Here is a 144179-nt window from a genome sequence, read left to right as displayed (position 1 = left end):
TTTGTGAGTGTATGAAATAGAAGGAAGGGTGGAAGGGAGAGCACTGTGTTAATCTAGGATTTACTGTCACAACAAGTATGGAGTGTTATTTTAGGAAGCTGCTCAGGCAGAGGATTTCCATAGTCCACTAGTTCATTTGAAACAAATCTCTAGCTACCCCCTGTCTTGATGAGGCAGTCACAGTGGACAATCCTCTTCATCTCTGCACACACATGCAGACAGTGACCCTGAGCTGCAATGAAAGCCTCCCTGATGTTTGGAGGTATAACTAGGTATAAATGACTCACTAAGCCTTTAATACTTCCGTTCACAAAGAGGCTCAACTCTAAATGACAAGGACATGATGCTTTTTTGAAAAGTAAGGACTGTCTGTGTGCTGTTGTACTTCCATATGATACAGTGCATGTGGAGAGACAAAGCAAGGAATAAGAAACCCTTTAATTTATTCCAAACATTTTTGACTAGACTCCACTTTTCCTCACATGACCTGGCAACAGTGGTAACTGGCGTCACTGCGTTGGTTACCTGGGGCAACTGAAGTGAGGCTTCTACCACACGTAGAAAACCTGACACCCATGTTTTTCTCTGCTGGACACAGTCCAAGCTGAGCTATGCCCTGTGGAAATGCAGTGTGATTTCCCCATCCCTTGCCGGGATGCATGGCTTGCATCCACATGCTGTGGAGAAGGAGAATAGGGAGATGCTTTGGCATTGCTGGATTGTCTGTGTTACTGAGGAAAATGAAGCAGATGAAGCGAAGGCATAATGATCCCTGCAAATGATGATGCTGAAAGAGGCCTAGTTTGCTGCAGTCACCCTGACTATAGTGCCACATAAACAGCAAAATGAGAGCACTGTGAAAAGAGAGTTCCTGGTCATCTGATAAAGATGACTGCAGAGATGAAAGCAAACATGTATAGACTGGGATTTAACCACATTACTAAAGCAACCTGCAAGCCTATGAACATCAAGAAACAAATTTGCTTTGGGTTCATGCTGACTTCTGCCAATGGGGAAGCTGTAGGTCAGCAGATCCAGCTTGAGTGAGCCCTGCAGTGTGGTTCATCTTCCCAAGCAGCTCCCTGCCTGGAGGAGCCCAGACCTGGGGCATGGGAGGAACATACAGAGATGGGTGATTTGAGGCCACCCCTCAGACTGTTCCAGTCCATCAGTGGGGTGACCACAGGAGAGACATCTCAGCAAAGCTCAAACAGCTCCACAGTGCTACTTCTGTGAAAAGTGACTATGTTTTGAGTGAATGAAGGTGAGATTAGTCCCAGCTCTCTACCCTGCTATTAGTGCATGCGACACGAGACCTGTAACATATTATAGCAATGTGTTGAGACTCCATAAGTACTTCACTGAGTGACTCAAACACAACTGGTATATATTCAGTGTATCTTAGAAGAAAGACTCATCCCTTTGGAGGTTCTTTGTTGTCATTTTTACTTCATGACCTAAGAATTCAAGGGCAGTCTGTCACCAGATCACAAAGGCAATTTCCTAATGCTATATAGGAAAAGAGGGGTTGAGGCTTTCCTTTTTAAATATAATTATTTTTATTATTGTAAGATTAACACATTTCTGTTTGTCAGACTATTAATTAGACTTGTAGAGTATGTTTACAAAAAGTAAACCTACAACCACTACTTATGATATTGCCTGGTCAGGACAATATCATTTAAATTTCTTGAGTCTCCAAGGTTCTTCTGAGATTCTGTCTATATACTGTGTCAACACTGCTTGAATGGGATAAAATACTTAAATTAAAGATCATGTGCCCCCTCAGATTCTACTGGAAATCACTGGGTTTATTTCATTTTCCTAAAGAAGCATAATTAGAAATACTTGATGTTATGTATTTCATATTTTATATGATGTATTTCAAAGTATTCATTCTCAACAGGAGTATAAGAAGACTTGTAAAATAATAAAGATGATTAAAATAATATGTGTCCCTTAAATTTATAATTCAAAAGCATCTTAACATAAAAACTAACCCAGGAATAGATGCTACGATTATCCAGCAAGAATCACTCTTCCCACAGTCTCAATGTAGTCACATACCCAGTGGAAGGATCTTTAACACCACATCATAATACAATGAGACTGAATGCAGACTACGGTGTCTGAAAGCATGGAGGAATATGGACAAAAGGAGGCTGGTAACCTTAAATATAAGTTGGCCAGGAAATGAGGCTGATTCACTCTCCCAACAATTATACTGTATTCTTCTAACTTGTCCTACAAAAGATTAAAATCTAGTGGTTTTCAAGACATTGTCTACTTTTCATTGTCATAGTTTGCCCCTATCCATCAGGGATGATAGCATTTGAAAGAACTATCAAACACAGGTAAAAATAAAATGTCAAATTTTTTCCTCAGTTGTCTGTTTCTATTGTATCTGTGCCTAGTGTCTAAGGATCAGTCCTGATCCCACTTGATGAAATGGCAAAGCCAACTCTGATGAAAAAAATGTTGTGTTGGGTATTGAGGTTCCTCTATTTTTCTGCTGTCAGAAGTACCCTCTTGAATCTTTCTGTAAATGGATATGTAGAAAACTACAATGGCAAACAGCAAGGATTGTGTTATAAATCTTCTTTCAAAAATCATGAATGGCTTGGATATTTATCATCTTACATAATCTTTGAAACTGTTTCCAGTGCAGCACTCTTTCCATATGCTTGTTCAAACTGATTGAAATATTCCAAGCTTTGTTATTGCAAGATAATCTTTATGAATATTAATTCTGTAGGTGAATGACTAATACAGCATTTTTGCTCTCTAACAACATCCCCATCAATGTTGAAAATAGCAGCCTGAAAACACATTGTATTGGAGCCCATAACTGAATCAATGAAGTGATCTAATTCACTTGTTTGGAGCAGTTTGGTCACTGAGCTGTGAAGCTCTGGCTCCAGCTTCTGACATGTTACTGATGTTTTAATTGGAAGTTCTTTTAATCAGCTGGCCCATATGCAATTAACTCAATTTGGCAATATATTAATCTTTCAACTAAAACCATTTTGTATAACAAGAAGAAACTGCTGTATTTTATTATTATGCATAACTGTGAATAAATAAAGAAATCATAATGCTTCAGACAGTGTTATCCTTAAGATGATTAATAGAATAATTTAAATCATTTAGATGTATGTTCTCCAAAGCAATGGTGGTGCTAAATTGTTATTCTAACATAGATAGATTTGTAGATGTAGACACTAAACCATTTATAGAAAGAAGACTGATTTTAGATTTAGTAACCCAGTTAGATTACCAGAGAGGCAATTGCTAATCTTTGCTTGTGAGGCTCTAGAAATAGCTCAGAATTGATGTAACTAGTTCTTAACATAAGGCCATTTGCACTAGTAATTGAGTAATCAAATTATCACTAGGAAAGGGAGAACCCCTCTGTAGCATTCCCTCCACTCTGTACCTGGAATGAGAGAGTGATTCCTTATGCAGAGATTGAAAACAAGACAGTGTTTTGTTCTGTTTGACTATGCTTGAAAAAAAAAAAAAAAAAAAAAACAAACAAAAAAAAAAAACAGTCTAAGAACTAAGTGAATAAAAAATTGCATTAATGAGAGAAGACTATTTCTGTGCAGTACTTTTCTTGGGAATTATACTGAAATAGATCAGTTTCTTGCACACTTGATGTAGAAGCTGTTTGATAGCACATACTTCTATTCCAAGACATCTTCCCCATTACCAGAAAAGTCAGATATTCATGTCATGTCCCTTCATATAATTTTTAATCTCTTATTTAGTTAAGCCAAATATTTAATCAGACTTTTCAATAGAAAAACAATCTACAAGCTTTGTAAATACTAAGCAGTAATTGTGAAGCCACTTAGTAATAGAAGAATGATCAACATTTTGTTGAAATACTTTTTAGAAACTACTGTGATATGTTTTAAATTGTTGATTTATTTCAGTCTCACCATGACTGTTTAGAAACAAAAACTTCCGCAATGTCTTGATTTGGATTGTAATTCTTCTGCTTTGGAAATGCCAGGGTATCATTTTGCAATGCAGTGACATCACAACAGAACAGTATGTGGTGGTGGCACCATATACCTACAACATATACCTACATCATAACATAGCAAATTAAAGTTTTTGTGAGCAAGAATATAATTTCCAGGGTATTAAGGAGCAATTGCAGGCTCCAGGATGTGGACTCGCCTCAGTAAAATCAGACATCCTATGAAAGATGAGGCTTCAGCCAAAGTACTTATTTGTAACAGGATACTTCATAAGAACAGAACAAGATAAACAGGAAACACTCTCTCCGTCATCTAAATAATAAGCACCTTAACAAATATTTATTTGTGTAGAAGAAGTAATTAATGGATTTATTATGATTATGAGGTTCAGGCCCAGGTTGTGAGGTAAGAGCCACCTGGCCAGACAACTGAGTTAAGTTTGTGGAGGAAATGAGGAAGGAGGGATGAGGATGCTAGACTGAATGGAGGGAGAAGGGAGAAGCAACAGCATGCTGAAGGAGTGGTGGCTTGGGTGCAGGACCTGTGAGCTATGCATGGATGTGGCTTCTGAGTCACTGGAACTGTGCAGTGAAGAAGTAGGCAAGGAATTCAGCCATGTATCATTTACTTTATTTTCAGTAACATCTCAGAAAACTCTCCCCTTGGAAGCAATTCCAAAAATCACTTAGAGCACTTAGAGCACACAATACCTTAAAGCGATTACAAACACCAGCTTAGAAAGGAGCAGGTAGATGTTCAAAACCTTTCAAAAATCAGAGATAAGGAAATGCTGGATATCTTAGATTCTGCCTCCAAAAATCTGCTTCTTGAAACACCATATATTTGTGCAGACTATCAATTCTTATTTTCAAATTCATTTTAGCAAAAGGATAGCAAGGAGATGGAGCAGCCATTTTGTTTTCTTCACAATTAAAGTAGGAAAAAATTATTCAAGTGTGCTGATTTTACTGGTGACACTGGAGGCAGATGAAGGCTGGGTGCTTTGGTGCTAGTCTCCCTCACTCTGTGTTCCCTCCCTATCTCTCTTCCAAAATTTACCAGTTCCCAGCAAAGAGTGAGAAAAGTTCTCCAGCACAGTGATGAAGTATGTAAGGTCATTCAACAGCCATTACCTTCTTAGGCTTCTTCACCCATGGAGAAAAAATCTGATTAGAGTACAACAAGGTCATCCTTCCATATACTCTACCAATTTTCCCACAAGTAAGTCTCCCAAATGCCATTAATGGTGGGTTTCTAAAGTCATAAACAAAAACTCTAAGTCTGTCCTTGAGGGCTAAAGTTGATGCTATAAAATAAGCAACTGCCAGTTTCTTCCACCCTCAGATAATTTCATTATCACCTTTGTGGTGGGGAGCTAGTCAAAACTGAACAGAGGCAAAATTAAGCAGTTATAGGCGGAAGAGAGGGGTGATTTTTTATGATAAATGCTCATGAATCTAAGGTTTCCTGCATTTGCACATTGTTACTGGATGGAGTCTTTGTCTACTATAGTAAAAGAGCCATTTGTTGTGGTGTTGAGAGAGGTGTGCTTGAATGGAGTAGCAGGTCTTTTTACAGCCAGTACATTGTTTTCACTTCAGTGCTTTAAATAATGTGGAAGTCTGCTAAGAAGAAAAAGTGAATACATGAAATCATAGCCTGTTTTATCTCACACAGAACTGGTTACACTTGCTTATGTGCCCATACCTGAGTAACATGCTTAAGTAAGCTTCATTTTGTTAGCAAAACCAAACAGCCTGGAAAGGACAAAAGGTATTTGCTGAGTGTTATCAAGCTAAATGAGCATAATCAGTACAGATGAGAAGACTGAGAAGTACTAAACAGGAAAACTCACCTGCCTTAAAGTTGTGTATAACAGAGATCAACCAATTGTCTAACCACTTCTCTTGGAAAGCTTGCAACTTGTTCAGAAGAAAAACAATAGTTTTTTCTTCCTCCACTGATACTAATGCAACACATTAAATTGTTTCAGTGGGGAAAGAACCAAGCCTGCAGGTGAAAGCATGATTTTTTTTTTCTCCATACTAATGAACCAGCATCAGCCAGAGATAAAGCCTGTTGTGTGAAAATAGCTAATTGTAAACTCAAATCTGAAAGAGATTTTGCATTTATCTTTTCAACAAGACAGATAAGACATGAAGAATAAGCCTTGTGGTCCAGAAAAAAAAAAAAAAAAAAAAAAAAAAAAGGTATATTAATTCAGTTCCCCAGCTAGGGCACCTGTGCATGCAGTGTCATCCCTGGGCACTTAAAACAGAAAACCCCATTGCTATTAGAATAATGTTGATTAACACCCGATTACTTCACAAAGAATGAAGAATAGATTTGAAAGATCTGCATAATGAAAAGATGTTGCCTAAAAAAAGCAGTGTCACAACCAGTTATTCTAGAAGAATATTCAAGTATTGAACAGTTTTCTTTAATCAAAGCTGTAACATTTGACATTTTTGTGAGGAAAAAAAAAAAAAAAAAAGTTGATTTGGTAAATCTTAATATTTCATGAAGAGTATTTTTAAACAAACTTTGTTTTTGAATATTTTAAAAACCCGAGCATTTTTGCTATAGACCAATTATGAATGGGGTATTTTATTATTCTAAAACCATTTTCCTAGTGGCTTTCCAAAACAGGAATTTAATTAACTGATGATCATGAATAATTTCAACATAAAATATTGTAAATTTTCAGTAGAAAGACTTGACTTCAGATTGATTCTGGTGAAAAAAAAATTCTAGGACAAGAGGATATTTTACAAAGTTCTGAGTTAATCAGTTACAAAATCTGGAGATCCCACTGTAACACATTATGTAATGAGGAGATCTTACAGGTGCACAAAGTTCTTATTTGGAAGACTAAATTAGAAAGTGGCAATTAGAAACACATAGGAAAGTGAAATTTTATATATATGTACACATTTTCAGGGCAGCAAATTTTCTTGTCCAGGAACTTTTAGTTTGCAGAACATATGCTTCATCTGTGTTTGCATTCAGCTTTGGAGGGAAACGAACACCATGTGTTCATCACTGATATATTAAAAAAAATTAAAAAATAAAAAAAAAATTAAAAAAAAAAAATAATCCAGGATCTAAAAAAAAAAAATAGCCTGAGAAGCCTGGTCTTATCCTATCACTAGGAAGACTAGAAATTCATGGGACCAGAATAGTTTCTAGCTTATATTAAGGTCCGTAGCTAGATTGACAGTAGTTGAAGTAATCAGAATGTGTTAGATGTTTTCAGCACCATGCACATATCTATGCAGCCTCAGACTGACCTCAGCTTAAGGTTAACTTGAAGTTTATTACAAGTGAATTTAAAAGAAGAAAAAAAGCAAAACAAAACAAATCACAACAGCTGATCAGGGCAGAATCCTGTCCTGCAGACTGGAGTCTCCGACAGCCAGCTCAAGCCATTCCTTGGCTGCTCAAAGGAGCCTATTCACAGTCCAGCATCACACAGATGGTTTTTATTTACAGCTTGCCAGTATCATCCAGACTAGCAGCTAATTGAGACTGTACTATTTTCATGCTTGATCTTTGCTGAGCTATAAATGATGAGCCCTGCAAAAATATTTTCCCTCATACACTTATACAGTGTGCTTTATATTTGCTCTCCTCAAATTTCCAAGAAGTTGCCAAGCGGTGCCAAAAGCTCCTTAAAGATTATGAACCACTGAGTCATCATGAAATGATTTTTAAATGACCTAGGAAAGCATTTTATGTAAGAGGATTCATGGACTGGATATGTAAGCAAGCCCCTCTAGCACAGGTTGGGAACTGGGTGTCGGACATTAGGATTAAAGCTTGGAAAGTGTTCGTTTCTATTTGTTACAATCTGAGCTTTGCAGGGTGAGTCACATAAATGCTGGCAAGCAGTTGTTTGAGAGACTGACCTCACAGGAGATAAGTATCCATGACAGGATGCTTTGAATACCTCTATCAACTTGGTTTCATCAATGCTTAAAAGAAAATTGCAGCAGACTATGCCCACTTTTATGTGTGCTGACTTCTTGCAGGACTCTGCTGTTAATTAGCTTTACAGAGCAGGATAGATAGAGAATTTATATAAGTCTGTGGATACAGATATTCAGAAATTTGAATGTAGTCTGCAGGAAAAAGGAAAGAAGAATAACAGCTGAGATTTACTGTGCTAGAGAGACTGCTCTGTAGAGTCACACAAAACTGCCAGTGGAAGACAAAAGTACAAATGTGCCTAAAGCAAAATTAGCATGCAAACATCCCACCATAATAGGACAGAATTATTTTGCTCCACATACAGAGAATTTTGAGACAAGAATCATGTTTCTTCATTATTTCCTAACTAGATAAATACATAAAATTTTGTTGATAATTATATCTATATGCTTATTATTAGTGTTGTTAAGAATGAACAAGAAATAGAGATCTGACATCTCAGGCACTGTGTGAACAGTCTGCAACCTTAATTGCTTACGGTAAGAGCAGACAAGACAGCCAAAAATTAGGGACAGGAGATGATAAAACAAACTAAAAACAAATGTGTAGCCACAAACACTGTAGTAATTTAACAATCGTACCAGTTTTCTAAGCCCTGCTTACACTGGGGGAAGGAATATGATAAGCTAACGTAAAAGACAAAGCAATTTAGAGGGAGGAGGCTGCAAGTATCAGGGACAACTCCAGGGGAACCACAGTGAAGCCTGCTTGGATGAGGCACCACAGCAAACAACTGCTTTGGCACCAGGTTGTCAAAATTATAGCAAAATAGTATAAGTGTTCATGTGAGTCTCTGCTCACGCTGTCTGCTGCTGTTGGCACAAACACCCTGTTACACCCCCAAGAGCCACACATTTGGAAAGATGGGAGGTCCTAATCCTGCAGACAGATACAATTTTCCCTCTTAAACATTTCTAAATATGGAAAGACTTGGTAACCTTTTTTTCTGAGTATTTTATTCTCAGGGAAGGGAAGGGAAGAGATTTGGGTTCAGGCAAGATTTCATGGAAATCCATGGCAAATTTGTGAAATTATTCCAGCTAGGGAAACAAAATGCATTTATTTAAGCTCAAATGTTTCACTGTGACAGTTTTAAAAACAAAAATTACCTGGATTTATTTTTTTAAATTGATTAGATTATACCTTCATTTCATTCATCCTCAGACAAGTTAGTAAAATATTGACTAAGCCTGAAAAATAATTATGCAACATGAGACTCATGCCATTTGCCAGCAAATGGAAGAGTGCAATGAATAGTCTGCAGCTGTGCTAAGCACAACGGTCAGAAATTACCTTCTTTGCCACCTTTTAATATTCATTTTACAGAAGTTGCTTTTCTGTTTTTGTTTGTTTGTTTGTTTGAGATGATCAAGTCAAGAATATATTTTATCCATTCATCCAGAAAATTCTTCTTGTTCATCATGGAATATGCTTACCTATCCCCAAACACACACACACAACCTGCTTCCAGCTTTTCAGACACTGGAGATTTTCCCTCCAGTACTGAAAAAAATGAAGAAAGCAGCTGCCTGTTACTCCATGGTTTGTAAGATTCAAGGGGAGAGGGAAGAGCTCCCTGAAGATGAGTTCTTTCTATGCATAGTACCTTTCCAGAAACATTTTTTTTGCACAGAAAATAGGAGGCTCCTGAAAGCATCTAAGCAGTTCTTTAGTTCCATGATCTCACACAAGCAAAGGTGCAAACTTTAAGGAGACATTTCCATATTTGGTTTAACTTTAATGGCCAAAGACCATACCCTAATGTACACCAAGAATGAATTCCAAATAGGCATAGCACAATGTGCTTGCTGCACGAAGGCCTGGTCAGCAAGCCAGCAGCCTCATGCCACCCCAGCTGTGAGTAATCCTAACCTGTAGCCAAAGTATGCAGGGCCTGAACAGTGCTCTGCACTTGGCACAGTAAATAGGCAATCTAACAGGCAAAGAATGTGCAATCTAAATTTAGATGTGTTGCTACAATGAGAACTACCAACTTGGTGAGAAAGGACTAGTGGAATATGGGTATCACAGCTTCACCTCAAAAGGTAACTGCTTGGATCTGGCACAAGTCATGTTTTGATGATACTTCTATTCATTTTAAAGATATAATTCAATGCAATTGGGCTGCACCATGATAGAAGAAACAAGGCACTGTTAGTGAGGGGGGAGGAGGGCATGGGGAGGAAAGGGAAAATATCTCTGTGAGTAAAACTTAGAGAGCTTCCACTACAAATATATTAGTACAAATATATTAGAATAGAAAGAAGATGTCATCCACACTCAAATCAAGAGCGTAGTCATCAAAACAGAACTGTGAACTAATACAAGAAACACTTGAAGTTGCAGTCTAGATCGTTTCAGAAAGTCTTCACCCAACCACTGGTGCATTTCCAACACAGCTCCTTACAGCTCCTTAATTAGAGAGGCTCCCCTTTCCAAACATGGACCTAGGGCAGGAACTTGGCTCTTGCTGTGCTTACCATACAGCTGAGGGTGAAAAATGGTTGAAGAAAGTAAACAAATTATGAACAGATTCATTCATTATGTTTCAATTTGGATTTAACTCAGTTAAAAATGTTGTTAGTTTAGTTACTTCCCAATGAGGTAATGCTCAAAATGAAGTAACCCATTAAAAATAAACAAAACCAAAAATCATAGGAAGTGTAAGTTCAACATACTTACTACCCTCTGACAGAAATCAAATTCTGTAGATAGTTTTTCAATAATAAGTAGCATTCCATTGAAATACACGTGTATATGTATTTTAAATGAGAGGGATTACTTCTTCAAGAAGTGCACAGTAATGTAGTGGCAGAAGAAACTACACCTACAGGTGAATTACACACAGAATAAAATGTTTGGTAGAGTTTGCACAAGGTTGTAAGTGTGTAGAGTAAGTAACACAGTAAGTAACAAAGACGTTTTTTTGAAACAAACAAGTACCTTCTGCTTTTTCCTATGTCAATCCTCAGTAGTCACTGTGAGTTAACCTGCCGTTGGTGGAGTTCTACGTTTTTCAGAGAGGATTCTTTTTTCTACCTTGCTTCTAACTAGTTTTCTCCATCTGTCCTTAGGACCAGATAATGCCTGTCCTCTGAACTACAGCTGAAGTATTGCCCGGGGCAGGTAATATCTGACCTAATAAAGATACTTACAATCGCTGCATTTGCAGCTGATTGAGATGTTTTAACTTATCTCTTTGTTAATGGTGATGATGAACCGGCACTTCCGCAACCTGATTCCTCTCATCTGTATGCAGATGACTAAAAGAATCCAGATTCATTGTGTCCTTTCTGGCCACTGACTAAAAAGGGGAGGCCAGATAGACTAGCTAAGAGATTCGAGACCAGATAATATTTACAACAGTAGATGTTTAATTTGTAAGAGGTGCAGGAATGAGGCACATTGTCCCAAAAATGCAATTACCTTCAATGTTTCAGAAGCAGAAATATTTTGTCCCTGGCACAATGCATGAAAAGTTAGATTTTATCCTTCTCAGGGAGAACATTTGCCTGGATCTCAGAATGGAAGTTTTGAATTCAAAAGTAACAAATGCAGAATTAACAGATATTCTAATGATGTAACTGGACTAAACAAAGGAATAACATGATCTAAAGATTATTTAATCACAATATATAAAAAAAAAAAAAAAAATGTCTACAGCACTGTATTCATATATATGCTGGTACTGAATCTGAGTCCCAAGAAAAACAGAAAGATTCTGTTCTATCACATGAAAACTGGATTACATTATTTGTGCTCATAACAAAACATCCAAATTATTAAAAGATATTCAACCAAAAGAAAAAGCACAATGGGAACATATAGCCAGTAGATAAAACTGAAAGGTTTCTCCCCTTGTTTCAGCCCCAAGGTTTTCAGCCTTGGCGTCTTCATTTTGAATAACATATGTATAAGTAATTCTAAGTCTCCAGGCAACCGACACATTGCAATTGAACACTAAATAAAATTCTCAGAAGACAGAAAAAACAAACAAACAAACAAAAAAAGGTATTTAAAAAAAAAATAAATAAAATAACCTGAGTGAATGACAAGCTCTACTCATTCATCATGGATAAAAGGACACATTTCACTGAGTTGGACTTTGTACATAGTTATCAAGTACCTTAATGTAGTTATTGAAAACAAGGTCATGACAGTATGAAATATGAATTGCTGTGGTACCACACCTACATGATATCTCTGGCACGTAAAGGTCTGTAAAAGAAATAATCTGCTACTTATCAAGGCTTCTAGCAGGGCTAAACACTGGTCTAAGGTTAGTGGTGGAAGAGCCATAGACATGCAGAATGCCTTCCTTTACCCCATGAAGGCCACATTCGTCACTGAGAGCAGAGCTAACTTGGAGGGGAGATACCAATTCTGACATCTCTAAACCTTCCTGCTGTATCTATGCTTTGGTTTTGTTTTGTTTTGTTTTTTGTTGTTGTTATTATGTTTATTTTATTTTATTTTATTTTATTTTATTTTATTTTATTTTATGTAGGATAGAAAATGAGACTCCACACACTTCTACTTGAGCTAACTTGTAGCTAACAATAATTTAGTAATGCACAGCTTGCAGCCAAATAGGCTGTGCAGTATCATGGCAATGGATATTTTTCTATGTTCTCACAGCAAAGTGTGGGATGCATTTCTTTAAGTCTTGGAAGTGATGAGGAGAAATATAGAAGCACTCCAGACACTTTGAGTGAAGCTATGGTGACTGCTCATGTCATGTGAAAGACAAAGGAAGAGCTTTGGGAAGTCACATATAAGACTGGTGCAGGCAAATCTACCAGAATATATTTTTTTTTTTTGACACCCAGTGGCTTTTCTTTACAGTTACCATTACCATGAACTTTAAACTCCCTTAAAGCATTTGGATTTCCATTCTTGGGATTTTATACCTACGCTATGCAGCATGGAGAGACATATCTGCCCAAACCTCTTTGCAGGTTGACTCTGAAGTGTACTGCTGGAAGTCACTAACATAACACTTTTAGATCACTTTTTGAAAGCTTCCTTTAGACTGCCGAAGTGTGTCTGTGGAGACCAGGAGACTAATAATTTCTGGAATCATACCTAACTATATTTTTCTCACAAGCTTCATTTACTTTAGTTCTCTTCTTTCCTCTTCCTTAATTCTGGAAGAGATCTCCAAAAGAGGCACATCTGTGTGATCATCTTTTGTGTGCTTACCAAGAACTGAGCTGAAAAATTGCTCAGTGGCTCTAAAGAGAATGAGTAGCAGCAATACACATAAGGATGGCTTCCTTTCTGAGCAAATGTTTTTAGAATTTTCATTTTTGGACCTAATCTTTAAATCTGGAAACACTGCATTGATGTATTGAAATACAGCCTAATAGTCTGCAATTAGACTTCTGTGCTGGTGATATGATATTTTCTAAATGTTAATGAATGTAGTAATTCTGGTAAAGTTCTCATTTTGTATGTTAATTTTAAAATTTTAGAAGGCACTATTCTACTCAATTATCAAAGATGTCTCCAAAAGGACATTTACTTCCAGATATTCAAGCAGCCTCTGTTTCCAGCCTGAGTATTATTGATTGATGTGGAGAAAGAATATGTATGCAAAGAGCAGGTGTATTAATCACCGTTCTTAATCGCTTTCAAGATATTGTTCCAACTTCTATTTTAGTTCAGACTGAATTTTGTATGCTGTTTTATACAGCTTTATTGTATCTGTATGGGTCATTCATTCTTATTTCTGGTCTGATAAGACAAGTAGGCTTATGAAATCCTGTCTTCAGCTCATCTAGTTGAAGTCATATACCATTTATGGTTTTAATAAGACATACCACTAAGACATCTTGGTGATCTGTGAAGCTCTGCATTACTGCCTTGTCAAGTTGAAATTTATAGCATACAAAATGTGAAGAGCTTTTCACATACTGATTGTTACTCTTAAGCCCTGTAAAATAATCAAGCAAGTGTGAAAAGTCATACAGCTCTTCACAGGCTATAAAGTACTTCATATATACATATATATATATATATATATTTTTTTTTTTCTCTGAATATTCTCTCATTGGAGTGATACTTCTGTAAATAAATTCTTGATGGAGAACTGTTTGATAGAGTTCCACAAGTTTTCACATTTCCTGCAGATTTTCCCAATTTAGAATACACAAATCTGTTGTTCTGCATCATCAGGCTTGCAGCAGGTGCAAAAGGCCATCTGTAGCAAACATGCTGTCTTTCCTAATGCTCTTTTCTTTCCAGTGCTTGAAGGAGAGACGCTGAATGGTTTGTGGGAATTTTCCTGAATTCCTATTACTCACACCCTTCGTGATTTTTCCAGATAAGTTATTAAATGACCAGTGCTCACTTTGAATGTATGACTAGGTTTCTCAAACTTTGGCAGAGGTTTGTATGCTCACCTCAATACAACTCCCTAATAAGGAATCACTGGAGTCATGCTATTTGATACCCCTGTGAAACAACATGCTGTGCTGAGCAAGGGCTGTTTGAAAGCCTGTCCTAAGAGCTAATGCTGGAGCTCAGATGCTCAAATGTACTGAGATGCTTAACTCCACTATACTGATGATTAGGTTCTATGTGTTTATTCTGACAGGCACTTCTAGCCGTAAGCCTGAGGACTGGATGCAGATGGAGAATTAGTTTATTTTCCAGTTTTATAAATAAACATTTTTGCTGAACAGAGAAGCATACCGAAAGTTTCTAAAACAGCTTAAGGATTTATCTGTGTTATAAAGGGACTAATACATTTCATTATTGTATTGGTTTTAAATGTACAGATGGAAACAAAATGTACAGAAGGTATACAAGTGAATAAGTAAAGGAAAAACTCACCAATGGTGGTGCCTTGACTGAGGCAGCTGAGGCAGTCCTCCCTGGTGAGCGATCTCCAAGAGATACTGCTCCAGTGGGAGTCAGCCCTTAAATGAGGTCTCAGAGGGGATGGAGTCAAGCTCCACCCCTTCCGGGAGCACAGCTACATCACTCTCACCTGTGCTCCCACAGCTGACCCCATACTTGCCTCAGCTGATTAATCAGAGGTTCAGGCTGTGATTACCAATCTCCCATACACTCCACCCCTTCACAGCGTGAACCAATGATTAGGTGAGTTTTCCCTTATCACAGAGACCCAACGCGACGCTGATACAATTTCCCGTCGCACCGAATGCTGATGTTATTCAAATGATGATTGGATGGGTATTCACGATCTTCCGTGGGCCAGTGCTTGATAGATGTTACTGGAGACAAGCCATCTCGAGGTGCAGGTCCATTTGCGTTTCATCAGTCCACACAAATTGTTCTCTGATGGTCCTAGAGGCTTAGAATCTTAGGGAGAGTAATACAGATGTTTCAAGGGTACCAGGAGAGGAAGGTCTGCCCTCCAGGGCAAGATACAGGCCGTATTCTTGTCTTGGGTCAATACTTCTGCTCGCACCGGATTATGTCCCGGCCTCCGATACCATACCCTCTGGCCAGATATCTGTGGCTGTATAACTATATCTGGCACCAGAGGAGGAGTCCTGATCTGCCATAGGGACATGATGGGTGTCCCTTTAGCAATAAAGACCGGAGTATTGACCACGATGTCAGTAGGCCATGTACCTATCACCGAGGGGGTAACTGAACCTCCCACCTCCAATAGTCTCCCCCAAGGTGCAAGTAGGCCACACCACTTAGGTCCTACTTGCACCTTCCAGGGCCAATTTATCTTATGGATTCCTGGTTTTAGATTCTCAGGGGCAGGGAGCAGAAGATTATTGTCATTACCAACCTGCGGTTTTACCTCATTATCAGCACCTGTAATTTGAATCCTAAGAGGGGAGGCCCATATAGTGTGTAACATTTTCAGAGCACTGGGTCTGCCATCCCGAGGTCTTTCGTTCAAGTCCCGCAGGGTTTCGTATAATCTTTTTGTCCACCCCTGCAGGGACTGGGAGTCTGTCTTCAGGGCAGCCTTAAGAATACCATTGTAGCGTTCAATAAGGCCTGCCCCTGTTGGATTATATGGCAGATGGAATCGCCATTCAATGTTGTTCTCTTCTGCCCAGCGCTGTATCATCGCTCCAGTAAAGTGAGTCCCTTGGTCGCTCTCGATGACTTGAGGTGTCCCATATGCAGACATCAGTTTAGTGAGTGCCTTAATTGTATATGCTTGATTTGCCTTTGGTACGGGATAGGCTTGCAGCAGTCCACTTACAGTATCAACGCAGGTCAGGGCATATCTCGCCCCCTCAGACCGAGGGAGGGGCCCAATGTAATCAACCTGCCATCTCTGAAGAGGACTATATCCTCTAGCAATGTGGGATGTTGTTTCAGGCAACGGTCTTGGTCTCATCTTCGAGCAAGCGTCACAGTCCTGACATGCTTGGACGATATCAGATAACTGTACAGGCAGCCCCCATGCTTTAGCAGCTGCCCACATTATCTTTTGTCCAGCATGCCGTAGCTTCTGATGTAACCATCGGGCAATATTTTCGGATTGTGAATTCCCAATCCATCGAACTCGGGCCAGTGTGTCCGCTTCATCGTTTCCTGGTGACTGCAGGGGTTGATGACCAGAGACATGGTAGACACATACCGTCCTGTGTTTGACTGTATTCCAAATGTCTACCCACATGTCTTTCCCCCAGATCGGTCGGGCGTGGATAGTCCATTCCTGGGTAGCCCACTGCGTAATCCACAGAGTAAGCCCCCGGTACACGGCCCAGCTATCCGTACAGATGTTCAGGATGCCATCACCAGGTTCTTTAGTTATAACCATCCACACGGCTCGTAATTCTGCCCATTGGCTGCTCTGACCATCCCCCTCATCAAACCAGATTGTCTCAGTAGAGGGATGGTATGCTATAGCTCGCCACTTGCTCGGGTTGCCTCTGCTGGACCCATCCGTATACCAGGCATCTTCAGGAATAGGATATCTTCCTTCCTGAACAGGGCTCTTCTCTGGTGGAGCGACCATTGGTTCTTTCGGCGTATCACTGCGATATGTCACTGGGCCTAAGATCTTCTGTAATTCCTCCTTGAGTGGAGACGAAGACAAGCTGCTTCTTTGACTTAGATAGGCGACCCATCGTGCTACCGTCTGTGCTTGGGCCACCCCTGTCTTAGGAAGGTGAGTTAGATCTCTTACCCACCCCTGGATCGGTAATGTAGTTTTAACTATAACCTCTGCTGTTTGCGTTATTGGCTCTACCGCTTGTAACGCTGAATAGGCAGCCAATAACTGTTTTTCAATCATGCTGTATCTTTCTTCTGCTCCGTGCCAAACCTGAGACCAGAATCCAATGGGGGTTCGAACAGAACTCTGGCGTTGCCACAGGCCCCAGCCAAAACCATCCTGGGTAACATGAACGTCTAGTTCAGCTGGGAGGGTCGGATCAAATATACCCAATGCCTGGGCTTGTTTAACTGCCAGCTTTGCCTGTTGGAAAGCATCTTGTTCTACCTTCCCCCAGTTCCACGATTGACCCTTCTTGGTAAGCTTATACAATGGCCTCAACAACTGAGCTAAGTGAGGTATAAAGGAGCGCCAATACCCTAATATACCTAAGAACTCTTGTAGCTGTTTTGATGTTGTAGGGACTGGGAACGCTTGGACTTTATCCACTACTGCACTGGGTAGTACTTTGGTTTTTCCGGACCAAATTACTCCCAGGAATTTTACAGATAACCCCGGACCTTGCACCTTCTGTGGGTTTATAGCCCACCCTCTCTTTTGCAGATAAGCTATCAATAAATCTGCTGCTTGTCTCACCGCCTCTAATGAATCGGATGTTAACAGGAGGTCATCAATATAATGATATAAATTTACATTATGTGGCTTCTGCCACTTAGCCAGATCACGCGCCACCAAATTATGACAAAAAGTAGGTGAATGCACGTACCCTTGCGGCAGAACCTGAAAAGTCCACTGCCTGCCTTCCCATGTGAATGCAAACTGGTCTTGTGATTCTTCACTAATCGGAATACTGAAGAATGCATTCGCTAAGTCTAGGACACAGTGATACGTTTTAATTTCTCTACTTAGTGTGTCCATTAGGGAGGCAATATTGGGTACGGCTGCATGAACGGGCGGCGTGACCTTGTTTAATTCCCTGTAATCCACTGTCATCCTCCATGTTCCATCCGATTTTCGCACTGGCCATATTGGGGAGTTGTACGGGCTATGTGCAGGCCTTATAATACCCACTCTTTCTAATTCCTGCACTGTTTTTGTTATTTCATCCTGCCCACCTGGGAGTCTGTACTGTTTTACATTAGTAATCCGACGTGGCTTGGGCAGACAAATAGGCTCATGTTTTGCATGGCCTCTCAATATTGTCTGAATTGCCCGGATACTAATGCATCTCTGCCGCAACCGGAACTCTCCCACTGTTGTGTGGAGAGCCAGACCCCACAAGATATCAATTCCCAATATGTACTCCGGAATTGGGGCAATAGATACCTTGTACTCCCGTGGTGGGAGGCGCCCGACCCCCAATTTTACCCAAGTTTGGGTGACTGGAACGGTCTGTCCCCCAAAGCCTCCAATCATTACTTTGTTCCCTCTGAATTTTGTTGGATGTCCATAAATTATAGATGTTTCCGCCCCCGTATCAACGAGGGCCATAACCTTCTGCACATTTTCTCGGGACCAATATATTGTCAATTCCACATAGGGCCTCCGGTCCCGTCTAGAGGCCCTAGGGTGACTGACGTCCCTCATCACGCCATAAACTGGGCCAGATTCAGGTCTTTTACCTCTGATGCCTCTGGTACTGTGACCCGAGGCACCTGAGGTGGCCTCTTTTTCCTATTTGGCACGATAAAGTCTTCTAGATTCCAAACTGTTGTTGGTCGTCGTTCTATAAGCCTTATCCCCGGTCTTTTGGGGCGGTTTTGAAATTTTTGTTCATCCTTCAGCTGTTTCCACAACTGAAGCAGAACGTGATTGGGCTGCCCATCAATTTTGGCAAATTGAACACCTGCTCGGAGTAGATCATTAAACATTTGTTTTCGGGACACCCTAATGGGTCCCGCCCGAGGGGTTCGTGGAGCCGATCTCCTGGCTCGGGCTATTGGAAAAACTTCAGGATCTTCAATTACTCTAATATTGCGCTTGGTTCTTAGGCGCTCCGTTTCCCCCAGGTCCGCTACCAATTGGGCAGCATGTTGGACTGCTGCCTCTGCGGCCACTAGAGGATTCAATATAGAAACCAATGTTCCATACATATGTGAGGGAGCCTGTTGTAAGATTAGGTCCCTCATTCCCGCGGAAAACTTCACCATGTCCGGACTAACAGATACATCTTCATAGACAGCCTCTCGCATGCCTAGTTCCCGGATATAATTTTGTAGGTCTTCCATAGAAGACCACATTCCTGTATGTATTGGCATGTCTGTTTTATTTGACCATACCATACGGCAGGCAGCCATTATCCAATCTACGATCGAATGATTCTCTTCAGGGAACTGGGACCCTGAGTACAATCTCTGCCTCAGGGCAGGATGGACTGTTATAGTTGCTAGTTTAGATACCTCGGAGCCGTTAACTATTACACTTTCTGCTCCCGAGTCCCATAATCGTAACAGCCAGGCTGGGACACTTTCCCTTGGTCTTTGCCTGAAGCGCTGTACTAGATCCATAAGTTCGGTGGGTGTATATGGACGTGCTGTTACGTGTAAATAGGAGTCAGCAGGGGTCCATTGATCAGGAGGCACCCCTGCTGGTCGCTCCTGGACTTTTTTTGTTTTTTGGGTTACCATAGGGCGGACTTCTAATAAGTCCGTCTTAAGTGGCTCTTCTAGGTCAGATTTAGTGACCTTAGTTTGATCCGATGTTTCAGGATCCTTACTATCATCCATTGTAATATATCTAATTTGGGGGGTGTTTGAAAAAAATGATGAATTTTTCCCCGTTAATAGATTAATTTCGCCCTCCAATTTTTCAATGCGGGCTTTTAATAATTGATTTTCATGTTCAATCTTATCTGATTTAACCTCTGCCTGATTTAAAGCATTCAATAAAGGCCAAGCAGCCATGGATGCAGCCATTTGCCTTTCTTTGGTTGTCAAAATATCTTTTTGCAACCCCTGAAAGTATTCAGTTAGATGGTAAGGGGACATATTGCCCGTCACCCGTAAGGGCCCCCATTGTTCGATAATCGTCGCTAATTGAAAATATGGGGACGCCTCAAACCCTGGTATTTGTCCAGGGAGGATTTTCCCTAAGGGGGTGATCTTCTCCCCCTTGAACCAGCTAAACACATTCCACAGGAAAGACATTTTTTTCCCGATATTTACAGGCTCCTGGCTGGCTCGCCAAATGTATTGGTTTTAAATGTACAGATGGAAACAAAATGTACAGAAGGTATACAAGTGAATAAGTAAAGGAAAAACTCACCAATGGTGGTGCCTTGACTGAGGCAGCTGAGGCAGTCCTCCCTGGTGAGCGATCTCCAAGAGATACTGCTCCAGTGGGAGTCAGCCCTTAAATGAGGTCTCAGAGGGGATGGAGTCAAGCTCCACCCCTTCCGGGAGCACAGCTACATCACTCTCACCTGTGCTCCCACAGCTGACCCCATACTTGCCTCAGCTGATTAATCAGAGGTTCAGGCTGTGATTACCAATCTCCCATACAATTATATTTGGAGTAAAGCACAATCTTGATTTTGGCCTTGTTGGTTTGGAGCCCATGGCTTCATTTTTTCAAGCTCAGTGATCTGTCTGTATTTCTACCTCAGGCGTCTGATGTGCTTCTGATAAGCTGCAATTACAGGTGAACAAGTTAAACAAGAATTCAAGGACATTGCTGAAATGCTGTGCTTAGCATCCCTCACTCCCCCTCATATACTGCCGTTTTTGTTTTCCTAAATTAAGAACATTAGAGGACCTGAGGGAAAAAAAGAAAAAGTCATAGACCCATGCCACTCTCTACCTACTTGTAAATAGAAATAATTTCTTCATAGTAAAGATAGAAGACTCCAATATGAATCTTTGAACACTACCCTCCCTTTTCTTCTCATAAACGTATCTTGGAGAGTAGAATTGCATATATTTTCCTGAAATATGTTACTCAAAAGCCATAGAATTCATGGTCATTTAAAGCCAGAACTATACCAGAAAGATGCACTTTCTCATTCAAGTACTTTGTATCACCTTCTCTGCCTGAACCCATGAAGTGTACACTAAACTATGTCCCACAGGTGGTATGGACTGAAAACTAATTCAATAGAAAAAGAAGACGTGAATCTCTGCCTTCTCACTACATCCTCCCAGCCTAGATGTGTTTACATCCACAGTAATTTTGCCAGCACAGAATGAGAGGCAATAGCAGGGGAATCAAAAGGCAGAGGAGGACAGAAATAGGAGAATGACACCTCCAACTATCTGCCTGCATATCTGCTTATAGCAGGTCCCAGGGAGGGGCCCGACACAATCCCCATGCTGAAGAGAGCTCTTTTCCTGATCTGGAAGTCCTCTGCAATTCCTTTTCTTACAAAGCTAAAATATTGTTTGTTTTCTTTATGTAGCTGTGTGCAAATACGTCTATGCAGATGGAAATAAATGTGTGTAGGTAACTGTCAAGAACACCTTGTATTTCAATATAAAACTAAACATTGGTGGCCCCTAGAAGTTAATTCCAGTATCTTGGCAGGGTTGTTGTGGAGATTAACTGGTCGTTACTGAGGCATGAGGGCCATTGCCAACTGTTTTGAAAGTCAATACTTTCTGCAGAAAAGCTTTGATCACCAAGATACCAAATGGAACAGTGATGCACATCTATCCACAAACATGAAGTCACTTTTCTGCCACCAGACCCTCTTTGCTTTGCATGCGGATTCTTCTTCTGCACTATGTGGTCATGTGACTGCATAGCCTTTCTTTTCTCTCTCATCCACACCCAGATTTTAGTCAGTTCTGTAATCTCCATTCCTACCAGGTCCAACCATCAGCCCATCCCCACCATGTCTATTATCCACATCCCTCACTGCCACATCTACATGCTTCCTCAATACCTCCAGGGACAGTGACTCCACCACCTGAACAAGATGTTCCAATGCCTCACCATTCTTTCTGAGAATAAACTTTTCCTAAGATCAAACCTGAACTCCCCCTGGTGCAACTTAAGGCCATTACCTCTCATCCTATCACTGTTGCCTGGAAGAAGAGGTGGACCCCCACCCCGCTTCAACCTCTTTTCAGGTCACTATAGAGAGCTAGAAGGTCCCCCCTGAGTCCCCTCTTCTCCAGACAAAACAATCCCTGTTCTCTAAGCCACTCCTCATTAAGACTTCTGTTATGAGGACTCCACACTGAGTATAACCGCCTATGCAGTCCCACCTGCCAACGCTGGCACTGTCAAAGCACCTCCTTCACTGCACCCAGCCAGCTCTATTCTTCACTTTATGGCAAACTCCAGCTTTTCAGCCTTGCAAAATTAGCTGAGTCAAGCAGAGTGGCTCCTGATTAGCAAAAGGGACAGTGTTTGTTACAGTTATCTATCCTTTCCTCATAAAAATAAAAAACACCACCTTTTCATTTTCTTGCCTCACTGCTTGCCAAGCTGCTGGTCAGGGGGTGAAGGAAATGCCTGTTTATCATGGCTGTCAAAGACTCCAGCAATTCATTATCATGGGAACTGCAAGCAGGCCGTGAAGGACAGCGAAAAACGTGGGTGCATTGTGTCAAAAGTAATATCCCAGCAGTGAAGGGAGATTTAAATGTTAAATTGAGTTAAATTACATTAAATTAATCACTGTGGAACTGCCACGTGCACTTAGCTTACTTCATACTTGGTCCCAATCCTCATCTGAGGCTGCAGCACTGAGGTTGTATACTGGGGTAAGGGATTTCCTAGACAGAAAAGCAAGTACTGCAAAGCATCAGCACGGGGTTGGATCAGTTTGCTGTGTTTGCACACTTTTTCTACATACCTACTCTACTGTGAGTCAGAGCTAAGCAGTAAATCCAGCATGCCAGCGAATATACAACTAGTGTGCGTGCAGAGATTATCTTTGCTGCATGTGTGCACTTGTGGTGATATAATCTGGATGATGAAAACATACAGATGTTCCTGACCAATATCCAGATACCTAGGATATAATTACATAGCTCAGACTGTGTGAGGGGACCTAAAGAAGAGAATATGAGAAAACTATACGCAGTTAAGGGCTCCTTTTTCCTGCCTTAGGTGCAGAAAGGTTTTTTGAAAATAGAGCTGGCAGAAATTTCCTCAGCAGAAGTCTAATCGCACACTGCAATCAAACACACAGCTACTCCTGTTCAAATGCTTCATGCTTTAGCTGACATGTGGCACTGAGATAATAATGTATGTTAAGTAATTACTGACCCAATGGTTATTACCGAACCAATAGATTGTACAAAAATAACTTCCTTGGCTAATAACAGAAAACAGAATCAGAGACCTTACATGAGCTGTGTAACTGTTTAAAATGAATTTCTACTGCATGCTAGGATAGGATATATTTACACCACAGAAACAGATACCAAGCATAATTTTTGTTAAAGTTAAAATTGAAATTACTATGATTTATTGTTTCACTCAGAAAATGAGATGTACTTTTCTGTAACATTTTTTAAATACACAGAGACAGAAAAAACAGACAAAAAGAATAAATGTGCCTTTTTTCAGTGGCCACATTTCAGCCATCCTGAATGAATAAGCTTGGAAACAAGATTTCAGCCCTGGAATGTTGGACACAAAAGTTAATTACCAATTTGCAACCTCTTAAGTATGTCTGGAATATTCAAGCAAACAGGATTTAGTGATTTCCATATAAGATAGCACATTGCAAATGTTCTCCCATGCCTCTTCACATGCTGATTAAATGACACTTGCTGTTCTGGAACAATATTTCATCCACATATTCCCTCCATCCTCATCCACTCTTCCCAAGAACAACAACAGAAAGCTTTGCGTGGATATATTAACAGTGAGAAAGTGATGACTGGTTATATGAGTCTGGACTTGCTCAGGCTCACAGCTGGCCAAACAAACCTCCCTGCATGCTGTAGCCCGCTCTTCTATTGATGAATCACAGCAGCAATTGAAGCATTTAAAAGCAATAAACTAGTTTCTACTAGCCTGATGTTTTAAGGGGGACATGTTGGAATGGGTAAAGCAGATTGAGCCCTTTTCCTTTCATTAGTTCTGGTTGGTATCAGGTTGTGGTGTCTATGTATGGCTGCAGGCTGACAAGCTTTCCCATTTCTGTTGGGACTGCACCCTGCATATATTTTCCTCTTCAGTAGCCATGGAATTTGTTGGATGATTTGAACTTTGACAACTCTCAAATATATTGTTCCTGCAAAGATCCTATAAGGGTCACAAGAAAAGGCAGCTATTGGAGGAGTTTATAAATGAGGGCCAAACCTTGAGGGTCTTTGGATATTATCAGGAGAAAGAAACTATCAAATAAAAGCATCGAGTAGAAACTATGAAATGGGCTTTCTTACAGGACTCTGTCACTTAGTTAATTTAATAGACCAATATTAGTATTTTCTGTCCTCTCTCCATAATCTCCTGCCCTTTCTCTCCTTCCATCTCCATTCAGGTATTGTGTTCTGGTAGTATTTTAGTCTTATGTCAAATTTTATTCAAATTAACAAGTAGGTTCAAAAGCCGTTCTTTGCCTCAGTTTTCACTGCTGGTTGGGCTTCCCACAACTCTAATGTCCCAGAACTTCTAGTGGGGGGTCAGGGAAGCAAAAGCCCAAGTGTTTCCCATGGGCAGTTTACAAAACTGACATTATACTGAAAATAGTTTTAGATTTTTTGTTTGACTTTTTTGACCAGGTGGAATATTCAGATCCATGGAAGGACTATCATGAAAAATTTCCTGGATTGTTTTGCTCTCTGGTTGCAGAGTTGCTGGTCCTGGTTAGAATCCTCATACAATGTGGAAGAGCACTTCGTGCCACAGAAAGAAGTGTAGCCAAGCTGATGGGACACTGCTGAGAATGGGGCTAAAACTCTTTAGAAGCAGGTATCTCAGTACTTTCACTCAACATTCCCAAGCTTTATTTTACATTAGCAAGGAGATGTCAGTACTTCCTTCAAATGTATCAAATGGACATTACACTTTTCAAAACTTTTTCTTCAAAGTTCATGCTTCATGCTTACCTGCTGGTGAAAAACCTCTATATGAAGAATGCTCAAGGGATTGTCAGAAGCAAAGATTTTTCTTTGGAAATGTGGGGGTTTAAATTCCCCCAAGCTATGAAAGGATGAATAAGCCTGTGTCAACAGACCATAACACAGCTAGGCATTTACACACTCTGGCAGGTATGTAAAGACCACCTTCTTCCCCAGCTGTGTTTTAAAAGCTGCTCTCATTGCATTTTGGGAGGTTCTGAGAACACCTGCTACATCAGGTTGTGGAGGGGAGACAAGCAGAAAAGGTCCCGTTTGCTGATGAGGAAGAGAAATAATGAAGGCTTCAGGCTTCATGAGCAGCCAGCCTGGGGGACTTCCGTGAGGAGTTCAGGCACTACTAGGATGGTGGGGTGACTGGAAAGGACCTTCTGGGACTTTGTTTTAAATATTTAACTCAGGTAGTGATGTCTCTCTCTCTCTCTCTCTCTCTCTCTTTTTTTTTTTTTTTTTTTTTTTTCTTTTTTTTTTTTAAAAAAAAAAAAAAACTGAATTATTGCATGCCCCAAAGACTGCAGTTATACTAAGTGTTTCTGTCCTTGAGAGAAAAAGCCATGCACCAGGTGCAAAAAATAGAGAACAAAGTATCTGTACCCTGAAGGCCCCAGGACAAAAGAATTCCAACCTGAAAACTTCACCTCTTGCTAAAGATAAAGGCAGAAGTCCATCTCAGAGCAAACTGCTTTTCCTTCATCAAATCTGGAGGTTGGCATGACTCTGAGCCTTCTGTCAGTGGTCTAACCTCACTGATGTCTGTTTCCAGCCAATGTCTGATACTGTAGAAAGTGGTAGGTGGCTAGGAGAAGTAATCAAAGTATGTCTAGAAAGGAGAGAAGGAATTCCTTCATTGCCTGAAGGCAATTATGCGATGTCCTCAGGACTGATTGCAGGCTGTGATTTGGAGTTTCTCCTACTGAGGGATGCTTAACAGTGATTGGATCTTGCCGTGCCTTTATCAGTAAAATTTTAAAAGCTCTCTATTCCTAGACATCCATCCATCCCATGTGCTAATATGTATTCAAAATACCCAAATCACCTCGGGCTTTTTTTTTTTTTTTTTTCTTTTCTTTTTTTTTCTTTAAGTGAATATACTGTGGTTCTTACATCTCCCCCACTACAATTTGCATGGCAGCCCATAGGATAGCTTTGTGGTTCCCATTTAAAACCTCCATAGTATTTCCTCAGACTCCCTTTAGGAGTGGGGACAAGGAATGCATGCCAGCTTCTAGCAATCGCTAACTATGCAGAGCTCACATCTCTATATTCGCTTTCTAAATAACTATTAGATACTATTTATCAGAGCACTTCACTAAGTATTTAGCAAATGTAAGAGAAACAGTGTACCCGCAGATAGACCTCCACCTTCAGGAGCAAGTTCAGGCTGTCCCTGAGTAAGGCATTTGTAGTTAATCACACAGGATTCAGGAGGGTTTGGCATGGCCTCTTGGGCAATCTTAAGAAATAAAACTGACCTTTCTGCATTGCCATCTCTCTTACCTCAGCCCCATTTCTGTATAGTGCAGTACTTGTACTGCTCTAATTCCACCCAGACTACTTGCAGGCTCATCTGCACAAGTGGCGACTCTGCCTGCACTCTGAGTCAGCCAAGTGAAAGCCTTCTCCAAACTAGAAGCTGTTTAGACATGTTGCTGAAGGCTGGGCCCATTCTAATGCTTCACAGAGAAAAAAGGCACATTGAGTTGCTGAATTAACTGTTGTTGGACTCCTCAAGCATAAAAATGACCAGAGTTCTCCAGCACACAAAGCTCTCATGCCAAAGAAAACTCAGGTCTCACATTCTTCTTGTCCAGCATCTATGTGCCCACTTCTTGCACTCCACCTACATTCCTGCCTCACTCCCTCAACAGTCTCCCTGGTCAGCCCGTATGAGGGTTGCATACTGCAAGCAGATCAAGATCTCAAAACCAAGCCAGCTGTGACGAACACCATGCTAGGGGAGAAAGCATTACATTTTCCCGGGAGCTAGGAACATGCTGTCCCCATGTCACTGCCAGGGAACTGTATCATGACACAGCAGCACGGTCCTTTCAGGTGACACGGAGAGCCCTCGGCCACACAGTTGCTGAGTCAGGTGTCCCTTGTATGTCTGGTGACCCTGAGAGCCACGGCTGTGGGGATGGTGAAATAACAAACCTCTCTTATGTCCTCCCTTGCCCTACCATTGCAAGGTTCTACCCCGCAGTGAGTTTAAAGGGTGAAATAGTGTGTATATTCAGTCTATAAAATTGCAGTTAATTACATGCTGTACTGGCAGCAGCGTGGATTTATTACAGCTAGGTAATAAAATGATTATCTGTAGGTGGAAAGTACTAAAAGTCTTCAGCCCTGCTCCTAAAGCCTTTGCTCTTACAAATAATAAATAATAACAGCATGAACTGCAAGCCTTCTTCTGCCCTCATTACCACTAATGGTGGAACAGTGCTAATCTATGACTTTACTGCTGTTGAAATGATAGTTAAGTTTGCTGGCACAGCATACTTAAAAACAAACAAACAAACAAACAAACAAACCATACAGGAGATTCATGAAAATCTTACAAAGTGTGGATATCTCTGGGCACTTTTACTGCACAGAAGCAGAAATCATGCAGAGCTTCCTAAGAATTGCTGTGACTTCACTGCGCTTTCCTTGTGCTGGCCTCTGAGCTTCTGTCAGCATTACAGCAGGGCTGTGTGTCTCCAGCAGAGGTGAGGGCAATTAAAATGAGTAAACTGGTAAAAGAACACATAAGCTAATAAAATTCTAGGGAGAAGGTCTTGGTACTGGTCCTGAAATGTGGTCTAAACTCATTTATTCTTCTATTTATCTGTTTATTCATTTATTCATAAGATTTATGCCTAGGATTTTCTTGGTTAATTCCTCTGAGCAGTCAGCCACCAAGCAAGCTCTGGAATGCTTGTTTTTGTAAATAAATGTCTAGACATAATTTAGATTAATTCACCCAAACGATGCTGTCAGTTTGAATATATTACAATGCAAGTGCATAATGCATAGTTGAAATGCAAAGTCCAAACGGGCTTTGCTGTGACCTGCCTCGTGTGTCTTAATATACTGTAATTATTCTAGTAGGAATAGTAATAGGGAACATGTTCATCCACCAGTTACAAAGAGGAGCCTGTGTGGAGGTGTGTGAAGTTTAATGAGCTCAGACCATATATAATCAGGGGCTGATCGAACAGTGTTGTCTAGTTTTCCCTATAACAATCACTGATCCTCTTTTATTCTTCTTTTCAAAAAAGTTAGTACAAAAAAGCAATGATCATCTTTTGGTGGCTCATCTCCAATGGGTGGGTGCTCAAGGAACCATTAAGCAATGGCCACTGCCTTTTTGCACAGGTGCTCTAGTCTGAGATGCCACTGGATACCACTAGGTTTCTGATCCCATCCCTCTCTTGCTCTTCCTCTCTCTCTATATATTATATATATATGTAGTTTTTATTCTTTTTTCCCCCACTTCGGACTTATCCCTTGGGCCTAGATTGAAAAGAGCATCCAGGGAATGATGACTTCACACAGTATCTTACCATGGTATATATAAATGTAACTGAACAGGAACTTTTCTAAGGTACCCTCTTTACTAAACCAGTTTTAATGTGTTCATAAAATTTTTGGCTATTTTGTATATTTAACAAAGCAAAAAAAAAAAAAAAAAAAAAAAAAAAAAAAAAAAAAAAAAAAAAAAAGATCACAAGAAAGCAATAGGTTTCATCAAGAGCCAGAGCCTCAGAGCCTGGCCCCATGTCTGTAAAAATTCTATTCTGTAGAATCTTTTAGCATATATTTCAATGATTTTTTGAAGCCTGTGCATAGACAGTTCCCATCTAAAGAGAATTTCATTTCCAAACATCTGGAGACTATATTCACACTGCCACATGGTCAAGACCTGTTTATGATTGAGCTGAAGATACAGTTAAAAAGTCCTTTGTTGCAAGAGAGAATGGAGGTTACAGCAGCTTCTGCCCAAGGTGATTGTCTGCATGGCAAACCATAGCCAAAGGCAAAGCACGAGGTCTAAGAGAACTCTTTGTAACTTTCACAAGGCATAATATCAAAGACTGCGAAAGAAGAAAACAGATGATAAGGTAAGCCTATTCGTCTTTATCTGGAATTGAAAATGAGAATTTCCTATGGCATGAAATTGCTGTAATGCAATCTAGATGTCAGGGTAAGTTCTGGCTGCTCTGAGCTCCCCACCATACTTAAGGGAATCTTTTCACAATGTCTGGAATTGTGATGGAGAGAAGTGGGGAATAACTGATTTATATTTAAAAATTTTATACTCATAACAAATCCAATTCTGCCTGAATGCTAGCTAGTTGAACAAGCTGACTGATACATATGAATATGTGTGTATACATGTATGTGTGTATATCTTTGCTGACTCTGCTCTACAGAGTGGTTTGATTCTCCAGAAGTTCAGTTCTCTCTATTGCTGCCTCAGTCAGAAGATGTGACTGCTCAGCATCTCTCAGCACTGGTGATCTGAAGATTCCAACCCCTACTTGTCCATACAACATATTCCGTCATAGTGTAAAAAGATGTTTAAATTCTCATCTACTCCCTTCAGAAATGGACAAATTTTACAATTTCAGAGTGAATGAGTCCAAGGAACAAGTTAGATGATGAGCTTTAGGCTGCACAGGATGTCTGTGCTAGATACAGACAAATAATCTAGAATTTAGGAATCTTGACCAAATCTTTGACCAAAATCCTTCAGTGCCTTTTAAACATCCTCACAGAAATTTGGTTCAAAAGCTGTGAAGGTTAAAGAAAGAACAAGCCTCTTTCCCCAGGGTGTCTTCTCACAGATTATCTCTCTTGGAAAGAGCAAAGAAATCTGTTCCAAATTTAATCTGATGCCATCAAATCACTATGGCTATGCAGGTATGAATCTAAATAAGCAGTGAATGCCAACCCTGCAGTACTGCAGACCTCTCACATGCCTACATAAAGCCCAGCTGGTAAAAGGATTACTTACTGCAGAACATTTTGTAAAGCATTAATCTAATTTTTCCTTGCATGAGACATTAGTTTTACAAATGCTCTTCCACTCACCTTTACAGCAATTAACAAATCACCCTATTAACTACTGGTTTGGGGTTGTTGAAAGACATACTACCCTTCCACATTTTCATGGAATTTCTCAGAAGTAATGCTCACTTTTTGCATAGATCTTTCCAACTTTTCACTCCAAGCATTCCAGTGATTGTGAAACAGTACCATAACATGAGTGTGTAAGAAATTCTACAAGAAATCAAAAAGTTATATGATTAAGCATTATATTAAAGTGAGAAAAAGCTTTGCTTTGTTTTTTGCGGCACAGAGCACTAGCATAGTCTAAATCCTTTGGCTATTTTAATCTAAATCCCATAGATCTTCTGAGGAATTATTTCAGGTAAACATTTTAGCTGATTCATGCTGGTTCAAATTGAAGAACAGGAAGAGGTGCCGTGATCTATAGAGCCCAGAGTATGAACTGTCTTCAACTAATATATTTTGTAACTGTGTAGCCCTCACTTATCTAAATTAAGTTTTCAGAGAAAGAAAAGGGATAGAAAAAAATTGCATTAAATTTAAAAGTCAGCTCTTCTTTTTAAGGCCGGACAAATAGGATCAGAAGTAAAATTTTCACACCATTTCTTTTCTAGACGTCTCCTTCACTCAGTGTATTCCACAGTCACATAAAATGAGGCTTAAAAGCTCCGGTCCTTCTTAACAGCTACTGAATACTGAACTCAAAGATATTTACAAGAGCAGCAGCCCTTGCCCAGTCCTCCTCCTTTGACAAGACACCTGACAGAATAATTATCAATCATTATAATATATCAGATTGCTGTTCGGTCATCATTATCGTATGTCATGTCCCTCAGTACGCCAGCTCAGTAGTGAAAGTGCTGGCAAGCAGCAGTGGCAATCCTGCGCGCAGCAGGCTCTTCCACGGTGTTGCCCTGCTTGAAGGGTTACAGAACACATAGTAATCTCCCCTGACTATCACAGGTAGTTAATCTCACTTAAAAGAACACATTTTGCCTGTAGACATAATTGCCCATGGGTGTGACCAGCAGAGAGGTATGGAGAAGAACACAAGTGGCCTGGAGGCTTTGCTAAAGCCGGCACAAATGAGCTGCCTAGCAGACCAGCTCACAGGTGACCGGGGGTAAGGAACAGAGCACCTGACCCTGTCCTTACACACTCCACTGCTCCCCCGCCATGAATATAGAGTTGTTTCCCTTTCTGAGCTGTGGGGCAAGGTGCTGTTGAAGCACCCTCGGGCTTCAGTGAAAGCAAGATTTCACTTAAGAAATGTCATCTGCTACAGGGACTTGAGGCCGATGTCTCCTAGCAAAGTTATAGAGCCCTCCCAACATCCTACCTTCTGCTGAACACTTGCCATTTACACTGCGGAGCCTGCAAAGTCCACCTGAGTGTTACAGAGATTTCCTTCCCAAGAAGGTGATTATGAAATGCTTGCTAATTCTAGGAACTGCACTAAATTTAAGCTCCCAAAGAATATATCACATAAGGATAGAGATTGCTATTCCTCCAAATTAATGAGGCTATAGTTTTGTTTTGTTTTGTTTTGTTTTGTTTTTCTGCTTACTGAGCATTCTCCAGCAATATGCGTTTACTTCATTTATCTGAATGCATTTGAATTGATTATTTCAGTATACTTCTATCATGGGGAATTACAGTGTATAATTGTGACTCAAGCTGTGCTGGCTCTTCAGAAGTGGTCAGACAAGATGCAGTTTTATTCCCTGCACAGAGAATGCAAGTATTTCCATAGCAAAGTGCTCCCATTTAAAAGAAAATCTCCCTGAGTGTAGGTGTTTATAATTCCAAATTCCTTTAGTGCAAATATTTGTGTCTGTAAAATTCATTTGCAAAAGACTGAACAGGATGTATGCAGAAAATAAAGGTCAAAACCATAAAAGTGAACTGAAAAGAACAAAAGTAAAGTCCTTGAAATATGGTGCGTGACTGTGCTGGTGTGCATGTGTTACAAGCAAGGGTCATTTGGAAGAAATAACTGCACCTGCATGAATGTAAACATGCAATTCAGGAAATACATGCATTGTAGGCTGCTACTTCCACAGCAGCTCACTGTGTGTGCATGCACGTGCATAAAGGAGAGGGAGAGGGAAAATGAGGGAGGGGGTGGGAAGAGCCAGAATCCTCTTTCTCCCATCAAGATGATTATAGTTTCCTTAGAAGTGAGAGGGCTCTATTAAGGATTTTCACTTCAAAGAGAAGTTTTCAGTGAAAGCTCATGTTCTCTCATTAGTAGGCAGAGGAGGCTTTAACATAATTGATAATCTAGCATGGAAAAGCAGAGGAGTATATTTCTCTACCAAGGCAGGGAAAACATTTTATGAACGTGTGACAAGTGAAAGAAGATGCAACACCTTTAGCAGACTACAAACTTACACTTCCAAATACCAATGCAATGCAGAGGCACTACTATCTAGGTATAACCTTTAAAATAAGATTCTTCTGATTATTTTTTCTTTCCTTAAATATGTGGGAAAATAACTGCTGCCTGTCTGCATCTAGATACTTATTATGGCTCGTGCCCCAGCTGCTTCCACATATCTGCAGTTTAGCACTGTCTACTACTGCAGGTATTCACTGAGGCAAATGTCACAGCTGCCCTCTGCTTCTCCACATCATCTGGGATGAATCTGTCCTGCACTCCCAGTGTGTAGTGAGGAGGATGAACACCCGAGCAATTGAAAAGAAACACCAAGAACACTGAGCTCCCCAACACTATTTATTAAATCACGTCCAGCACCTCTCACTTCTATGGCACTCATGAATGATTGATTCCTACTCTAAATTAAATGAATCTATGTTGAATAAATATTATCATGATTTTAATTATCCCACTCATTTAGGGCTAAGTCGTAACCTCAAAGGTTCCCTTTGTTCAATATATCAGGGCCTGGAGAATTTCCATAGCCTTTTGAGTATTATCTAAGAGATTCCACTGGTCAAGACTCATTAATTTCTCCAGTTACGCTTGCTCTTTTCCTTTTAATATGCTCTGCAAATGGATTTTGTGTCTGCTCCCTTTTCAGCACTGAATATTTTACAATCTCTGGATTTAATTAGCTGCATTTCCATGCTATTGCACAGAGATAGAAGCTACTTTTCAGTGACAATAACAAAAATAAAAATGAAAAGAACCAAGTAAATAAATTTAAAAAAGCCCTTCTTTCTCTTAAAAGAAGACTCAGCTAGCACAAAGAGGAACTGAAGGTCCTTTTACAGCCACAACCAAGAGCACAAATCAGATACGGATGGAGACATAATGAACAACTCTATAAGCTTGTGAAACTAACATTCAGCTAATTTGCATTACAAAAGAGTTGAAGGAATTTAATAGACAAATGTGGGTTGAGAGATGCTAGGTCTGAGGTGCTACTAATCTGTGTCAAATATGAAATCAGCTGTTTAATATTAGATGTTAAGTCTTCTGGCAGACAGGAGAATCTGAATATGGGCAGATACTTCTCCTTTTGCCAGTATCATCCTCGTGGTTGCCAATATATATACAAACTGTGGAAATGTGCCAGAACAAAAGAATGAGGAAGAAGAGGATTTACTGCCTGCAGTAGCATAGCAGATGTGTGGAATGAACATTTATTAAATAATAATAATAATAATAAAGAAAAAAAAGAAAAATGACAGAATTTTTACAAAGCTGTGCGCCAAGAGAACATGCTGTCACACCTAACCTGTACTGCCCTACCCTTTGCAGCACTTTTGTCAGTCACCTTGCAAGTAAATGCATACTTATAATTTTTCTTGCTTTCCCAGTTTGCATCAGAAGTGCTACCAGGTGAGAACAGAGTCAGTTTACATCTCTTTTAGTCCAAATGCAAAGTTCTATGGTTAAGACAAAACACAAAAGCCTGTGAACTGGACATACTAAATGTTATTCAAGAAGACCATTACTGCATCTTTTCAGTTTGTACGAATATAAGTAAATAAGCTTTATATTGTGAATCTATAAGCAAACAACTTTTTCTTTCAGTTCAGTGTGGTATATGGGAACTTCTCAGCCTGTTTGAAGCTAGGAGTCAGCTTGTTCATATGCAGACTACTGAGATCTAGGACTCCAAAGTCCTCAGTACAGTGGTTTATGTTAATGACCAACAGGATTTATTCCAAAAGAGGGAAATGATTCCTCTGCCCCATTCATCAGTGATACATTATTGATGTTTGACAGTTTGCAAAATAAAGATTGATAAAAGTCTGATAGAGACCGATAAAATAAATCATGGAATCAGCATAGAATCATAGAATGGCCTGGGTTAAATGAAATAAAAATAACAATATGTAAATCACAATTTTTCTGAAGTTATGCAGGACAACTAAGAATCCGTATATTTCAAGCCCACAAAGCTGAACAGTGGATCTGGCAGGAAAAAAATAAACAGAGAAAGAAAAAAAAAAAAAAAAAAAAAAAAAAAGCAGGATTATTTTGCAAATCATACAATATCAAAAGCATTTTCATTTGGAATGAATCAATTTCCGCAGGACTGCAATGCCTTATTTGACTTTTTACCTTTTGGTATCTTTTTCAAAAAGAAAGGAGGACATTAAAGGTATGATGCAGAGCAGCAAAAAAAAGAAATAGCAGTAACAAAGCAGAACTGAAACACAGGCAATAAAAGATAAGAAAATAGAAGGAAGAGAGGTGTTAATTCCTTTACAGACAGAATAATTCAATAAATATAAGTGCTGAACTGATGTGGTTTTGTTTTGTTTTGTTTTGTTTTGTTTTGTTTTTTTACTTGCAACTAAAAACCCTTCAGAAAAGTTAAGTATATCTCACAGCTATCACAAGCCAAAGCAGGACAATGGCAGGGAGATCAGTGGGAGAAGGTGGGAATCTTTTCCAGCTGGAGAGGAGCTCAGATTACACGGTGTTCCGTGTTCCACTGTTTCTGCTCCTTGACCTGCCTGGCTCTCACAAAACTGCTGTCTAGTGGAGCAGCAAATGCTGAGCAATGACATGGAGAAGCTGTCCTGTAGTGCAGGTGGTAGCTGGCATTTGTTCAGAAAGCAGGGTGGAGGCAGCGGACAGTGCTGTATATCTGCATTTTCTTGTCTCTGCTGCTCACAGGGTAGTCGCTCTCACTAAACTCTCTTATTTTGCTCTTACTTATTAACATGACCTTCTCAGGGTTCAGCTCATAATTGTTCCCATTCAATTTCCATAAAGCTGAGCAATGATCAAAACTTGATTTTTTCATGTAGCTCCAAGGGGAGTATGTAAAATTGACATTGAAGCTAAGTACACTGGATTAAAAGAAACAGCACTGTGTAATAAGTCCCAAATCACACTGCTGTAACATCAGAAGAACAGTCTGAGAACAGGAAATCTTTCCTGAACTCTGCAGTGTTTTATGGTTCAGTACTTCTCATCGCTAAATGGAATTGTCATGCATAATGGCAGGAAGTAGCCAAACTTCAGCTTATTTCACCCAGTGCATGTAGAATTTTGTATCTATGAAAAAATAACACAGCATGACGTATAATGATTGATTGTTCTGGATGAAGCCAGGGAAGTTGATGATGTTTTCTGCCATTAGGCTTTTGAACCTTATGGCTCCTGCTCACCCTTATGTTTGGATCTGTATCAGATGGCAAACATTTAGGTATGAGACTGATCTGTCCTAGACCTCTTTGACTCAAATTTTGGATGCATAATTAAGAACAGTTTGTATCCTAACTAATCATCTAGATTTAAAGTGGGAAATACCATACCTTCTTGTCTCTTGACAATGTAACTCAGAGGAGGTAGATAGTTGTGAGCAAAGGCCACGTCTATGCATACCAATATGCAGGGACAGAAGGTCAATGACAGCTTCCAGTCAGGGCCCTCTCTGCTTGCACATCTATTGGATACACGGTCTAGCATACAGATGTACAGATCTGCACACTAAGCTACTAACAGCTCCTGTGCAGCTACAGGTTTGAAATCCTTTTCATACATCTAGCATAACCTCAAGGTCATGGTGCAGCTTGTGTGAAAGAGATGTCTGTCCTGTCTGCAGCTTGTGTAAAAGGGTGCGAAATCCCATCTCCTGTGATAGCAAACTGGCTGGCTGGAAGTGGACCTTGGTACTGCAAGGCCACACAGCCAAAGGCATCTACCTTTGGATTCTGTTCTTAATGTGTTACTGCTGACTGAGCTGCTAAATTATTACCTCTTTTAACTCTGTCATAGAGATGCCATTGTAGCTGCATATTCTGCTTTCCCTCAGCTTCATCCCACTAAGATAAGAATCAGTGTATTTTTATTTTATTGTCACCTGATTTCCTAACTGGTTATTAAGACTAGTTATCGTAGAGATATGGAAGCCATTAGAATACTTTTGGCCACAAATTGGATGCCTGTAGTGTGAAGAGTCCGCTGTGGTACTTCTTTCTAGGAAACCGTATACTGAAAATGTAAGCCATTTTAGATGGAGCTGTTTCACTTCTGAGAAATTCCGTTAAGAACAGAGCACATTAAGAGCACACATAGTATTCAGGACCTTTCACATCCCATCAGAAAAGTGCCCCAGCTAATGATCCAGATGGTTGTTCTTCTAACAACAGATCAGACAACTATTTGATTTCTTTATTGTGTATGCTACACAATCTTCTGACTGTAGTTATGTTATTTCTTATTTATACCTCAGAAAAGTGAAGCAAATTTGGGGCCTAATGAGTCTAGGTTGATCCTGAATGATGGCAGCCAAAGCCTACTACATTCATGTGAACTGGAATGGAACATTCCCCACAACTATGCATCATTGCATGTCCTGCCTGCCCTGGGCTTGTACATTAGAATCATAGAATCATAGAATCATAGAATTATCCAGGTTGGAAAAGACCTTGAAGATCATCAAGTCCAACCGCAGCCTAACCAGTACCCCATCTCTAAGAAAAAAAAAAAAAAAAAAAAAAAAAAAAAAAAAAAAAAAAAACCCAACCTCTGCTAAATCATATCCCTGAGTACCACATCCAAACGGCTCTTAAACACATCCAGGGATGGCGATTCAACCACCTCCCTGGGGAGCCCATTCCAGTACCTAACCACCCTTTCTGTAAAGAAGTTCTTCCTAATATCCAACCTAAACTTGCCCTGGAGCAACTTGAGGCCATTTCCCCTCGTCCTGTCACTTGTCACTAGTGAGAAGAGACCTGCCCCACTCTCACTGTAAGAACCTTTCAGGTACTGGAAGACGGCAATAAGGTCTCCCCTCAGTCTCCTCTTCCTCAGGCTAAACAGCCCCAGCTTCCTTAGCCTCTCCTCATAGGGCTGATTCTCCAAGCCCTTCACGAGCCTCGTTGCCCTTCTCTGGACCTGCTCCAGTACCTCCATATCTTTCTTGTGCTGAGGTGCCCAAAACTGGACACAGTACTCGAGGTGAGGCCTCACCAATGCCGAGTACAGGGGCAGGATGACTTCCTTAGTCCTGCTCAGCACACCATTCTTGATACAAGCCAGGATGCCGTTGGCCTTCTTGGCCACCCGGGCACACTGTCGGCTCATGTTCAGCCGTGCATCAATCAGTACCCCCAAGAACTCAGAAAAGATAGAGATCATCTGTTACTGATTTTGTTGATAATTCTCCTCAGTTGTTATAATGTCAGGAAAGCAGTTCTCATCTTCAGAACTGACTTGCAGGAAGATTTGTAAGGCTGTTTAGTTGGTGGATGTATTTTGGCCTAAATGCTACTTAGCTCTAATTTAAGTCTGTCCAGATCCTGAAAGAAATTTTGTCAGATTTAAATATTTTCAGATTAAATATGAGACTTTCCATTATGAGTGATAGAAGTGGAGACCTTGGCCAAAGCCAAAGTTAGATTAATTCAGCTAAGTGTAACCAATGGTAGTATTTGTCAGTGAGTAACAAAGCAGCACAGCGACCTTTTGTTCTTGGTAGGGTGAGCGATTAATGGAGTCTGTTCTGCTCTTTGTTAGATGTCCAAGAGGGTCAAAGTATGCCCTAAGAGCACTCTCATGCAGCACTGTGCCCTCTTAATCATCCTGCTGTACATGTATGCAAGTCTTACTTCATGAATAAGTATTAGATATGTATCAGTATGCTAATGGCCCCTGGCTCCTCATGTCTGTCTTCTCTGACCCTTGCCACGAAATGGAATCAATGACAAGGTGTCTGCACACTGGCAGTAACTGACCGAGTCCTCCACTCGATAAAGCAAGAGTACTGTTACACGGTTGAAAGGAGACAGACGTGGCAACAGTGCTGCTGTGCTGCTGGTCCTGAGACACTAGACCTTTGGATTTAGTGTCTGCTCTTGTAGTGCCTGTCCTTAAGGAGAGAGCATTTCCTGCTTCTTGAGGTGAAAAGTGTGTGTAATTTATCCTTGCATTTGGACATATCTGCATGGGTTATAGGGCATTCACTCTTTCTGCACTTTGAATAAACCAACACCCGATTAGTAAGGGACTTCAGCTCAAAGCTGAGAAATAAGTTGTTATATCCCAGCATCTGCTGCCCAGTAACCATTCATGTTTTGACTCAACTCAGAGTGTAGGTGTTGCCTTATTCACCAAAAAGTCTTAGTCACCTTGGGAACAGGCTGCTATCATGCCCACAACAAAAACCTTCTACCTAATCTTCTGGGAAATTGAAGCTGATGCAGCAGATAGCTGCCTTTGACTCACAGTCTTGGTACAGGTGCTTTGATGCTTAGGTTGGGATGGTGATAAAGATCTGGGTGAAGGTGAGGGTGTTGCTTTTATCATCTAGTCCCTGCACTGATCTCAGAGCTGTTATTGGAAAGGCATGTTCCCTTTGGATGTGATGACAACATGGTATTAACTGGAGACATCCAAGTTAACAGCGAGTGGCTGAGAACATACCTGCATGGATATTAAAAAATTCTGTTTGGATTTGCCCAAACCCAGATTTACTGCCCTGATAAAGATGGTATGAATTTTAACATTTCTTTTAACATATGGGAGGATATAGGTCAAAAAGTAGTACATTAAGAGTTTTTTGTTGTTGTTGTTTTGTTTCTTATTTTGTAGGGAATTCAGTCAATTTTTTGTGGTTTCAAATTAATTCATTTATCATCAAAGGAATTGCATATAAAATAATGGAAGAAGTAATGAAAGCATACAGTAGAAACTGAAATACACATCACTGGATGACAGAGAAAAGCCTAAAATCATACAAGAGCAATTTATATAGTGTAGAAGGTCACTAGGAGAGAAAATGTGCAAAATACTGAACATTATAAGCGTATCTATTTGAAACAACAACAACAACAAAATGCAGTGAAAAATATGCTCCGAAGGAAATAGCTGGAAATTTTGCTTAACTTTCATGATATTGGCATTGTCTTGTGACTCCAAACTAAAACAAAAAGTACAGTGTGCTGAGATAATCAAATGCTGATGTTTGTACAAGAGTTGAATGCAATGCAGTTTTCTCATCTGGAGGAATTCTTGGGATTTCAAAGCTGACTCAGGGCAAAGAGAAAAAAAATGAAATTCTGTTTGATGCTATAATGATTAAGAAATGCTGTTGCAATCAAAACATTATTATTTTTTTTTTCTGATGACTTATCATTTAAATGTTTTTCGTGATGCATTAATGAAAAATGCTCAAGAGAGAGGAAAAAAGAAGGAATTTTCTGTCAGAAAAGAAGACTTTTCCTCTAAAGAATCAGAAAGGGGTATTTTGACAATCTAAAATTTAAATTACCACAAAACTCACCTTTTTTTGTGGGTGAACAGTTTCAGTTTTGACATATGGAATTTTGTAATGAATAGTGCCTTTTACTGGAAATGCTTTAATTAGTTTTACCTTTATTTCTTTTAATGGCTTTCATGTCAGTGTCTGGCTTATGACATTCTAACATAATAAGAATTCTCTTTAGATTCCTGAGGTGTTATCTGAATGATTTTCGTATGTTAATTTGGTTTATGAGAGATTACAATCAAATTTGCTAATTATATTTTTTCCAGTGTCATCAGATATCTTTGTATATTTGATCAAGAGAGCTATTTGACATAATCAATTATGGGATGTGTCTCAGCACTAATGATAATTGTTAATGGATATTCTTTCTGTATCTGAGTGTAAGCATTTCTCATAACTCATTGAAGGAGTTCTTTAGCCTACCTGAAACTCCACGACTTACTGAGATGTGCAGATATGTTTGCCATAATTTCATACTCAATTAATGCAGTATTTTTGAAACTGAACCGAGAGAAATATGAAATTGCTGAAAAACTATAGCAGAAATAGTAAAAAAATACAAAATATGAGGAAGAAGTTTGAAGACAGATTTTTTGTTGTTGTTGCACCAAAAACTCCCTGCACTCGGATTTTCAGAAGATGGTACAACTTCTATAGGAGTAAACGGAGTTTTAGAAGTACCAGTTTCTCCACTTGAGGACACTGAGATATAAAGCAGTGACACATCTTTTTCAGTGCAGTGCTCTTGAAATATATGGAAGAAGTGAATGCCCATGTCACACAGGAGGCTCATAACATGAGTGGCAAAACATGTCTTTCACAGACGACCTAGCAATTAATTCTAATAAGATGTAAGCAGAGGAAAAGCTTTTAAGTTATACAAGCTAAAATGGTTTCTTTTGTGTGTGTGTGTGTGTGTGTGAATATGGTATTTTTTCTGTGCAGATGTGTGTCACGCATAAAAATTCATTAGTAATGCTAGCTAAATACTAAAGCATATAACTACTGATACTCAGTTACTCAGAAAAATGCAAGTATTTGTGTGGAATAGCGGTTAATGCGGAGCAGCTGAAGTCATCTGGCAAAACAGCTTTGTTTGGGGGTGTTAATTTTCTCATATCTTGGAAATCTGTTCCATTTCACAAAAGCACACACAAAGAGAAAATGTGTCTTGACACATTTTCCTCACACTTTCAGACTACAGAGAGTTGATCTTGAGGAAATTGAATGTTTCTCACTCCAGTGATGTGAATATTCACTTTGTGGTTCAGTCCTGGTATCACTGACATATAAACAACACCTTTGGTCTCAGCAGCAGATTCCCTGGTTTGAGCTATAATTCCACAGTGTTGTCAGCCCAAATCCGTTGACATTCATTATAAATGCTTCTTCCTTCACTGTGCTATGTACAGCCACTTAAGCTTTCTATGGAATGGCAGGTGTAGAATTGTCCCTGTCTTACACCACCAATAGCTATAGGACTCACTTATGATAGGAGAGGTCATTAAAAAGTTGGAAAGGGAAGAAGTCGTAAACTTCTGGTTATTATTATTGTACATGATTCTATAAAGCTCTGAGGTGTGTAGGTATTGGACAAAGAAATTCAAGAAGATGAGATTCCTGCTACAAGTTGTTCAAAGTCTGAAATCTTTGAATCACCAGTGCAAACATATTGGAGAGATCTCAACAACTGTAGCCGGCAAAATTATATCGATATCCACATTGTCGGTAGATCTTCATGGATGAGTGTAAAGCAAAACATATTACAGGAGGGAGAACGTCACAAGGAACATTACCTTAGGAACAAGTTCATGAAGGTTTTTCCAATGATGTTTTTTAATTCCATATATTCAGAGCAGACATACTCTCACTTAGTAGGCAATTTCTAGATAAGTTTGAGTGGCAAGCAGTAGAAATATCTTCTGCAAGGGAACAGTGGCTTGCTGGAAGAGGAAAAACATTAGAGGACATGACAAGTGCAAAAATCTGCAGTACAAAGTAAAAAGCATGAGCTGGTATTTCCCTTGGAACTCACCACAGTACAGTCAGAACTCACTATGATCTCCATAACACTGCATCTCTATTAGCTCCATGAAAAGGAGAGTGTTTCTGTTGGATTTGTCAGGATTTTGAGAATCATGCAATATGAATCACAATTCTGGGAAAGCCTAAAGAGATTTGATTGCACAATGCTAGGCAAGAAATATAAAAACTACTGCAGATATGGTCACAGTCTGAAAACACAGCAGAAGCCTCTGAAAATGGAGACATTTTCCTGCCAGTACAATTATGGTGTAATCAAAGATTCGTTATAAATGAAAGTGCAATTCCCACATTGCACACATGAAACAATTAGTGAGTTTAATTTGCTTTGCTATAAATGGAGGTTTGCTATAGCTTAGTTTCCTGTGAAGAGCAAGTCATTTAATACAGTTATAATGTTACCTGAGTGTTTTCAAATTGCTTACACATCAATATTTTCTGATGCAGTGGACCCCAGTGCTGCTCAGCCCAAATCATCAGTGCAAGTTAGGAGTGGTTGGTAGACCTTTAGAGCAGAAATCAGCCAGCACTGCCACTCAGTTTGTCCTTTTCCAGGGCTAGATGATGATTTGGACTAGCAGAACGTGTGTATCAGTGTTACTGTGCCTTGGAGAAATACTACTTGGAAACACTCCTACACAAACAGCTCATACCTTGAGTCTGACTGCAACAGGAGTCAGCAAAGTTTGGGAGAGAAGTGATAGAGTCTGGGAGGTTCTTGGCTCAGCCTGCTCTACATGGCAGCCACTGTAACTGATCTGCATGTAGGTTGTCGCAATTTTTAGATGGTATGAGCTAACATTATTAAGTCATTACTCCATGTCCTCTCCTCCAGCCATCTGAAAGATCAAATGAGTAATTGTGACTCATCTGATACTTCTGAGGGTTTGGTTTTTTTGGGAATATTTTGAAGTTGGTTATGGTCCATTAGAGTATGTTCCTCAGCCCTGTGCCAGAGTCTTTAAGCAAGACAAATTTAGGTGGGCAACATGCTATTGATTTGTACTTTCTGGATATTTGTCTTGTTATTGTACAGTGAGGCAGAGTGAAACAAAGGAACATTGGGCCCCAAATTAAATGTGATTATTCACTTGACTGGAGAATATAAAAGGGTAATATAATAGGAAAACTTCTAGTTTAATTGTTTTTTTTTAAATAAACAGGGAAAAAAGAATACTAGAGTACAGGGAATATGGAGACACTGAGCTAGAATTCACCATGAAGAGGAATCAAGAGGGGTTTCAGGAGATGTCCCTGAGGGCCAGCTGACAAGGGAAAAGGCACAGCAGCAGCCAAGTGTGCCAGTGGCTGAGTTTCTTACAGGCAATATCACAATGATCGTGCCTAATGTCTTTGTCATTTGAATAGAAAAAATGACCAGGGCAGACATAAAACCCTGGGAAGCGAACAAATGAGAACAGTAAAGCTGCAGACAAAAACACCCCCCAAAAACTGAAGGACAATGAGAGCTCAAACCCAGCTACTGTAACAATCAGGAGATTTTTTTGATTGTTTTTTTCTGGGGTTTGTTTGTTTTGGTTTTTTTTTGGCCTAGAGGGATGGTTGCTATAATTCGTTTCTCAACCTGCTAGTCAGAGTGAGCAGATTTCCACAGCATGAGTGCTCAAGCATGCATGCTGAGACTGCTGAGGAAAATGAACAGCCACTCCACATTGGATTTGTCTGTACCTTCCCATAAAACTGTCCTTGACAGCACTTGTAAAAGTCCTAGGTAAATGTGCATCCTGCTGTGAGTTTTTTGTTTGTTTGTTTGTTTGTTTTAATGCCATGCACACCTTTAAATAAACCTAGTAGAAAACAGACTTATCAGGCAAAATGACAGAGTCTTCCACAGAGCTTGCTTATGTTAACTATCCTTTAAAAATGCCAGTGCTTCCATTCCTCCAGGTATCACTGGTGGGAATGAAGATCAAATCTTCCATTGGTAACCAGTTATTATTAATGGTTTCATCTCTATTCTTTCAAATAAGCAGGGCAGTTGCTAAACCTCCATGCCCTCAAACATCACAGATTTTGTTTAAATCTCTCCCAAACTGTCCTTAATTTCTTACTACTTCGGAACAGAATGGTTTACATGAATAGACCATGTATAAAATCCCAAACCCGGAAATGTCAGGACATGGCTCTGTCCCAGAGGACAGCAGGAGTGAAATAGTGGAATACAAACATGATAAGATCTTTATTTCAATATTAATGTTATAGTTTTTTATTATTATTATTAATTATTATTATTATTATTAATTCTTATTTATTTTTTATTTTGGAAGGGTTTAAATTACCTGCATGCTTCCTTCTACCTGGCAAGCTAGTCCATTCCTCTGTGGCCATTGACCCAGCAGCTCTCTGTTGGCAGCCAGAAATATCCCACTGACACTGTCACAGGGATGCAGTGCAGGGCTGTGCATGTACACCAGCCTGTGACCTGGGATGAATGGGAGAGAGCCACAGGGAGAGTATGCGAAGAGCTCATTCAGCCCCAGCATCGACCAGCACACTGTGTGGTGAAGCTGCTGCTGTGGCTGAGGGGACATTTTGTTTTATGTGTGGATTTAAGGAATGTGAAAGGATCTAGAGAAAATTATTGACTTGATAAGGTGTTCATCAGATTTATTTTTTTCCCCTAGTGTTTTGCCCTCCCCTATCTCTTTAAATCTTCCAGATCAATCAAGATACAGTTAGGAAATCTAATTAAGTGTCTATGGTAATAATGATGACCTTCCTCCATCCTGTTTTATTCTAGATTGAAGTTTGCTGGGAAGAACAGAGTCCTGGTGTAAACAAAGCATCTCTGTCTATTCCAATGAAGTTTTGTTTGCTTTTGAACCCAGTCTGCCCTTTCTTTCAGTCAGTTCTATTTTATTTCATGGTTTTATGTATCTTTTTTTTTTTTTTTTCATCCCTCTTCTACGTAACACTCGAGGAAATGAGATGCTTTAAATAATCAAACAGTGAAAGTCAAGTATGGGAATATTAAAAAAGAGCTACTCACTTAGGCTATTTAGCAAAACTGACTGATGGCAGTCATGGAAATGTGCAGTGTTTGAATTCTGCTCAGGTCAGCATCAGGCAAAACTCATTATTTTCTGGTGAATGTTTCGTGGCCTTATAGGATGTAGATGGATGTTTTCTTCCTGTGGAATTGTTTTCTTTCTCCAGCTGTCTGTGGGCTAGAAATGAGAACTATGTACAACTCAGAGATTTCGGCTCACCTATGAAATATGGAACAATTGCTCACAGGGCTGGAAGAATTTTAAACTATCACACCTTAAAATTGCTTTTGATATTATTTGTGGAAAAGAAAGGAAAAAAAAAAAAAAGAAAAAGAAAAAAAAAAAGAAAAGAAAACCCACACTTGTTGTAAGTCACTTTTAAGAAGTTTGAACTGCTGGGGATCAGTTAGGTTTCCTTTTCTAATTAGCCACCACAGACTGCAGAAGACTGGCACAGTCAGTCAGTTCTAATGGGGAAGGGCTGGAGCACTTACAATGGCCAGCCTGCTGCTCTGGCCATGTCAGATTTCTAGACAGCACTTTTCAGAGAAATCTTCTTTTGTCATTTCTTATGGCTAAGGAAATTCCCCTACCCTCTTCCTTCCATCTTCCTACAACACTGTGGGTGTTGTTTTGCCTCAGGAAAATACCATAGCTTTCTTATGGTTGTATTATGTTCTAATTTTTCCCCAAATGAAACCAAGATTGAACACCACAAATCTTGGTCAGCACTGAGAAAAGCCCCAGAAATACCTCAAAAGAAAATGGCATGGCTGGAACACCAAGTGTGGATGCACTGCTAGTTTTGAGAAAAATTCCAGGGTGCTAGATGTGCAGGCTAAACTAGCCCCATTCCTGAAGACTGAATAAAAACTGGAAGGGTCAGATGCTCATTCTTCCCTGTTCAATTTTCCTCTACTCTGAGTTATTAAAATGATACTCCATGAAACAAGCTGCGTCAATAATTGTTGGATCAAATGTCAGAACCGTAGTCGCTAGAAAATAAATACCTACCTTTCCTGACTGTAAAGGAGGAGAGGGCAGGGAAGGAGCACCCACTAATTCTGAGTGGCTATGTAAGAACTCATTGCTGATAGGATGCTATAAATGGTCTGCAACATATTTTTGCCCCATGCCAGGGATGTGGGCAGCTTTGAAAATACACCAAGGGCTGTGATACTTAAGACCTGAGACATGAAAATTCTTAGGCCAGAGGAGAAGAAGATTTAAGTTGCTACATCAAATTTATCAGTATGATTTACTTGTTCCCTGATGTATCCTTGTCTGATTTACCACCTGTTATATTGTGCTTGTGTTTAAGGGCAAGGACAATTACTAGGATTCTGTGTTTGTAAAAGGCCCAGCAGAGCAGTTCTGGTCCATGCCTTTTCTCCTCTGCATTCTGTGTTACTCTACATTTATAGTACTTTATAGTACAGGAAGATCTGCAGTGAAAGAACTTATATGATCTCCCAAGGGGCTGCCTCGCAGATATTTAAATATTACTGTATGATGTTCAGCTCTCCAAATTTTTAGCACTAGAAAATTTCTGCATTTCTTTCCTGACTGCACTAATAAAAAACTTATTTTATCATTGGGTGAGTATATGACAGTTTAATGGAAACCACTAAAGTCCGTTAAAGCATGAAGTACCTGTAGGACTTGTTTAAAGTGCCTGGTACATCTGGCAGGTCACCAAGCTGATGAAAGCCTTTGGTATTTCGTGGCAGTCACAATAAAGCACCACTGAGGGGGTTGGCTTGGCTCAGATTCTTATTTTCCTACTCAATTTTTATGCTTTTTGATTGTAGTTAAATGCACTGAACATGGAGTTTTATGCTTATTTCAGATTTAATTACAAAGCCATGATTTTGGCACTTTTTCTCAGGAAAATCTCTCTGACTTTAAATCTTTATCTACTGGTGGAAGAACAGATGTGTGGGGTAACTTCTGCTCCTCATTCAGGCTTTTGCCCTCATGTGCTAGGCATAAGCTCTGCAGCCACCGAGTCACACTTCTGATACTGTGGTAAAAGAATCCATCAAATAAAATCCCTTGAGGTCACATTGCCAAAAGGATTTCAGCTTGCAAGACATCTTATAAAAATGCTGATATCCTGGAGAGGCCAAGAGGGCTTTGCATGATGCATTCCCCAAGCATGAATGCACCTGCCTCCAAAAACATCTCCCGCAGTACTTCAAAACTATCAGGCTACTTTGAAGACAGTTTATTATTATTTCTTCGCATGGAAACAAGCTTAAGTGCATAACTTGTCCAGCTGAAAATAGGCCAACACCCAAATAAAATAAATAACAAAAAGGATCTGGAGGCCAAGGCCCTGACACCAGGACCCAAGAGATGTATTCACAAGGGCAGTCAGCACTACCTTCAGGCCTGGAAGGGGGAAGGAGAAGGACATTTCAGCCAGTAGTTTGGGAATCTAACAGAGAAGACAGAGGCATCAGAAATGCTTTTGTAAAAAAGGAGATTGCACTGAGCCCTCAGGAGAAATATCTCAGGATGAGAGACAGATCAAAGCCGTGGCTGAATAGATCAAAGATCTCAAAAATAAATGTATGTGCACAGCAGTCTGGATGGTTAACCCAAGTGAAAGCCTTTTCTGAATAAAAGTTGCCTATTATGCAATCAAATATGCAATCAGATTAGCCGACAAGGCGCATCGTTCTCAGAACAGAGCACGGGGAGATGCCACTGGTAAAAATTCATTATCATCTACTTCTCTATCTATAAGCACAGAAATATAGGCCCGACAGCTTTAAGGCACACAGAAGGATTAATGGACAGATTTTTCCCAGATTGCTAGTGACTGGGTGTAAGGGGTGCTTGGTTCAAGAAGCTCTCACTGAGATGTGTTGAGAATTCCAGACTTTCTGAAAACCCTTTAGCATGTCTCTGGTAACTGAACTGCTGGTCAGGTTTCAGAAGCTGAGCTGAACTGCTGCTTGGTAAAATACATTAGCTGCAGACAAAGGGGCAGAGTGGAAAATTCATTTTCTCCTTGCTCCAGTGACTATTTTACTAGTTTTCCAAAGCAGAACAATTCTGACAAGATTTTGGCTCTTCAGCTCACTGCTTTGGACAGTTCATTAAGGGCACCAAAGTGCAAAATTATGTCATTTTTGTGACTTGGACCTTGAACTTGTTACTTTCCAGGGAACTGCTCTGAGTTCTGATCTGTGGCAGTGTTCTGTGTTCTTGTATTGTCCTTGTAATTTTGACTAGAATTTTCATCCTGGTGGCAAGGAAAGAGGAATGGGGGGGAGGGGGGAGGAGGGAGGGAGGGGAAAGGGAAGGGAAAGGAAGGGAAGAGAAGGGAAGGGAAGAGAAGGGAAGGGAAGGAAAGTGAAGGGAAGTGAAGGGAAGTGAAGTGAAGTGAAGTGAAGTGAAGGGAAGGGAAGGGAAGGGAAGGGAAGGGAAGGGAAGGGAAGGGAAGGGAAGGGAAGGGAAGGGAAGGGAAGGGAAGGGAAGGGAAGGGAAGGGAAGGGAAGGGAAGGGAAGGGAAGGGAAGGGAAGGGAAGGGAAGGGAGGGAAAAAAAAAAAAGGAAACAAGAAAAAGGAAAAAAGAAAGAAGGTAAAAGGAAACAGGAAAAAAGAAAAAAGGGAAAGGGACTTTTGAAAAAAATATGTGACTCTAAGATAATTGTTTCCTCAAGAAATTCCAAGTGTAATAGTAGTGCAGAAAAATTGTTTGCAAATAATGAACAAAGGCTAAAAGTACAAAATAAGGAAATATATCCTGCATGATGCTGGCTTGAAAATAGGTCATATCCTGCAAGCATTGTAACATAGGGTCTCAGTTAGGTACTCAGACCAGAGAAACACTGAGATTTTTCTGTGAAATAGCCACACTGGTGACAATAGCAGTCAGTTCATAGTTTCACCTGTAAATGTAATAAGGAAAAACCTTTACTGATGTAGGGATACAAAGTTTAGGTGATCTTATTTTTCTAGGATCTTCTGAAAAAAAAAGAAATGAAATGAGCAGGGAAGAGTGACAGAATATGTCCAAGGACTCATGAAAACCGATTCCACTGAAAAATGCAAAATGCTCAGTTTATTTACCTCATCATAGAGACACTTGACAAGTAACCAATTTACAGTAGGCAGTATCCTCAAATAAGGGGGAAAATCTCTGTACAGTAGGGCTGACTTACAGAGAAAGGCTGAGGAGAAAGCTACAGCTAGAACCAGAAACCAGTTTAATATTAAAGGTAAGGTCTTTTCTTGAATCTGAGGTTTATTAATCTGGAACAGGAGACAAGAGGAAGTGAAGAAGCCTCTATTTTATTTTCCAGACCCTGTTGTAAAAGACAACATAATTAAATGATATTTAACAGTTTAGTTAAACACATGCTATTGGAATCACTGGGTTTGGTGAAAATTTAATAAATGGAGGCTGGACAAGGTGTCTTTTCAATATCCCTTTCAGCCCTGTCTTCCTGTAATGAAAGAGTTCTTCTGTATTTAAATGCTATATCTCTGTATCTAGAGCAGAATAAGGAGAAATATCTGAACAAATTTGTGTGTGCCTGCTTGCTTTACATTTATCTGCATCAGATGTGGTAATTGTACTTCATGGGAACCGCTGGCTTTCTTTAAGCTCGCTGAACTTCACAATGAAGCTCCAACGCTTTTCTGTCTACAGTATGTCCTGTCACATAAGCCAGCATTGCATTGATCATTGGATAGGCTTTTTTCCAAAGTACCACAGTTTCAATCATTGCAACAAGAGCAACATAGAAAAAAAAAAAAAAAAAAAGCAAACTGAAAGGAAGAAAAAAAAAATGACTGACCTATCTCTCTTTTCTTTTCACTCAAAGACTGTCTATATATAAAATGAGAGCCTATCGTTGTCACTCCCCCAAGGGAAACATACTGCCTTTCAGCACTTCTTTCTCTGAGCCTTCCTCCTATCCTTTGTATGGTTATTTGTGCTCAGCTGGTCTGACAGTGCATCTCTCTCCCTCCCTCTTTCTCTCTCTCTCTCTCTCCCTGCTGTTGCTGAACAGCAGCTCCCACTGGAATTTGCACAATCAAAACCAGCTCTCATCTCGAACAGCAGTGAATCACATCACCTGGAGAAGAGGAACAGCAAATCGAGCCCAGTAGCCTTGCTGCTTATGGAGCATGTGGTACCAATAGCACCAGCCAGATGGAAGGATCCAGGTTTGTGTGAGACTCACTCAGCCTCAGATCTGCTACCCGGGATGTGAAAGCTGTCACTGGCTTTTCTAGGAGTGTGTGTATTTAGAGGACATTTCTACAAAGCGAATAGCCTGCTGCAACTGAAGGCTTGGAAAGGCTGCTGCTCACTGCTGCTGCTGCAGTAGCTGGTGCAGCAGGCTGAATGTGTAAAGGGCAGCTGCCCAAGCTGTGCCAGTGAGGCTCCCGTCCTGCTCTGTCTTTATTAACTGAAGGGATACAGAGGAAAGCGGATGCACTAAGGAAGTGCCACCCTGGATCTATCGCTGTGCACCCTTCATTGTGGAAAATGGTCAACAAAGACATGAATGGATTTCCAGTCAAGAAGTGCTCAGCCTTTCAGTTCTTTAAAAAGAGGGTAAGATTTTCCTTTTATTGCTTCTTTCTTTTCACTTTCTTTTTTTGTTGCAGTTATTTTGGTTCATGTAAAAGTCACTGAGGAGAGATATTTTTTTTAATGCCAGTCTCTTATACACAGAGCTCGTTGCATGGGCAGTTCAATGAAACACCAAGGGCAATAACGCTGAGGGGTGAAAGGGAGCTGGAGATGGTGACAGGGTCCAAAAGGCATTACGTAAGCACTCTGTGCTGAGGAATGTATTTCTCAATCAGGGCTGACCACAGGGCTTGACGCAATACAAGCAGCTATTCAGGGTTGGATAATACAATACAAATCAGAGTGCAGGTTTGTTGCAGCTTGTCTTGTGCTCTGCCTCCTCCACACACACTAGGGGTATGACTCCCTCCACACCTTTCATTCACTTGCCTGAAGTGCAGCATTACCCACTTCCATTCATCATCTCACAGTGAGGGAAAAGAACAAAGAGGTGCTTGTGAGCTCAGCAAAATATTCCACAGCCTGTCATTTGCCTGCAATTGCAATTAACACATGAAAGAAGGATTAGAGGGAGGTACACCTGGATTTTGTTTTCTATTACATCTTTTAGTTTAATCAAATATGTCAGAATTTAGAGAAGTCTGTTTTCTGTTTGACTGCTAGTTCTCTTAAAGGAATGTGCATGCATTGCTCTACCTTATCACTTTAGTTAAAACATTTCTGTTTTCACAACTCTTTTAGAGTCAAACACACTCTCCATTTAACCTGACCAACAAAGTCATTCCCATGTGCCAGCAGGACAGGTATTCAGAATATTCCTATGCAGACACAGAGGAGAAGCATCAGAAAGAGACTGATAGCAAAGACTTCTCTATGGAAAGGATTTCCTGAATGATTAAAACAAGAACCCTGTATTTAAATAGGCTAGAGTAGAAGCAGATAAGCTGCTCCATTCACTCATTCACTCATTCATTCATTCATTCTCATTCATTCTCTCTCTTCCTTATTCCAAGAATATGGTCAGTCCATTTAACCCTTCAGGCAAAGAGTAAAGCCCGTACTGGCTACCATCTAAAAGCCAAAGTCAGACCTTTCTCCGCACTGAGATGCCAGATATAAGGGCTGCCATGCAAAATACTAGGAGGGTCACTCGGAGAATTAAAAAGTACAGTCTTTGGTGACATTTTTTTGTAGTTTCCAAAGCGGTTTCTTTAAGACTCACAGAAACAATTCAGACACCACTCACAGTCAGTTCATATTAATGGTTCTTGTCTCAGGTAGCTTCTCATTTATGTATATTATCCTTGGTACATGTATGTTTGATGCTAAGCTCACCAAAAATTGCCCAAACGTTTAAAGAGAAATGTATCCTTAAAGAGGAAGCAAAATACCTTGCAGTTCATGTACCGAGCTAATTACTGTCAGTTGTCTTCTATCTCTGTATAGAGCTAAGATAAGTTATCTCCGGGCACCTCTATATAGTTCTTTTCTAGAATCAGGGAAGATAGTTTAGTTTGGTTAGTTTTGTTTTCAAAGCTATACTAGCGTTGAGTGAATTTCTCATTGGAAAAGATTGTTAGCTATAGTTGTATTTGAAAAAACAAGAATACAGGAACTGTCCTGGACAGTGGATCAGGAGAAAATAGCCATTTTTCAATTCTGAATGTTCTTATTTTTGTCAGATATTGCCTTCTTGATGTTGTGACAAAGATGGATGAACTCAGTAAAACCAATTTACAGACACAACTGAAGGAAATTCCCTCTATATACATTTCTGTCAAAAGATGTATAAGTTCACTGACATTTCTCTTACTCCCATTATCTCCCTTCTAAAAAATCAAGCATTCAAGTATTGACCACATTGTTCTTACATCAGTGCTTGAAACACTTACAAGTAAAAAGAGCTACATGTTCATAAAGGGTTACTGGCTTCCACTAACATATATTTTGTTTGCTGGATGAGTTACATAGTGGTTTTAATTACTAGGAGTTTGGGGCAAGGTAGTTTAAGACAGCTATCATGGAGTCACAGAATGTCCTGGGTGGAAAAGGACCACAATGACCATCTAGTTTCAAACCCCCTGCTATATGCAGGGTCACCAATCATCAGACCAGGCTGCCCAGAGCCACATCCAGCCTGGCCTTGAATGCCTCCAGGGATGGGGCATCCACAACCTCCTTGGGCAACCTGTTCCAGTGTGTCACCACCCCCTGTGTGAAAAACTTCCTCCTAATCTCTAACCTAAACCTCCCCTGTCTCAGTTTAAAACCATTCCCCCTTGTCCTATCACTATTCACCCTTGTATACAGCCATTCCCCCTCTTGTTTATATGATTATATGATTTATATGATCCAATAGGTTCAGTTCCTTACCAATGCCCTGGACACTCTGTCTGAAGAACCACCACAGCCCTCTGTCTACAGAAGTACAGCTGCTAAGTTTCTTGATTTGAATCTAGCATGTGAGGTTGTTTGCTGTTTGACACTTGCACCATAGAGAACCTGTGAGCCATAACTGACACCATCAACTTACTGGATACATCCTCTACTCTCAGTGAGAGGCAGGCCTTGCCCTGGGCAGCTCAGCAGATCTGACTGCAGGGATGAAGTATTGTTATTCCGACTGTACTTGGTAATATCTGGAACCCAGAAGCAGATTTCTCATGTGGATGATTTTGTTATGATAGGCTTCCCTCAGATCACCAGCATGATCTTTAATGAAACAAGAGCTGGGACCCCAATAGCTCCAGTTTAATGTAATAGTCTTTCTCCTAGAAAAGTCCACATTTGTAGTCTAATTCTAAGTCTGTCAATTTAGATTAGGACACCCTAAACTGTGGGAAATGTTGCTATTTTTTCAATTCAATTAGATTTTTATTTTATTTTAAATGAAGAACGTGCTAGATTTACCTTTGTTTTTTCCATTTTCTTAATGCTTTTCATTAAATTGCAATCCTCTTTGATGCTCTGACCAAGAGTGCAGAAAGGACTGACAGAGCTCTGTGGATTTAGGCTAGGCTGAAAGTGCATTCATATTGACTTGAATTTGAGGTCTAGATTTTTTTTAAGCCTGGCATATTCTCTGATGACAAAGCACTGACCCTCTGGGACACTGCCTGCTGTGTCAGATGATTCAGGGTATGGGTTAATCACATCTGGAGGTTGGAGAACAGGAAGGAAAGGCTGAAATTAAAAGGCAGCCCACAGATGAAATAAAAAGTAGAAACTATTAGTTTTGCAGAATAACTTGTAGCACTCACTGCTGGCAGAGGTGAAACAAGTAGGTATGGGACCCATCCACTTAGAATCTACAGTGTTTAAAAGCAAATCAAATGATTGACAATGCCTGTGGGGTTTTTTTGGCTGCAAGTGGTAAAATAATTCAGCGTGACTAAGATCAAGATGATATTTAGTTAAATATTATTTTTTAATGACAGAAATCTAAAAAGGGAATAGGGGAGATGAAGGAGGAGCATTTGTAGGCATATAGAGAGAATCCAAAATTACCTTAATTATGGTAATTTCTGAAAAACAAGTGTTCACATCATTTTGGGTCATGGTATATAAGTATCTCCATCTGACAATACTGAAAGATTAGAATGCATTATCATCTCATAGCAAAGAATTACCTTCACTGTGAGGACTTTTGCTCTGCTGCCATCCCTTGTCCTGTCCACTGATGTTGATACTGAATTCCATTATAAATTCCCCACTAACTTGCTTTAGTAACAAATGGTTGGGGTGTCTCTCTTTTTCTTATACTAGATACATTTTGATTTTCCCAGTGTTGAATTAAAAGGTTTTGTTAACTGGCAGAAGATAAGTCTTTCTCATTTGAGGGGCTCAGAGGTCTCACCCTCCAGAACTAAGCAGGATTACCAACAGAACTGGGTTTATTGTGAGAACTGGATAAGCTTGCAAATGCAGTATTGCTGGTCAGCCAACAGGACTATCCCAGAGCAGAGGGACCTTTCATTGGTACCTGCTGCTGTCCCTGCCAAATGGTTTTGGGAAGCAGGGTTTGTGGTATTTGCACTGCCTTCTTCTGTGGCATTTTTCCTCCCTTATAAACCTTACTGATAACATTTTGCAACATATGACTTCACTCATCTTTAAATAAAATACCATTTTCTACAACACAACAGAATGGTTAATTCAGGATGAATAATGAATGATGAACTGCCCATGCCACTTAAATACTAACTGATGATATGGTAACCTCAGTGAGCCTGGAAATTCATTGTCCTCTTCTGTCCGGACCAAGAGCAAATACAAATTTATTCAGGATGGGAAGAAGATAAATGACTGATAAATGGGAAATGAAATAGCAGTCTTCCATAAAATGAAGAAAAAGAAGCAGATAAAAAATGATGGGGAATGTCTCAGAGAGGAAGTTTATTGCACAGATTAAGGATTTGCTTGTCTGAAACCTGATAAGGGAGAGTATCCGTAATCCTTTTTCACTGAGAAAATTTGCATTAATTAGCAATTTAGGTCAAGCTAAAGTGAGCTCACAAAGAAGGAAGAGAAAATCCCTATCTTGTTTCTATGCAGCTTTTCCAAATATGTAGTTTGGGGAAAACATATCCTTCTTTCTTGGTGGATATTTTATGTCACTGCACACCAGGAGCTTACTCCATGTACATGCTGAAGAGACTAACTCATAAACATTATTGTGCATGAAGATGACAGCTCTGCCTGCATTAAAGCTCAAGGCAAGGAGCGGCTGCGAAGACTGCAGAATTACCTGAATACCATTTTTAGGATTACAGTAATTTAGTGATAAAGATAACCCCTGAAATCAGTATTTCCAACTGACCTCCTACAGATTATGTTCCTTCTGGTAGATTGTGCTGTAGGGGCTATTGTCTGTTCTGTCACTTTAGTGGGTCTAGAAGTCCATTTCAGAACTGGAGCTTTTTTTTTTTTTTTTTTTTTAGAGTAATTGGGAGCTTACCTAGAAGAAAATAAATGAGATCTGAAGCTGACTGTACCTCAGGAAAATACCAGGTTTATAAGGGATGACTGCAGTTCTTCTTTGCTACGTGGTCCAGTGTCATACAAGTATGCACATTTTGAAGTTGATTTCTAAAGACAGGAATCCTGGCTTACTGCAAGTGAGACAGAGTTGTGCTGAAGTACAGACTTCTTTCCCATCCCATTTCTTCTGCATGGAGGGGTGCTGAGCATCCATGATTGGTATCAGCTAAAGCTGCAGGCACTCCCAAGTGCCATTTCCATAAATAAAAATGAATTAGAAAGAAAGAAAAAAAATGTAGGATGATGGAATTATGTTAGAATACCCCCTTTCTTTCCCTTTCCTAGAATGCAGGACTAGAGGACAACTACTGTCTGTTTAAGCTTGATCTCTTTTTCTCATTGCTAAACGTGTCTCATAATCCCTGTCACAAATTGATTGAGCTGCAGCTTGAAACTGCCCACATCTCTTACTTTTGCAAAAATGATCCCATCTGAAAAGGTAGAAATTTCAGTCTATATGTATACATGTCCAACTTATTCCAGTTATCTCTTGTGCCAACAAAAAGTAGCAACAAATTAAATAGCTCTTCTTTCCTCATATGTGTGGCCACAGGTGTGTTTCTGAAGAGCAGACGTTTCTTCACCCAGTTGTATTTAGTTAAGCTAAATAAGCCATCACCTTTTAGACACTTAAGGTAAACTTTCTACTCCCCAGCCACCCTAACAGACAAAAGAAGCTGTCATATTTCCTGGTCCTGTATATTTCTTTTGAGTTACAAACTGTTCATCTATACATTTTTTTGCTGTCCTCTTCACACTTCTAATCTCCATCTCATTCATGTCCTCTCACCCTGGTTCTCTTCTGCTGAGCATTGTGGGTCACTGGCAAGATTAAAATCAGAAGCCTACATTTTGTGTCAAACCCAGCTCAGTACTAGCTTTCCTCTTTTCTATACACTTTGCTAATTTCTTTCTCAATATTTTTTATTGTAAAAGCTCTTGTTTTCCATTCTAAATAATTAATTTCCATGTTTTCACCATCTACCTGAATTACTGAAGACTATGTGGGTTAGATTATCTACATTTCCCTCTTCAAAGGAAGGCACCAGGCAAGTCTGGCATACTGACAAATGTATGTTGCATTTTATCATGTTTTCTATCAAACTCTTAGAGATTTGCTTTTTCTTCAGATGTGGTAAGTTTTATGTCTTTACACATAGTCTCCTAAAGCTTTTTCTCCCATGCTGTATACCATAACACTCCTGGAACACATAGAGCAAAGAATTCATCTTGAGATTTACTTTTATCTCAGTTCAAGTCTTAGAGAAACAGTCCTCTTTTTTCCTCTCTTTTTTAAATTTCAGGATCTGACTGGATTTTTCCAGATTCACTCACAGCTATTCTGCCATATTTAGTCTCGTTATCCACCATCACTAATGAAGTAGCAGTGGGGAGGTAGGTTTCTCTTAGGGTCTGCTCTGGGTTGTTCCTTACAAGATCAGATTAGATATTGTTTGAACCTGATTTTTGTTTCTCTTCATTGCCTTCAGAGTACTTCATAGTCATGCCTTCTGTCTGGGGAAGGACCAGCCATGAGATCTCTGACTGTTCTGCCAAGTTCATATTAGCACTGATTTAAAGGTCATAGCATCTGGAGTTAAATTCTCAGAGCAATCCTACCCCAAACACAGTGGTATCATTGCTATCATAACTCAACTCAGCACCCTCTGTATCATTTAACTTCAGTCTGAACATCCAAACTGTCTGAAAAACATTGCGACACATGAAATTGCCAGCAAGAATAGCAGTGCAAAAGTTTCTGGACACCCTTGGCTCTCTGGAAAGAGCTGATGCAAAGTGAGCTACTGAGAGAGCAAACAGCTATATCTTCTGAAAAATTAATGTTATTCCTCTGCCAAATGGGGAGAGTAATAAATATGATATCCAGGGGCCAAGAAACATTAAGAATTCAGGGTAATACACAAAGTACTTTAAAGACGTGGTTTAATGAAGGTTACAGGCTTGGGAGAGATCAAAGGTTATGTTTGTAGAGAAAGAAATCAGAGAATTGGAAGTAAGGGGAAAGAGTATATTCTTTTAACAATTTGGCTAGGGGAGGGGAGGGTAAAATGGAAGGAGAGCAACAATCTCTGCAGAAAAATACATGAACGAACATGCTAATGCAACAGGAAAACATACAAGAACTAAATGCTTGAAATAAGCCTGCAAAATCAAATTGATAACACAGGTGGCTTTTTTCTTAATGACATGCTATCAGGAAATAATTTCCTGTGGATGTTATTTACAACAATTGTATTTCCAAAAAGATTACTAAATATTGGTGGTTAAAAAATAAACACAGTGAATAACTCTGTGATCAATACATTTTAATGTCTATTGAAGACACAGCATTGACAGGTTTCCAAATCAGCCTGCAGACAATTAACCAAGTCTCAAAATATACTGATCAGGTAGAAAAATCATTCTCATTTCATAAATAAGTGGATAAAAATGAAGTAGATAACACCATCAATTAGATGAGGTGTTATACAGGACAGAAATTACTGCTCTTTCCTGATCCTTACTCTAACTTTCCCTACTAGAGAAAAAAGAAGACATCTCCTTTTCTTGAAATGACAGCAGTGAAGGTCTGGTAGGGTAAACTTTGACTGGGAGCTGTAATCAGCTCAATGAGACAAGCACCAAAATAATGTACTTTTTTCTAATGTTAAGAAATGCCTTCTTACCAGTTGACACAGTCTTGCTCATGTGAGGTGGCAACAGAATGCGGTAAAATACAGTGGTAAGTTTGAAAAGCTATTACTTCTAGTACATTCAGCTCATTAAGAATGTGCCCATTCTCTTAATGAGCTGAATGATGAAGAAAAATGCATGACGAACATAGATTCTGCCCTACCAAGTCAAGAGTTCCAAGGCATGTTTGTATTGTAAGTGTCTTTCAGCATGGCGAAAGCCTGTTCCCATACTCTGATGCATCAGGAAATGGCTGAAGAGGTGACAGCCCGAGACAGGGCGTGCTGTTCTCTAACACATAGCTTATTTCAGTCCTCTCATGTCTCCCACAGGCAGCCCCCCAGTATGCAAACTTCTGTGTAGCATCAGAAGCACAGATGGTGCACTGTGTACAGGGGCAGGGGCTGCATCTTTTTGTTGTAGATATGGTATGGGTAGACAATTCTAAGATGCATACAATCAACAATGTAACCCAATTTTACTTCCCAACTAGAAGCAGTGCATATTGTCAAAAATACAGTTCATTTGCCAAGGGATCATTTGTTCAGATGTTTCAGCATAATTGCTTGCGCTTTTCTGGGTTGCATAAGTTTGAATATGTAAAAAGTGTGCAGTGGGAACTCAGTCATTTTCTGAAAAGTTCCTGAGGACTACACCTATGAATGAAAGTGTCTACCAACTAAGTACTTCATATTCAAACATCCCTCAAAACATTCAGAGAGCCCCTAAAAAGAAAAGGGGGGAGTCTGCCTCCACTGTGCTGCTGCCAGCTGCCTAGCTAGAGATGTGACCTGGTGCTGGGAGACGCCCCAGGTTCCATGTTACACAAAGGTTCTGCTCTTATCTATTCACAGCAGCATGATGCCAGCACCTCAGGAGGCTGCATCTTTCTCAGATGATGGCATTTTTAAGGGGCCACCTTGTACCAATTCTGGGTGCTAAAGAGATCAGACTCAAGAGAACAGGCTTCTTACTCTCACTCATCCATTGTTTGATGCTGAGAGGTCACCTCAGTTATCTTAGTAGGCATCCTTTGATCACCTGCCCAGATTGCAAGCTCTTTGAGGAAAAGAAAAAGAGATTGAGTTTCTACACAGATCAAAGCTGTCAGGTTTGAATCTTAGTAGAGGCTTCATGAACACAGATAATACAGAGAAAAATCACAGATTGCTGTTGCTATAAAAATGATTTTTATATGGCTGATCTGGAGAGAGTTGTTTTTTGGCAATGACAGATGGGAAAGATATAATATATTTTACTTCTTGGTCTGTTTATATTTGATATTTGCTAGACTGACTTAACTTGCTTATGTCAGTTCTTACAGTCTGCTTTTTTTCTGGGGGCTAAAGGTCCTCAGGAGTATGGCAGAAGCAAGTAAAATAGATTATTAATACAAATGCTTGAACTGCAGGTCAGCAATACAACTTGTAGATGTATTGCAACAACTTCATCCAAAAATACATCTCAAACCTGGCTTGAAGTTCTGCTTCCCATTTAAAGTATCTTTTGTTCTACTTAAAGATTCCTGCATTGTATGATGAAAGACTGCTAAACTTTAATATGTTTAGCTGTAAGTGGGTTTGAATTTGATTAATAATAATTTATTTCTCACTTCAAAAGGAATGGCATTTTGAAAAATAGTGTCATCATCTGACATACTCTGATTCATGCAAAACTTTAGATTCCTCATTTCTAAAAGAAGAAATTAAAGGAGTTCTCCTTATCAGAACAGAGATTGTAATCTCATCTTTTCTGATTGTACTGTTGGACAAAACCTCTATACTATGGGAACAAAATCACTGTGGGAATTCTGTGTGTAAAGCCTTTCTGGCTAACTGCTGAGCTGTGACGCAGAGAAGAGTTATAAGACATCTTAAGAAAAGATAATGGAAAGTAATGTTGGAGGAGGACAGCCTGTGATATAAAAACCTATAATAAAGTTAACGGCTATGCTGATGCTATACATTTGGGAGAATGCCCAGTATTAGGAACATCTAACTTGCAGCTAGTGATTACAAACTGTGATTCATTTCTTGTTTGAACACTTGTAAAATTGCCTTATATTGTTTCTTCGTAAGAATACTTGAAATTAAATGTTACATAGACTATTATAATGATAAAAATAATCACAGTGGTAGTCATACAGAGCACAGCACTCAAAACATCATTTCTGATCCTCAAATAAAGTGGTATCTCCATGTTCTACAAGAATATGTAGTCACACAAATAAGATCTGACTTCATATTGGAAAAAGGTTCATGAAATCAACAAAAATGTATCAGATATTCAAATCTTAAAATGACTATAGAATCATAGAATGGTCTGGGTTGAAAAGGACCACAATGATCATCTAGTTTCAACCCCCATGCAATAGGTAGAGCCACCAGTCACCAGACCAGGCTGCCCAGAGCCACATCCATCCTGGCCTTGAATGTCTCCAGGGATGGGGCATCTGCAGCCTCCTTGGGCAACCTGTTCCAGTGCATCACCACCCTCTGTATGAAAAACTTCCTCCTAATATCTAACCTAAAATAGATGAACCTAAACACAGCTCAATGCTTAAGAGTTCCATAGATTTGCATCCTAAAGGTATAGCCTTCAGCCAGAGGTGTTCATTGGTCACCAGGCCCACAAGATCTAGCATGGATTGACTAGACTCCTTTACATACTGAGTACAGCAAAGGGAATGTGTGGTAAGATCTTTGTCATTTGTACTGCTTCAAAGGTTTGGCAGGTTCATGGCATTTTCAGAGACTCACTATTTCCATTGCCTCTCTAACAACAGGGTTTTTGATCCATCCATAGATCAGGTTTTCCACAGATACTCCTCTGTCTTTATCCCAGTTCTGGTTCATTCTTCCTGGCTCTACTTCAGATGACACAAACAGCTTACTGAAACAAATGGATTTTACAGAATATATCTTTACCTGGTGGGGAAGAAAAGGGCCTCCTGATGCCTTGGCATTAGTCTAGATCAGTCATCACTGCAACCAAATTCTTGTCTGCATTGAGGTAGTTAGGCACAGCATCTCTGGGCATCACTTTTCTAGGTATATATAGAGAACAAGGTATCTTCTCTACCATCCAGTGACATACAGATCATTCAAAGTATTTGACAAACTGGGAACGTCTGCCAGTTTTGGTGTAGACTCACCTCTTGGGCCCCATCAAGGCAACCAAATAGCATCCTTTGTGCTATTCTACTGAAGTTCCCCAGTTAGACTGGCAGAAATTTTTCTGCACTTCCTTCACAAACTATTTCCAGACAATTAATAAATAAAAATAAATAAATAAAATGAAATAAAATAACTTTTTAAAAAGCAATCAATCAAACAAATAAACCCACAACCCTCACTGGATTTTACAACGGGATCCAAGATCTTGACCTAACAGTGTATGTACATGCAGGTTAACACATAGCATGCATAGATATGTATGTAGATACATACATATGTATACATATTGTATTGGTTGTTAATATACAGATAGTAGCAAATGTACAGAGGGTATAAGTAAAGGAAAACTCACCAGTGGTGGTGCCTTGGCTGAAGAAGCTGGGGCAGTCCTCACTGATGAGCAATCTCCAAGAGATGCTGCCTCAGTGGGAGTCAGCCCTTAAATGAGGTCTCAGAGGGGATGGAGTCGAGCTCCACCCCTTCCGGGAGCACAGCTACATCACTCTCACCTGTGCTCCCACATCTGACCCCATACTTGCCTCAGCTGATTAATCAGAGGTTCAGGCTGTGATTACCAATCTCCCATACACATATGCTGGTTTATTCTCACTTTTCTTCCTGCCCCATGAAACGATGAATTTTGATGCCACACCATGGATGGTGCTGTATCTGAGCACACTGAGATGAATCACAAAGGGATCCATACATTTTTCTTAAAATCTTTTTTACTGTGGTTATTTTAGGTGTAATATTTCATGCAGCACATTAGGTACAATCATCCCCTAGCTGAAGGCCTCTGTTGCTGCCATGCCCCCTGAGAGATGGAGAGCCAAGAAGAAATGCAGGCCTCAGGAAGGAACTTGGAGTCTCCATTCATTACCTTGGCCCTGACACTTCTCTTTTAGCCCCTGCGTTGACAGCATCTCTCTAGCACATATCAGGAGTTACAATGCACTTGGAGGAGAGGGAAGATCCATGTTTTTGATAAGGAGACTGTGAGATTTATTTTATGTTGTCAGAAGATTCTATTAGGGCACATTTCTTTTTGAGCTCACAGGTTCCCCATGTATACTCTCATCCTCTGTGAGAAGAACAAATCTCATTTCAGACTCAGAAGTTTATTTTCCATGGCTTTTCTTCCTTTGTTCTGCACTTCTGAGGACAGTGATAAGAGAGCCAAGGTGACTACTCTAGGACATCTTGCCTAAATTAATTCTTTCTTTCTGTATTTGAAATTAATTTAGAAATATTAAAGTGGAAAAAAAAAGATCTGAGCTATGAAGAAATTGTTCATTCCATCCCTAATTATTCAGTGTATGCAAAGCTTGAAAGAACTGTAATTAGATATGACAAGAGCCTTAAGAGGTTCTCTTTCTGTTTAGTTCCAAGTACTCTGGCAGCTCTCCAGAAGTTAGGTATATAAATAAATCTTTTCTTTTTCACCAAATTTCTCCCAGCTGGCCCTTCCCAGTTTATTAGCCTGTTTCTCCTTCATTGCAGGCTGATGGAGAATCCAGCCTAGAACTACACTGTATGAAGTTATTGGAGGAACTTGTGTGAGTTTTAGAAAACCTCAGCAGATTCAAGATCCAAATGTCTTTGAGATCCATGCATTAATGTGAGATACAGACATAAGTGCTGGGTTTCTCTGTCATAGGTATGCCACCTAAAAGGTAATCTACTGGCCTTACCAGGTTAGTTGGACAGAGATATGCCAGGCACCCAGGCTCCCCATGTTCCCAGTGAGATGTGAGAGTTGCAGGGGCTGGAAGGAACCAAGTGTTTGGTGCAATTACTACTTTAGAAAATGTTCTCTTTGGCAAAGAAGTCACTGGCCAGCCCTACAATGTTAGGCTGTGGTCTGAATTCCCTTATTTCATGGTCACATTACTAGAAAAATTATTCAGTCCATTTAAAAGCCTGGCTAACATGTCTGTCTGAGGCACTTCCTCTTACTTCCTGTATTCAGTTTCTATTTGCTTTAAATGAAGGTAATTATTTAAGCAAAATGGTACTTCTTTCACTATTCCACTTATTTTTTCACATAATAATTTACATTGGCAACTTAGAGTCCTGAAAAATGATCTACAAAATGAAATGAAATCATACACATCCACCTACCAGCGGAGTATTTTCCCCAGTAGGTACTTCTCCCTGATGTCACGGTTATTGATTAACTGGATCAGCCTCCAACCCTGACAACATTTGACTTCCTAAGAGGAAAAATGGGTTAGTGGCTCTTGCCTGAAGTGACTTCACTTTTTTTTTTTTTCTTTCCTTCTTTCTTTTCTTTTTATTTTTTTAAGAACTAGGCAAAATAAAACCCACATACAACCAATCATGTGGAATGAGACTCAAAACAAGCTGCTTCACTCACAGTCTTCCCAAAACTAACAACCTTCGCATGTGGGAGACACCAGCCCTCAAGCTGATGAGTCACTGTTGGTGACTTACACTTCAGGCTGTGTTTCTAAAACAAAGGTCTTTATGGAAATAATTTTCTCACAAGATGAAGACCACAAAGAATAAAAGTGCTGGGAAATACATTTCTTGTGCATGCAAGTGTGACTGTGGAAAAACACTAAGATAAGAAGGGGAAATAACATAAACAGCAGTAAGAAAACTTCCCGTTTCCATACTTCTCAAATGTGTCTGGTTTACATCTGTTACTACATTTTTCACGAAAGAACTTTTATTTCTTTAATACATATGAATGACTGTTTATGACTAGTAGTTTGAAAATGACTCTTTACTCAGACTAACTGCTTTTTGTCTGTACTTAGCCCGTTTGAAAATCATATTTCTCAAGGTATGTTAAAATATGAGGAAAAACAACATGTGGAGCAATTTATTGAAATGCCAGGCAGGTTTGACAGGTGCAGGAGAAATTACTAGGTTTCACAAATTGAAACAGCTGTAGTTTTATAGGTAAAGAAAATTGCAATGGGATGAGGTTTCACATTTGTTTGTTCTTATATTTTCTGTTTCATTTTTGAAGTACTGAGTCATTTCTTGCTCTCCAAGAGAGTCTCTAAGACCCATTCTTCAAGTGGATGGAGGCAATCAGTCTCCACAGAGAAAAGGAAAACTTGGGAAAAATTCAAACAAATTTCAGAGTAGACTGAAAAGTAACTGGAAAATAATAGTTTTCTCCTAATGTGACTAAAATAAATGTTACTTGCAGCTTCGGGAGCAGAAAAAGCCATAAAACTTAGGTCTATCTTTCAGATGGACTGAGCCAAGCTAGATTTTATTGCTCATCTTTAAGGAATACCATGCCCAGGAAGTTTTGAACAGTTAACCAACATATGAGTCTCTTGTATTTTACTTTCGCTTCATGCAACTGTTACAGGAATATGCATGCTTTCCTTCCAAATAATTCAGAACCATGTGTTTTCCTAACGTGACACAGTGTGTATCAAATGGTGTTGCTTCCCATAAACTCATTTTTATTGTCTCTTCTGGGAAAAATTAAGAAGAAAAATCAATGAACAATCTTAAAATAATTGATTACATTTGGCCCTGGACATATTTGTCAAAACCCTTGCAGTATAAAATCTCCTCCTTTATCATAGGTTAGCCGAAATCCCCACTGAAGATTGTAGTTTAAGGCAGTTCTTGTGTATCTCAGAATAAAATGATGTTTTAAAAGCTGATTTAAAGGAGCTGGTTTCTCACATGCTGCTGTGCAGGCATCTGTCAATATCATTGTAAAATGGCTAATTTGATAGCTTAGGACTTTCTGTTTCCTCTCCAACACTATTCTCAGCAACTCAAAAGCAAGGGCAGCTTAACCGCCAGAAAAAGCTTGGAGATAGTGGATATTTTCCTGGCATGAATACCTGTGGACAAACATGGCTCCTTTGACTCAGGAAAGGAAGAACAAAGTCTGTCTGTGTTACACACAGATCTGCCAGGTGAAAAAAGGTCACCCCAGAGCTTGCTGGCTGTGGTGAAGCCACCTGCCTCCATGAACATAGCACAGGAGAGACTGCCTGGGCCCCTGCTGCCAAGTCTCAGCCCAGCTTTGTCTGGCAAAGGGACTCAACTTGTGAAACAAAGCCATCTCCCACCTGCAGCCATCACAAACACACTGATGCTTTCTGTGACACATGGTTTTCCTTGCAGCTCTGTGGGTACTTAGAAATGTTTATTTTTCAGGGCCAGGACTGGGTATCCCAAATCAGCTCATCTAATGATCCTGGCTGGCCTTCAGATCTACAAAAAATTTGGGTGGCATGAAATATAACAAGTCTTATCAATCAACTTCTGCCAAATCAAATATAAGTTAAGCAAAGTGAAGTATCAGATGTAAATTATGAATAAGAAAGTTATTAAATTAAGGCCATTCAGAAGGTGTTTCACTCCTCTGAATAGCATGATACTCTTGACTGAATGGTTAAGGATGATTACTGGAATGGGATTTGGTACTGCATCCAGTCATCTATTGTGCTCTACCACTGCAGCCATTATTCTTATACTGCAGCAAAGCTTTAGAGTGCTGTACATTTCCTATTAGACTACTGAAGAATGCAAAACAATTACTGTATGAGGAAACTAGAGGGATATATTTAAAGGAGAAAAAACACTGTGAGATGTTTTTTTTTCCTCTGGCTTGTTTTCATGCTTATACCTTTACAACCCTTTCTCTTCTGAACTTGCATCCCCTGGCCCCTATATATGACTTAGGAGATCACAGAAGCTTGCAAACTGCTTTGAGACTTTGACCGACAGACATGGGATGTGGTGTTTATCAGAGCAGGAGTTAAAATAAACATTGCCTAGGTTTACTGGAGTTAAAATAGAGAAGAGAAGGTACGAATAAGAAGCCTAGAATGGTTTGAATAGAATTTGGGGGTGTATTGTTCATGTTGTTTTTATTTCATTTAGATGAAAAGCATTTATAAATTTGGTAGCCTGGAATGATTAGATTTGTACATACACAATACACCCCATTTTGTTTTGTTTTCCTCTTTGACACAATGTGCAGAGTGAGGGTGTTTATACATCAGTGTGGACAATGAATCTATTGTGTTATGTCCTGTAGAAACAAGTGCCATCAGTGCTTACAATTGATCCAAGAACTATTACCTGATTCCAACACATCAGCTATTTATTTATTCACCAAGAAAATAATCCCATGAGGCTAACGATTGTTATCAAGGACAACAGAGGAGGAAGGAAGAGCAGAAAATTCTAAGTGGTGCCTGTTCAGTTGTTTAAATTTCTTTGTGCCACATTGCAAACAAATCATCCATTCAATAAGAGGACAGAGCAAAAGTCAATTTAGCAATCAATGTGAAATGTGAGCATTACAGACTTTCTCCTGCACCATTTGAGCTGGCAAGAACTTTCCTATTGAGTGGAACGGGAAAATCAGCCAAGCAGTTGTCTGTGTGCTTTTACTGTTTTCATCCTTGTTACTGATATTATTGGTGTACCAAAACTTTCTGTTGCTCTTCATGCCTTGTCTTTCATGTATTCAACTTGTTCAGAAGGAACACTTAAACACATGCTTAGAGGAGCTGACATTTCTCAAGTCACATTGGTACTCAACATCTTCTGGGACTACTGTCTGTCTGCAGTAACTTGCTGACATAATTTTTAAAGAATCTCACCTTAGCTGACTTGCTGCTTAGAGACATGTCGTTCACACCTAAGGTTGTAAAAATATGCCTTATTTATTTCAAGTGTTAACTCCAATGACAACAAAGATAAAAACATTTACTATGTTTCCTCTTAGATAGATTTGATTTCTGTCAGATGCTGCTACAGCAAGTGAAATATTCTGGTGTGAGAAAGTGTGTGTGTGTGCAAATAGCAATGAAGTGCTGATTAAAAACCATGACAAAACCATGACAAAAGCCTGATATCTTTACCACAACACAGTGGACCTGAACAGAGATATGGCACAGGGCAGTCAAACCATCAGCACGTACCAAAGGCATATACTTGAATTTGGAGAACATGAAAACACTTTCCAGCCCTCATACCCAGGTATATGTCCCAGTTCCTGTCATGCCATGACAAATGTGTCCTCCCCCCTGCATGCTGGTTTCCATAGAAGGAAACCTGCAGACATGATCTGAAGGGCATTGAGCTTTGTGGAGTAATGGACACTCATGATAAACCAGCTTGCCCAATGGCTATGTGGCATAAGTCCATGTAGGCAGAGGCAGAAGGAGACTTTATAAGATTATTATACCTGACAATTTAAAGAAAAGGAACTAAAATAGGTCAACCCTCTAATTCAGCCTTTGTGGCTGAAGTAGTTACTGGGATGCCAGGATGAACATGAAGAACATCCTCTCAAAACCATCACATACACAGTCATGTGCTCTTCTTTGTGATACTTACAGGAGTAATACCTACAGGCAACCACAAAGGTGGAGGCTCTCCACAATGAGGTAATGAAGAATTTATGAGAAAAACAGCAAAGGAAGAGAAGGATGGAAGGAGAAAGTAATCCCCAGGGAACTGGCACGTCATTCCCAAAGGCTTGGAGGAAACATGTGCCAACCAGAATTCTACTGCCTTATCCTGCTGGTAACTGAAGTGTACTGGCATCCATGTTAAACATTACCATCATCCCCTGCATCTTGCCACCCTCAGCCATGACTGTCCATTCTTTCCAAGATGAACCTTCAGACAGCCTTTCTCCTGTCACGTTTGGATGGCTGAACTCTGTGAATCCAGGCCATCTTCATCTAGGACCAAGTGGAAGAAATGCACTCTGTTATTTGGCTTCAGCCTGATTTTAGCAAACAGCTTTTTGGCTTGCAGAATGGCAAATGATGACTAAGCAGAGAGTTGCCCTTCACTTTCCTTTATAAAATGAAATGTGATTATTAATCAACAAAGTGACACATTTCAGGGCCCCAGAGGGAAGAAAATAGCTTGAGGTGATTTGACAAACTGATTCTTTTGCTGTGCTGCACTTCCAAGGGACATGACAAATTAAATGTTGAAGCCAGCTAGAGAGTAGTGATATATCTCACCCTGGGCATTAATCAGCCTGCCTCTCATTTACCACTTTCCATTTAAGTGGATGACTGCATACAGTTTAAACAATGGAGCTTTTCATTCCATAATCTCCCTAATTGTAATTTAAATAGGTTTTCTGACGGTCGCCCCCAAGGCTGCTGGGAGATAGTTCCAAGAGTTCTGTGTCCACCTACAGTTTACATAATGGATGAAAATTCAAATCTTGGTTCAAGGTGCAATTAGATAATGCAAGGAGAGGAAAGAAGGGATCAGATGAACTGCAATCAGAGAAGGAGAAAAGTGCATTTGATATCTCTTGGAGGCAAAACTAGAACAAACACACACACATGCACAGGCCCAGATCACAGCTAAGGAATTTGATACTGTCTGGTAGGAAACAGATACCCAGAGAGCTTGCAGGGCAACATGTAGACTAAATAGTAGCTGACTGAGAGCCATAAAAACTTATGAACTGATGTAGTCAGGGACATTTATGAAAAATTGAAATGTAAATAGAGAAGAGTTCAAACACACACAGAGTGATTTATTCCAGTGCTACACAAAAATGGGAAAAAAGTCCATCCAAAATTTCAGATGAAGAAAATGCTGTCATATGGAGCATCTGGTAGCACAGACAGTCAGATTAAATGTGATACTTGTTGTGTTGACAGGTGTGATGTTTCACTGAGAACTGGCTGATACTTACTGAGCCGCCAAGTGGACTTCAACAGTCTATACTAACCCATTCCAAAATTGTTTACCCCCAGTATTTAGTAAATGTTTGAAATTTTGCATACTTCAATGGCCTATAAAATTTTGTCTCCATAATATATTTATTCACATCGCTACATCCTACTAAAATCAGAAGTCTGCAGCAGGCACTGGGATTTAGTGATCCTCACATTCACAAAGTGCCTAATCTTGCAAGATGATAGGTCTCTGCACAAGTTGTCTTTTCCTTTCCAGCACCACTGAGACTCAAGCCTACAGCTGGGAAGTCAGCAAACCAGCCCAAAGTTATCCTGAGAATCAGTGACCTTTCCAGAGCTCCCAGATCCAAGAAGTGACAATGCCTGAGGATTTCCATGGGTGCCACTGGCAGCTGCTTCACTCCAGCCAAAGCCACATCTGCACCAGTAGCAGCCCCCAGAGAGCAGGCTGGTGTTTCTTTTGTGAAGAGAATGAGAATATTGCTCATTCTTACAGTGATCAGGACTGGCTTATGAATTAAAGTTGTTAAAGTACAAATTGTGCTGAGTTGACTGATGCCATTGACAACTGAGCCACATGAAGTTAAAAGCTGCATCTGTTTGCTGTTACGTAAGAGGAAAAGCCATGAGTGGAAAAACTCCACTTTTTCCAACTCAAGTTGGAACTTGGCAAATCTCATTTAATCACATCTGGCAATTTTCTAGTCTGAGTGATTATCTCTGCTGGATATCATGTTTTTTAACAAGTAATGCAAACACAAACTAGAGCAAACAAGATTCATGAAATAAAGAGATTTTCTTTCTTTTTAATACTTGTGCTCTTTTCAGCAATATAATAGGCCACGGCTGGGAAAAGAGTATTTAAGGTAACTCTCTTGTTATAACAAGAACGGTTATGTTTCAATCTAGTTTAGGATTAGTGATAGATGACTAGATCCCAGAAGAGTGTGCAACACTCTTTTGAACTCACTTCTCTTGAAATAATAGGCAAAAATATCAATTTTGTTTACTGCAAGAAAAAGTAATACTGAACAGCTTTGACTGTCTGCAAAAGCTTTTCCTTCTAACAGCAAAGGAGTCTCAAAAACATCTGCACAGACCTAGGAAGCTGCAGTTCAAAGGATTACTTTGGGAATAGTGAATCTCATAAACACAATTATAGCTTAACCAGTAGCTGCTGGGTGCTCTACTATAGGCATGGAGTAGAAGTCATTTCTAGCGGATATGAGTTTTTGATGTAAAAAAGGAGTAAAAAAGCTGCAGTCAAGAAGGAGCCTAAGAAACTGGGAGCACTTTTCTGTTGCACTCAGTTCTATTTTGATTATTTCAGCCAGCTGCTTATATGCTGTAATGGTGGATAATGTTGCCTGGAGGGTTTAAAGAGCTTTTGCCTTTTAAATGAAAGTACAGAAATCTTCAAAAGCAGTTCAGAACATCATTGCTTCCTGTAATTGTGAGCAGGCTCTAGTTTATTTACTAGTATATGAATACCATGTTCAGAAAAAAATAATACATTTAAATAGTCAAATACACCTTACATAGCCATGAAGAATTATGCAACTAGCTCTGTTGCATCTGAGCATTTTACACTGCCCCAAATAACAAACTATTGCCTACTTCTTGCTAGTCTTCCTGTCTTTGTCATTCAGGGAAACAATTGTTAGAAGTTTCTTCAAAAGCAAGTCGTGTTTTGTGTGTGTGTGTGTGCGCAATTTAGTGCTGAAGGTTTTAAGTGGGAACTCAAAGGAAGCTTTGCACTTTGAAATCTTTGTTGACATTTAAGATAGCCCAAGTCAAATAGAGATCAATAGATCTAAGGCTCTTGTCTAGTGTAAATATAAGTATTAAATATATAAAAAATCTTTGAGTTCTATTAACGTTAAAGCTAGACAAAAACTTGTAATGTAGACTGAAAATTGAATGACTAACATGTATGCATAACCTTTCAATAAACTTAACTGAGTCACTCTGAGAAGTAATATATAATCTACAAACCTCAACTGAAACCTGAGACTTGCAGAGCTAAACACAGGGAAGCTGTTTTTCTTCAGAAGTTTGCTTTTGGCCTGGCTACATAGAGGTGCTGCCAATTCGTGCTTCCAGTTTCAAGACAACATTTTCAGTGAGTTTGGATGGGCATATGTGTCAAAGACAGGGGTGAATCATACAGTTCTCCACTCTGAGTATTGGTAGCTATTATCATTCTCTTCTGAGCACGTTTGCATTTTCTGTGATATTTCAAAGCCAAACAAGGAGTTTGTCTGCAGAGGGATGCTGAAGGACATTAGTCTGAATCAGCCGAAGATATGACATGAGAGAGGATTAGTAAAATGTTATTAAGGTCCTCATGGAGCTTTTAATTCAGAATCAGAACAGATATTTTAAGCTAGATAAAAGAAGTAAATTAAGTCTGTATTAATGCTGGAATAAACCATCTACACAACGCTTTGCTGTGTGCTTAACTAATTCATATTTAGGTCCATGAACATTAATACATCTGTGTAGACAAGGCCTAAAAGTAACAAGCACAGGTACTCAGCCAGCTCAGCCCCAGGCCTGCATTTCATCAGTGAGTACATAGCATAGGTTTGAGGCTTTGCTGAATTTTGCCAAATCAGTGCACCACCACAGACTGAGTGAATGTGGCTAAAGGTCTGTGAGCAGGAATGCTGTCCAGTTCAACAGAAGAGAAATAGAATTAAATCTTTTCTCTGCAGGTCCATTTGAACTTTGGAAGGGCTCACCTACTTAAACTGCTCTCAAGTATTAAAAAAAAAAAAAAAACCTGCTCATCTCTTCAGTCTCAAAGCTGGTTCCTGCAGAAGTTCCCTCACCTTAGTTCCTCCCAGAACTCGTATTTAATACAGCAATATGGCCAGACCAATGAGTGTAATCATACTTCTTTTTCATCTTTCATTACGGTGCTAACACCTTTAAACATCAATTTAATGCATTTTGAAGCAACAAAAAGTCATTCAGAGAAAAAAATGCACATTTGAGTTAAAATCAGGAGTCAGTCTGCAATAAACAACAGCAAGAAAAAATCATTTAACATTCATTCTGAGCTATCACAGGAGATGGCTGATGCTGCAGTCAGAAGGTGCCACCTACACTAGGTTGCATGCAGCTTACTAAAATCCATGCACTGTTATTTTCTCTCATCATTGCCATTCATACAAGAAAGAGCACTGATCAGTAATTTTAACTTATGACCATTATGCCACTGAAATGTACGTTTCATTGTCATTAAAAGGAATAGCTGCTAGATCACTTGAAACAGACAACTGTTGCTGTATCAGGAGCATCCAGGTCACATTTTGAATGCTTCCCAATACACAAGCATGTTAGAGATTTGTAAGTGGAAACACAAAATAGTGACACAGCAGATAAAGCTGTGACAGAAGTTAGTGAATAACCATGTACCGCAAAAGTAATGAATTTGAAAATATAAAATTGAACATTCAGACTAAGGAAACCTCAAACGTCAAAAATTTGTATTGGAATTCCTGCCTGGGTTGATGCTATATGCAATCAAACAGTCTTGAACAAAATACTGGTCCATGTCCCTTAACTTTTTGAGAAAAACTGGACCTGTATCCTGTATGTCATAGAAACTCAGCCTCCTCTGTGCTCCTTGTCTGGTTCTTCTTTTACATATACTTGCTGCCTTCCCTTCAAATATATCATCTAACATGCAGGATGTTGTGGAAGAAAGGCAGATCCAGGTCAGAAAACACTTAACATCAACGGGTTTAACTTTAAAAGGTCAAAACAAACACTTATTTGTTGTTCAAATGAACACTTGTTTACTCCTTTCAAAATTGCATTCAGTGCACCAAATACTTCCTGTCATAAAACTACAGTAACTACACTGGAAAATCAAGTTTTTGGTTTTTTTATTTTTTTGGTTTTTTTCTAATCAGAAACAATTATTCTTTTGAACATATCAAGTTCTGGAATTTGATCAAGATGCACACCCATGAATTTACTTGTGGAGAGTAATGTATTTAATGATGTGCTTAACAATCATATAAACAATTGTGCTTGGCAAAATAAATGTGGTTAAAACCTGCTAAAGTCAAAAGATCAGTTTCAAAATGTGTTTATTGAAATGAAATCTGAAAAATAACTCCTACCCCCTGCAACTTCAACTCATCAACATGAAACCAAAAAAATCTGGATAAGGAAAAAAGCGAGCAAACAATCTATCAGCGCTGTCATTTAATTTAGAAATTATGAAGCAGAACATTTCAATAAAACCCACAGATTGGTTTTAACATCCTGGAAAAAAATGATTCCACAGAACTTTAAGTATTCAGACTTAAATTTCACAAAATGTGTTACTAACGCATGACCAGCCATCCATTGCATCCAAGAGTTGTGAAGGGTGGATGGGGGACTGAGATTCTAGAGATGCTCCAGAGAAGTTGGGGCTGATACAGTCCATACAAGCTGACATCAGCAGAAAATGCAGATGGAGAATGCAGTGGGAAGTGGCACATTTGCCCACAGAAGGACATCTATTTGGTTGGTTTCCATAGAGAGGAAAGGAAAATGTTCCTAGCCCTGAGATTTCTGTCTGTCCAGCATAGCAGGGCAGCTGCGGGTATATCACTCACTGTGGAGTCACCAGAAGAAGGCTGGTTAGTTACGTTTCACTCTGTTTGTTTATTAGAAGTGATCATGGTAACCAGTTGCTGTGACAGAGACTTCCACTTCTAATCAAACGCTTGGCAGTGGTGACTAATGTAACATAAAATGTTTATTTTCCTGATGTAAAGCATCCTCTAATGGCAAACATCACCTCCTAATGAAGCATGAGGCCTTTTCCTGGCTTTCCCACAGTGGAAGACATGAGAGCCCAGGGTGAGGCAGAGCCACCCTGCCCTGCTCCAATGCACTGAGGTTTCAAGCCGCAAAGCAAACAGGAGGCTGCTCTGGCACGCAGTCCATGAGCATGTATCCTCATGTGCTCCCATTTCCCAAGTCCAAAAGGCAGAGTAAATAGGAATGAAGATAAATGTATATTTGTCAACTGTGCTTTGAACAGATTGAGTGTAAATGTAACAGGGAACATGTGGCTGTCTCTTTGCTTCTATCACAGAAATGGACTTGAAAAAGCAGCTCAAGAGAGTCTCTGACTCCTCACTTAAAAAGCCCATCATGTTCAACTCCCATGGCATAGAAGAGACTGTGGGAGAAGTGCAAACAAAATGCACAGGGCTTATGTGACACCTTGAGTACAGTCAGGCCCTCTCTTATACAGCCCAAAACATCCCACACAGGGAGCAGCGGGGAAAGGGAAATGCAGGGCAGGAGGCTTGCAGGGGCCAGGGTGAGTCAATGGGAAAGAATGACCTCAAATTTGGTGACAGCAGGCACAGAGAAGGCTGAGACAGTACGTTAAGTCAGGGATGAACAAAAGATACTGCTGTTGAAAAGGGACTGCAGTAAACTTACGTGACTGATGTTGCATACCTGCAAAAAAGCACTGCCTTCTGTCAACAATTGAACAGTGTAGGCTGGGAGTGCTTGCTTTGCGTAGCTGTCTTCCACTTCCTAATAGTCTACCATAGACTTTAATGCCTCTATAAAGTCTGAAAAGCTGGTTCTGTAGATAAACTGATGATAGGCTTGTACAAGACAGCAAGTAATCTCAGCATAGAAGAGTCCCATGGTTTTCACAGACCAAAGTCTACATGGCATCTGATTATTTTCTCAGTTCTGTGCCTTTATCCAAATGAGAACCCCTACTGCTCTATACTAGCTGCTGCCATAAAGCATGCAATGGGAGTCCATAATCTCTTTCTCTTTTGACAGGTACGGAGGTGGATTAAGAGCCCAATGGTCAGCGTGGAAAAGCACCCAAACACTAGCCTCAAATACCCAGGGCCCACTGTGATGCACTTACCACCAGGGGATGCAGAGCTGGAAGCCCCCCTGTGCCAGACCTGCCTGGATGACCACTCCTTTCCTCGGGGTTTCATGCCACAGGAGACGGAGTCCTGCTCCTGGGAGAGCCAGCCGAGCAGCAAGGTGATCCAGGCCTTCTTTCTGTGCATGTTTCTCACTAAGAGCAGGGCTGTGCAAGGCCAAAGGACCAAGATTTAGCCTCACACTGTATGAATTGATTGGTAACCACAATAAGCAGCATATCCCTCCTTTACACAAACTGTGGAGAGGTGATGCTATCTCTCCAAGATCATCACAAGAAACAGAACCTGTTGTTTTGTACTTGATAAAAGACCACATTCTTTACCCATTACTTCATAAAAATGCAGAATCATAGAATGTATTGGAAGAGACTTCAAAGACCATCTAGTTCCAACTCCCCCAATGTAGGCACATTTGCCACGCAGTAGATCTGTCTGCCCAGGGCTCCATCCAACCCGGCCTTCAACACCCCCAGCGATATTTCCTCTTTAGAAATAGTAACTTGGTTTAAGGAGTTTTCCTAAGAAGAGGTGAATGATGCAGTGCCTCTTTTCACTGGAAATGATCAAGGAAGGGCTTTTCTGAGGTAGGCTATAGACTTTTCATGCATCATCCAGCTCCACCTAAGCCCTGTGAAGAAAAGCCAAATAAAGAACAGGAAGTTGTGCTCAGAAACTAACATCGTCAGTGGACTCATCCCTACTCAGAGAACACACACACAAAAAACCAGAGAGCTGTATAAACATTAAAAATAAAAGCAAATAAGAGTCTTTCCAAGAACAAAGCAGAACAAATGTGACGAGGGATTTATCAGACCGTGAGTGCAGATCTCACAGCAGAAACATTTTTTTTATATGTCTGCTGCATTTTAAACAGAGAAAATCAAACAAGTAAAAGAGGAAGTCCTGTGCACTCCAAAAACCCAGGAACAGCATGTAGGGGAAACATGCACAAGCTGAGGACTTAATTACTCCTCTATTTTACTTCATTAGTAGAAAATTATCTTTGCACAGGCTGAAGCATTAAAAAAATAAAGCACCAAACAGAGGGGATTCTGCAAGTCCTTTCCCTTGCCATAAATCTCATGTATCGCTATACAAGCTGCAGGGCCTCACGACTGATTTCCACTGGGTTTTGCATGCATATGGGATGGATTTTCTATAGGCAGTTTCCCTCAGTATCTTTTCTGCAGGCAATGGAGAATCTGCTTAGTCAGCAGTTGGAGTCTGCAGCAAAGACATATTTTGCACGCAGCTTTAAAAATAACTGTCTGGCAAAAGACTCCTTGGCTAAAGCTACCCTGCATAAGGAGTCTTTTAAGTAAGTTACAGAGCAGAGACTTTGATGAGATTAAATGTAAGGTCATTGCTTCTTTCTCTCCAGTAAACCATGCAGGAAGCTTTTAATAAAAACGACTGAAGGAGCAAGGGCCTGACCTTTTCCAGGTTTAAAGAGAATTGCTGGGTGGGGACCTGATCAGAGGCTATGACTGAAAGAGCTGCATAAAAGTGAGATAACTACCTTCACTCTAAACCAAGGAACTTGAGCAGAGGCAGTCCATGTTTCAAAGACAAGAGAAGGTTGTCTCTTAAACCAGCAGATAGTCTGTGATATGCCAGTTGTCTCTGCTGGATAATTCCTGTCTCTTTTTCCCCTCAACTCTTCTTACTCTGTATATCCAGTGCTGTCACCAGGTGATTACTGCTCCTTTGCTGTGCCCAGGCACATACAAGGGTCCTGCTGCCCCTGTCCTTTCATTCAAGGACAAATTAATTCATAAAATAATCAGCTATGAAATATTATTAAGGCCTTACTCACGGCAGCAAACGTTCTCTGACATATCTCAGTAATTCCGATCATTTTGAAAAAAGCCTTTTAAAAAACAAACTGATTAAATCCCATCACCCAAAGGAGCATGTCTCTGTATAACTAGTCTTAATTCCAGCAAAAAACTAGGAGAAAAAGTCTTTGTTGCTTTTTTAGTGATGCTAATTATGCAATAGAGTCTTTAAAACTGACTTAACATAAATAAGATTATATGGAAACAAAGTGTCTTAAGTTCAGACTTAAAGCTATCCTTTTCACCTCCCCAAGAGTTTCTATTAGAGCATGTGTCAGTTGGAGTTTATAAATGATTAGTGATATAACCTCTTCAAAGTCCTCTCTATTATTTGTACAATCACGTGTTATATCTGTATATCTGTTACTAGATAATTTTCAAGTATTTCCAGGGAAAAAAAGATAAGGAAATTTTCAAGAAACTGTCATTGGTATATTATCATAACTGTCTTGGATTAATTCTATGTAAAGCTTTTATCTGCTCTATCAGTGCAACAGCTGAATCCCTGAGGCCTTGGAGCACTGCCAGGGTAATGATTTATAATGGCTATCCCTCTCCTTGTATGTGTATTTGCACACTTCAGATTGTGTAAATGCCACCAGCTTGATGAGAAGGGTAAATTTCCTTTCAAAATAAATTGCAACTCAGTACAATGTGCAAATAATCTGATTTTGAAAGAGCAGGTTGGCACCTTTTAGACCTTCTTGACATTCTCTTACACTGGGAGAGGTGAGCATAGTGAAAATTGAGTATGATTCAAATCTCTCAGGTGAAGGTTTAGTAAGCTCTGTTGCTCAAGGTAGGCTTTACTCATTAAAATAATAATAACAATAATCCTTTATACCCTGCATAATATGTGTATGCTGCTTACACTGAATTGTAATGCCTTTGTTTCAAACCTTCCTCTAAATAAACAAAAGATAGCAGACCTTGTTAATAAGCTCAAAATATCTCCCCTTTCCCCCCCCTCCCCCATATACAGCCAAAAGCTAGGTTCAAGGCTTCTTCTGTTCTTTCCTCTTCTTTCTCTAAAAAAGCTCCTGCTGCCCTATCTGTCAGCTAGTGTGTGTCCTGAAGCATCATGGACACATCTCATTCTAGTATACCAAAGCCCTGCCTGTTATGAGCTATCTTTTCTGCCCAGAGTTAAACAAAAACCTGTGATGCCCCTAGCTAAGAGATTAGAGGAGGGAAAGAATAAATGAATGTGTTTACTCCTTTTGAGCAATGTGACTTTACCTTGCTGGGAGCATTTTTGTGTGCTTGGCACAGCCACCACAGCACAACAGTGCTGAGCAGGGCACCAAAACCCACCAGTCCAAAGAGGCATCTGTCCCCACATCACTTGTGGTGTGGTGGGGCAAAGCTGGCAAATGCATTTGGTGTCTTCACACTTCACTGCATAGCTGGCAGTGACAGTGCACTGAGATCACAAGTAGAAAGGTGGGGGCTGCTGAGGGAGTTACCCTATCTTTCTCAATCCTCTCAGGTACATCCATGCCCAGTATCTTTTGCAAGGAGCATCAAGAAAGTCTTGCTTAGAGTTACAGGGATTTCAGTGTTGCCACCGATTTAGATGAGTTCTCTGAAACTTACTGGAAGATAATTATTCTGAAAGACAACTTTGGAACTGACTACTAGGTCAATAGCAGGAATTTATTTTACTGTTAGAAAACCTTTGATGCTCCCGTGGGTAGTAGAGTTCTTCATTTCAAATAGATTTCAGTCCTTTATTATAGTTCAAATCTTGCTTCAGACGTAAGGAGTGCTGAAAAAGGTACCACAGCAAAGGTTGGGAAACTATTTGAGATAGTTCTACTTATGATTCTCTCCTATAAATAATACACGGCTTTTAGAAACTTACATATGAAATGAGGTAAGAATATGCTTCAGGCAAAATACATTGTAAAAAGGGACATTATAAAAATAAATACCTTTCAATTGATTAGAAAATGTAGAGATGAGCAAAGGAAATGTCTGACTAGCTCTCATAAAGAAGGAGTTTGGGAACTGATCTGATTGAGCTTTTAAAGGAACGACAGATAATTTTCTCACACATTTGGGAAAGAAGTTCTCCATTTTTAAAGATCTCCATTGGCAATGAGGCAACTTTTCTAATTTATGTAATTTATACCCTGATAAGCACTAATTAATATACAAACATATGCACATGCACAACAGAGGAAATCAAGATCTTGAAAGTCTAGTATGTGATTTCAATTAATCTTGGAATGAATGTATGAAAAAAAGTACCACAACAAATATTATCTGAAATGAAAAATAGTTTTTTTAAAAAAAGGTCATATAACAGAATTATTCAGAGAAATGAAATGTGGAGAAGACTGTGAGAGGCTTTAATAAACCTAGGCAAATTAACAACCTTATGGCAGACTACACTTGATAGAGGCAGAAACACTGTAATGCACTTTGATGGAATAATTAAAACTACTTGGTACACACTGCAGGATGTTAAATTAACAGAGATTATTCCGGAAGGCATTCCTGGATGCCACTGTTAAGAACTGTGTAAAAATCTCTGCTCAGTGTATCTCAGCAGATAGCACCCACATACAGCAAAGTAGACTCTCTGACCATTCACTGAGGAATGCTGGATTTACTTCTGCCCCAGATGGAGACAGGAAATAAACAAAACTCACCTATACACCTAGCAATACCAGGGTAACTAATGTCTGGAAGAGGCATCGCAGTCCAAACTGTATTAGTTTCCCATAGTCCATATAAAATCACATAATAGAATTACAGAATCATTAGAGTTGGAAAGGACCCTTAAAGATAACCTACGCCAACCCTTGCAATGAAGAGGAACATTCACAGCAAGATCAGGTTGCTCAGAGCTTGGTCCAGCCTGGCCTTGAGTATCTCCAGGGACAGGACTTCCATTGTTCAAGTACCTCACTACTATGGTATTTAAGCTAGCATACATAGAATACATGTGTTATTATACAGTATAGAAAACTGAACATTATAAGCAGAATTTAAATATAAGACTTACAGGAATCTGGAACTACCTGCCAAAGCAGAAGAGTAACGTATTCCTGTAGTATAATATATTCATGTGTAGGATGTTCTTGCCTTTACACTTAGTTATTCCATACTTTGGAGTATATTTTATATTGTTACATTTCGGTATATTTATGCAAATTTTATAAGGACTGGAGGATGGGAATTTTGCATACTGAGCTTGGGAATTGTGCCTTGTGCTCAGAGAGATGATCTGTTGGGAAATTCTGTTGTCCATATTGTATTTCCAACACAGACAAAAGGAAGAAGGATGCCAAAAGCATTAAAGAAAGTATTTGTATACTGTAGGTAATTTAACTTCTGAATCCATTGCCATTGGATCTCTATAGCTTTAGTTTTACTTTTCATATACAAGCAAACACACAAATCAAATTAAGCTCCAGAAATGTGTTATAACACTGTCTGAAAAATGAAAGAGGGCTTCAGAAAAGTGAGTTGTACAGTGTGAGCAATTAGAACAGTGTAGATGGTATTTTATACTTCTCTTCAGTCAGCATCTTCTGTCTGCACAAAGTTTATATTTTCTGAATGATCGTGAGTTGAAGTTTAAGCCTGCAAATTGACAGTCTCAAATGGAAAACTCATTTTCACTGGCACAGCTTACAGCTATTTCCTAAATAGTTGTTTCTAGCTGACTGCACTAAAGCTCTTTTAGCTGTTGATATAAATGTGCTACTAATGGTTTTTTAATGGAATTTGGAATTAAGTACATTTGAATACATATCTCCGCCCATATGCAGGGGGTTATGTATCTGCTAATAGGTGTCTGTATTTTATGAATTTGTTGTGCATATCCAAAGACTGGCAATTCAAATGTGATTTCACTGTAGAACCTATAGCTTTACCAGAATGAAAAGCAATCTCAGATCTCTCTGTTGCTTATATTTCAGTAGCTAGGAGGATCAGCTGTGAAAGCTACATGCAAGTGAGGTGGGAACAGGCTTTGTTTCAGGTATTCAATCTAAATGCAGTATGTACTTTCATGGTTTTGTAATGGGTTGATATAGGGTTATTATGGATAATATTTATTTAGACGAGTCAAAAATGTTTAACACAAAAGCATTTTCAAATGGAAATAGCAAAGCACAGTTTGCAAATGCACAGGCTAAAATTATGCGTAATTTCAGTGAATGGCAAAGACTGAATAGCAGACAATTGCCTGTAGGGGTTTTTACAGTCCCAACTGACAGAGCGATGTCTACAGCACAGAGCATATAAATCAGTTCCATGACTCAAAGAAGTGATGTGATACATCAATCATCTGCTTTACAAACATGCATTGAGGCACTCAGTCATTTGTACATCCATCGGAGGCCTGTTCAAGTGCCATGCATTTAGTAAATTAATTGGACAAGTCAATATCAAAATTTAAAAACATGCTCCCATCCTTTCTGCGTGCTGGTTCAACACTGCTGATAATAATTAAAATAATTCCTATTTAAAGGTAACTAATTGTCACAGTTTTTCCCTGAGGACATCTGCAGCTGCAAAATGATGTGTTTTTCCACAGGGTTTCCACAGTACCTAGACTGGAAATGACATCTCTCTTTTTCTCTTTCTGTTGTTTTTTTTAAGTCTTGTGTTTATCTAGCACCTTTTCCACACAGATTCAAGCAGCTTTGCTAATAGAGAAACCAGAGAAATGTATTCATTGCTCCATTGGTGGTAGTAACCAGCAAAATCATAGCACACTGACTGTGAGGAATCTGAGACAGACCTAGTAGGCAATAATTTGGGACATGCAGGACAGACAAGACTCACTTCTGATAAGCAATAAGCCAGATATGGCAGCTCAACTTGAGATTTACTAACCAGCAGTGAAAAATGTTCTTTATTTCTTCAGATCTTCTGATGCTAAAGGTGAACAAAACCAGTCAAAAAGTGCTTTGTTTGGAGAGAATATATTTTTACCGCATAACACTGTATTACATCCATTTGGTCTTCAAAGGCTGTATTTAGTGAGAACAATGGGAATTGCACTTATCTATTGGAGTTTGATACTAATCTGTTTATTACCCATCTTGTAACCATTGCCTCAAATAGCTCATTTTGACAATAATTCAGTGCTACATAAGGGAGTCTGTTGCACTGTGTGACAAGGTCGTAAAAACAACCTGACAGACAATTAATACTCCTCTCTTGCAGAGCAAAAGCACTGAAGATAAAACAGCTCTCACATATATGTACATAAGTCTGAATTTGGACAGCTAAAGACTAGGTTGGTAAAATAGTAAGCTAAGGAGGACTTAAAATTCAGTCCCATGCATCGAGGAGCCATTAAGCCATGCTATAACATGGTCAGAGGATGTACTGAAAGAAGGGAGACACAAAGGTAGAACCATCTGCAAGGCCATCTGTGCCACCTGCCTGTATCACCAGGAGGACTACTTGTAGTGGAGGGTTGAGCTGAAATTTCCCTGAATTCCTCTCTGCCACAGTACTTCCTTGGGCCAGTTCATGACCCTTCTCCTCACCCAAGATCATTTCATGGCCCATCTAGACAGTACTTTGAAGTTTAGCAAGGCTACCTCATATATCAGTTCCCTCTAAAGAAATGCATTTCTGCCCCAAAAATATGTCCCATAAAGAAAAGACTATTTCTTCCCCCAGCTACTCTATATACACCATTCTTTCTATTCCAAGAAGCCACAGATATCACAAGATATCCAAACTGTCTTGCTCAGTGTGAGTAACACTATGAATAATTTGGTCTCATCTTATTGTTAGCATGGCATCTATTGCATCCCTCTGTAGTTCATAAATATCACTTATTTTCTGTCTAGAACTTCCAGATAAAATTTTGTTCAGAATTTTCCACTTTAAGAGGTTATAATTGGCTAAGAACTCTAAGTAAAGTCATGTGTTCTGTAAATCCTGTTACAATGTTAGTTAATACAGCTCATTTAAGGTAATTCAATGCAATTCCCACACCCCAGGACTCCTCAGTGCGCTTGCTATGTATCCAATTATACCCCCTTCCATTTTCTTAAATCTTTCCCTGTCTTTGAGTAGTCAAGTCAGCACTGGATGTCTTAAGAGTGTCCACAATGTGCTCTCTGGATTTGGAAGACAAATTAAGGCAACTCTTCTAAAAGTCTGCATTAATGGAAACATAATTCTTTCCAAAGCAGCAGTGCAGCTGAAAAAGGAATTTGTATGGCTGTGTTATATGACACTATATTGATACTGTTATTGAAACAAGCCAACTAAAATGCTCTAGACTCATAATACGCTGTTTCAAAATTGTTTTAGAGCCTTACTGGCATCTTGCTTATGCTGGGGAATTAATTTTGGAGAAGAAAAATATCACATTTTCCTGATAAAAAACTTTGTGAGGGCATCATCCCATCTGATCCACTATGAAAGATACTCTTGAAGTAGGGGAAGTCACACCCATGGGACTTTAGAAATCACGTTTTAAGGAACTGAAAATGCATCCAAACCCTTACAATTAAGAAATCATCATCAGCAAGCTGCCACATGAAACCACATTGCTTTTGCTTTCCCATGCAAAAAAAAAAAAAAAAAAAAAAAAAAAAAAAAAAAAGTGTGTTTTTCTTTGTAGATAAATGAATGTAGGGACAGAGTATTATTACTTTATTTTGAAGTGATGAAATCAATAAATTTGTAAAAGGGTGTGATAGCGCCTCATGACAATATCTGTTTTCTGGAGCAAAAATCATTGCTTACAATTAACTACTTAAATATTCTATCTTATAGAGGCAGAATTCAGTGCTGAGCTAGCAAGTGGGAAACACAAAATGGGAATAGATGTACTTCCCCAAACCACAGAAAAGAGTGGGTTCCCTCCCATATATCACTACTGAAAGTCTGCAGTACTCCAAGCCTGAGAAAAACACCAAAACTGTGTAGATTTCAGTAGGAAGGGAACTCAGACACCTTCCCCACTCCAAAATAATCTTTTCACCAGTCAGTAATGATTTAGTTTAGGTGTAAGTGGGGAATTTAACACCTCCTATTAATCCATCCTTTTGGCAACTGTAAGAGCACACAGAACCCTGTAGCCTGCTTGAACAATCTCCTGAGGTCAGAGGATCCTTGGATTTCATTTACTGCCTCAAGGATTATTTCTATGTCATGCAGTTGCTGGTTGAAACCTTGATGTAGATGAGAAGGAAGCCTATGTCTCCTGTCTACTTCTCAGAGGTCTGATTTTTGAGTCTGGTCAGGGTTTTAACAACAGGTAAGTAGTCTCATGGGGAGTGAGAGAAACAGATTTGATTTCTCTCTGTTGGAGAGACATTAAACCAAGATCTGTCACAACTGGTGCATTTGTCTTCAGCCCTATGAGTTCCTAGATTAAAACAGGGAATGATGTCAATGAAGTGCTTTTCAAAAAACACTCTTAAAAGAAAAAATTAGATAACTAATGCCAACAGATTTCCCCCCCTACCCTGACTGTGTTTCTATTGTTGTTACTCTTACTGTGAAGCACCTAGAGTTTCTGGAAAGGTTCTTGTGTAGTTACCAACACAGATTCTACCTTAGAATAAAGATATCTAACAAGCAGCATTATTGAGATGATGTTAATTTTTTTTTTCTAAAGTTTTGTTGGCATTTAAATTGAGCCAACAGTAACCAAAGCTTTATAAGAGAGCTATTTCAGCTTAAAAAGATACTTTATTTATTTATTTATTTATTTATTTATTTATTTATTTATTTTGTCAAAGCAAATCTCCAAACCCCTACTGAAAGGAAAATATAGCAGCATGCACAACCAAATGCATACAGAAATGAAACAATCCTTTTTATATTTTACATAATAAGTGACAGCTACAGAGGGAACGGCTACAAACAAAAAGCACAAACCTGCTTTATTTTCAAAGCACCAAAGGGAAATGAATGGAACAATGAATCTGTTGAGTAAGACTCTGTCAAGATAAATATCATATGTCTAAAAAGAAAAGTATCTTTAAAATCCGCTTACTGTAACTGGAAGAATTTCAGAAATCTGCGAACCTATTTTTCAGTCACCAAGTTGTTCTTTTTCAGAATTGAATCTCTGGACTTTCCACTATATTTCTGTTTAGCTTTGTTTTCACTTTACCAAAATGCTAAAAGTTCTTCTATTCTCTGAAGGTGGGTTCTTTATAAGCACTAGTATGCCAGCTTGTTATATATATAACACATCAAAGCAGCCTTTTATATAAATGTTTAATATGATTATGTTAAATGATATTGGCTAATTTGTCAGAAGCAGTCAGTAGTTTTTGGTGATTTTACTCTTGGACACACATGCACTGAGCTCTAAAACTATCACAGAAAGTAAGTAAAAACCACTGCTCATATGCCAGGGATCTTTGTAGGATCCCAAACCAGTATCTTAGAAATTGGGGCATTTGGACCCGTTAGCGCCTTCAGGAACTGTTGCTCATTAAGCCTCATAATATTCTCTTTCTAAAAGGTGGAACTGAAGCTAATTTGTGATGACTTCCAGGGATTATACAGTTTTTTTATTCATATCTGTGCAGAGCAATAATATGAAAAGACAGTGTCTGTTCTACGGTGAAGTTATTTAGTTATAATTGGTTCTCACTGACTTCTTTTGGTTCATGTTCCCTTTAGAAAATACAGTACCTGTATTCTTGGGGGAGGAATGGCTTCGCAAATATTTCCATTTTGATTAGGGTAATTTTGTCCTGATGAGGAAATGAATAATAATAATAATAATATCTGCTAATCTGCAGGAATGCTCCATGTGCAAGACCAGAGATTTGTTACCACACCAGCTTCCTAAAGCCATGTGAAAAGAGGCTGACATAACCGTTCAGAAAACAAGGCTCTTATCACAGGTTATGTGGCTGTTGACACATTACGCATTCAGGATATCACTTCACATTTCAGCTGGCAGTAACTTTCCACACTCTACAGTTTCAGGCAGATTCTTTAAAAATAAGTGACTGCTCATAGTGCTTGGGAGATACGGATAGTCAACAAAACTTTGTTATGCTAAACTGGTTCCTCCTTCAAAGTGTGGCTCCGGTAGGACCATCTCTGTATTAGCGGCACAACTAGAACATGAAACTCAACCGCAAATTGGCCATTTCCTGAGCTACTTGCAGATCTTTGGTTCTGCACTGAAGGGGCTTTTCACACCCAATTCAGAAGATGCTCTACAGACAGATCTTCATCTTGCCTGTCCTCCCTGGCTTGCCTTTGATGACAATGTTTGTAGTCTTTAGTCCATCATTCTCTCAAAGCTACAGGGCCCTAAAGACTGAATCTGTTTTTACATTTTCACATACTGAAGACTGTGTTGAATTTATCACTTGTCCCACCCTAAACTGTAGAAGGATGGAAAAAAATTTGGACACTCCGAAGTCTCTCAGGATAAAACTATGTTTGTATCATAGAATCATCGAGGTTGAAAAAGGCCACTATAATCATATAGTTCAACAGCCAATATATCAACCACTCTGCCCACTGACCATGTCTCCCTGTGCCACATCTACTCTGTTCTTGAAATTTTCAGTTTGATTCATCTATTCATGATATTCCAGGAATACCAAGAACATAGGAAATAAAACCTATAGGAATATTTGTACATATGTTGATCACTTCTCAGATTCATAAGGAATTTTAGGGGAAAAGAAAATCTGTGCCTGGTGCCTTTGTGGACTATTTGTATTTTCTTTCTTTTTCTTTCAGTGAAATTGCTGTGCATGTTAGCTCTGAATCCTCTGTGTCTTGGCAACAGCCTTGTGGTGAGGCTGATGATAACTGACTTGTTCAATCCTGTCACATTTTCACTCAAAATCTGTTCAGCTCCGGCTTAACTGTTGCTGTATTTGAGTGATTTAGGATCACATTTTATCCTTTTACTAAGATTGCTGTTTCATTTATTTTGGGGGAGAAATATAGGCTTTTCTTGGAGCAAAGACATAGTTCACAAATCAATTAATTCTGGTGAAAGTCTCCATAATGATCGAAGTTGTGCAATGTCTACTGAAAACCACCCACATACTATAAACATTGTTGAAGGGACATAAAAAACTGAATCTGACTCTCCAAGCACAATTGGAGACCTTTGTTTGAATCAGAGAGATGAAATGAAAAGCTATGAAAGAGTACACAGGCAATCCTTACTTGCTTATCTGATTATGTAACTCTGAATGCAAGCAAATACTTGTACTTTGAAAGCGGGAGCAGCTGCCTTCCAGAGCTGCAAGAACTGTTTACACCTATTAGTGTGATAAACATTTTTCACTGTAACAAGTCTCCTTTTCTTGGCATTAGTAGTAGAGATAGAATTGGAAGGCGCAGTATAAGCACATCCAAAAGGCCTATTTTATGCTTTTATTTTTTTCAATAAACAGTGAATTGTCCCTCATTCTTCTCTTTGAGACACATGGCTAGAGCCAGCCCACAGCAGCAAAGGTTAGGGACCAACATCTATGGTCAGTAAACATGCAGGAACTTGAATATTAAATACTTCCAAACTTTTATCTTATCTGCCACTCATTTGGTTCAAGATCAAATCCTGTTAATAATCACCTTATCAAATATCAAACCATGAAGTGTTCATGAAAAAAAAAAAAAAAAAAAAGATTCTTTGCAAACACAAAGCCAGACTGTGAGGACCATGGTGAAGAACACAGGACCTATTCATTCCCACCTTAAAGCTCATCTTGTGAGCAGAAACTGGAGAAAAGAAATTAGATTTTAATCTGATTTAAGGAAGGTTCCAGCCAAACTGGATGTTGCTGCATGGCTGACCAGTGTAAACAACATCAGTCCAGATAAGAACTATTTTTATATACAGCTTTACAGCTTGAGTCTCTCAATTTGTTTATTGTGTAGAATACAGTTTTTCGGTTTAACTTTACCAACAATATTCCCAAAGCATGTCTACCAACATGTGCATTTACATCAACATATATATGTGTTGTGTTGGAACCAGGGTGGCTGACAGTAAGAGCAGGTTGGGATAGAATGTGGGGTACTTTGCCTGGCAAGCCACACTGAGAAAGGTGTTGGAAAGCAATGCCAGTACATGCCAATAGTGGGTGAGACTGTACTCAAGTCACTCAAATGATGTCACAGGCTGGGTCTGATGCAGTGGATGTAGGTCACATATAAAGTTTATCTAACTCTAACCCACATGAGTGACCTAGCCACTTTGTCATGAGAGCTAGAAGAAACACATTGATAAGAGCTAATCACATTTCTGACGTAGCCACTGATCACTTTTATTTGCTCAAGATATTTCAGTTTCTGTTCCTGTTTTTAAATAGTAAATAATAATCACTGCCCTCATTACCAAGCCAGTATCACTCCAGCTCCACCACATCTTGCAAAATGTGGGTGTAGAATAACATGGGCTTGTACTAGCTGCATGCAATTTCATCTCAAGTTTTGCACACAACAGACTGTTCTGACATTATGTAGACATCCATTTATATCCCATATACAGCTTGACTGTAACGACAGAAATAAAGCTTTAGTTCATTTCTTTCTCTGCATGTACATAAAACTAACACTGCAACCTTAAATGAACCCAAGCATAAAAAAGGACACATTTTGCTGATTTGCTTTCTTTCTCTGCAGATGTTTGTAACAGAGGTCCATCAGCTAAAATGTCAATTGATTTTTCACATTTAACATGAATAAAGGTATAGCTCATGCCAGCTAGAATGTATTCTTTCATTTTTCTTTTCCCCAAGAGATGATATTTCTGTCCTGTAAGACTGAGTGGTATTTTCCATTGTCTTAAACAGAGAACCAGATCAGTTCTTTGCTATGTCCTTGAGCTGTCAGAAATTAATGAAAATATGATTTAAAGTGTAGCGCAGGTAGACAATCATCCTCCAAAAACTCATTGCTTCTAACCAGCTTCATTTCATTTTTTATTTTCAGGCCAAATGATTCCTTAGTAGGAAAAATGAAGGGAAGAACAATCAAGTACTAAGAAAAAAGGATTACATTTAAGTATGGTCTGTTAATTCATGCACAACAGGTAGATTTTTGTTATGAAAATGTGTGCTTTAGCTTGTTGTCACTTGTGCTGAACTAGAGCTTTATGAAAACATCAGTGTTTCAAAATTAATAGAACATCTAAGATGTTCATACAGCAAAGTCCTATAGGTATTCTCAGAAAAGGTACATCTCTGCCAATGTAAATAGAAGTCTGGATCCAGCAGGACAGCCAATGGGTACACTGTGCTCTTGCACCAGGTGGGCCAAATTACTTGTCTGCTCCTCTAGTCTCTTTTTGTACTCCTCTTTCTGTATAAACAAATGTTCCTTTCCATGATGATTATAGGATTTTCTCCCTTCTGAAGCAGCCAGTGTCTTTGGATGTAGGGATGGCTGCTGAGAGGTCCCTACCACTGCTCTTGTAGGCACTACAGAAGGCTAGGTGTCCTTAGGTTATAGTAGCATTCAGGGCCAGAATTAGAAACTTAGCAACCCAGCCTAAGGAAGACTCATATGACCCGCAGCACCCTTTGATAACTTGCTTCTGTTTATTTCAACAGCTGCAAACCACAGCTGTCTCAGTGTGGGCCCAGCACACAATTGGAGCTGTTATCTTTCACCTCTCCTCACTAAGCAGCAAAGACCTGGAGATGTGCTGCAGCAGAAGTAATCATTCAGAGACAAATTAGCTCTGTTCCTGAGTAATTCACCCCAGTTTCTGAACAAACTCCATACACATAAAGGGTCTGTTAGTCATTTGAAGAGGATTTATGAGAACCGCTTTCTTATTTCCTTATCTTGGTCATAATAAAAACAGCTCTTTGCTGCTTTATGATGAGCAAATGCACTACACAAAGAGAATTCCAATGTACAGTTTAGTAATTCTACACAGATAAAGCACAGGAGAATTTACATGTAAGCATATGGCAGAAAAGTGTCAATTTTCACTGATGCTCCCCCATGGCTTTCTTTATATGTGAGGAAGAACTCTTTCAGTAATCAAGCTAGTGATGTAGATACAGAGCGAGGTACATCAGTATGAATCCACTGTTACTTTAAGGCAGTGTTTGCAGTGCATTGCAGGTTTGCAACTTTGTTGTCCCTGGGTGACTGTCTTGCAGGATACAACACAGTCTTTCAACATGTTACATCAGCTGATCCCATTCAAACAGATCTATTTCTCAGCAGCATTAAGTACAGCTCTGTTTTGCATTGTGGAAAGCAATAAATCACAAAAGCTATGATTCACAAAGTTTTGCTATGTCCCTGAGCATGGCTTTTGATTGGGATGTGATTTCTTCTGTTCAGGAACAAATGGAAAACACATTTAAACATCTCTGTCCTGTAAGAGAAGACTTGGGAGGAGACATTTTTGCTGGTGAAATGAAAGCCATTCACAAATAGCTTAGGCCTGTAGCAATCTTCACAAGTTTTACAAAATCTTGTGCTATCAGCAATTCTCCTATTAGCTCCAAAGCTAACCATTCATTTTCAGCTTTAAAGCAGTTATTAGGACAGCAATAACTTCTGTTTTTCCTTTCTCTGATGATTTTGAAGGAAAAAACATTGTCATAAATAAGATCTCTCAAAATTTGACAATTGCCAGCGTGAAGCCAATATATTTATCGAAAATGAAATTTGTGGCCTGAATAGAAGATTCTTTTTCGTGAATGAAAAACATTTTTCAATAAGAAGTACCTGTGCCAAATGGTTTTATGATATATAGCAAAGACATGATGGGAAATGATTAAGTAAATACGTAATGCAGTTGAAGAACATTACTCTTGCTATTGTCAGTGCTTCTCCTTGGAAGAGACTCCTTCAGATCTGTATAATAGCTATTCTGAAGAAGAAAAGATACTTCTCAAAGCTCGGTAACTCTCGCTCAGGCATAAATAATTTCACCTCCTGTGTATGCTGCTGTAGTCCAGACTTCTTCCCATCTTACTAAGAAAGTCCTTTTTCATGTGGGTCAGTGTAATCTTATCTCCAACTCTTGAAAGATTACACTCCCCTTAAAAGGAAGTTCAGTCCTTCTGCAAAATCATACAGTTGGAGAGAAGCTGAAACTGGAGGTGAGAGAACCAAAAGAAGTAAAAATAAATAAATTCATACTCTTTTCATCCATGGCACAGTACTGGGGCAGTGACGCTTCTTAATAGTCACTTTGTCTGCATAGCTCTTCAGAAATGATAACTTCCACTAGGACACAAGGAGAAGCCTGTCTAAAAAGCACGTAGATTTTGACCTTTACAACACAAGCATGGGACTTTGTGTAGTCTTGAATCTGTCTTAGGGCCAGAAAAGGAAAACAGAATTGTAGATAGGTGTCTTAATCAGCACGTGCGTTGTGTATTTATGGTTGTAACATTCTGGAAACCTGTGCTAAACCCAGCTCCATTAGGCTTAGGACAGGCGCCCCTTGTAAAGATGCAGTACAAGCCTGCAGAATGTTGTGTGGAGACACAGTAGCTGGAAAAACAGTATTGTAACACCTGGAATACAGATAACAGGCTTTTCACATCTCACAGCTCACTTAATTATGCCCCTTCAAGTTGGCTTGATCTCAGCATAAACAATCCCACTGCAAGTTATGGTTGTTTCATGGAAATCTGCACTATTGCTTCTTCCACCCACAGGCAGAACTCCACCTATGTAAACCTTTGCATGTGCCTGGGAACACCTGCAAGAAAGATGTTACAATAGTTGTATCCTAATCTAACAAGCAAGATTTCAGACGCATCTAGGGTTCCTGCTTTGAACACCAGCACAAAGCAGTCTGGGCCACTCTCATTTCAGAAGCTGTGGCTGACTGCCGTCACTTGAAGTGGTAGCAGCCCTTCCTGGGCACTGGGCGCTGTGGTGGTGTTTTGGTAACTGCTTGGGATCTGTGGCAACATGGCTTGGCTACAGAGACAGCAGTATCTGGGGAGGATGACACCGCTGAGATTTTAGAAGTGCTGAAGGAGTTGCACAAAGAGAAATGTGGATGGCTTCCATTCATTTTAATGGGCAATTAGCTTTAAAGTCTAATTATAGACATTTTAGTGTCACAAACATTATGAATCTTTTCACTTTAGGTTAGCACTTCTCAAGCACAACACAAAGAGATAATATGTGCTCAGCTTTGTCACATCCTGTCATTCTCTTCATTTGAAGGCTCTGTCTCTAGGAATTAAGCTGTAAATCTCGATATCCTAAGTGCCATCCAGAATTCACTGGCTTATTTGAGTGAGAACCCCAAGTGAAAACGTTGTCATCCCACTAGTAGAAACATTCTGGATCCAAAGACTGTGTACTGCTTAACAGGGTGGATTTTCTACTGCCCTCCACAGAGCACCAGTGAAGACAGATAGCTTTCATAAATGAGTATCATTTGGTATCTGTGAGCAAATTTTCCCTTTGTAATACGAAGTGGCTATGGTGTTTAGTCTAGATAATGTATTCTGCTTCCACTGTTGGTATTGATGTCCTTTCAAGTATACAGAATATGTAGCCATTAATGAGCTCTTTTTGTTAAGATGTTCAGATGTGAAATAATTAACAACGTTGATGCGTAAATTAGGCTTCAGATTTTAAATTGCCATTTAGATTAATAAGGCGAATCACGTTTGTCTAACTGTTCAGCAGAGGAGATGAGGACTACATGCTAAATATAGCAGTACTCCCAGTAGAAGCACATGCAAGAACAGGCAATCTCTATGCCTATCTTGTCTCTCTTCCCATCTTTCTTTTCCAGGCAGCCTCCAGACTTAGGAGATACCAAAAGATGCTGCAGCTGAAGACAACTGTATAGCTAGGTACAAAAGAGTAGAAAAGGAAGTGTAGTTGCTACTGTTTCAGGTGTAGTTGCTGCTGTTGTGTCAGAAATATTGTTGTCTTTTTGCTCTTATTAAAATAAAAAAAAATTAAAAAATTAAAAAAGCAGGATTTTGCAATTATCATCACGTTTGCACCAAATATATAAAGCACTGAAAATTGCTGAAAGATCAGTCAAGTATTGCTTGCACTGATGTACGAACTTCTGACCTCCACTTCTCTTTATCTTCTCCCAGTGGCACTGAGATCACAGTAATCCCGAAACTTAGATTAGCACCTTTAAACTCTGGTTCAGAGACAAATCCTCTAACATGGTTTACCCCTTACAAATTGGAGGCTTCAGTTATCCACAGCTGACTCTTAAGGCACAGCTTTGTGGAAGCTGTGCCATTCACCAGGGAGACTGGCTTTTCATGGTCACATTCTCTGAGAACAAGAAAAGTGGGAAGGGAGAAGTTTTGCTTCATGAGATTAAAGAATATGCTGTTTTCTACAGCTAGTCACTATTGTGTATATATATACATATATATATATAAACTATTTGATCTGTTTAGGTCTTATCTACTGTGGCTTAAGTGTACTTATCTAGCACAAAGACCTGGCCACTGTGTCTCCTCTCTGAACTCCCGGCTTGAGCAAGGTCAGCTGGGAGGCAGGCAATCTATCATTTTCCAAACACCATGATAAGCTTAATAATTATGTCATGAAACACAAAACTAAACTAAACAACACAAAAAGCAAAACTTGTAAGTGCGGAGGAGAAGCAATTTTGATCTACCATACTAGCAGAGATGAGGATGAGGTGAGCATATGTTAATTAGGAAGGAACAGGGACCTGTAGATCCCAGGCTGAACAGATTTAAGGGTATGTGGCTCACCCACACCTGTCCCCACTGAAGCTATCTCAGCCCTGTGTCAGAAAACAACCCCTTCAGGACTTGCCATTTCTTTACCCCTTCCACACCTCAGCAGAGCCTAGGCAGGAGAGTAGAACCACCTGCCTGGTCCACAGAGGTAAGATTCACATGCATGCTTCATGTGGAAAATGCAGTTCAAAGAATAGTGAATCTCTAGAAGACTGTAGTACCTGGCACCTCATAAGTCTGTCCCTGATTACAAGAACAGCCAGTGCAGGGACTTGCACTTCCAGCTAATACATTTTCTTGGTATGAAAATTAATTTTGGTCTTTGGTGCTGTAAAACAACAACTCTGTGTACATGGCAGCTCTGGTGATTCAACGTGTTCCTCCTGTTTTGCAGGTGAAAGAGCCCCATGGAAGAGGAGAACTGCTTCCCAGGCCTGAACCTCTGCCCCTCTGGGGTGGCGATGATGCAGGTAAGGGCCAGGATGCATGTGGGGGCTGTGGGGGCTCTTTTGGCCACAGCTCCATTTTGGGTTCCAAAGCCAGGCTTCACTGTGGAGGGTGTTTTTCTTGTTGAAATGAGGCATGGGCTATCGCCCACTGTTTGCCAGAGTTCAGCAACAACAACCACTGCTTGTATGTAGGATCGCTGAAGTGCACAATGTTCTGCACAAGAGCTCCTGAGGAATAATGCCATGGCATGAGGAGAAACAAAAATATTATAGCAAATCCCTTAAGTAAGCTATCAGCCATGCTTTGTCATCAACCTGCTGTGTGGGCAGAGCTCTCATAGCTGCCTGGCAGGTGCACAGGAACCAGGGGCATGGGCATTGTGCACAGAGGGCTTGCAAGACTTTTTACTCCGTCTCATTTCTGTTTTGGGGATTTTGTTTTTTGGTTGGTGCTGATTTTGGTCAGTTGGTTCTTGTGCTGTTTAAAAAAAAAAAATGTCTTTGCCTTATTGTAAGCCTAGAAATTATTTAGAAGTTAAAAGTGCAGCAGATTAACTTAGACTTGGTATTGTGGTTGAGTGGCATGTCAGAACTTTAGAACTGTGTTTAAGCCAAGGAAAAAATGTGGTGGCTACAGACTGCAAATGCTCTGATAAAAAAGCACTGCCCCAGCATGACAAGTATCTGACAGATCCTGAGGCAGATTTCACTTGAACTGTTCGAGGATTTTCTTCCTGTTCTCTCTGCCACTTTTGCAACTGTCCCCCTGGGAAACATCCCAGCAGCCTCTGTCCCCATTAGGAGGAAATCTTCCACTTCCTCATTCTGATTTTGAGCGCTTAATGGTCTTGGATAATTCCTTTGACCTATAACCAGTCTAGGCTTCTATGCTTACAAAAGAAATGCCAATCTAGATGATATATTTTATGAAACAAATTAAAAAACTCCGTCTTGTGTGTGATGTTATCGTGGTGTGCGAACATTGCAGGCTGCATTGATTCCTAGCCAGCTTTAGCTATAGTCATAACACACTTGTTCTAAAATATGGGAGCCCACATTGGATAGCTCCTCTGATTTCATTAAACTGGATGGTGCTTTCTTCTGTCTGAACTGTAGCAAAGCAGAGGCCCACCTGACTTCGCTGTCAGCAGTGCAAGCACTGCAAGGGCTGCCAGTGCCCTTCTCACTTGCTCTTGATCACTCTTCTCTAACAGAAGATGTCCCTTCAGATCAAGTGCTGGTAACACATTAAATTGATCCGGTTAAAAATGTAATATTTGAGGTGAATTTCTTGGCAGTGTGTGGTACTGTTCTTTTTCTTACCTGGATTGTTTAAGCATCTGGGATAAATTCAGTTAAAGCAGAAATAGCACTTTTGGTTAGCTCTAGAAACTGGTCTCTCAGAATTTTAAGAACCTTTCTACCATGACCCAACTGCCCTCAACTGGTCCATCAATGCTAGCTTGCACTAACTGGCTGGCTGGGGACACTTAGTATAGCACATTAAGTCACCTTTAATTTTGAACGCTTTCCAATGGTTCTGCTTAAGGAGATTTTAACACATGCCTCACCATGTCAGTTCAATAAACTTGATTAAAATCCAACTGCTTCACCATGACAAACCTTACAGCCAATTTTTGGGAACCTATAAGAATGACATTAGAGGGGTATAGCAGTATTTCTTTCAAGGCATCTACAAGAGCAATCTGAGATAATATTACTTAGCACCTGCGCAATCCCTTTGGTTAGGACTAAATTTGCATGTTTTTACTCTGCTTTCATACTGGCTCTTGGTTAAGCCAGAGGACTTAAACTGCTTTGAAGCAAAAAAACATGAATTCCCAGGTTCCAAGTCTTACAAGTTGGCCATTTTGTGCTGTGTTCACGTGGTGAAATTTAATGTCCCTGGGTATGACTGCAACAGGTGAAGTAATTCCTTGGTCAGAGGATGAGGAGCAAAGAAGAGCAACATATAACCATGAGATTTTATAATTTCTCAAAATGATCTTTAAAAGCTTTATAAAAGATCTATCTGCCTTAATGAAAAAGCAGTTCTAAGACTGCTGTAGCTTTTGAGAGAAGTGTGTGAATTTCTGACAGATTCAAACCACAGCTAACATTTACAGTATTCTCCCATTATTTATCTTATAAAAGTATATGTATTTATTGAGATTTCAAAGGGAATGGAAATGGAAACAAAGACTTACCAGCTATGGTTCCCACCACAGATAATCCGTAGTTCCTGTGTATAACACTAAACAGTACCACAGCAAAAAGACATGGCTTCACTGATGTCTCTGCCTTCTTCAGAGCTCCACCAGCTTGTAAACCATAGAGGGTAAATGCCCTCCCCATGCCAGTGCCAATACAAAAGAAAAACTGCAGGAACTAAGAGATAGTCCCTACAGTGCCTTGCATTTCCAGGCATATTCATCAAGCTCAAAGACATGCTTGTTAACAAGAAACAGCTTTTAGCTTTCTACATCATTTATCTCAAATTGTTCTTAATAATTTGGATCTGAAGTGCCTATTAAATAAAGCTAAAAAATGTGTGATATTTAATGCCTTCAGTTTGCATTTCCAACCTTAAAGAAGTCTTGCCAATTCTTGCAGCTTGCTTATGAGTCTCATGTTTCAGGTTTCTTTTGCATGCATATCCCTACCTGTTTGTGTTTAGATATTTAATACCTGTGGCTGAAGAGAAAAATGCGAGATACTGAAGCACCTGGCAGCTCTGTAAACAGAGATCAAGAAAAACAAACTTACCTCTTGTTGATTTTATTAAAAAATGATGTATAATCCAGTTTTATAACTTGAGGAGAGTATCTGAACTCATGATTTTGGAATGCTGTATGATATTGGCAGCACCATTCCTATACTGACTATTTCATTTACAGTTCTCTGCTCCTGTCTTCTCAATTCAATTCACTGCATCTTTCAACTGAGCTGGGAGTGCCACTTGCGTATCTACCACAGATCTGCTGTGGTCTGAGAAGTGGACATTTACGTGTGTCACACACAAGAAGAAATCAGATATTCCTGGCCCAAAATAATGCAGTTCATTAGTTCAGCTCAAAAAAGGGAAGGAGGCAGGCTGGGAGGAAGGGAGGAAGGGAGGAAGGAAGGAAGAAAAAGAGATTTTTATGAGACTTTCACATATATTTACACCTTTTGGGGCTGATTCTCTACTGAGTAGCCTAGAGCTCTGCAGAATGCTACTGCTTAGTAGCATTTTGCACATACCTTGGTACTCATTCTGGTAGTTATCAGTGCATATCTAAGAAGCAAAGCAACAGATAATGTCTGTTTGGTTAATGCACTTGATAACATTCGTAACTTTATGCTCTCAAATTCACTTTGAAGTTAACATTCCCTTGAACAGGGCGGGAAGAGAGGTGTAAGTGGCTGAGGTGTAGTTCCCATATTTGTCAATTTATCTACAGTGTATGCATGGGGATATCTGCATCTGCCATAGAGATGGATGGACTGTTCCCATCTGCAATGAAAACATATGGTACCTCTAGGGAACTGCAGCCACAAAGAGACATAATGGAGCATTCGCTAGAAATTTTCCGTAGTGCTACACCTCATATTGTACCTCCATCTTATGTTTCTGCAGATTGCACATCTCTGTCCACAAAGAGTAAATAATTCTACTTCTGTGTGCACAAAATACTGAATGGGCAGTAAAAGCCATTGTTTCTCCTCTCTTCACCTTGAGAAACTACAAAAAAACCTCCACCAAGATCTGTTGTTTACTTGACCTGCACAATGCTATTCTATACAGTGTAGATTTTGAGCACAAAAAGGTCCTCTGAAGACCCATGTCAATATTCCTGTCTGAAAATTCCCCAAAGATTTACTTTTCACTTGTGGAGTTTGCAGTAAGAAAACTGAGCTTCTGTCTCCACTCAGGAGTTCCTAACCATTATTCTTTGCTGCCCATGAGGACTAGCAGTAGAGTTCTAATTCCTAAACAAAACTGTGTTCAAAATGGAGAAGCACAGCATTTTTCCTCACTGTCCTTGCATGAAACTCCCTGATCTCACCTGGATGAGAGAATGAGGAGCACCCACCAACCTAGTGTTTCAGACCAGCTCTACTCTTTCTCCCTCTTGGCACTCTGCTATGGCTGCCCTTTGAGCAATAGCACCCACACTTCTCCACAAGAAATTATCAGTCTCATTCAGCTCAATCTGGAAACCAATTTTTTTTCAGACTGATTATCAGGGGGGTCATTTTTGTCTGACTTTCCAAAATCAACTGACTTGTTTAACTCTGCCCTTTAAGAGAAGCATCTAAAAAACTGATCTCTAAGCCAGCCTTGGTACTGTTCTTGCCAATACGGGTCATTTCAAGAAAAGTAAGATTTTACTTCCTTAAACCCAACAATTGAGGAATTTGATTTCTTAATTCAAAAGTTGTGAAGATTACAATTTCAAGCTCACAGTATCTCTCAGCTTAATGACACATCACCTTTTATTCTATTTTCCACTCAACTTTTCCAATAAAACTCTTTGCCCTGACACAAAAGCTGGGATAATTAAAAATGTGATTAAACTGATCTAAAAGCGTAGCTTAAAATTCAGCTCTGCAACTTATAGAACATAATTATTTCACATTTTCTTTTCCTTTAATGTATTCATTTAGACACTGCAACATGGTAGCAGATCAAAGGTTTAATAGAGTTTAATTGCAGTTACTATGAAAGACTGTGTGTGTCATACTGAACTGTCACAAAAAAAAAGAAGTGTAACAGTCCAGGTTGAAGGCATGCAAAGTCATTCCAGATTTACCTGCACATGAGGACAGCCTCATGCCAGTCAGCAGCCACCAGCAGCAGGTAGCAAGAAGAGCTCTGTGGTGGCTTGAATGCTGCAATTTGGATATCTGTAGTGACTGCCCATTTGAAATTTTTGGTGAAAAAACTGTGTTCCCAGTATTCATAGCTCTGAATAGTTTTTCCCACATACAAACCAAAACCACCACCAGTCTTCAGACCTCTGCAAAGTGGATTTTGATGTCACAGGTTACTACCCTGCCTTTTATGGAAATGCACAGAGAACAGCGATAGTTTCTCTGACCTGCAAGAGATCTCCTGTCTGAGGAGAAAATGAATCAGTGACTAAACGTGTTCTTTTCTCTCCACTCACAATGGAGGAAGGCTAGACAAGCTGGGTTTAGCTTCTTAAAATGCTTCATGGGTGGGGATTCCTCACTACCTCTACTCCTTTCTTTCCTACTTCAAGTATTGTTATTGTCCTTGAAGTCCCATTTTCTTGGAAAACTTGTGCAGATGTAATACAGATCTGTGTATTTCTATATTTCTATTTTTATCCTTTTTTATCGTGTTTTTTTTTTTTTTTTTTTTAGCCAGAATAGGGCCCCAAGGGGGTTTCTTCCAGTGTGGCAGAGATTTCTAGAGAAACTACTGCATTGGCACGATAGAGTGGAACAAAGTTGAGGAAAGGCAGGAGGATAGAAAAGAGGCCACCAGAGAAAACAGCAGAATGATAAGGAGGTAGCACCACCACCACTCTCCCACATACCAGCAGGATGTCCAGATCCAACCTTTCCTCTTGCCGTAACATTTCCTTCACCACGTTGTGTTTTCAAACCTGTATCTAAACTGCAGCTCTCTCTTGTCTGAGATCCTGTTTATCCTGAAGGGATCCACGTGTTGGCTTGCAAGACCTCATGGAAAGCCTTTTGTCTGGAGTCTTGCCAGTGAGAAAACCCTAGGCCTTATATGAAAATGTTATGTTTCTAAAGAGCAATATGAGGGGCACCATCCACAAACCTTTTGTGTAGTTAAGCAATAAATCACACAGAAACATGTGTTACTGCAAAAGCAATAGATAATAATATCTTTCGGAAAATGTGGCGCAGAAGAGAAGTTGAGAATCAGGAGTCTCCTGGGTATTTATTTGGAATTCCTGGCTCCTGCTCAAAGAGAATTATTGTTACGTATTTTATAGATATTGAAAGACACTTCAAAAACAAAAATCATGGAAAGGCCATACTGAATGATGCCTCTATAGAAAAATGAAAATAATTGGTTGTTCTTTTTTTTTTTTTCTTTATTTTTATTGTTGTTTCTAAAGGTGACTTTAAAATTGGGAATGTGCCCAAGTTTCTTCCTTACAATGAAAACAGGAAAAAAAAAGAAGAAAAAAAAGAAAAAAGCAAAGCATTTTGTAGTACAAGTGTCAGAACTTTATGCACTGTATTTCTATGAAACATATTTTTCAAGATAAGTCTGTGCAATCATACTTCATAAAGTATGATGTTTGTTCAAGAGGAGGAACATAATTAAGGTGAGACACAGCATACCAGCATGCTGGTATTCATCAACCATCATGCAGCAGAATTGATGTTTCAATGGAAAAACCTGACTGAGGATCATTTAACTCTTTTCCTAAAGATGCAAAGATTCTGAGGTAAAGATATTTTAGAAGGGAGAAGGGTTCTCTAAGGTTTGCTGGTTGTTATCCCCTAGTACTTGTCAAGGCCTGTGCAGAGAGATGGCTGTATGCAGACTGAATGCCTGGTGCCTTCCTCAACGAAATCTGCTGTTTCTACACAGTTCCTACACAGAAAGTCATCTGCAGGAGATGGAATGCTTTTGTTCATGTGATAGAGATGTGTTGGCAATTTTTTAACCTAAAAAGTATCAGTGACTGATGTCTATAGCAGTAACTTCCCAATTCCCAGAACTAAGGTAGAAGGAAGTGATCCCAGAAGTTTGAAAAATGACTTATTTTAAGTTATGTCAACAATAATTTTCTTTCCTGACACCTTCTGTCTAAAGGAGATATTTATATCCACATCGTCACTGTACACTTGAGAATACAATTAGTAAATACCATTTCAGTGGTTAGGGAAATGAATTCAAAACCTTTCATTGTAAACAGGCTGTAATATGTTGGAAGAAAATTGCTTAGTTTACCTGAGATACACTATCATTTTCATTTAGCCTATCACACAGTTCAACCAGCATTGTCTGGAGATAATTACCGAAGAAGACAAGCTTCATTGTCTGCCTAAAACAAAGCACCATAAACTTATTTGTTGCAAATTAAAACATGGAAAATTGTTGCCACTTTTAATATAGTTGCACAAAAAGAATGAGTATTTACTAGTATGTTAAAGCTAATTGCAGCAAATGCAAGACTGTGGCTTACAACTTATGTTCTGAGCAAATATTTAAGGCATCCCAGTTAAAACAAGTGGATTTATATGTAAGAAGAAATTGGAAACTGTAAAACAAACACTTCCCCATGGGAGGCATCGGATGCCTGTGGACAATCCTGGAAAACAAACAAAAGAACACAATTACTTGAACAAGGATTTAATGAGAATAATTTGGAGGAAAAGTGATAAATATTGAAACAACAAATAAATAACTTTTACTCTATAAGCACGTGTATGCATCATGACATGGATGTGAATCATCCCACTAAAACTGAGGTCACAACTTGCCTACCTAAAACCAAAAGCACTGGTTTGTAGATCTGGGAGTAGTAAGTTCTAATACAGGATGACCTACCAAGAACTGATGGCTATACAGATATTTTAATATGAAGTGTAACACCACCTGCAATACCACATTTGAATCAGGCTGAAACAGGAGAAGCCCGACTGAGAGAGAGAAGAGTCTGCATTGACACAAACTTTTTTCTCCTACATTTGCTGTTACATGACAGATCCATCAGAACATATTTTGGCACATACAAATGTTCTGAAGGGAAGTGAAAACTAAAAGGACACTGCTTGCATATAATACATTCAGTTTAAAGAAAGAGGTAGAAGTATTCATAAGTATTCCACTAATCCCAGAACTGACAAAACTATGCAGATCAGATTATCTCCCCTTCAAAAGAAAATAAAATTCCTCGCCATCCAGTTAAAAGGCTTACCTGTAGTTCAGAAGGGACTGGCTAGCTGAGGGAAAGCATGGCAGACTCTGCACTAAGTGATCTGAGAGGATAAGTACACCATTTTGCAGAGTTACAGAGTACTGTTTAGAGCAGTTATCCTATCCCATCTAAGGCCAGCGTATGATCAACACTGGAGCAGATCAGCATGGCCTTGCCTAGCTGAGGTTTGGAAACGTATTCTTCTGTCACTTGAGGAAGCCTGTTCCAGGACTGCATGGCTCTCATGATGATCATGCCTTTCCTGATTTCCAGACTGAACACTCCTGTTGTTGCCATTACCCTCTTTTGCACCTTCTCTTACCAGTGAGAAGATTTTGGCCCTGGTGTCATTGTAATTCTTCAAGAACTGGTAGGTGTAGGTTGCTGTTCAACGGCCTTTAACCTCCTCTTCATCAAATTAAACAAAGCCAGCTCTTTAGCCTCTCCTCAGTGGTACTGTGCAATAGACCAACTGACCATTCTGATAGCCCTTCACTGAAGCATCTCCATTTTCTTGACACCCTTCTTGAGCTCCAGGCAGTTTTCATGTTATAATTTTCTCATCTTACGAAACATGTAAAAATGTTTTTTTTCACTTGAAATGATTTTGAAAATGACTGAGATGACAGTTCTCCTTTGAAGGTGAGTAGCTTTCAGAGTCCTGTTTTCAACTACAAATAGAAAAGAAAGAGGTCTGAGAAAGGAGACAAAAGGAAATACAGGAATAAGTTTGGAAAGAAATATTACTTGGAGGAGGAGTTAGGGGCTGCCCATCTGGAAAGCAGCTTGGCAGGTGAGGACAAAGTTGAACATAAGCCAGCAATGTGTCCTTGTAGGAAAGAGGGACAATGATATCCTGTGCTGCATTACGAAAAGTATTGTTAGCAGGTTGAGAGACTTGGTGTTTCAAGATCAGTGGTCAGATTCTGGGCTCCCCAGTACAAGAGAGATATAGTCATACTGGAAAAAGTAGTGAAGTACCTAATTTATGCCACATCACTACTGTTACATTTTGACCCAAGACAAACATAGATCAATGTGATCTACTTAGCAGATAGGGATGGACCATATTTGAAATCATTTAAGCTAGCAAGTTTCATTCTCCTGAGAGAGGAAAGCCAACAGCAAAAAGAGTATTCCAAATAATTGCATTGCTCCATATTTCACTGAATATATTGCCCACAAGCTTTACCATGACGGTCATTGAAATATGCCTTTCCTTTATTTCAATCTCTTTATAACTCTGTAAGAGCACAACACCTCCAAAATACCCTTCTATCAGGGATTTTGTCTCAGTTTTCAGTTCTGCCCACTCTCATCAGCATATCCAATCTGGAATCCACCTCCCAGCTGACTGAAGAATGCCTGAATAGGAAGAATCAGATCTGGAATAGGAATTGGTCCTGCTGGAAATGCCACTTATAATTTTCCAAAGCAACAAGTAAGTTGTCCATTAAAGGACATCCTCTAGAAATGACTTCATCATACTGAGGGCGGTACGCTAACTTCCCCAAGACTCTGCAAAGACCTGATGAATAACAAATCAGCCCTAGAACAAATTCAGCCTCGGCAAAACTTCATGAGAAAAACAGTCATACTTTTGGACTCAAGTCCTGTGAAAAAAACCACAACAATCTCATGACAAAACCAAACAAGCAAACAGCCCTGAGACTGCAGGTCTTGAGACTCCAGGTCAGCCACCAGCCAATGTTTGCTTCCCTCTGAAACTGATAGAGAAGAGCTTTGCAGACAGGGTCAGAAAGTGCTTTCATCATGTTCAAACCTCTCTGCCTTGCAGTTTTTTTAATGCAGATGGGGCAATACTGCAGCATTTATAGAGGCAGACGTAGAGCAGTTCCAGTCAGAAAAGGCAGCCTGGAAGACAGCTTTCTCTTTTTATAGAAACCAGAGGTCTGTTTATGTGTGATGGTAGTTCAGAGGAGCTCTACAGCAACCATCAGTTTCCATGGGATGTTGTGTTTTGGATGTCCGGCTTTCAGCTGTTTTGTGGTATTGCTATGCGGTAATGCTGACAGCTGCTGTGCTGCACTCCAAATTAGCGCTTTCCTCTTGCTCAGGAGTGAAGTAATACCTATGTACGGGGCCAATTTCCAGTTCACTATGGAAATACCCACAAACAAGTGAAAATACTACCAAAACAGATGCTTTGTGCCTGTTTCCTAATCAACCACATGACACTTCCTGTTTCTATACGGAGTTTCCCATTCACTCCCACACACAAGTTCTTTTTTATTATTAAAAAAAAAAAATTAAAAAAAATCTTTTTTTTTTTTTTTTCTTCCAGCAGTTTTTGATTGGTTTAGCATTCTTAAATTGCTTTGAAAACATTTGTATTGCCTCTTCAATCCAATTGAAGTCCCACTTGGCCCAGGATCTATCTCCAGCAATGTCACTGACAGGTGTTTCTCAGCCTGCGGCCTGTGCAGTGCTGGCAGCCTGTTAAACATCAGATGGTGACCTGAAAAGCAGTCACAGTTTTTGTTTTTTTTTTCTAAGTAGTCAGTCAAGGAAAGGTAACAAGGAAATCAAAGCAAGAATATTTTCAAAACTTTCATGAGAATGTGAAATGAGTCAACACTTAAAGCTTAGCTTAATTGTAGCTGTATTTAAACGTGATAGATTTATCATATAAATAGCTACCCAAACCCAAACCAAATCTAATCAGCACATGAACTAAGAGAACTGCAGAGACACTGCTAAAAGCAGGAAACTCAGAAACTCTCGGGAGTATTTTTCTTGTCCTGGCAGCCAGAAATAGATGTATACAACAAAATTGGATCCGATGTCTCAGTCTCATGAAATTCTTTTATATTTAAAAACACCACATGTGAGGATAAATGTGTGAATTAAGAAGAAAAAAAAAACAAAAAAACAAAAAACACCTTTTTATATTTATGAATCAGTGTTCGTTCCCACTGTTTCTAACATCACAACAGCTACACCCCCAAGAACAAATCACATTTTCCTATTAAACTGCCTTCAACAAACACGTTCACTTGTTTATTAGTCATTACTGTACATATAAGTACGTTTCAGAGAACACAAGAGCATGAATAAAAGTCCTTTTATATTATCCTATGACTCAGGTAACACAGCCTAAGCAACTCAGAAGTTTGTTAGTTGTGGTTGCAGCACCAAAGACAAATTCACTTGGAACAGCCAGGGTGACTGCTGTAGGGCCTGAATGATTACAGATCTTTCATCACGGTGATCTGAGAATAGATGAAAGACTTAGAAGTTCTGTATTTGTTTTATATTAAACAAGACAGAATAAATATATTTTAATTGAAAAAAAAAAAATGATCACAGCAATAATATAGTACATTAAACTAAAGATGAGAAGAATGTATTCTGTAAAAAACAGTTTAGAATGCTGTCTCCAAACAAAACTGAGCATATTTTACTACCATGTACTATCCATGTTGAAGTAGATTAAATGAAATCAAAAAAGGATTATGCGAGCACAGAATTACTACTCAATTGAACCTGGCATATGCAGCTCTGTGTATTTTATACTTTCATATCTCAAACACTGCCACAAATACAGTTTCTTCCTTTCTGAGAAATTGACTTGCTTTCTTTGCTCTTTTCTGCATGGCAATTCTTCGAAAAGCACTAAGAATCTCAAAATTAGGGGACAAGTCAAAGCTAGAGCATTATGTGTAAACCTGAGGGAAAGTGGAAGAGAACAGCATTTAATTGATTCAAAGTTCAATAATTGAAATTTCATTGACTTTTTTGAGTCAATCAATCAGGCTGTCAGTCACTAAATGAACAAAACTACTGCCAGCCTAGTTCTGCATCTTGCAGGAGGTGGGCTTTATGTGTGGAGCATAGGACCAAAAGTCACATGCCCTGCAAGATGCTTATTCTATTTTGGGCTCATCATATGACAATGACCCAAGTAATCCAACTTCCCCTTGTCTTCTTGCTTTGAAACGTCACTGTTAATACTGTTTATGTGAAGCCTTAAAGATCTTTAGATAAAAACACGCATACATGAATATCACTGCAAAGTAAAAAATTTTTAATAGCAGCATTAGCAGCACAATTTCTTTTAACTGTAGAAAACTCGACAGCACTATACTTTGGAAGTAAATGGAGCTGCCATTGGTAGATACATTGAGCATAGCCTTCCTGTATTTAAACTGTGTATTCACCCTCAGTTGTGAACTTGTTGATACAAGTGGTTCAATACCGAAGGTTAAAAATCTTGCTTTCAGTCCCCTGTCTCTCTGGACAGTAATTTGCTTAGCATTTTTATTTTTTCAATTTCCTCACCTGAACCTTTATCTGTTTTACTGATGTCTACTAAATAAGAACTGCTTGGTAATATTTCCTATGTTGCTATATTTCCTATATTTCCTATACAAACTGAGACATGTTTGGAACTTTCTTGAGTTCCAGGGGTTAATATTTCTAATGCACTGTTAAAAATATAAGGTCACAGTTGATTCTCTTTTCCCTCCCCTTCCCTTTTTCCTTCACTTTTTCCATTCCTTTTCCCTTCCTTTCCATTCCTTTCCCTTTCTTTTCCTTTACTTTCCATCCCCTTTCCTTTATTAAACATGTCCTGCATGAAAGATCAGCATGTGATATTATTCAGCTAGGCAGAGCAGAGAAAGGCTGTGTTCACCTCACTGCAGGTACAGAGCTCAGTGTCATGCTGAGAATTATGTGCCAGTCACGCTGCATTTGGCAGTAATTCTCTCTTCCAGACATGCTCTTCCTTGTTCCTATATGCAAATATTTTCAGAAAAAAAATCAAAATGTTATAAGGTTCTGATGGGAATTGTTGCAGAAGTATCAGTAACTATTTGGAGCAGCACACTTCCAAATCTGCATCCTTTTTTCATGAAGCTAAAATGACAGTGCAGCCAGCCTGCTAAAGATCAGTAGATTTATGCTCCCTGCTCACGTCAAGTGCTGGCTGAGCAGGCTGGGACGCAGGTCTGCCTCCAGCTCCGCCTCCAGCTCCAGCTGTGCCAGCTGAAGTGGCTGTGCCCAGATGTGTTTATCATCTGGCTGACTCAGGCACCTGAGTGGGAACTTGCACATGGAGACCTGCCAGCTGATCCGCCCAGCACCTGGGTTCTGATGAGCAGCTGCAGGTGTGCTGGGGCAAGGAAGACCTTGGTGAAAGCTGAAAGGGTCATGTACTCTCAGCTTGGTGTCAACTGCATGATTACGCATGCATGGATAGGTGTCTATGCTTGTCAAAACCTCCTGATTATTATCCTTGAACTGAAAGAAAATCTTGAGATAAACAAGCTTGCATTAAGGGGAAGTGGCAAGAAACCTGGAACTAAATTTGCTGGACCAGATATACATAGGAGCAAACACAAGCCAGCATTATGCAGATAGTCAGGCCAGATGTCCTAATAGATCCTTTTGGTCCTCAAGGGTAGTAAACTTATAGCCAAAACATTCAAGCTCAGCTTCTTGAAGTTAAGCTCTTCTTTGTGGAGTCATGTAAAGCACTTTAAAGAAATAAAAACAAAAGCAGCTTCTATCAAAGTAAATGAAACCAATATCAAAGCTTCCTACTTACTTACTTCAGGGCTTAAGGTGTTAAAAAGATTTGGACTAATTGGAATACTACAAAGAGATTCACAGCATAGTGAATGACTGGGTGGGTTTGAAAATAGTGTCTGGAAGTGAAAAAAAGAAATTCATGATGCAGATGTTTGTGGCTTGTTCTTTCTGCATCAGCCCATGAAACAGCTGTGGGACTTTTTTGTCTTACGATAATATTCTTTGTGGTGATCCTGAACTGCAGAAAAAAGTGGTCTATCTAGGCTGGATCCACAGAGGTGCAGCAGGTACCACAGTGCCTGCTCTGGCTGAAGGTGATTTTACTATCCTAAACTATCTATTTACAATATGTGTAGCTGTGCAAATGAGGCTGGCAGATATGGAATAGATACTGCTGCATAACAATCATAGAATCACAGAATGACTTAGGTTTGAAGGGACCTCTGGAAGTCATCAGGCCCAGTCTTAATCTGTTTATTACAGTGGGATAAGGTTAACTTCGCATTCAATTTTTGGCTCTGCCACAGACTTCCCAGGGATGAGACACCTTGTCTTCCCCGTGGTTTAATTCCTACTGATATAAAATAGAACTAATGCTTTCAGATCTCACTGAGATGTTATCAAGAATGGCATAAGGCAAGATATGTCAATTAACTTTGAGAGAGCTGGTATGTCTTGTCTACCCAGCACAATACAGAACACACAGGGATACTAGCTTGAAACCAAGATGTATAATTGATCCTTGAGGAGCACTGTGGAGAGTTATACTCATGTTACAAAGCTTCTTTCAGGTCCATAGCTAGACTGAACTGAGGCATGTCAGGAATTTATCATGTACAGTATTTAAACTTGCCCTAAGCTTTCATCTTTTTATGTAAATATATATGAAACAGGGCAAGAATGGCCAGGGTCTCAGCACTCCCCTGGTATGTTGAAAACATGATCCTCTAAAGTAATCGCACATCTTTTATGTGTGAAGCTTCAGAAATAACAAAAATATGACTATGATTCAAAAGTACCTCTACCCACCCATCAGTTTCAAATTCCTTCAACTAAATACTAGGCATTTCCTAAATCAGGCCATAGATTCACCAAGTTACCTGGTGATGGTGATCTTATTTCTCTCTTCTAATCAAGGAGGGTACCTTTGGTGACTACATGCCCACTTAAAGTGCCAAAACTTAAGGAATGTAAAGGTACAGTAAATTGATATATAAATAGATACTTTGACTCTACTTTGGACCACTCGCCTAGGGCAAAATTAATACTTCTCTAATACTCTAGTTTAAATTATTCTACCCTCAGAAATACTGTAATAACCCTACTAAAAGCAACCGAACCAAGTAACCAGGTAGTAACTATGTCCTGAAACTATAGATCACTGAAGATAAATCCCCCCAAATAAAGACCTGTTTAACATAACTGTTGAACACCCGTCTGCCCAGGAAGCCTCTTACTCTTTCCAAAATAAAATCTCACTGAAATAGTAAGGAATGTGAGAGTGGCTGACATGATGGCAAGAGACGCAGTGGTATTGCCAAGAGGAAAGGATTAAGACCTGACAGTGTAAACCTGCCTTTAGCATGCCTGTTCGCATGTCCTGCTCACCCCGGAGAATCCACGTTGCTGCTTCGAGTTATCAGCCAAATGAGCCTCTCTCTAGTAAAAATTCCTCTCTTTGACTAATTTGCTCACTATTTACGGTACCTTAACTCCAAGGCTGCTGGAGGGCTTACAGGCTCGAAGAGATCTTTCTTTTAAGATAATGAACAACAATGGTGATGATGGGGGCTTGTATACACATAAAAGGGACTGAGATATCATTGTAGAAAACACCTTGTGGAACACAAGATGGAGAGATAGGGGAAAGTCAGATGATCTGATCACTAGGTTAATTTGGATATCCTTCATATTTTAGCGCATGTGTTTAACATGTGAGAGGTATAGGGAAACTTGTTCAACTTGCACTGTCAGAAGAAAATGCCTAAATCCATCTTTGCTATCATCTTTCGATAGCTGAAGTTTTCAAGGGAAAATCTCTCAGAGTAAGCAACCAGCGCACGCTTATGCTCTTTGTTCTGGAGCACGTACCAGCTGCTCACATCGGGCTGTCTTGTGACCAAAGGAGAGCAGCAGCATTAGGAATCTTAATCTTCCTCACAAGCCCTTTTTTTATCACCTTTCCATCCTATGTTTTCACCTCAATTGCCATACTGGCATTGTTCATTTCTGATAAGACCATCACAGCACATTATTTTAAGTTCATAATGACAATAATGAATTCAAATATCTGACACCTAACCTGTTTTTATGAGGACTGTGAGCCAGAGAGGCTGCACAACAATGCAAGGACTCACACTAATCTGGGCTGGGGGGGGGGGGGGGGGGGGGGGCACATTCTGAGGAAGGCAAACAAATAGTGGCAACATTGGCTCATAAAGTTGCAGGGACATCAAAGTTAGATTAAAATCACTGTGCTGAAGTTAAAATGGAAGTAAGGGGCATCATTTATCAGCTACTTTAGCCAGAGGTCAGTGCATCTAGAGGATGCTGTAATTTTCCACTGCTTTCTACAAGGACAAGAATTACTTTTTCTCAGTGCAGCTCTGCTCCACTCTGTGATCCTGTGACCGTAATCCCTTGGCACTAAAGCCTCTTATTGACAATGCAGTAAACCTGCTCTACAAGCACCAGAAAAGGGAAATAAAAGATGTTCCCAATTTGGGTTTGGCAAAACATGACACTGAAATCAAACAGATATATACAGATCAATAGGGGCTTCAGTCAATAATTCTCCTTTAAGAATAATGCTAGACCTGTTGACATCACTCAGAACCTTCTGATTTAAAATCTCTATTTGGGTTATTATTAAGCCTGTTATTCAGTTCTTATCTATTTGTTGCTACTCATAGGCACCATTTGTGTGGATGGCCTGAAGGTCTTGACTGGATGTTTTGGCTGTTGTGCGTGAACCTTAATTACAGGGTCAGGGACTCATTTGGCAGGGATTTACAGGAGGAAAGTAAAAGCTCTTTTTGAGAGAATTTGGTTTAGAATTCAGATGCTGTCAGGAGCACAGTCTCCTTTTGCATCTGGGGCAGTGTCATTCCTGCAGTCCAAGGCCTGAATCCCATCTTTGTTTAATTAACCTGAACTCAACTGTTGCTGAAAATATTTGCAGAATTTTGGGAAGCTTCCTCTCAGAGTCAGCCAAGAAATTCTAGGAACAGCTCAACCTGCCACATCCTAAAGTTGAGATCCAGCAAGATAAGATGCAGGAATTCATTCCTTTAGCACTGAACTCATTGCCAAATCGAAGTTCAGAAGCTATCTGAGAATCTAATTCCTGAAGGATGGAGGCATGAAGGACAGGCGTAAATCATTCCACAGCACACAATGAGCACCGGGACATAATCAGAGGAAGAGAGCTCACAGATTCCAATTACTGAATGGGCTATGGGAGCATCTGACCTTCCTGAAGGGCAAGAGGGAAAAGTTCCTATGCACCCATGAGCACAGTTGGGCAGAATGAGCATCCATTCACTGCAGATGACTTTCACCCAGTAAAACTACTCCAGGAAGACACATTTCCACAGGCAGCATCTGCTGAAGGTGTTTCCAATACAGGATCACACTGGTGTTGTGTTGTTTGTTCTTTAAGATAAACTGAACCACATTCCCCACAAGTTTTAACTCGGGTAAGTCCCAACCTCTGTGCAGCAGGACCTAGGGTTACCCATAACCATCATATATGGGCATGGGCACACTGTGCCAGCTCTGCCTTGATGTCTGGGCAGCCCGTGGCTGCAGCAGGGATGTGCCCTCCTGCATTTCTGCCAGCCTTACAGCTGGGCCCTGGCTTGGATGCTGGCATGGTGACAGGGGTGACGAGAGTCTGCTTACCCACTGCTACTCTTACATGCAGCAGAGTTATTCAGCAGTCATGCTTTGTACTAGGTTACAAAATCAAACCAGCTTCCTGCCTTCTTGCCAGCAAGCAGCAGTTTCCAGGGTTGTGTGAGTGGGTTAAATTCTGAGCACATACCAAGGACAGTGCCACTCAGAAGGGCAATGGGAGAATCATAATAAAGATGTGGAGCTGGGTCCACGAAAGTCAGTGTATGGGGTTACCTACACCAGCAAACAGCACTGCTATGGGCCCTGGAGCATGTCCAGAGGACAGCAAAGCTGGTGAGGGGTCTGAAGCACAAGTCTTATGGAGAACAGCTGACAGAACTGGAATTGTTAAGTCTGGAGAAGAGGAGGCTCAGGGGAGGTCTTATTGCTCTCTATAACTGCCTGAAAGGAGGTTGTGGCAAGGTAGGACCGCTTCTCCAAGCTAACAGTTTTAGGATGAGAGGTAATGGCCCCAGTTTGCACCAGGGGAGGTTCAGGTTGGATACTAGGAAAAAAATCTTCTCTGAAGGAATGGTGAGGCATTGAAACAGGATGCCCAAGGAAGTGGTAGACTCACCGTCCTGGGAGTGTTCAAGAAACGCGTGGATGTGGCTTTTAGGGACATGGTTAGTGGGCATGGTGGTGGTGATGAGCTGATGATGGTTGGACAAGATGATCTTAAAGGTCTTTTCCAATCTTAATGATTCTATGATTGGGCAACCACTCTGTGATGTGCTCTTGAAGCACCCTCGGCTCCCATGGGTTTGTGGTTCAGGAGCACTGTGGGTCAGACACGCTGCCTTGGCAGTGCTACAGTGCTCAAGTAGGTTTTTTTTTCCTATTAATCTGTGCAGCCATTCTTGAACACATCCGCAGCTCTGGAGTTCTGCAACTTTTCATGCACCATTTTTTTGTTTTTTGTTTTTTTTTCCATTTTGAATTTCCTTCTTATACTTTATTCATTTATTTAATGAATAATGTATTAATTTAAAAGTTCAGGAAGATTTGCCAAAAATCCCAGTCCCAGAGAGAAAAGGAGTGTGAAACAGCATTGTAATCATTGGATTCTTCCTTTGTATATCAGCACACTCCTGATCCACCGCCTTCATTAAGTCACTGGTGCAAACCCTTGCCATTTATTGAGGCTCCCGCAACTCCTGATGCTTTTCCAGGAGACTCATCTCCCAAGTAATGGGATACCTCTTGGCTACCTTTTGCTCCTTTATTCTCTATCTGCCATTTCACCTGGTTTTGCTGACATCGCTGCAGAGAAAAGTTGTAGAATGCAGACTCGGGGCACTTGAGCTTCTGAGAACCCAGTTTACTGCTTCAAAGAAATAACAGCAACGCGGTCCAAGCGAAGGAATCGCATTAAACACACCCGCTCGGTGATGCACGGGCAGCTTCCCGCATGCGGGGAGGGGGCGAGGGGTGATACCCGGACCCATCCCACGGGGCCGCGCAGGTGGGCGCCGGCACGGGCGGGCGGACGGCGGCTTTCCGCAGCGGGGCGCGGCCGGGGTGCGCGGCGCCGGGCCGGGCGGGGGGCGCCGCCGGGGCGCTGCCGGCGGAAGGCTCTGGGTGCCAGCTGGGAGCGCGGCCCGGCCCGCCTCGGCGCTATCCGGCCGCGGCCCCCCCGCAGGAGCAGCGCCCGCCCCTTTGCTGCCTGCGTTGGCTCCCAGCCTTTCTCTTTTTTTTTCCTCTTTTATTTTCGGTGGGGGGTCGCGAAGGTAGCGCCCGCTTCCGTGGGTCCGGGAGGGCAGAGCCGCCCCCCCAGCGCTGCCGGGGGTGTGTGCGCACGTCGCGGGCTCCCGCTGATGACAGTAATTTTGACGGCGATGTTGCAATGGGGCAGAGTGTGCGGGGCGGCCCGTGAACTTTATAACGCTGCCGCATGTAAATCGCCCTCGGCGCTGCGCTCATAAGCGGGGCAGCAGGCACGGTGCCGGCCTCTCCTTCTCGCCGCCTCCTTCCAGTCCCGGGGCCGGCCAGGAAGGGCGCGGAGTCGGGATTACGGCAGCCCGTACGCAGCTACAGCGCACGGCTCCGCGCAGAGCCCTCATCCCCGCGGCGATGAGGGGTAAAGAAGAGAAATCTTCATTGAAAGGTGGGCTGCGCTCCGCGGGGGCTTTTTGCAAAACGGTCCCAACGGGGAAATAAAACCCAGCGTCGTGCACGGGGCTGGTGCACGGGAAGGGGGCAGGAGCGGTGGCATAAGCAGGATGCGAAGCTACGGCGGCGGGAGGGGGGATTAAGGGGAGGGGGTGAAGGATGTGTGGAGGAGTGGGGGGCAGTGTCCGGGGGCTGCGGAACGGCGGCCGCCCGAACGGTGGTGATGTAGAGCATTGGTCTCATCGCAGCCCCCAGAGAACAGAGGGAGGGGAGCGCTCCTGCTGCGGTCCACTCGGCCTTTTTACTTTATTTTTTTTTTTACCTGTCTTTTTGTTTATTTATTTTCTACAAAATAAAAGTGGCAGTTTTAGCAACTGAGGGAGGAAGGCAACAAGTGGGAGAAGACAGAGCCCTGTAGGCTGCACACAGCCTTCCGTGCTGCTCCCTGTCGCCCCTTCCTGCCCTGGCGCCGGCTCGCCTCCATCCCCTGGAGCGAGACGCCCCCCCTTCCTCCCCCCCCCGGCTCCGTTCGCTCCTTCCTCTGTCGTTGTAAAACGATTTGCGAGAGCCGTGACCGTCCCGCGGAGTCCTTCCCGCCACGGGCCGTGCCTGTCACTGCTCGGGGTGAGCTGGGTGCTGTGCTGGGGTGCTCCCCACACTCCCGGCTCCGAGGAAGCAGCCGAGTGATGCCGCCCAGCGGCTGTCTGGGGTTTCGGGACGGGGGGGCGAAAGGGGCCCCAGGCGAGGGGGGTGATGGGGGCACGGCGCAGCTGGAGCCGCTGGCGGCAGCCCAGGCACACTGAGATGTGAAATGAGTGCGTGCGTGGCGCCCGGCGGGCGGAAAGTACCCACGGGGGAGCCGGGGTGAGATGCCCCAACTGTGCTCGGAGCGCCCGCGGGGCAGCGAATGAGGCGGGCGCGCAACGTTCTGTGCAAGGGGAAACAAACTGAGCGAAGGGACGGTCCCCCACTTCTGTTAATTTTTGGCTCTTGCTGTTCTCCGTCATCTTCCCGGCTTCTTCCCGCAGCAGAGCTCGGCCCTCTCCTCCTCCCAAGTTTAGGGAGCTGGGTTGGTTTTTTCTTGTTCCCCTACGTTTCCCTTACTGGCATGAAAAAGAAACGTGTGCTTTTTGTTTGTTTTTTAGTTTTTTCTATTATTATTTTCCATTTTCCCTTTCAGTAATGCCCCGACCGAGCAACCGGGCTTAGGGCCATTTGTTTGTTTTATTGAAAACCCGGGGCAGGAAATCTCCCTCTCCTGACTCAATGTGGCTCCTTCAAGGAAACGCCAAACGCCGCTTTTATCGCAGCTCCCCGGGGCCAGCGACTTTCCGAAGCGCCTCTTTAGGTTTCCCTCACCCAACCAAAGAGGCCGGCGAGGACGGACCGACTCCGCTCCATCCCTGCCCCCCGCCGCGACGTTATCGGAGGCCGGCAGCCACCGAGGACGTCGCGGGGGCGGGGGGGTGGATGAGCGAAGTCGCCCCTCCCCGATCCCGCCCCGCACCGTCGCCACTTAAGCGCCGTCGGGTGTCGCTCCCCGGCAGTGCGGTGCTGGCGGCAGAGCGCTAAGTGGCTTCATAGTCCTCTCCCAGCGCAATGACAGTGAAGGCAGCCGAAGCTTCGGGTCCCGCTTTGACTTACTCGAAGATGAGGGGGATGGTGGCCATTCTCATCGGTGAGCGGGAGGAAGAATGCTCGCGGGTCGTGATTTTTTTTTCTCGGCAGGACAAGCGGATGGCTAAATGCTTTTTGTTTTTTAACGCTCCCTGTCTTCTTCTTGTTGTTTTATAGCTTTCATGAAACAGAGAAGAATGGGGCTTAATGATTTTATTCAGAAGATAGCCACCAACTCATATGCATGCAAACAGTAAGTATCAGCAATTTCAGATGGGTTTCAGTGACAAGGGAGCGTTAGGTTGGGTATCAGGAAAAGGTGGTCGGGCAGTGGGATAGGCTCCGCAGGGCAGTGGTGATGACAATGAGCTTGCCGAGTTCAAGAAGCTTTTGGACAGCACTCTCAGCCATACGATCTGATTTTCCGGTGGTCTTGTGTGCAGTCAGAAGTTGGATTCTGTGATCCTTATGTGTCCCTGCCAATTTGGGATATTCTATGATTCTAACAAATCCCACTATTGATTAAAAAAAATTGTTTACTGTAATGCTTCTGGCATGACTGTTCCAGATGAGTTAATTGTTCTTCTTGAGGTATTAGTCACCTTGTGGCAAATCTTCATGAGCAGGGTTTGGGTGAAATCAGTTGGATGGGATTTCTAGGGCCCTATCTCTGTTATCTGATCTGTACATATGGTATAAATACATTTCTTCTTATGGCAGAATTTACATTCTGTAGATGAGTTTTACTCCTTAAGCCAAACAGATGCTTTCTGTAATAGCACAAGCCCATCTTTCCCCAGCGCAGTCCTTGCTTGCCCTCTGGTGGAAAGATCCTTCTGATGTTTTCGGTAGTGATTAACACATACTCTCATTGTTGCAGCCCTGAAGTTCAATCCATCTTGAAAATCTCCCAGCCCCAAGAGCCTGAACTTATGAACGCTAATCCTTCTCCTCCGGTAAGCAGATTTTACACTCTGTGAAACATTTTTAGAACATCAAATGAGCTGATAATAGAAGCGTAGCAAAATTAGCATCACGAGTGTTACTTCAGTTTATAGCACAGTGATGCAGGTGGGGAAAAAGTAATCAAGTTAGCCTGGAACTTCTTCTCAACATGAGGAAGAACATCTTTAAAATAACCTTTATTAGTTGTAGTTTCATTATGGAATACGACTAAGACATCGGAAAGAATTCTTAGATGAGCTATTGCTATTATACTCTTCTTGAGTAGAACCAAAGAGTGTAAGCCATCTGGTAGATGTCTAGATTAGAATTGTAGTGATAAGCAGAGTGCTTACCTTCACTTTTGAAGTTTTATTAAACTTATTCAGCGTTTTAATAAAACTTTTCTGTGTGTTTGCTTCTCTAGCCCAGTCCATCACAACAGATAAATCTCGGTCCGTCATCTAACCCACATGCCAAGCCATCAGACTTTCACTTCTTAAAAGTTATTGGAAAAGGAAGCTTTGGAAAGGTAAGCATAACTTTTTACTCTAACTGAATTACTCTTCAGCTCGTGTATGTGATGCCTATGCACTGTATTTGTGCTGCCTTTGGTGAATGGCAGTCATTTAGAGCAGACCTAGGCGGTGCTGCTGCCCAGTGCCTGGCTCTGCTGGGCTGCGGGGAAGGGAAGCAGGGTGCTGCATTTCTGTGAGTCACAGTAGAGCAAGGGAGGGAGTAGGCGGGGTTGGGGGTTCTTCAGCTTCAGTATGTGTTTTCCTTTTGGAAGGGAAGGATACTAACTGTAAAAACTAGATTTATCTGTGGGAGTGTTGACAGCTTTAGGCACTGCCAGCACAGAGCCTGCATGTTGACCCAGAGGAGTGGAGCAGTGCTATATGTTAGCAGAAGGGGTTGTTTTCTTTTGTGTTTACTCTTTGTTCTGTAGTTTAGCATTGCTCACTTCTGGGAATATGTCTTCTTTCAGGTTCTTCTTGCACGGCATAAGGCAGAAGAGCAGTTTTATGCTGTTAAAGTCCTACAGAAAAAAGCGATCCTGAAGAAGAAGGAGGTGAGCTGCTTCCTAGTGTTGCTGTTGTGATGTTCGTCGAATCGATTTTTACTGCTATTGCTCAGCAAATGCTGTTGCTAAACATTGATTTCCTGTGTGTTCAGGAAAAGCACATCATGTCAGAGCGCAATGTCCTGCTGAAAAATGTGAAACACCCCTTCCTGGTTGGACTTCACTTCTCCTTCCAAACTGCAGACAAACTGTATTTTGTCCTGGACTACATCAATGGCGGAGAGGTAAGTAGTAAGCAAATCAAATAGTATTTCATATCATGTGCGCAGTGGTAAGGTAGACTTTTTCACCCTTCCTTTTAAATAAAGAGTTCCAAGGGGAAAAAGCATGGGGAAAAGTTACTAGAGTTAATGTTTCCGGCCTGCCAAGTTTTGGACTACCAAAGGATCGTTAGGCCATTTCCTGCCATTGTTCTCCCTGGCTATATATGTTGAGTCTAATTAAGCTCATTGTTAACAGGCTCTGGCGCCGCTTACAGAACTTTGTTCTTTCTGTCTCCTGCAGTTGTTCTACCATCTCCAGAGGGAGCGTTGCTTCCTGGAACCACGGGCCCGATTTTATGCTGCTGAAATTGCCAGTGCGCTGGGCTACCTGCACTCCCTGAACATTGTCTATCGGTAAGCAAAGTTGTTGGACTAAAAGAAACCCAGTCCTTTGTTTAATAAGCATTAAAAAGTTTACCTCAATATCAGCCCAGAGTTTAATCATTTTTTATGACTTAATAAGTAAACAATCTTCTGACTCCAGCTCTTCTAATGAACATTTTTTCTTTCATCTTTTCCTACAGTGATTTGAAGCCGGAGAATATTCTGCTTGATTCACAGGGACACATTGTCTTGACTGACTTTGGACTCTGCAAGGAAAACATAGAGCACAATGGCACAACCTCCACCTTCTGTGGCACACCTGAGGTATGTCCTGTCTTCAGCCTGCAGTCACAGCTCACTGCTGTGCTTTTGCGGTGAGTGAGATGTGTGGGGGTTAGAATAGATCTTGTGATATCAGGCTGTGGTGAGGACCTGTGGGATACAAAGATCTTGTTGATGAGAAGAGAGTGGCTTTCAAGCCTGCTGCTGTTTTTAAGTGTACTTGCATCTTCCTAGGAGCTTAGATAGTGTTGGGATTCAGTGAGCTGTTCTTATTCAGGAATAGGGAGACTGTACTAGCTATACAGATCCCCTTTGCTAACAAGTTTCTTTTCCTTCTCTTCCATAGTATCTTGCTCCTGAAGTTCTTCACAAGCAGCCCTATGACAGGACCGTGGACTGGTGGTGCCTTGGAGCAGTCTTGTACGAGATGCTTTATGGCCTGGTAAGCAATGAATCCTTATTGACAGATAAAATGAGCTCACTGTTGCACTCTCAGAAGGCACATACACGCATGTAAGCCCCAGTAACCTTGATTTCTCCATTGCTGTTCCCACAGCCACCTTTCTACAGCAGGAACACGGCAGAAATGTATGATAACATCTTGAACAAACCTTTGCAACTGAAGCCAAATATTACCAACTCTGCCAGACATCTCCTGGAAGGCCTTTTGCAGAAGGACAGGACAAAGAGGCTTGGTGCCAAGGAGGACTTTGTAAGTGCCAACCGGGCTGTTCTTCCTGTATGCAGTACAGGAAGATGACTGGGTCATATTACTTACTTTAGCTGGGGTCTGAATTAATCTATTTTTTTTCTCTCTCTAACAGACGGAGATTAAGAATCACATCTTCTTCTCCCCAATTAACTGGGATGATCTCATTAACAAGAAGATTACCCCCCCTTTTAACCCAAATGTGGTACGTATCACTTCTAATTTTAGAATGTTTAAGGATGCATCTTCACACGTCTTCATGGGGTGCCCAGAAGCTAGAGTAAACTGGCCACCTGAAGATGTGGTTGGGCAACAGAGCTTTCCTCATGGCCATCTAGACAAGATTAAAAATAAGCAGTAGCTGATTTTTTGCTAATGGATTTCCTAAATTTAGGTATTTTCTTTTTTTTTTTTTTGGCCTCTGACAAATAAATACTTCATTTGCATGGCTATTTTAAAATAATCCCCACCATCCCCATGTTACCAAAGGGGAAGGTAAGGTGCAGAAAGTTGGTAGATGCCCATACATAGACTTACATTTGGTTTGTCAGTGAGCACATAAGTGCAGGCATCTGTTTGTGGAGGTGGTTCTCTTTCACTGTTTGAGCACTTCTTTTTTTTCCCTCAGAAAATAGGAAGGTCTGGTCTAAACACCATTTATTTATTATTTCCCTTTTCTCTCCTTCCCCAGAGTGGCCCCAGTGACCTGCGGCACTTTGATCCTGAATTTACGGATGAGCCAGTCCCCAGCTCTATTGGCCAGTCTCCAGACAGCATCCTCATCACCGCCAGCGTCAAAGAAGCTGCTGAGGCTTTTTTGGGCTTCTCGTATGCCCCACCTGTGGACTCTTTCTTGTGAACATTTCTCTTTCTTTCGTACCTTTTTTTTTTTTTTAAATAATAATAACTATTATTTTTATTTTTTGTTTGGCCTTCTGGTGGAATTGCCAGTTGACCGGTCACCTTGAAACAGAATTTGCACATTTCCACCATGGCAGCTTTGCAGCCTTAATTTCAACTACATTGTTTGCTGGAAGCTTTTCTGAAGAGCACATCACTCTCTGAATGAGCTTTGCAGGCTTTTCGTTTCCATTTTTTTTTCTTCCCCCAAAGTGGTGCTGTCTCCTTGGGAAAGAAAAACAAAAGTGACTGCTGCGATAGACTGCTATGGCAGATAGTAGAGTAAGAATGAGCAGTTTTGAAATCAAGCTCTGAAAAGCCTTGCCTGAAGATAAGGATTTTATGAAATGTGCCTTTTTCTGATGAGATCTTGTTAGCTCCAAAGCTTTCCCTGTTGCAGAGTGTGTTTCTCAGTTCATTTATGTGGGTTTACTATGTGAACAAATGGTATGCGTGTGGTCTGCGTACTACAGATGGACTTAGTGTAATGCATCAATGTGACACTTGCAGGATACCACAATGTGGGGCATTGTTTGTTTCTTCCATATTTGGAAGATAAATTAAGTGTAATTTTGAAATTATTATTATTATTTTTTTCTTGTAAATCTATACAGTCGACTGAAATTATTGAAATAGGCTCTCAATTACTTGTATCCAAATGCTTGAAGAAAGCATTGCTGCTATGAAAAGATTTCTATTTTTAGAAAGGGTTTTTATGGACCAAAATGCCCCAACTGCAGTCGGTCGAAGCTGTTGGTTTCTTTCTTTCTTTTTTTTCCCTCTTTGTTTAAAAGATGTCATCTGTAAAATGGGCATTATTTATGGTTTTTGGGGGTTTTTCATTCCTGGTTGTACGTATTGTAAAAAAGATCTGTACATTCAGTTGTAACTCTAGATGTATATTTAAACTTCAAGACATAACTTGTAATGTATACCATCATTGTAATGTAATATAATTAACATGGTTATATGTATCATATTTTTTTGTGACCAAACCCACTGGTTTGCAGTAAAATCTTGAAAAAATACATGAGCCGTTCTCTGATATAGACAAAGCACAGCTACACTCTACTTCAAGAACTGAGTCACTAAGCCAATTGTACAGCAAAGACTAGACTAATTTTACCACTGTGCTACAGTCGTATGCTAAAGCAGATTTTACTAAGGCCAGTGGAAATTCCCTATCTGGGCATCTGCCATGGAGCATCAAACATTGCTGTAGAATGTGGCAGGGTACAAAGTGCCTTGAGCTTGTCAGTGGTGACAAGCACTACCACGAGGGCAGATTTCATCAGCTGATTATATGCTTACTTCAATGGAGTATATATGAATTTAAAACAGCTGTTAAATACACATTTCTATTACTGACTGCTGCTGGGGTAGCTTGCAAGAGAGACCTGCTATCAACTTTCAACCAAGAATTAAGATAGCTTTTGGAGTGATCCCATTCAGTGGGTGCACTTGCACCTTGTTTACAGCTTCCATTATCTTCTGGTTAGTGCAGTTGGTGGTCTTTGCAATTTGGAGAATCAAAATGAGCAGTTGCTTGGAAAAACCTGGATAGAGTCTTCTGTAGCTCAGGTTGTTGCAATACATTTTCACAGGGATGATATTTCTGTTTGCTATGTTCCCAAGATACAAGCATGCAACTTTCCATCTTTCATTATCTATTGCATATAGGAGTGAAAACAGTGTGTGGCTTTGGCTATGAAATGTGTGTTTTAGAGACCATACTCATAGTTGAAAATGTTAATTTATGGCAGCCAAGAAACCCCTCTCCTTTCAGAGCATGTTAAGATAGGAAAGAAGTGCAGCCACCTCTCCCTTGAATTCAACAACTCTTCGATTTATGACATTAGTAACTCTTTGAATAGTGCACTGACAGGCCTTGAAAAGTCTTCCACAGCAATAATGTGCCTGAGACTCCTAGACCTCTTAAACGTCCTAGGGAAAATGAAACTGGACTTGCTAAGCCATGTAATTATCTGATATGTTCTATCTTTGCCTTCCATTTCCCTCTCACCAGCAAGGTGCTGTATGTAGATATGCAAGCAGAGAAGTGCAGCCCAAACATAACAGAACATATTTTCTACCGTATTGAAGAAAAAAACAAACCACTGGAGGCATTAATAATGAAGAAATGGAACTTCAGTGACTCAGAGGTGTACTCTGTGCATTTAATCTTTGCCAAGTATATAGTATAATTCTAATGGGTTTTGTTTTAAAAAGTGTGATTGTAATTTTAAGTATTCTGCCATGCACGAGCTCATTACTTTGCTACTGCTTTGTGCAAAAGTCGGAGACTGTTAGCAATGAATATTCAACACACCGCCTCCATTTTTTAGTGTAGGAAGGGTGAGTAATTTGCTTGTGTTTTCAGTCTGCCTGAATCTAAAATATTAAAGGCATGCCTGAAAGGAGATAGTCTATAGGAGTCAGCTGTGCTACAACTGAGAGAAACAACCTGAAACCAAACATCATATTACATCCCAAGTAGTGAGCATGGTAGGGTTCTTCTACACTCATTGGATAGTGTCTATTGATGACACATACAAACATTAAAATGCACAAGTTCAGACATTTCACATGGTCCATTCTGTATCATTTATCCCTACACATCATAAGCCATGTTACATTTCGTGAACCTTAGGGTTCACCAACTGGAACTTACTGGTGATGAGGGCACTGTTTGAATGTTCCCTCTACAATCAGCAGAGTGGCAGGTACTTCTGGAGGGCTGTCTGTATCTTAAGTTAAGCAGGAGATGCCTCCACACTCTCCAAAAGCTTTTAAAATAGAGTTTATGAGCATCTTCCATTCACTTATTTTAAAGATCTTCCAGAAAATAATTAAGAACAAGACTTCTGTACAGCTATGCACCTAAAGTGAAAAAATGTATACAAATACTAGAAAAAAAAATGAGGGACATGGCTCAGAAAAGCGCTTTGATGGTGGTCCTAATTATGCTGGGGTACTTAAAGCAGGATGGTGCGGATCAGGGCCCATCTGTATTCTTCTAAGAAGTAAAATTAAGTGTTCAACAACATTAGTCTCCTATTTTTCTGTAGCACTAGCTCTAAAGATGTTTTTGTAATGCCATGTGGATAGTTATCCCCAGTAGAGACAGTACGATAGATTATGTTAGTTACGGTTTCTGACACTCCCCACATCTACTGTTTTTGATGTCAAAGCCAACACATAAAGATTAGGATAAAATTTTCCATGTTGGCTGGGACTGTCTCTGGAAAGTTTTTGTGGAAATGCTTCCAAAACTCCTTAAAAACAAAACAAAACAAAACAAGGCAGATAAGTGCTGCACTTAAGGTTTGAATCAGAAGCCATCAGGTCAGCAGGTTCTTCTATTGTCTGGTAAGGCACTAGACGAAAGTTTTTTCTTCAAGCTACTGAAGCTTAGTAGTTTACTTCTTCTCTGTAAAGGTAGGGTACTGCAATAATCTTATAGAATGACTACGCGTTTCCATTTGGTCACCTCCAGTTGTGAAATTAATTTTCCAGCTTTGCTTTTTGGGAACACAGAAGAGAGATGGGGTCTACTGTTTATTCAGGAGTTTCCTCCTATTTGTTTGAATATATAAAAGTAATGGGAGGGGAAAAAAGAAGAGTTGACTTCTGTTGTTCTCTACAGAGTAAGCACAGCCTAAAGAGCTCAGCCCAGTCTCACCTTGTTCTGCACTGCCAAAGAGCTTTTGCACTGATATCAAAGGGCCATAGCTAGGTCTGGAGAAGGCAGTCAACATTCACATCCATTCAGTTTCTGGTCTTTGTACATGGTACCACAAGAGCAGTGGTGGTGGCACTTTCTTGTGTAAGGGCTTAGCTGTACTTTGATGGGAAATCCTTTGAATTATTTCATCACTTATGCCAATATTTGCTTGTGAGAGATCTTTACTAATAGCTGCCCACAGCTGAAGGTCACTCTACAAACCACGCGGCCATGCTATGGGCTCTTTCGGGTCTCGGTGCAGGAAGGAGGTGGCCTGGGCTCAACATAAGCCTGGACCAAGGGTGACATCGTGTGGTCAGGCCGTGCAGTGTCCAGCTTCTGAGTGGCTGTGAGTACTCAGTAGTAAAAAGATCTGCCAGCTTATGTATCTGGAAAATGCTGTCATTCTGCACCTGGCTTATCAATTGCTTTAACTTGCTAATACGAGATGAAAGTGGTCTCAGAACTCCAGTCCTTGCTTCACACAGGCTTCACCTCCTGGTGACAGACTGTTTTCTTTCCTGAAGCCAGGCAAGCTGCAGTCAGCCCAGACAAACCCTTCCCACATCAGGTGCAGTCCCCCCTGTAACATCCCTCTCTAGATCCACCAGCCTTTGAGAAGCTCCCATCTGACACAAGAGTTCTCTCCATTTATTTAATTACTCACAGGAGTTCCTTTCATTTTAGTGTTTCGGTACATAGACTGTCAACTGCTACAAAAACAGTGTTTATCTATTGCCTCCCTCCTTGTCCTCTAGCAGGTAGGCCCAAGCTGTGACAGCAAAACAACATGGACTATGCCCATGGGCTCCTTCAGCAGCTCCTGTGTGAGACAACTGAACTGTTCAGTGAATGGGCTACAACCTGCGCTGGTTTGTTCAGGAAGGGTCCACTCCACTGTGCAGGAAAATACGAGGAACTCAGTGCTTTGTGTGAGGCCTCTCATTTATGAAGAGAAGATGTCCCACTGCTCAAACCATCTCTTACAAGTGCAATCTATGAAACACAAGAATAAGTGGTTAATAGGATAAGGCCTAAGACTGCTTAAACTTTATCCTTCGTTTTCAGTATTCATAAACATCCTTCCTGCTTTCCATGGTCTATAATAATTACAGTTCTCCATTGGTTTGATACTGAGTTTTTCTGGTCTTCTTTTGAGTTTGAAAACACAAAATTAATGCCAGTATACTGGAGTGGAGTTGTAGTACGGAGATGTTTCAAAAATATATTCTAAGTCAGTTATTTTTTTGCTGTTCCCAGGGAGATCAGTTCATTAGTTCAGGTAAATGAATATGTTATTCTGAAGACATCTGAGCAGCTATCTCCAAGTGCAAAGTATATGCTATTCAGCTAAGTTTCCTGCTGAGAACTGTGCTGTATCAATTCTGTTATATATGCTAGAAATAGTGCTTAAGTGGATTTGAACAGAAGAAATAGATGCCATATAGCCATCGTTAAAGACTGACTGTACTAAGGCATGCTGAAATAAGAAATAGAGCCTATGTGTGAGTATATAGAAACTCAGCTTTTCCAAAGGGACAAAATAACATGTTGACTTCTTTTAATCAACAGTCACACAAGAAGCTATGGGAAATGCTTCAGTGAATAATGGTAAAGAGGGTCTCAGATGTGACATATTTCCAGGTTTGAGCACAAAGTTGCTCAGTGCTCCAGGATTACTTGGCTTCAGGCTTGGGAGCACACTGCATATCCTGGGGCAGATGTCATTCTTAAACTCAACAACCAGAAGAGGGTGATATAGTTACAAGCAATTCACCCATTATAATTGGTGACTAGAGCTTATAGGTAGATAGGTATAAAAAAGATGCAGGACTGGAGATACGCAGCTCACTAAGGAGCTGAAGTATTTCACCATCTCAGTTGCTCATAAGCCTTGTAAGTAGCTGAAACAAAATTTACAAAACATCACTGAAAGCCAGTAAAAGTCTCATCAAATGATGTTGCCATCATGCAAAATTTTGTGACAGATAACGGTAGAGTGTTGGAAATAGGCAAGATGCTGGAAATAAATAAGATACTGGGACACTCCATTAGAAAATCATTTGCAGAATTTTCCATGGAGAAGTGAAATTATGTCAAAAAGTGTGTACAAACATTTAAACCTGTTCCTGCTATTTTTTTCATACAACATGACAACGTTGTTAGAGAAGCCATACTGCTAACACCAATCAAACTAATCAAACCAAACATTTGATGAGGGCTTGTTTTTACCATCTGGGTCAAAAATGATTCACCAGCTGTTCTTAATAAAATGCTTTGGTTAATTACTATGAGCCAGATTATAGAGGTTGCCAATGCACCACACACACAAAGCACTCACTCCAGTTCTGCCTTTGGTTTCAGTTAAGTTGTTTACATGAACAGAAGTTAACACCAGTGGGTATCTGCTCCACCACTGAATGTTTGATAGCTCATGTGGATGTATTCAAATAAGCATTTTTTGTGTGTGTGTGATTTAGTGTTTTTCTTCATTCCATCTCAACTACGTGTGGCAGTGGATAGGCAGGACAACCATTGATTTTCATGTCACTTTGATTGCAACTGCCTGATAGGATGCATTTGGTGACAGAACTTGCAAATTACTTTGCCTTAATTAAGTACTGCCTGTCAAAAGAGCAATGGTAACCTACACTCTGTCCTTGCCAGAAGATGCATAGTGAACACTAGAGGGTTATTTAACAGTTCATTTAACCAAAGTGGGAGAGCGCCCAGTCCTCCCTTCTGCCCTACCTTGGGGCCAACACAGAGGCGGGGAAGGGAAGCTATAAGGCAGAGGCCAGGTTCCATTTCTGCAAATGAAAGACTTTAATTTGGCTCATCCTCCTCATGGGCATGCCACTGATAGTTTTCTATAGGCTATGGAAAACTATTCCCTTTGAGTTCTGTGACTGTGACTGGAGATTACAGGTGGCAACTAGAGGATTTGGATGGGCTGCCAGCTGTGGGCAGAAGCCGGCCCTTCATTGTTTCATCTATGAACCCACATATCAGTCTCAGGGCTGTGGAACTCTGCAGTATTTTTAAAGCATTCCCATGTTTGAGCTGTAGTTTTCACATGAAAGCCCTAAGGGAAACCGAATGATCTTTAAATAAATATAAATTGAATTTAAATAATCTCTTTAAGTGCGTTCATTCATCTGAGTTTTTCTTCTTTCCATTACACATTCAGGCCTCGGGTCACTCCAGAAATCTAGGGATGCTTAAATTAAGTGTTGGAATGCATTATCATTAATCAAAATTATTTTGGAAACATTATTGATAGTGAAATAAGGAGGAAAAAGAAGAGAGAATGAGCTTAATTCTTGCTTCTCTTTCTGACAGTTTGATCCTGGCACAGCAAGGGTGACTCTTCTGAAATTAATCTGAGATTCTGCTGTGCAATAAAAAAATAGGCCTACAACTCTTCTAAAGTTACTTGCAGGTTGTTATAGTGGGGATAAAGTTTGACAAGATATACTTACCTTTTTCTGCTAGAGAAGGTTTTATGTGACAGATCGTAGTTTTAAAGGAGACATATGCCAAACCTCTGAGGAGTGTGAGGAATTGCAAACAGGCTACTTGCATCTATTTTATGAGTGGATATGAACCAAGTAGTAGGTTGGTTGTTTTTTTTTTCCTCACATGTAGCAAAGTATCTAGTCTCTATGTGTTTCCTCCATCTCAGTTAAGCTCTTTCATCTGCTGCAGCAAGTATACCTTCATATTATCTTGTCATTTTATGAGTTCTTTTCAAGTAAAAAGAAAAAGAAAAAGAGAAAGAGAAAGAAAAAGAAAAAGAAAAAGAAAAAGAAAAAGAAAAAGAAAAAGAAAAAGAAAAAGAAAAAGAAAAAGAAAAAGAAAAAGAAAAAAGTGAAGAGGTTCCAGAATTTTCTTTCTGAAGAGACCATTTAAAAACAGACATCAATACCTTTCCCTGGATGAGACTTCAAGAACTCAGTGTTCACTGCTGTTGTGCTCCTGATACAGTGCTCATGGCTGATGAATGGCACTCATCTACACTGTAGTAGGACTAGAGGGAATGGTTTCAAGCTGCAGCAGGGGAGATTCAGGCTGGACATTAGGAAGTATTACTTCTCAGAAGGGGTGGTGAGGCACTGGAATAGACTACCCAGGGAGGTGGTGGAGTCACCGAACCTGGGGGTGCTCAAGGAGTGATTGGATGTTGTGTTGAGAGACATGGTTTAGTGGGAACTATTGGTAACAGGTGAATGGTTGGACTGGATGATCTTTTAGGCATTTTCCAACCTTGGTGATTCTATGATTCTATGATTCTAATATTCCTGCAGCCACACACAGTACCCAAAGCCATTACATGTAGAGATAAAATACGCCTTGCCTAAAGTTTAAAATCCAACAGCTCTCTATGTAACCACATATTAAAAACAGGATCTATTTTACCTCTCTATTTATCCAGCACCTAGTAGCAAATGATTCTATGAAATTGCAATTACAATTTAGTTTCACGGAGATTACAACTAAAAACCCATTGTCCCGGCTGCCTGTGACCCTCTCTATGGTCTTCTGTGTGTCAGATCCCAGTCTGTGTCCTTCAGGTTCAGGCAAGGTTATGTTCTGTGGTGTGAGAAAACCTCATGTCTTCTCAAAGGTAGTGCCTTAGTTTCTTACACAAGACATTACAGTGTACTGCAGATAGGTTTCTTTCCAGGGCCTTTGATTCAGGTCCTTCAATGATCATGTGTGGCACAGCAAGCCCTAACAGCCCTGTTAACAGTGCTTGACATTTTTAACAATATGCTGTTGGATATGAAAAGTAGGAACTCATATATTTCCATGGTCACAACAGCTTTTCCCACATCCTTCTACTCTTTCCTTATAGGAAAGCTTTTATCCTGCCTGAAAATTCATGGAACTTGTAGATACTTGCTGTAGAATCATAAAGTTACACATTTGTCCTGAAAGCTCTAAATACAATCAATCAGGAATTTATTCCGGTTTGAAAGATTACAAACTTTTTATTTTTTAATTGGCCAGTTTTCAAAAAAGGTAGACATTAAAAAAGAAAAAGAAAAAGAAAAAGAAAAAGAAAAAGAAAAAGAAAAAGAAAAAGAAAAAGAAAAAGAAAAAGAAAAAGAAAAAGAAAAAGAAGAAGAAAAAGAAGAAGAAAAAGAAGAAGAAGAAGAAAAAGAAAAAGAAAAAGAAAAAGAAAAAAGAAAAAAGAAAAAGAAAAAAAAATGGGGAAAAATCTTCTGTTATTTATGCCCACATATATTATAGTGACCCCAACGAGTCATCACAGCTTACCTGGGGTTACACAACTGAAACTGAAAGCAAGCTTTGGCCATCATGGTCATTACTACTTAATAGGTGAGTCCTGCTGAAGAACAAAATAGCCCAACAGTAATCTGTTCCCACGATGCTATCTGCTTTTGTTTTTAGCTCTAAGTACAATGCTTTCCATTATCCTTCCTAAATTTAGAATATCTGTCTTTACAGGTTTAGAGTCTTTTCTTTATGCTTGCCATAGATCAGGATTGTTTTGCAACAGCCCTAAGTAAAGTGAGGCTCTAATGCTAAATTACTCACTGCCTAAGGACAGAAATACACCAATTACATGATCGGAGTATAAAAAGGATGTTAAGAATCTTTTCATTGCAAGTGTGGTATTTTTAGGAGGCTTAGCTGTCTATAATGTGTCTTCTTTTTGATTTGTTATTGAAATCTGCACCCCAAAAAAGCAGCTGGAGAAGGACTGTTACTAAAATGAAAAGTTACTTCAGAACCTATCTGATGACATCATCCACTTTCTTCCTTTGCACACAGTATCAGCCTGCCAATATATTCCAGAGTGAGGATTATTGATTTTTCACGCTATAAATTATTCCTCACAAAAGCATTTTAATTCCATTTGTTTAAAACACTGTGTATTGACTTTCCCAGATTAAAGCCCCTTAACGGCATCTCTGTCTTAATCTGAATGACAAGTTAAGTCATGCTCCTAAATTAATAAAGAGAATTTTCCAACACACATATAAAATTATTGCAGATGTACTCTAATATTTTCTCACTCTGAGCATAAGAGTTTGTCTTCAGCCTTCATATCTCAGCAATGTTCAGAGCCACACAACCAGACAGATTCTCCCCACTCCAAGTATTTGAGATGAGAAGCTTTTACCTCGTGAGTTCACCCAGCACTACATGACAAAACTTTCAGCTACTGATTTAGGAGAAGGCATGGTATTGCATCATAGAAGAAGGAAGTCCTGTTTCCTAACCTCTTGCTTGAGTCTGACTCTGAGAGCATGTCTACCTTGCAGCTGGGATGTGACTGCACGAGTGTGTAGGCATCCTTGAACTAGATTTAAGGTACCTGTAGGCTGCTCTCTCTGGTAGCAGGCTGCTTGGCTGCTCAAATATTCTGCTTCTAAGCTGAGTTTGAATTAAATTCTGCCGTGGGAACACTGCTAGCTTGATCGATGTTTATCCTACACAACTCTGACAGGCACGGCAAGCAAGGCGTGACAGCCTGGCATGCAGTGTGGGCTCAGCAAACCTACAGGGGACATACAGTGCTTGCTTCAGCTATGAGCCTTTGCAGAAACCACACGTGCTGTTCTTCACCACTGTTTATATTCAGGTTGACTAGATGAAGTTTTGACCAAGTGCATTTCACTATCCTGTCATCATACCTTCTGCTGGAAGCGGACTTCTCACCTTCTTTGCTGATTCATAAGAAAAAGGGATGCCAGATCATATGTCACAACTCATGTCTTGATGCCAGTTCCTGCCATGAGAGGACAGCATGGGAGCTGGACTATGGCCATGGACTGTCTCTGCTCCTGGACCTCCCTTCTATCTCTCTTCTCCTTGATGACCTTAGAGTTATCATATTAAGGAAATAGTGAATGATCAGTCCCTGCTCACCCTCTCAGTGTCACTCGTGATTTATAGGCAAGCAGCTAAAGGTGAGAAAAAGCAATTACCAAGGGGGTGAATATCCATAGTTTAGTGAAAGGCCAATTTTTCTCCATCCCAGAGTCTTTAGCCATGTACACTGCTTTGTTTTTTTCTTTTGCCTCTGAACAAGGGCAAAAATGATGTTGGCAAGGACTGAGAGAACAGGAGGAGTGTCATGCTCATTAGCAGGTTTTTCCTGAACTACACAGACTTCATTGCAGAGATACTGCTGCTAAAAGCTGTTAGTTGCCATCAGTTAAAGTCAACTGATCTGTCAAGCACTGTAAATAATAAAGTTATTCACATTCATGGTGGCTTAGCTGATCCTTTTAAAAATGTAGTGCGCAGTGCAACACTGGAAAGAGTCTGCTTCAGTTCCTTCTTGAGCTGTTCCAAATGTGAGTGGCCCAGCTAAGCAGGTGGGGGTTTTGCTGTCCCTGTCAACTCTGAACCACTGCTTGCTGCCAGAAATGCCTGGAAGTCTTCAAGCTACCTTCTTTAGGTCTCTGCCACACTCCCCTCAGAGCTGCAAACTGCAGGGAGTGAGATTTTCTACATTCTGGCAAACAGTATACCCAGAGGGAATATAGTCAGCACATTTGGTGCTGTATCACAACCCACTATTATTTAACACTCCCACTTTCTTGCAGGCAGAAGCTGAACTGCTCCACAGCCACAGGATCAGTGGTGACTAACAGCTTCAGGCAGACAGATGACCCCTTGTCTCCTTGCCTCCTTGGTGGAGCATGGCCAGGGCAATACCTATGGCAGGGGTGAGAATGGTAGACCCCCAAATAGACTAACAAATAAGAAGTTAATTGGGGTAAGGCTTTGCAAAAAACTGAAGGCAAAACACAGAAGAGGAAAATATCTGCAATGATGCTTGAGAAAAGAAAAACACCCTGCTCCCCCCAGAAAAGCATACCAAGGCCTGAAATGTCATTGTTCACAGAAAAATACAACCTTCTAGTAACTGAACCAACCAACACAGCCTGTGGCTCTGAATAATTACCTGATCCTTTTATAGGATGAGGTGTCAAGGCAAGGCCATGTTAAGGTCTTGAGATAACAGAGTAAATCAGGCTTGAACCTGACACTGTTACAACACCAAAATAGATAACTGTGCCATGCAGCTATGGGGAAAGAGCACTGTAATATTTCTGTGTTGCAACAGGAGGAGAATCATGGGTGGCCTCAGGCTGCTGAAGGGAGCAGCAGGCAGGTTTGGTGCTCCCAATGGGATGCTCTTGTTGCTAGATGTGTTAGTCATGGGGCTGATTTAACAATTGCTGCTGCCAACCCTTGTTCTGATCATCCCTGTGTTGCATAGCATATCACATGAATTTGGTATTAGCCAGCTGCAAAAACACCAGCAATGGAAATGTGATGACCATGAGCTGAGCACAGTCCCCAAGCCCCAGAGAAAAGGCGCAGCAGCAAAAATGGTTTCTGATCGAGTTTGACCCTAGGGGTCATATTATTGAGACATCCCTGAACTGCTGCAGACAGGGACGGTACCAGCCTACAGGCCTTGGAGTGACCCCGGGGATGAACTGAAAGCTGGGTTTGAATGGCCATTCCAGAATGATTCCTTGGCCAAATTCATCATATAATCTTATGTGAATTTCATAAATTGAAATAATTCTGGTCTTTCCCACAGCCTTCTTTGTAAAAATATTGTGCTGGTGACATCTAGTGGAATAGTAATAATAATAATATAATAATAATAAGATACTTTTGATCCTTTAAGACAGACCCTAAAATACCTATTAAATGCAGTGATTTTTTTTTTTTCCCAAACTCTATTAATCTGATACCCATAAACTGAGAATTTATTTCACTTCTTTTGTGTTTAAGAAACCCAAATCAACACTACAGAACCTGCTCTTGGGAGCTCACAGCTCCGAGTGATTCATGTCAGTGTGAAGATTATGGTGTTATTATTAACACACAAGAGGTACGTGACATTTATAAAGCACATTTAACTGAAGGTTGTGGGTAAAAAGAAAGAACCCACAGTGGAAGAATCCCTCAAAGCTTTTGGTGCTTGCTGTTGTTCTTCTCTGTTGCCAGAGGGTGGAGAACTCGTGTTTTCCTTCACACTAACAGCAGGCCAGGCACTGTGAACAGCTTAGCTGCTGTGAGACATCACCTCAAGGCTTCTGGCAACCAAATACATAAAACAAACAAACAAACAATTAAAATGCTTAACTGAAGAGTTAGTTAGTTATCTTTTTTCCCTCCATTACCTCAGTAGTTGCTCATGGCTATTATAAATGTTATTTGGCTGTAACTGTACAACTATGCCATGTTTTGTTTGAGGCCTTTGAGCAGTAACTTTCTGTTCTTAGTGTCTTTCCTTCTGGCTGAGCATCCTGTCCGGGCTCCCTGGTTGCCTGCCCAGGTCTTTTTCAAGTTTTCTGGACAGAGTGGCAGCCTGGAGCAGCACTCGACTTCTCCAGTCCCTTGCCTCTCTTTCTCCTGACTGAGACACAGATGAAGATCTGGTGATCAGTATGTACACTGCATTTAAGATCTGCTTTCAGCAAATCACAGTGTAACAATGTTCTCTCTACAAGCAATGCTAGGGGAAAAAAAACCTGCCTTTGCCAAGGATAGAAAATATATTTACTTTTAAAAGAATTACTGCTATCTCCACCTCTCCCATTCTGCCTCATACCAGTTGCTTGAAATTTAGCAAAAGTAACTTTTGCATCAAGAATGCATGTTTTCCTGCAAAAAAGCTGTTTGGATTTGGTCACTGTCATGGGTTAACCATGACAGTCACATAAGGAGTTCATATGTGTACAGGCATGCTAGAGCTTACAGACTGAAGTCTTCCTAGGTGCTATGGACAACAAATACTTGTACTGTTCCCTCCCAGCTGCACCTTGCCCATGTCTCTCTCAGAAAGGGAGAGCTGCCCCTGTCCAGCTGCCCCGCAGACACCAAGAGGTGCCTTGGCCTGGAGCTGAATGGAAGCTGAAATCTGACTGCAGCCTGTGGCATGGAGTTGTAATACGATGATGGGGAAGTCACACCAGGCTTTTTGCAGGAGTTTGTTTGCAAGTGCCTCACTTCTTAAATACATGGTTAATAATGAGAGTAGGATCTCTACTTGAGGAAATACTGACAAATCATTGTCAAAATGGACAAAAATTGTTTCAGCTTCCTTGATGGGCTGTCCTGAGTCTGCTTCTCTTTCCTGCTTTCTTTTCCACTGCTTATGTCATAAAAAGATGCATGTATTGAATTTGACATAGGGCTGGGAGAGGAGCTGCAGGCACATGGGAGGGCAGGAGGCAGACTGCAGTGAGTTGAAAGAAAGGAGGGAATAATTCAGGTTGGAAGACCACAAAGGTTTACATTTAAGTATGAGCAACTGATTTCAGAATCATAAAAAGGGACTCGATGGGCTGGATAATAGTTCTGCAAATAAGGAACAGGGGTTACAGTGTACCCCAAGTTATTCATGTACAATAACATGATACTGTTGAAAGAAAAGTGGAGATCACTTCTGGGTCATATAAACAGAAGCAGCACTAAGAGGCACAAAGAAATCTTTCTGTCTTACTCAGCACCCATGAGGCCCCAGTTGGTGCTTTGTGTCCAGCTCTGGGCAGCGTTCCCCAAGGAGATGTGTGAGCCAGCAAGCACTCCAGGGGCCAGCAGCAGATCCTCAGTGTGTTCAAAGAGCAGAGGAACATGCAGTTCTTCAAGTTCCCTGCAGACAGAGTGAGAAAAGGTGAACTAGCTATTGTACAGAGGGGTTTGTATAAACACCAGTCTAACAAGGCACATAATTAGGAACTGGAAGAGACCTGCCTCAGAAGTCAGTTAAATGTCTATTTTTAGGATTTTTAAGAACAGGTTATATGGGAACAGTTTAACTATGGGAATATCCAGGGAAGACAGCTTTAGCTGATCTTCTCTTAAGGCAGGAGGAAGGGTTAGGTGGCCTACAGTGGATCCTTTTCTCTTTGTAAGAGCTGAGATCCTGAAGCTTTATTTTCAGCTTTGTTTGAGACTCTCAAGTGCAAACAAAGTCAGCACACACTGCCTTTGAGCGTATTAAGACTTGCTTAGTGCTCAGTGACAAGAGCAGATTGTTGGTTTCTCAGGCTGAACACCTAAATGTAAGAGATGCTTTTGTATTTTAATAATATGTCTCATTTCCCCAACCCCTACACTGAGATAATGCTGTCTACTCATCTTAATAGCATGTTGTGAAGACAGATTAGTTCAGGGTTATGATTTATTTATTTTTTTCCATATATTACAGCACCATATAGGATTTTATAGGGAAGCTGTTAATCACATCTCCATGATGGATTATCTCTATTTGCAAGCTTAGGACCATATGCCGGAACAAATAGAATCAAAATAGTGATTAGCACTGTATATTATAAAGGCAGCAGAAATCATTGTGATTTTGCAGACTGAATTCTGCTGTAACATAATTATTAGCTAATTGCTGTCTGCTCTACATACTGAACAAGGTAAAGATGTGTGAAAGATATCATATGCAGCGATGCTGTTAAAAAATGTACTATTCATATGCACAGAAGAGCTGAACTACAGAGGCATTAATATTCTCTAAATCCGGGATTTCCCAACTTCTGTATAACTGCCTTTTATAATAAATCTTTCTAGGTGCCTGAGTGCATGGAATAAACCTAAGCAGCACTCAAACATAAAGAATAGATGCATAAGATTTATTGAGAGAGACATGCTTTTTCATCACTAGACAGCCCAAACAGGAGATGTTTCTTTCTTTCTTCTGCTCAGCTGAATGGGCCCAAAGAGCAGAACAACACAACTGTTGTTGAGACAGCTGCAACATTGCTCCCCATGTTCCCCATCTCCCAGAGCAGGAGACAAGGTGCAGAGGGCTGTGCAACCTAGACAAGAGCCACATCCATGTCTGGGGCTACTCAGAGATCTCTCCTCTCCGAACTTAGAGCTATCAAACCTCTGTTTGATCCATAGTCACTCAGGGAAGGAGGAAAGGAATGGAATGATACAAGAGGCCTCAGAAAGCAGCCACAGCAAATACAAGAGTCTGTGCAACCTCTGCAGCTACCGCAGACTGTAGAGCCTGGTAGATAGTTAATATCATGTGCTGCACCTGACCACCTGCAGCCATAATTCTGAAGGATTAAATCTCTTCTAGTTATACGTTTGCTTATCCTCAATTTTAATCTCATGTATATTCAAGCTAAAGATGAAATGTTAAACTCTTTGTATTCCTTTCTGAGAGTCAAAATCAAAGGACTGACTTGGCTTTAAAGAATGAAAAAAACACCAACAAAAACCCAAAACTGAATTCTCTGTGTTCATAGTCTCATTTCTGAGTGTCTATTGAATGAAACTAAACTAGCTCAGGCTTTCAAGATTATACCACTGAGAGAGTGGGCTGAGTTTCACAGATGTGATAATCATAAGACTCTAGGAATTAGGCACTTTAGCACGTTGCTTATGTTGTCAGTGGCATGTGTACAACAGTTTGAGAGCTGGCCCAGGTGCGCTTGTTTTTTGAATTTGCAAGGGAACTAAATCCTACAAGGATAGATACAACAAGACATGCTCAGAGAACTGGGAGTCAGAAAGCCTGAGAGTGTTCTTGTGGGGGTGAAGATGTCTTTACTGGAGCACAACTGAAATTTCAGAGCTCTCTGCCAGGAGAGGACAGACATCCACTGCAGAAAGACAAGGTGCAGTTCAGGAGATTCACAGACATGGAAGAAAGGACTTCTCATTTGGTCAGGAGAGTATGTATTAGTCACTATGTAGGAAAGGGAAAGATATGGTGAAGAAGGCAGAGCTCAAGGGAAATACTCAAAGTTCATTGCCTAGCAGGGGAGAATGTGAAGGTAGTGCCAAAACTCCTCACAGGCTTCCCCAGAAGTCAGCAAGATTGGCGTCATCTCTCTGTGATGATATTGGAGAATGAAAAGTGTCGTTCTGCTGTTCCAAAGAAGCTAGGAAAAGCCTCTCATGTTCTCATGCTCTAATAAAGGCAGCTACAAGTAAGCAGCCACACTGGTGCTGCACTGGTTTATGACTGCTTTATTTAATGGGAAAAAAGCCTTCAGCTGAGTGAAATAATCCCAGCCTGTTGACTCCATGTGCACAAATGCTTTCCTGAGCCTTGTGCCTGTTCAAAGCACCACACATCTTGTGCAACACACTGTACCACCAATAGTCTGCTGGCCTTTGCCAATGTGCATTTCTTCCATGTTAATTTAAACAATTAAGGATTAATTTTCAGTGATTAACATGAAACAGGGAGCCTAAGGCCACATTTAGCAGCACAGAGTCTGAATTTGAACAAGATGGGAGAGAGAAAGGTTTCTTATAGATGAAGTTGGTCACAGTCTGGCAGTCCAGGACAAGGAGAAGCCAAATGGGGGCACCAGGACTGCTGCAGCCTGGAAGTTCAAGTCTCAGCACTGATGTCTCATGGACAGAGCTTGCTTCTACCCTAAAGATAACTACAACAGCTGTACCAGTGAAGGCATGGGCCTGTGGCTTTTAGAAAACCAAATAAAAAGCAAGCTCCTGAGCAACCATCATCAGACCTGTACTGAGCAGGTGACAGGGCTGGGCATTTGACCTTCATTGTTACTCACAGCTACCAAGAGGAATCCTTTTATTTTTAAAGTGGGAAATGAGACCACCATTTCCCTGTTCCTCCCAGGCCAGTCAAAAGTATATCTGGTGCAGGGGCTGGGCAGCTGGAACAGGAACCCTCCATGGGGCCACCCTGTCAAAGCCCTGACAGCCTCCTGCCTCACCCACTGGCACCAAAAAGACCAGATTTCTGTGGGTGAATAAGCAGAGGGGGATAATGGGGCAGAAGCCCTCAATTAGTTCTCAGTCATCTCTCGTTTGTTGTCCTGGCAGATACCAGAGCTGTCAGCCCATCTGCTGAGCTTTAAGTTTCTCCTGCTGTGGGTGGGGATGCTAAAAGCCAAATCCACTTCAACTTTCTTTGGCAGCCACGTCTGTCTATAAGAGCCGTCACAGCTATTTTCTTGTTGTGTGGTAAGGAAAATGCCCCAGGAACTCAGTTCCTTCAAAGCACTGACACCTCATGGTAACATCTTGGCAAAGCACACTGGGAGCTGGTCTCACTCCCATCTGCCTTCGATGGTCTGAGTGTCTTGCTGGGCTTTGAAATGCTTTACTTTGACATTTGGTATTAATGAACGCCTGCAAGACTCCTTTGGATTGCCAACTGTGGTCAAAGACCAGCAAGACATTAAAGAATTGAGGCGTTAATGACATTTAGTTGTTTATTTTTGCAACAAGAAGATTTGCAGGAGAAAACACAACACTTTCTCAGCAGAAATAATTAAAACCATGAAAATGACTGCATTTCCTGTGTGACTGACAAAGACCATGTGGGATAAAATGCTTCTCAGCAACTAGAAATTCATTATAGTGGCTCACATTTCTCACTACAGATCCCTTTCCCTAACCAGGACTGGCAAACTGAACTACAGGTTGCACATTTTTAACAATTCCTCACATGAGGAAGCAGAAATATCCTTTTTCTATGAAGCTGAAATCTAAAAGTTCAAAATCCCCCTAGCTTTAAAAACTGTCTCATATTCCATTATATTATTTCCAATCACCCTATCTGTAATCTGATCTGAGTTTATAGCATGACATAAATAGACCTTGTTTGTTTATTTATTTATGGTGGGAAATCTTCACTGCTATGAAAGTAAAAATCTGAAGTAAAAATCCATTTTTATTCCTCTCTTCTCCTTCCCCTTCCCTTTCCCCCAGCTCATTTCTGTTTGTACTGTACTTGTCAACCTCCCACTCATAACTTCATTTTGATTTTAAGCCTCTGCCAAAACATAATTCTTAAAGTTGCTGGTCCTGACCACTCTGCACTTTTACAGAGTGATTTCAAAGAAGATGTTAGCAGAAGAACAGCAGGAATAAATAGTTGTGGAACAAGTTGGTAGGTGTTCTTGAGGCACCTGAGGGAGTTGTGAAGTGCAATGAGCTCCAGGACTGTACTCATTGTTTGTGCTATCAAAAGAAACCAAGAACTTTTTTAAAAGACTTTTCTAGTCAGATAGAAATATGTTGGTAAAAATCAGTGCCTCTTAAAAAGCAAGGACTAAACATAAAAAGAATGACCTATATCCTTGTGAGCTGGGCTCAGTGAACTCTTGAGGTCCCTTCCAACCCCTGCAACTCTGTAGTTCTGTGATAGTAAGTAAAACACGGGGCTGAGAATGAAGAAGTTTCTGTTCTCAGTTCTGACATGAACTCAGTGTATGCCATCAGGCTATTTCATTTATTTATTTGCTTGACACCATCCATTTACTGATATATTTTGATTCTTTTGCAAAATAAGACAAATAACATCACATTTATGAAGTTTATCTTACATTTATAAAAAAGGCTCTTTGCACTGCCAACTCTGAATTGCAATTTATTTACTGCATAACAGTGACAATACTTATCTTTTCTATATTCAAAACATCTTAAGGATGGATCATTTCATTTTCCAAAGATAGTTCTCTTTGTCTTTTTAATCAGTTTTCCATTTCTCTGTGACTGGAGTGTTGGTAATTTTTCTCCCTTGTGTGTGAGTGTCCATGTGTCAATACAACTAATGGGAAAGACCACTTTTAGATCGGTCCCTTTTCTTTTTTCCCCTGGAATAAATGGAATGCTTTTCTTGGTTCTGTTGCTCTGCTTCCTTTTTTCTGTATGTCTTTTTCCTTCTGTCTTCCTCCCAGACTCTTTCACATTGCCACTTGCTGGCTAACTTAGGAAACTCATTTGTAAACAGGGAACTATCTATCCTGAGAGCAAAGCCCAGAAACCACAAATTCAGGAAATGTAACTTCAGCTAATAAGTCAATTAAATCTCCTTCATAGTTTTGCTCCTAATCTTTTTTTCCATATTTAAGAAGAAATGAACTGGGTGACTTCCATTATCTTCTTTCCATGAGTCATAAAATTTACAGGGAACTAAGATGATCCTCTTTATTCTACCTCTTATTAAAACATCCTGAGAAAACTGATTCAGAAAGCTGTTCAGCTTTTGATACATTCCTATTGGCTTAACACTGACTTTTCCATCTCTTCACCATCCCGAATCTGAGGTATTAGTTCACCGGAAATGCAGACAAACACGAATTAGGACCAGAGAATTTAGAAAAAATGCAGACCTTAGCCTCATAGATTTTCTGGGCAGATTATTCAGCAATTGAATCTGAATAACTTATCTTTTTTTTCCAGCCTTATCATGTTTCTAATTATAAACTTTTTAATCAGTTTTGATAGCAAGGAATTGTAGGAATATCAGAAAGATGATTTCTTGCCAAATGCATTTGGACAAAACAGAGGAATCTCATGACAGTGTTACATTCACATGACTGGACTGCCTCCTGACTCTCTCCTGTTTTTGGCTGTGTTATCTTTTCCACTCTTTTGTCTCCTGAATGATGTGACCCTCTTCTCAGACTCCACAGTTGTGGAACTGCTGCTTAAATTCTGCTTGGAGTGTCACTCTGTCTCTTGATGTTTGGAATCTTTCTGGAGTATCCCCCACTCCCTGTTTCATCAGGACTTCTTATCTATGCAGCAATGAGATGGACAGAGTGGTGTCATGATGTTCTCACACTGCAAATCCTCTGGCAGCCCCTTGCCACTTTATTATCTTTTTAGCTGTTGTGCTGGACTTTTGCTTGGCTGTTTGCTCATTTATTCCTGCTAGAAAATGGGGGAGGGGGTTGGGGAGAGGGGGAGTAGGGTTCAGGGACCGTGATGCTGGAGAGTACCAGCAAGCATTTCACTGTTGCTGTGTCTCAAGATCCCAGTGCAATTGCCTTGGCTACAGTATCAGCATAAGCTGTTTGCTTTCCTTCCCATTGCCTGCTTTCATTGCCTACAACCAACCTATTTGCAGTTCATTTTATGGGATGCCTGTTAACACCAAAAATATTAATTTATCAGCTTTCCAGACATAATTGTGAAACCAGACTCCTGCACCTGCTGAGCTGTGGCTCTTCATTATCAGATATCTCAAAAAATTCCTCCTGTCAATTCCACGCAGCAGATTTCAAAATAAAGTATTTCACATTTCCACTTTCTGGGTACATTTTCCCTCAAGACCTCTTGTGAGGAAGTGTTTATCATCCTCACGTAATGTGCTTTGCATGGGGTAGAGATGAGGGAGCAAGTCAAAGCCTTGGAGACTCCCTTGTGCCTCCACAAGATTGTAGAATCACTGAATATTCCATGTTGGAAGGAACCCACAAGGATCCAACTCCTGGCTCCACACAGCAGCACCCAAAATTCGAACCCTATGCCTCAGAGTGGAGTCCAAAGGCTGCTTGAACTCCAGCACTTGGGGCCATGCCCACTGCTCAGGGCAGCTTATTCCGTGGCCTGACCACCCTCTGGTGAAGAACCTTTTCCCAGTCTCCAACCTGACCCTCCCCTGATCCAAATCCATGCCATTCCCTCAGGTCCTCTTACTGTCACAAGAGAACAGAGATCAGGACCTGTCCCTAAGCTCCCCTTGTGAGGAGCTGCAGGATGCCATGAGGTCTCCCCTCAGCCTTCATGTCTCTAAGCTGCACAAATAAGGGAGCTCCAGTCACTCCTTATACTTGCCCCCTAGGCTCTTCACCATCTTCATAGTCCTCTTTTGCATGCTCTGTAATAGCTCATGTCCTTATATTGTGGCAGTCATGCAACAGTCAGTCTTTGAGGTGAGGCTGCACAGCACAGATCAGAGCAGGACAATTTCTCTCCTCACCTGGTGGCAGTGCTGGACTTGATGCACCCCAGCATACTGTTGGCCCTTTGGGCTCCCTGCTCACTCATGTTCAACTTGCTGCCAGCCAGAACCCACAGGTACCTTTCCACAGGGCTGCTCTCCAACCTCTCATCCCCCAGTCAGTACATATATCCAGAGCTGCCCAATCACAGGAGCATAATCCAGCACTTGCTCTCATTAAATTTTATGCAACTGGTGGTTGCCCAGCCCTCCATTTTGTCAAGATCTCTCTGCAAGGCCTCTACCCTTGAAGGAGTCAACAGCTCCTCCCAATGTAGTGTCATCTTCAAACTCTCTTAGTATAACCTCAAGTCCAGTATCCAAGTCAGTGATTAAAGCATTGAAGAGAAGTGTCCCTGTACAGCCTCTCTAGTGACCCACCACTAGCAGGAGAGGCTCAGCATGGTGAGTGTGCACTGCTCTGGGTGGTCATGCTCAAAATGCCTGTAGAGACCTCTGCCTTTTCAATACTGCCAACCTGTCAGGACCTTCCTTTATTTCTGGCTGGACATTGTGATATGTGTTCTATACTGGTTTCTTGACTATACATAAGATCTCACTGCCTCCTGAGTTTATCACAGGAGAAAAAGTTCACCACTTGCTGTGTGGCAGCTGTCACAAGTACCATGAAATAAAGGCAGAGTTAGGAAGGAAAAACAGAGTATGAGGCGTTAATTTTGAGAAGATCAGTCTCCCAGCTATCTGAGTAAACATACAGGTGAACATTTCAAAATCAGTCCAGCCTCTGGTTTCTGAGGGGAGTGTAGATATCACTGATCTCCAGGTTGAAATGCAGTTGAAACAAATCCCACTGCTTGTCTAAAATATCTTTTTCTTATTTTTTTTGTTGTTTTGTTTTTTTTTGTTTGTTTTCCCATGTCATTAAAAAAAATGGTTGGAATGTCCTGTGTATTTGCTTAACATTCATCACTTAAAGTTTGCTCATCACAAGATTTGGAAACTTGATGAAGAGCAACCTTTTCTTTGCATTACTCGCTCCCATGTGTAGTATCCCTTTGATGATAAATTATTTCCAAGTACACAGGTGCTGACAGCTGTACATAATCAGTATATTTAGTTGGAGGATTACGTGTAGAGGGAAGGCTTTGAACATTTAGGGGGCTGCATTTACATCAGACCTCTCACTTCTGTCAAAACTAGTATCAGCCTCTAGCTGATGAATCTGATACAGCTCACAGGTGAAGTACACTCTACAAACGTGATGGAAGTGAACACATCTTCATAGGCAGTCCTAAACATTTTCAGGACCATTTCTGGGTGGAACAGGGGAGTGAGAGGACAAAGGGAGGCTGTAGATCTTCATAACTGTGAGGACAGTTAGATATTTCCAGTCCTACAGATGCTATGCTGCAAGCTTGTCTAGATAATTTCACATAACAGTTCCAGTTTCCAGCAAAGCAGCCTCCCATCAGTTGGATGCCAAAAACTAATAGTAGAAATAAGGATGGGGCATATTTTCTACATGGAAATATATAATTTCAGGCTGTCCAGGATGCCTAACATCCTACTGGGTGTTTCTCCACTCATTTTGCCAGAGCTCTCTTAAGAGCCAGTGAGCATTTCATCACTTCTCTGTGAAGCTGAATCTGTCATTAATCTCAGCACTCAGCTGAACTCTTCTTCTGCTGGCTCCTTGGTAGGCAGTGGGAATCACTGCCCAGGGGAAACCCTGCCTTGGAAGAGAAGTGAGCATTCTCCCTGGAAAGCATCCTCCTAGGGCAAGTACCTGAGAGGACATGGCAGTTCTCTGACTTCTCCAGGACCATTGCACAGGAAGACAGCTGGGAGGTGGGAACAACTGGAGAACAGGCACTTAAGCCAAACCATGGGTTATATGAGGTATGGGACATATGAGGAGGTTGATCATGTGTCAGATTGTAGCAGAGGAATCTTATCATAGATGAATTTAGTTATTGGAAAGAGTTCCTCCTCTTCCCCAGTCTGAACGGCCTCTCATTTAGAATACATTCTTTAAAAGATGACATCGTTTATTTCCTTGTAGCACATCATGAAGCAACATCTCTCCGGAAGAGACAAGAAATTGCTACCAGCCCTCATAGCATCCTGTCCTATTTGGCAGATGGGCATTTTTCATGGAAAATACATCACACTTTAGAGCAGAGCTAGCCTGACTCATTTATCTCTGTGCCAAAGGTGCTGCCAAAACCAGACCCCTTTGATTCCATACTTCTGTGGCATCAGTGCTTCTCCAGTGACTGAAGCTGACAGCAGGACAGCTGTCAGAAGGGGAAGTATCAGAGTCTTTTGTCACGTTTTCTTGTTAGGCAAGCACTGACAAAGGGTGTGTCGTGCCTATTCCAGGAAATATATATATATATATATATATATATATATATATACAATGTTTAGCACTCCTCAGAAATATTGTCAAAGCTACCAACTTCCCACATCTGCCTTCCCTCCCACACTGTCTGCAGACATCAGTGTGTTAGAACAAAACCAACCACGACAAAACAACAAGTCGTGAAAGAAAGAGAGAAAGAGAACAAAGAGTCTGCAGCACTACCAAATTATACAACAGCAGTTCCTACCGGGGTTAACTTGGACAGTGTGCCACACTGAGGACAGTGGGTTTACTGAGAGCGTGCAGTGGCTGCCACAGCAGGTGCAGGGCCAGGACCAGGATGAGGCAGGCAGCCCCTATAGGCTGCTTAGTTTTCCCTGCTGTAGCCTTCCTTGCTGATGTGGTCCAGCCCTGTCCACTGCCTCTGCTGAAGATAACAGGCATGGAGCAACTCCAGCAGCTCTCAAAATCAAGCCTTTTTTCTCCATATAATTGAGACAATCTCAGCTTTTCCATAAATGTTACAGGAGAGAGATTAGCTTGCCATTGTATTTGGTTGTAACATAGCATGCCATGAAAAAGTCCTGCCTCCTATCTTCCTGGAGTGCAGAGGAATGTCATAACTTTCTTTCCTTGCTGCTGTTCCTCAGAACAACTTGTTCATACCACACGAGAATGAAGTGACACTGCATGCGTGTACGCTCAGTGCCTGATATTCAGCTGACACAGCACACACTCCATACCCTCCCCTCCATGTGCCTTCTGTGCTAAA

The 144179-nt window shown here is 40.5% G+C and overlaps 1 protein-coding gene across 3 annotated transcripts; it reads left to right on the top strand.

The window, feature by feature from the left end:
- The first annotated feature begins 49886 nt into the window (after nt 1-49886).
- On the top strand, nt 49887-120622 carry SGK1 (serum/glucocorticoid regulated kinase 1). 3 transcript variants are annotated; one of them, XM_072331973.1, is made up of 14 exons: nt 49887-50527; nt 74931-75146; nt 93943-94018; nt 115276-115351; nt 115979-116054; nt 116468-116572; nt 117029-117112; nt 117217-117348; nt 117629-117741; nt 117912-118035; nt 118340-118435; nt 118550-118705; nt 118818-118907; nt 119394-120622. In XM_072331973.1, the coding sequence occupies exons 1-14, from the start codon at nt 50459-50461 to the stop codon at nt 119559-119561; spliced, it is 1581 nt and encodes a 526-aa protein (XP_072188074.1). In that variant the 5' UTR covers nt 49887-50458; the 3' UTR covers nt 119562-120622. The 3 variants fall into 3 exon arrangements, with proteins under 3 accessions (XP_072188074.1, XP_072188076.1, XP_072188075.1); XM_072331975.1 differs by lacking the exons at nt 49887-50527; nt 74931-75146; nt 93943-94018 and adding an exon at nt 113075-113476; XM_072331974.1 differs by lacking the exons at nt 49887-50527; nt 74931-75146; nt 93943-94018 and adding an exon at nt 114992-115159.
- Nucleotides 120623-144179: the final 23557 nt, after the last annotated feature.

The sequence above is a fragment of the Excalfactoria chinensis genome, chromosome 3 (assembly GCF_039878825.1).
Source record: "Excalfactoria chinensis isolate bCotChi1 chromosome 3, bCotChi1.hap2, whole genome shotgun sequence".
NCBI lineage: Eukaryota > Metazoa > Chordata > Aves > Galliformes > Phasianidae > Excalfactoria > Excalfactoria chinensis.
Note: the sequence above shows the minus strand (reverse complement) of the source record. Positions and strands in the feature narration are given on the sequence as shown.

What these genes read in the sequence shown, in the direction of transcription:
- SGK1 (XM_072331973.1), top strand. Translation starts at nt 50,459, where the DNA reads ATGGTCAACAAAGACATGAATGGATTTCCAGTCAAGAAGTGCTCAGCC. An exon ending in CGATCCTGAAGAAGAAGGAG is followed by an intron (nt 117,113 to 117,216) that starts GTGAGCTGCTTC and finishes CTGTGTGTTCAG; the next exon opens with GAAAAGCACATCATGTCAGA. An exon ending in ACTACATCAATGGCGGAGAG is followed by an intron (nt 117,349 to 117,628) that starts GTAAGTAGTAAG and finishes TGTCTCCTGCAG; the next exon opens with TTGTTCTACCATCTCCAGAG.